The 144,179-nt window shown below is 38.9% G+C and overlaps 1 protein-coding gene across 2 annotated transcripts; it reads right to left on the bottom strand.

The window, feature by feature from the left end:
• Positions 1 to 33,349: 33,349 nt before the first annotated feature.
• SMAD2 (SMAD family member 2) lies at positions 33,350 to 138,860 on the bottom strand. Of its 2 annotated transcripts, XM_057526465.1 has the most exons (11): positions 138,513 to 138,853; positions 111,124 to 111,412; positions 79,150 to 79,239; positions 77,906 to 78,099; positions 76,969 to 77,103; positions 74,511 to 74,585; positions 49,922 to 49,975; positions 48,518 to 48,730; positions 45,609 to 45,746; positions 45,281 to 45,425; positions 33,350 to 41,723 (listed from the first exon to the last, which is right to left on the bottom strand). In XM_057526465.1, exons 2-11 carry the CDS (start codon positions 111,357 to 111,359, stop codon positions 41,600 to 41,602), a joined length of 1,404 nt encoding a protein of 467 aa, XP_057382448.1. In that variant the 5' UTR covers positions 111,360 to 111,412; positions 138,513 to 138,853; the 3' UTR covers positions 33,350 to 41,599. The 2 variants fall into 2 exon arrangements, with proteins under 2 accessions (XP_057382448.1, XP_057382449.1); XM_057526466.1 differs by lacking the exon at positions 79,150 to 79,239 and having other exon boundaries at positions 138,513 to 138,860.
• Positions 138,861 to 144,179: the final 5,319 nt, after the last annotated feature.

Genomic DNA, 144,179 nt, shown 5'->3' with positions numbered 1-144,179 from the left:
GCCAAAGGCAGAGGTCCCGGCCATGGGATGGAAGAATCCATGGCCCCAGATTGAGTTATGGGCTCTGATAACTCTGTCTTGAAGTTTGAGGAGTTTCACATCTTATAGGAAAGGTACACCACATCCAACACAAAGACACACACAAAAGTCATTCACAACATGAAGACGTACACAAAAATTGCCAAGGATGGTCTTGGCAGCTACCAGCAAGTTGGAAGTGGAAACCATCTTACGTCAAATGACCTTGAATTATATTCTGAAGAGGGAAGATGTGACATGACCAGGGGAGGGAGGGAAGTTATGGGGCACTGCCACTGACAACCTCAGAGATGGGTCACAGATGCTGGGATTACCACCCACTTGGACCACTGAGACTGGGGGCACCACTTCAGGGTAGGGCTGGGATCATTGGCATTTAGAGCAAGAGGCAATCTGGAGACCCCCTGGCCCAGTAGGTCTCCACATTTTCAAAATCAAAGACACCTTTTAAAAAGTATCAGCCCAATAGACTTCTGTTTTAAGAGTTCTTGACAATTAAATTGTACAAATTAAGAATTAATTCACGTTTCCTGTGTTTTTTACCTAAGACACATATCTGCTGGTCAGAGGGCCTGATGAACATGAGCAAAACAACAGGACCAAGCTGAGCTGCCAGATGCCGGACATTTGCCTCCCACTCAGGCTCAGCCTGGAGAAAAACCCATCACTTTGGACGGGAGGTTGAAAAACACCCGAAAAACCTGGTAAGCCAGCCCCACTCTCGGCATCTTTTGGCAACTTTGCTGGTCTCCGGGCTCCTCCCAAGGTGGAAAGAGCTAAACTTCCCATCCGATCTCCTCAATTTACTGGTGGGAAAACTAAAGCCCAGGAGGGGAAATGGCTCAGCCAAGGTCGCACAGCTATGGATGCAGAGATGAGCCACAGACCTCCTGATTGGTGGCCACCGTGCTTCCCACTTCTACACCCTCCCAATTGCTCAACCCCCAAACTCCAACCAACAGCCTGACAGCACAGTGTGGGAACCCGCTTAGCAGAGTCACAGGGAAGAGCGGGGTTGCTCCCAAAGGAGGGAGAATCATCCACACCCAAGTATATAAAGTAGCAAGGACGCCTGGATCAGAAAGCCAAGCCTATGCCAAAATGCCATGGGCGCCATAAACAAAGCAGCCAAACACGCCAGACTCGTTATAATTACCCAGCAAGCTGACGGTGTGTCTGAAGCCTGCAGTCTTTACGACGGGTCCCAGGACATTCAGCTGGCTTTTAGATGATCTTGTAAGGGTGATAAGTGAAAGTGTTGTTTTCCCCAAACACCATCTAGATCTAACTCAGGAACAGACCACCCAGAAAGTAGATGTAACCTGTCACGCTTAATAGAAGAATAAACTGCAATATGTTTTTATTCCCAGCCCCTGATGAAATCACTGACACTCTCAGATAAAGCGTCAAACCAGCCTGTGACACCGTCAGAGAAGCTAAATGTCAGCCCAGTTTTCTTAGTAGCTGTGTGACCTTGAGCTGTTTCTTAGGGGTCCTCAGTGTCATAAAGTGGTAAGATTAGTCCCTGTGTTGGTTTGCTACGACTGCCGAGACAAAGTACCACAGACGGAGGACTTAAACAACAGAAATGTATTCTTTCTCAGTTCTGGAGGCTGGAAGTCCAAGATCAAGGTATCGACAGAGTTGGTTCATTTTAAGGGCTGTGAGACAATTTCTGTTCCCTGCCTCTGTCCTAGCTTCTGGTGGTTTGCTGGCAATTTTTGATGTTTCTTGCCTTGTAAATGCATCCCCCTGATCTCTGCCTTCCTCTTCACGTGACATTCTGTGTGTGTGTGTGTGTGTGTGCGCGCGTGCATTGTGTGAATCTGTCTCCAATTTCCTTTTTTTATAAGGCCATCCATCATATTGGATGAGGGCCCCCCTAATGACCTCAACTTAACTCATTACATCAGCAGTGACCCCATTTTCTAAAGAAGGTCACCTTCTGAGGTACTGGTAATCACCTGAGGCTGTGTGGTTTCTTCAGGACATGGGGCCTCTGAGATGTGGCTATAACACAAGAAGCAGGAACCTGGAGGTGCAAGGGGTTCATGGCTGTTCCGGAGAGTCTGGCAGACAGCCTGGGTGGCCGGTTACCCATGTTTCCATAAAATGCTTGGTATAAAAAGGCAAGCCCAGGAAAGGATTTTCATCGAGGCAGGGCCTCTTGGTTGGTCTGTGACTGGCTGAGGAAATGGTGGTTTCTTTCCTGCTCCATCCAAGAGTCTGCTGCCATCTACAGCAAATTTGCCTTAAGTGGCGCTCTTTCGGTGCCTCACCCCCACTCCATTACTTGCATGTTAGTCTTGAAATAGAAAGAACTGATGCTAAAATAATTCAATCTCCCCCGTGGTTTGGGGTGCGTGGACAGAGGGTTGCCATTTCCTGTTGCCACATATAAATAAGATCTGGTCACCCTGTGGGAAGTAGCCTATTTCCACATAGGATGAGGGTCGCCAGCCCCCTGAGCTGCCCCTGCTTACCTGGCCAGCCGCCTGGTCACCCTCTCCTCCACCCGTGCTCCCTCCATCCTACAGCGCAAAGAATCGGAGTAACTCATCCAAGGCCCCTCAGTCAAGTGGCAGAGGCAGCCCTCAGACCCAGGTAGTCTGGCTCCTAAACACCGTGTTTCCTTACGTCAGGCTGAAGTTGGGCCACTACCCAGACCAAAGGCTTGGATGTATGATGCGGTGTTGAGGACAGGACTCTGGGAGAGAAGCTTGGCCTGGGGGAAGGGTAGAATTTTCCACGTTGTGCTTTGGAGTTTTCCACCTAAGTGCCTTGAAGAAGGGAGGACAGTGCTGGGAGCAAAGGCTCAACCATGGGACAGGTGAACCATTTGGAGTGGGAGGGAGCCGTCATGCCCTCTTCCCCCGGGGAGGCCTAAGTAGCTTTTTTCATTAATTGATTGATTCTATTGGAAAACATACCAAACGTACAGACAAGGATAGAAAAGAAAAATGTACCTACTACCTGGCTTTATCAAATTTAATGCTGAGCCATCTTTCCTCCAGATTTTCACTTTTAAGAAATGGAACAACAGATGAGCTGAAGTTTCCTGCGTACCATTCCCCTTTCCCCAGAAGAAACCACTCTCATGAAACTGGTGTTATCATTCCCATGAGCATTTTGATACTTTTAATACACATGTCTGCATCCATACACATCTTACAGTACTGATTTGCATGTCCTAAAACTTTGTCCCTTTGGAATCACACTGGACATTCCTCGTGCACTTGTTTTTTCCACTCAATATTTTGCCTTTGTTTGTATCTATGTTGATACATGTGAACTGCAGTTCATTTGCTTTAACTTCTATATAAATAGGCCACAATTTAAAAATTTTATTTTCTGGTTGTTTTGTATTTTTTAACCTTAGAAATGACCTTGTAAGAAGATTCTTGTACCAGCGAGGCTCCCACACTCCTCTGCAGTACTAGACTTGGAAGTGGGATGCCTGAGTCATGGGGCAGGAGAGTCTTCAATTCTTCAGACTGTTGCCAAACTTCTTTCCAAACTGGTTCTACCGATTTATACTCCCACCTGTAGAACTTTGAACTCTCCACATAGTTGCCTACACTTGGTATTATCAGCCTATCCATCCACCAAACAACTGGAGGCCGGCACAGCGCCCCTGGTGGTGACCTGTGGCATGACTGCTGCAAAGCTGGTCCTGGATGGCAGGAGCCCTCTTCCCTACAGAAGTCTCTGGAGAGGATGTGAGCAAGAGAAAAGGTAAGACCAAGAGACAACTGCCCTCTTGGGCCAAAACCACAGGAAAATTCTGTCTGACATATTTTAAGTAAACTCTATAGAAGTATAACAGATAGATAGAAAAGTACACAAATTTTAAGAACCCAGCCCAGCTGAATTTTCACAAAGTGAACATATTTATGTAACCACCACCCAGATCTAGAGCAGAATATTACCAACACCCCAAAAGTTCCTCTCATCTCCCCTCCCAGTCACTACTCCCCCACCTCAAAGGCAAGTTCACATATATATTTTTTTAAATATATTATCTTGGGTGTTGAAGAGTATGAGAGCAGAAGTTCTCTGGATTTTTCCCTTGACTCTCATGAGGGAAGTTACCTGAAGTCTTAGGTCATCACAATACCATGTGAATTTTTAAGTATTTGAGCACATAGACCCAAATTATAGCAAGGTCTCTGAGGCCCCTTGCTTGGCCAGGCTTGGTTTACTGGATGGACAGAGAGAGGGCGTAGGGTGAGGGGGGAGTGGAGCCCTGGTGTGGGGAGTGGCCAAGAAGAGTGATTATTTACTAACTGGCAGGAAAGTATTCTGATATTTTACTGTCCAGCGCAGACTTGCTCTTGTACAGCTGAGTGTCAGCAGAGGTGCAAGTGAGAGACACAAACGTGTTACGAGGCTCTTGCAGCCCAGGCAAGAGCAGGTGGTGGCTTGGTTTGGCTGTGGAGATAGAAAGAAGTGGATTGTCAGCATATTTTAAGTATATTTGGGTGGAAGAAGCCACAGGACCTGGTGTTGGATTGGAGGAGGGCGTGAGGGTGAAGGAGATGTGAAGAACAATGAGGGCATCCGGGCAGACACTGATGCCATTTACCAAGATAGGGTCTCCCAGAGCAGGAGCAGGGTTAGGGTAGAAATCATGAGTTCTGTTTTGGACACGTTAAATCTGAGATGCTTCTGAGCCCAGCATGTGGAAATGTCAAGCAGAGAATTAGAAATGGGATTTTAGAGCTGAAAGAGAGGTCTAGATTGAAGATTTAAGCCTGGGAGTCTTTGGCCTATGGAGGCTATTTAAGCCCATGGTGTCAATGAGATTTCTACAGAGACAGAACCAAAAAGGACTAACCAGTTATAGTTACACAGCCTTTAAGTGTGTTAATGCTATCAAGGCTATGTTTTTAGGGGTCCTTGTCTTTTAAATATACTGAAACATTTACATATAAAATAATATGAAGTGTGGAATTTGCCTAAAAATAAACCAGGGGAGAGGAGTGAATATTTACGAATGTTATGAATATTTAGGCCATAATTTGGTAAGTGTTGAAAATGGGTGAGAACATAGGGGTTCATTAGACTATTCTTTCTATTTTTAATGTATGTTTGAAATGTTCTATACTAAAAGGATTTAAAGGAAAACAAGGACGTTAACACAGAGCCCAGAAGACCTCTAGCCTTTAGTGGTCAGATGGAGGAGGTAGGAAAACCTGCAAGGGAAACAGAAGTGGCCAGAGGGGCAGCGAAGGAGCATGACCAGCAGATCAGGGTCTCCGAACAAGAGAGAGAGACTGACGAAGGAGTGAGATGGTAACTGGCCTGTTAGGGACTCGGAGGGCAAGGCCGATGAATGTTTAATTGCACCCAATGGATCTGGCAACGTGGAGGTCCTTGGAGATCTCCACAAGGCAGTGCTGAGGGAGCAGGTTCAGTGTCAGAAATCTGCCCGGGGCTTCCCTGGTGGCACAGTGATTGAGAATCTGCCTGCCAATGCAGGGGACACGGGTTCAAGCCCTGGTCTGGGAAGATCCCACATGCCGCGGAGCAACTGGGCCCGTGAGCCACAACTACTGAGCCTGCGCGTCTGGAGCCTGTGCTCCCAACAAGAGAGGCCGCGATAGTGAGAGGCCCGCGTGCCGCGATGAAGAGTGGCCCCCACTCGCTGCAACTAGAGAAAGCCCTCGCACAGAAACGAAGACCCAAAACAGCCATAAATAAATAAATAAATAAATAAATAAATTTATTTAAAAAAAAAAAAAAGAAATCTGCCCGGAGTGAGCTGAGGGAGCGCGGAAGGGTGTGTGGACTCCTCTTTTGACAAGCTTGACTGTGAATGAGAGCAGAGGGCAAAGAGCTGAGGGAGGGTTTTCTTCCACAAAGGGAGAGACAGCGCATTTAGATCCGAGAGAGAGAGAGAGAGAGAGAGAGAGACAGAGAGACAGAGAGAGAGAGAGAGAAGTGCAAGGGCAGGGCCGTGAACCCCTGGAATGAGGCTCCGAGCAACCCACCATCCACTGTCACAGGAGGGAGGGGGGAAGCTGGTGCAGATGAGGCTGGAAGGCTTGGAGGCCAGTGCCCATCTGATGGCTGTTCCTCCCTCTTCTTGGGGCAGGACACTTGGTCATCAGATGCCCAGGGGGGGGAGGTCATGTAGGAAAGTTGAGGAGACTGAAGCTGGCTTGAAAGAGTTGTGGGGAATGGGAGGGTGAGCTTGTTAAAGACTGTCACCTCCCCGTCACCACTTCGTGAACACATGTTCTAATACTATTTTCAACTCTGCAGTCCTGACTGTTCTTTGATGTTGCAGGAGAGCTCCAGATGAGGAAGCCATGAAGTAAGGCATCCCTGCACTCAAGTTGGAAGTCCCTGAGACACTGAAGAGAGGGGACCCATCTCTCTCAGAGCTGGAGGCCATCTCTGAATAAGAGTCAGGGTCAGAAGGACCCGAGACAAGGACCCAGGAGTGACTAATGTTCCTGTGTGAAAATGCCTTCATTCTGCAGAGAAGACATTGAACGGTAAAGTACCAATGATGATAGGCTTGATTCAACAGTTCAATGATTTGCTTTCTGTTAATTTCACAAATAAACATTTTTACTATATTCTCTTTTTCCGTCAAGTGAGTATTTATATAATATTGGCAGAAGAAAAAAAGGTGGCTGATATTTTTTGGTTAACTACTACTACTAGTACTTATCTCCCGATTTTTCTTTATTGCTTAAGAAAATTAACCTTAACTTAAATATTTTTCATTACCTCTCCTTTTAAAGGTTTCTCAACCCCTCACCGGCTGTCTGTCCCCAGGCTAGCATTGCCCAGAGAAGCACAGGGCTACAATGTTAACAATAAAAATAGCCACCAGCTTGCTCGGCAGAGTATCTGCCGTGTATCTGCCCTGCCCTTTCTAAGCCGTGTCTTCAGTCTGCCTAACTGGAGCTTTGTACAGGCTCCTGCTCCGTGAGGTTGGCAAGACAGTGGTGGTTTTCAATTTTTTTTTCCTTTTAATCCCCATTTAACAGACAAAGAAGCTGGGGGTCCTGGAGGAGATGTGATTTGCAAAGACTACCCAGCTTGTTAAAGGCAGAGTTTCAACTAGAGCCCATCATCTCTGGCTCCCAGTGTTGGGGTCCGAGGGATGAGAGGCTGGGGACTCTGGCAGTGACGGATAGGACACCAGGACGAGAGCTGTCTCCAGGGCACACAGGCGACTCCTTGGGCGCCCTCTCCTGGTGTCCGGTGTATGAACAGGATGTCTTCTCCAAAGACAGCAGCCCTCTCAGGGCAGAAAACTGTGGAAAGCACCTCTGATGCCAGAGAAAACTAGAGGCCTGCCAAGCTCGGGCCTCTGCTTAGACGGCTCCAGGCCAGAACAGAACTTGGCTTTTACTGAGCCATGAGCAAAGGGCCAAAGAAAACAATTAGGGAACCCCCACCCCTAGAAGCCAACCCCCTGCCCCCAGCCCCTCTGCAGATGGCTCTAGTGACTCACTCCTCCCCAGGGTGCGGCCTTGGAGGAAACGGCCCAGGAGCTCACAGGAGGAGCTCTGTATCGACGGACTTCAGGCAGGTCCTGGTCTCCAGGAAGGAAAAACACCATTGAAATCATCACGGTTGGCAACGGTGCTGCTCCCCAGGGTCCGGGGGCATCTGGTGAGTGGTGTGCAGGAAGGACAGTGAGGAAAGGGGCGCAGGCTCGGCTGCACTGGGGAGCCAGCTTCCCAGCCATGGCTGGACAAGGACAGAGCTGGACCCAAAGGGCCCTGTCTGCTGCTACAAGCACAAGCTCGTGGACCATCGACCACCACAGGCCAGGAGTATTTAACCTATCACATCCACAGGTGTGGTACTGTGGAGAGAATCGTTAGATTTTGCCTGCCCCAGGCTAACATTTTTAAGGACTGTCATTTTGGACTTCTTACCAAGAGAAAAGTCTGAGGCCTGATTCTCCTCTGTATGAAACTCCATCTTTGCTGCAAATAACACACAACGTAATGATGCAAACAAGGAAACAACGAGGACATGCAAACCCAACTCTTATTGCCAGAGCCCACCAAACCTGTCCCAGACCCTCAAAATGTTACCTGAACGCACGTTTTGCCTCTCGCTGTTGGCACAGCCAGGAAAGAAGAACAACGGTGCCAGCAGAGCGGGCTCCCTAGAGGCTTCCAGGTGGTCAGTTTCCGGCTTGAGGGATGGGAGTCCAGGGATGGAGCTCTCGGGCCGCAGAGCACTGTGGCTGGAACTTAAGGCTCTGTCCACATTTACTGGGGCAGCTGGGGACAGACTCTCTACAGTGCCCAGCACAGGTCCAGGAATTCACTCATTTCTCCCTTGGTTCACGCATTCATTCATCTGCCGTCCTGCAGGCATGTGTCAATGGACCTCTTGTGCCCAGTATAGAGCCGGGCTCCTGGGTAGATTCAGAGAGTAATGAGACAGTCCTTGCTTTGAGTAACTACACTTGTGGCAACACAATGCAAAACAGGCCACAGAGCTGTGCTGTGGGAACACATGGAGCATCTCCCCCCGCTGGCCTCCAGGCCACTCTGCCAGAATATCTGCTCCCTCACTTCATTCAGGCCTCTGATCAAATTCCTCTGTCCTGGAGGCCTTCCCTGGCCACACTCCAATCCCTCCCCGTCCCCTGACCCAGCCTTATGTTTCTTCAAGGCGCTTACCTCCTCCTGATCTCACATGTATCGATTGTCTTGCCCAGGATGTCAATTTCATGGAGGCAGAGACCTTGTCCTGCTCTCTTTGGACTTCTCAGGTCCTATACAGGGCTTGGCACAGACGCTGCGAAGTAAATATTTGCCGAGAGAAGGAAAGGAAGGAGGGAGGGAAACTGCTGTGACTCACCAAACGTGACAGATCTGAGAGGGCTTCCAGGTGGAGGTGGCCAGGACTTACAGTAGGATTTTCCCCAGGTCGAAGAGAGAGGCCCAGGCAACCAGGCAAAGGGAGTGGCACCTACAGAGTTAAGGAGGCTGGAAGGAGGGGAGGCCAGAGAGGTAGTTGGGGACAACTCCTGAAGGGCCTTGAGGCCACAAAGTGGTCACGGCCTTGACCTTGGGCTGTAGGGAATGGTCCAGAGTAGTTAAACAGAGGACAAGGAAGGGCAGGGTGTGCTGGAGCCGGGAGAAATGGAGGACGGCTTGACGGCCACGGACTACTTGACTTAGCAGCTTTCAGACTGTGCCAGCAGAGCAGGGAGGCAAGTTCCGGGGGGCCAGAGGGTCCCCAAGTGCAGCCTGGGTGGGGCCTGGGAGGCTTCATGGAGGAGGTGAGCCCTGCGCAGGGCTCTGGAGGCCACACCAGGGTGGCAGGAAGGGGGAAGAGAGGGCAGGGTGCCAGGGCCAGCTCTCAGCGGCTGACAGCACCCACTCCTCCCACCTCTGCCTCCCCCCGTGAATACCAACACGTTCGTCCAAACAGTCTGGGTGGACTCAGGCTAATTATGCAGCCAGGAAACGCTTACGTGGACAAGGCCAAGTCTCCCAACAGCCCCCATCCCCCGCCTGGGGCGGCCTTGAGTGTCCTCTGCCCACCCTCGTCGCCTGGTACCAGCCCGAGGCCGGGGACCCGCCCCAGACACCTCTCAGCCCCTCACCCTGCTCTGGACCTCCTTGGCTCCACCCTGCACCCCTGCAAACCCCTCCCCCTCTCCCCTGTATCCCCGCCCCACCCTTGGAGGAGGCTTGGGCTTTGTGTCTCTCTGGGATAAGGGGGCCTGGGGGTAAGCGGTGCTGGGGCTGGGTCTCCTCCCGGCTTCTGTCTTTCGTGGGCCCCCTGGGCCCCACTGCCCTCTCCACCCCTCCTTCCCACCCACACACAGGGGAGGAGGCCAAGATGCACCCCACAGAGGGGACCCCTCAGGACCCACCAGCAAGCCCACGCCAGGCCTTGAGGAGGGAGACAAACTCTGAAAATCAGCACGTCCAGAGATGCCACCCGCCCTGCCTGGAGGTAGGAGAGACACATCGTACTGACACAGCACTGCTCCTTATAGCTCTCAAGTCACTTTTTGGTGCAAAAACATAAAACATGTATTATGTATGACTTGGTATCACGTTTGATATATTTAGGTAATTTTTCAGAAAAGAAAACTAGCAAAACCTCTCTGGGAAAAGAAATCCCCATTTCCCCCAAACTTTCAAGTTATTTTCGTGCCTTCCTGGCTCTGCTCTGGGGAGGGAGAGGTGGCGACCCCACACCCACCGGGAGCCCACCACTGGGAGAGGCGAGCGTGCAGCTAGCTCTTCCCCGGGGGGCGCAGCCCACCAGGGGTGTCAAATTGATTAACTTCCTCATGGTAGTGAGCTCCCTAATGTTTTCCTTTGCAGTGTCTCAGCTCCAAACGATCGTGACCCAAGGCAATTTACAGTTACTTCCATTTTTTTTTAATGAAGTCTGATTTAATAGTCGGAATGGTTAATGGCCTCGTCTGTCACACATAATAAAACAGAGCCTAATTGTATTTTAAAAAGGCCCTTTTGGTATGAGCAGAAGCAACAACTTGATTGCCTTGTGAGAGAGGGCTTTGCTGGGCGCTAAGATGGCTTCCCAAGGGCACCAATTTCTCCCAGGGTCGCCATTTCACTCTCCCCCGCTGTTCTTTCTTCTAAAGTAATTTCCTAATTCCTCAGCCAGTTAGAACCCTTGGCTGTCCTGCCAGCATCCTCAGGCCACCCCATCCTCAGGCTCCCAGGGTTTTACACAGCCCTGCGTGGTTACAGCCCTCCAGGCCCTCCCATGGAAGCAAATTGCCCGACACCCATTTTATACCTGGGAAAACTGAGGCTGGCTTGTCCTACTTGCCCAGAGCCCCAGGGCAGTGAGTCAGTGCCTCTCTGGTAGGCACTGTCGACACCGCCCACCACTGACCCTCCCCACCCAGCCAGGCAGCCCACAATGTGCTCCACCCCTGTGGCAGGATAGGGCCCCTGTTAACAGGCCTGTGTCCTGGCCTCTCAGAGTCACTGTGCTTGAGCACTGAATCCAAAACCCAGGGGGAAACCGAGGCAAGGACCGGTGATTCACCCAAGAGCCCAGAGCTTGTTCAAAGGGACCTGAGGTTAAATTTTGGTCATTGAGCAAATAACACACTTGCCTCCTATAAAATACGAAAGTCGAGCCCTTCCTTTAGGAGAGCCTGGGAAAGCCTACAGAAGCCTGGCCGGGGCCGGCCCTCCCCCGTGCCCTGACTCTCCTGCTGTCCTCTCCTCCCCAGCCTCCGTCCAGGGCACCGCCTACCCCTGCCCCCGCGCTCCTTGAGCAAGGCCACCCCGGAGCCTTCAGCAAGGTTTACCAGTTGGCCTAGTAGGTGTCACAGGGGAGGCTCAGGTGGCCTAGCTAACACCAGACTGAAGGCCTAGTAGTCCTCCCCCTGGGAGGGAGGGAGATCTAAAACAGAACCATGGCTGTGGTGTCATTGGCCATGTGACCTTGAGAGTGGGCTCCCTCTGTGAAACACATCCTCACTTGTCACGCCTGCCGCCCCCCACCCCCCGGCCGTCGGGACATCTCCATGCCCCTTCCTTCAGGGGGCGCTTTGCTGAGGGCGGATGGGGGTGCCAGGAAGGCCCACAGAGCCCACCTGGAGGGAGGCCAGAGTCCTGTGGAAGAAGTGCCCGGCGAGGGGCGTGGCTCGGCCCAGCCAAGCTGTGCACCCTGAGAGCTTGGGGAACGGGGCCTGTCTGGACACTCCTGCCCTTCGTCATGTAGCCTCTTTTAAGTGCCAGTGCCTGAGCGGGGGCTGAGGAGCAAAGAGCGTGTGGGCTCTTGGCCAGCGTCTTGGGCTGGAGGGGGGCAGCTGGGAGAGGCATCCAGTCGTAACTGCTGCTTCCTTCCTGAGCTCAGCCGGGCAGGGGGCCCGCAGGCTGGGGCCAGAACTTGCAGATCGTCTCTGGGGGCAGAGCCCATGGCTGTGCAGGCCCACTTGGCTTCTCTAATCAGGAAAAGGAGGTTGTAGGAATGGGGAGCCTTCTAGCCCCTTGCAGTAAGGTACAGGGACAGATGGGCTTAGAGTCGAAGGACCAGGTTCCAGCCTGCCCAGCTTCCAAAATGTGTGATTGGAACCCTGTCCCTGTCTGGAATAGACAGCCAGTGATCAGGACCTGAAGGGTGTGGGCAGACCACATAGGACCATCCTCACCCAAGCACATGGAGAATCTGTAAGAAGCAGAAAGCCTACCCTCCCAAAGGGCAAAATGGGGAGGGAACTTGTGTTCTTATTCTCTCCCTCTCCCTCCAGTCAGCTTCAATCTGAAAAGGACAAAACAAAAGCAGGTACAAAAGCAGCTGGAAAGAAAAATTAAAATGAGCCCTTGGAGAAAGAAAACTCAGTGGCTCTCATTGTTGTCAGAAGCTCCACCTGGACACGGGGGCACGTTCTCCCCAGGGATCTGAGAGGAAGCAGTTTGTCCTGATTGCCTCTGACCACCCTCTCGTAACTATCAGGGGAGGACCCTCAGGATGAATCTAGCATCTCCCTTACCTCCCTCCTTGTCCAGCTCAGGCTTCATTAAACACACCCTCAATGTCCTGTCCCTTGCTCCCTCTGTCATGCCTCTCTAGCAAAACCCCAATGCTTGTTAAACCAAGAGTCCGTCCTCTCTGGACCTGAACTCAGGAAAGGGAATATAGTTGGAGAAAAGCATGCTGTATCAGTCAGCATAGGTTATGCTGCAGTAACAAACAACTCCAGGTCTCAGGGGCACCACTCCAAGGCCAACAGAGAGGAGGTTCACTGCAAGTCGGTGTGGCTCTGATCACCAGCAGCATGTGACACAGACAATCATTCTGTCCTCCCTGAAATTTGCTCTCAGGGACAACGCTTTTCCTTTGTTCTCCTCCTACTTCACTGGTCATTTCCTGTCAATCTCCGTACTACTTTCAACTCATCTTTCCAACCCTTAAACTTTGGAGGATCTGGGGATTAATCCTGATACCTCCTTCCTGCCCACACCCACTTCCTCAGTGGGCTCATCAGGCACACAGCATTGAGCACCACCTGTGTCCCAATGTCTCCATTTACATCTTTGCCCAATCATTGCCCCTAAATTTCAGATTTGTACATTCAGCTGCCAAATCAACAGCTCCACTTGCACAAGTAAAAGGTGTCCAAAACTAAACTCTTGATTTTAACCCCCAAACCTACTACCCCTGACCCCCAGTCTCCCGTCCCAGTTATTGGCAACTGCATTCTTCGAGTCATTCAAGTCAAAAACCTTGAATATGCCTTGACTCCACACCCAATTCATCAGCAAACCCTGTTCCCCCCACCTTCAACATACACACAGAATCTGAAAATCTCTCATCATTCCTGCTACCACCCCAATCCAAGACAACCATCCTCTCTCACCTGGACGATTATTGCCAGAGCCTTCTAACTGGGCTCTCTGCTTCTGCCCCTACCCTCTTCCAGGATGGAGTGATTCTTTAAGACTAAGTTAAATCAAGGCACTCCTCTTCTCAAAATCCTCCAAAAGCTTCCATTGCAGAGTAAAATCCAGTGTGCTCACCATGGCCTACGAAGGCCTATGTGACCCAGCCCACTGCTGCTACCTCTATGTCCTCATCTCCCTCCATGCCTGTGTCCCCAAACTCAACAGGCAACTTTCACATCAGGCCTTTGTACTCGCTCTTCCCTCCATCTGGAATGTTCTTCTCCCAGAGACCCACATGGTTTGCTTCCACGGGTCTCTGCTCAAATGTCATTTATCAGAGAGGTCTTCCCTGACCTTCTATATAAAATAGGATCCAATTTCTGACACTTTACATTCCCTTGTCCAGCTTGATTTATTTTCGTATTATTTATCATCATGTGCCCTTTTTTGTCTCTCTCTCCAAAATAGAATGTAAATACCAAGAGAAGCGATTTTATTTGTTTTGTTCATTGATGTAGCTCTAGCTCCTAGAGCAGTGCCTGGCATGAAGCAGGCACCCAATAAATATTTGCTGAATGAATGAATGTGTGACTGAACTAAAGGGGGAGATAGCAGAGCACAGAGGCAGGAAGTAACTCACTCCCTTGCAACACAGGGAAAACACTATTTTAGACATGTATTTTGTGAGACACTAAGCTTCTTCACTATTTAGGCTATTTTCAATTGAGTTTCTGTTCTTTCCAGCCAAGAGTATCCTAAATGAATCATTGCCATTCAGGCTAATTGGCTGGGAGCAAGAGAGCACAGGCCCCAGTAGGAGACTCCTGTCAGCCGTCCTTCCATAGCAGCATGGGGTCAGGGAGCTGCCCCTTTTGATCCAGCTTCCTGGGCCTCTCCCCCAGGTTTACATCTAATGTGGTGGGACAGTGCCTCAGAATATACCACCAAGCTGGCAGTGCACCACAAAACCTATGGCCACCCATGCCTCTGGGTCCCTGGGTAAGGAGCTCAGACAGAGGGAAAAGGTCACAATAGAACTCTGGTACTTTCCCCTGAACATCTAAGAGCAGGCCCCTCAGCCCTGCCTATTCTATTGTAGGGACCAGGTCAGTGCCAGCCTCCCCTGGAGAGAGATGGAGGAAGAACCCGGTAGTAATGTGCCATTGTTATGAGCCAAGCATGCTACATGCATTTTACCTAGAAGGGGGGCTGCCATAGAATGCTGGTTATCTCCTAACATCTATCCCTCTTTTTTTCCATTGTTAAGCTTCTCTTAAACTCACTCTGATTAGCCTTTCACCCCCATTGCTTCACTAAATCAGCTCCTGTCGCCATTATCAATGAACTCCAGGATGCCAAACCCAGCAATGACTTCTCAGTCCTCCTCCAACTTGGCCTATCAGCATCAGCAGTATGTGACAGTCTGGTCCTTCCCCAAAACACCACACTCACCTGGTTTTCCTTCTTCCTCTCTGGCTGTTCCCCCTCAGTCTCCTTTGTTGGCTCCTCCTCACTTTCCTAACCTCTAGATATAGGAGTACTCAGAAGCAATTCTGTCTCTGTCCATAACCACTTCCTTGGAGATCTCATCCCGTGACTTTATATTTACTCACTGCTATGGATTGATGTTCCCCCCAAATCCACATGTTGAAGCCCTAATCCCCAATGTGATGGTATCTGGAGGTGGGACCTTTGGGAGGTGATTAGGTCATGAGGGTGGAGCCCTCAAGATGGGATTAGTGCCCTTATAAGAAGAGGAAGAGACCAGAGCCCTCTCTCACTCTACCTTTTGAGGATAGAACAAGAAGGTGGCCATCTGCAAGCCAGGGAGAGAGCTCTCACTAGAAACTAATCCTTCTGGCATCTTGGTCTTGGACTTTCCAGCCTCCAGATCTGTGCAAAATAAATTTCAGTTGTTTAAGCCACCAAGATTATGGCATTTTGTTACAGCAGCCCAAGCTGACTAAGACACCCTCACACTTACCAGTTCCAATGTTCTTAATCTCTTTCTACCTGGTATCATTTCCTTTCAGCCTGAAGAACTTCCTTGAGCGTCTTTTCTTGTGTGAGTCTGCTGGAAACAAATTCACTAGGCTTTTGTTTATCTGAAAATGTCTTTATTTCACATTTGGTTTTGATATATATTTTTGCAGGATATAGAATTCTATGTTGACATCTTTTTTCTTTCAGCACTTCAAAGATTTACTTATTGTCTATTAACTTTTATTTTTCTGAGGAGTTGGCTATCATTCTCACTGTTTTGCTCCTTTATGTATATCTTTCTCCTCTTGCTGTTTTTAATATTCTAAAATATTTTTTCTTTATCTTTGGTATGCTGGTTTAGCAGTTTAACTATGTGTAATTAGTACTGGATTTCTTTGTATTTTTCCTGCTTAGGATTCACTGATATCCCTGGACCTGTGGGTTGCTGTTTTTGAGGAAACTTGGAAATTTTTGGCTAATATTTCTTCAGATATTTTTCTCTCCCATTCTCTCTCTTTTCCTTCTGGAATTCCAGTTACATGCAGGCCACACTTTCTGATACAAGTCATTGAGGCTCTATCTATTTTTTCCCAATATCTTTTCCTCTGGGTGCTTCATTTGGATGATGACTTGTCTTCAGGCTCACTGATGCAGTCTTTGGTTGTAACCAACCCTCTGAATTTTTTTATATGCTGTATCCTCCAGTTCTAGAGTTCCCATTTAGTTCTTTTTTAGAGTTTCCATATTTCTCCTGAACTGTCCTATCTTTTTACCAATTAATCCATCATTCCTATTGATTCTTTAAAAGACCTTATCAAATTTACTTTAGAGTTCTTTTCTGCTGATTGCAACATCTGTGTTAGCTTCTGTTGACTGATTTTTCTTTGACTATAGTCTGCACCTTCCTGTTTCTTTGAATTTTTTTTGTAAGTTTGGACTGTATATAGGATATTATAGATGATTTCTTATAGAGACTCTAGATTCTGTTATCTTCCTCTGAAGGGTATTGTGTGTTGCTCTGACAAACTGTTAAATAACTGACAGATCATCTTAATCCTCAGATGGCTTAATTTTAGGTTCTGTTATGATGAGTCTCTTTCAGTTTTGTCCTTAGTTGTAGGGTGAGTCCCTGAGTCCTGGGATGTGTCTTTACTTCTGGAGTGTGGGCTTTCTGGAGTTTCAGTGGGAAGCCTGACACCAAGCCCCTGTACGTTGGACGCACTGGAGATGCAGTGGGAAGCTGCAACCTCTGCTCAGTTCTATCAGCCTTCCAGTTGCTTTTTTCCTCTGGGCACCTTGGAGTTTTGACCCCCACATGCCTAGTTAAGGAGTTAAGCAAGGATTCAAGGAGAGTTTATACACAGATTATGGGGATGGGCCAAGCCTGGTGCATTTGAGAAAGAACCAGAGGGCCTGGAAGACTAGAGCAGAGTGAATCGGAGGAGAGAAGTGGGAGATAAAGTCGAAGAGGTAGCAGGGCCAGATCTGGAGTACCTACTGGGCCATGCTCCAAGAGTTGGGATTCAAAGAATGATGAGAAAACAGTGATGGTCTTGAGCACAGGAGTGACATAATCTGATTTACCTTTTTAAAAGATCAAATCCTCTTACTATTTTTCACCTTCCAGATGGAAAAGGTTGAACAAGTTTGATTAATACATTGGGTTGATGAGGGTACATGGCAAAAGGCATGTTCTCATTCATACCTAGTGGTAGTGTGCACTGATAAAAATGTTATAGAAGGTAACTGCAATAAATCAAAATTGCAAATGGAATTAGATTCAGCAAGTCTACCACTGAGAATTTATCCTACAGATATACTGTATTTGTGTAAAATGACATAAGTATGATGTTACTCATTGCAACATAGTGTAAAACACTGGCAACAATCTAAATGCCTACCAGCGGGCATTAAATATATTACAGTGTATCCATACAGTGGAATATTATGCAGTTGTTAAAAAAGAAATGAGACTGTTCTTTGCTAATATGGAACAATTTCCAAGAAATAATAAGTGACTAGATTAATTTACAGAGCAGTGGATCTAGTATATTTACATTTAAAATGGGAACTATAGGTGATCATGAACTATACCTTAGGAGGATATAAAAGTAGCTGGTAATATTGACTACCTCTTAGGAAGAAGAGGGAAACTTCAATGTCCACCCTGTTAGACTTTTTCAATTTTATACTATATCAATCTATTTCCTATTCAAAAAGAAAATGAAAATAAGAAGACCATTCTGGCTTCTACTGGAAAAGAGCAGAAATGAGAGACCAGTTGGGGGGTGGGGGTCCCTGAGCTCAGGTGGCAGTGGGGGAGCTAGCACATCTTCCAGGCCATTGGAGCCCCTTCTTTTCCAGAACCTCTGTGTGTTACTTTCTCTCAGAAGATTTTTCTGAAGAAGAAATCTTCCCAGTAAAATCCCCTCGTCAGGCCCAGAGAAGAGAAGGGCCTTGCCCAGACCACATAACTAGGTGGTGGTGAGTAGATATGAGATCTTAGGTCTTTTGAGTCCCAACCCAGTGCTGACTCAGTTCTAATTACTAGAGTCTTGAAACCAAACCCCACCTGCCTCCTGCCCCACTCTCAAGCCACCACCTTTTCCGTGCCCCACCTGTGAACCCACAGGTGGCAGCAGCACAGGTTCTGTGGCTTCTGAGGTCTTTTCTCTCCTTAGCCTTCCTTCTTGCCTGATGCCACCTCTGCCTTGGAACTCAGTTATCCTCCCCCTCCTACTCTCCCTGAGACCCCCACTACACACACACACCTGCACACTCGTGGGGCTAAGCTGTTTCAAGGACCACCACTGCAGTTCCCACCCCAGGACGACCCTTCAGACCTCTGGCTTCTCTCGCATACACCCACCGGCATCCTCTCCCACCCATCAGGCTCAAAACTTGCCGGTCCTATGTTCCCGCCCCTTTGAATCCTTTTTCTAACTGATCTAATTAATAACAATTCTACCTGCCATTGGTAACAGTGTGTTTCTTTCATCACTGCCCTGGGTGAGATGCCTAAGGGGCAGGCATTTCAGGCTGCTTCCGTTCAGATCCACTGAGCACAGGGCTAGGGTGTTCCCTACCACACCACCACGACCCTTCCGTGTGCCCAGGACGGGACCCAGGCCCTTAAATCCTGTGCTGGCTTTATGCTCCCCGTTCTACTCCTTCTTATTCTAACATTCAAACTGAGAAGTCAATGGATGAATCCTGCACTGGTTCATAAACATCTGCATGTGAGCCAGGGACTCTGGGAGCCACTAACGAGAACAACTAAACATTGGAATGACAGCCGCTTGGCAGGCAGACTGGGGTATTTTTCTGGGATAGGCCTTCACCTAATTCCAAAGAGACCGGACACAACATTTCTCCATTCTTTTCCTGGAACGCTGCTGGGCTTTAGGGGGTCTCTGGCTTTGTCCTCTGGAAGCCTTCCTGTACAGACCCCGTGTTGTTCATGTACGGTCAACACTTTGGCTCCATGACACCACACATCAACTACAAAGAAAAGAGAGTGCACAGGCTTCAGTGTAGGCAAGTAGGAAGCCACAGACCTCAAAGTGGAAATAACTCCCGTGTGCTCCCAGGGACCTGGCTCTGGGTGCTAATGCCAGCTTCCCCTGTTCAGAGCTTTACACAGTGTGCCCACAAAGTGACACAGGCAACTGTACATCATAAATGCTTTACTGATAATTCAACACACACTGTGCTCAGTGCCATTCCCTGATATGTTTAATGTGCCTATCGTTATCAATGCATGGTTCAATGTGCTGTGCAAAATCACAACCAACCCGGTGCACTAATGCGACATTTCCATCCAGCCCTCAGGATGAGTCTGGGATACATCGTCTCACACACCTTTCTCTGGCTTTCACTGAATAAATCTGTGCCTATAGCACACTCAGAAGAGGTAATCTCAAGAGGGCTCAATCGGGAAAAATAAATGAATGAATGAATAACATTATCCACATTTTAAAACTTTATGGCCCCTCTCTAGTTTGTGAAGCGCTTTTGCAACCATTGTTTGTTACCCACAGCATTCCTCTCCTGTCAGTTACAGCCCCGGAAGAGAACCTAAGAGTCACAGAGACAGTGCCCTGAAGACATCAAAGAGCATCAAAGACCCCAAAGGGCCCTTGTGTCCAAAAAGACTAGAAACCATTGCTTCTTCTTCCTCTGTACAAAATCATGTGCCCTCCACCCCGAACCTGGAGGCTGCTCTGATCACCACCTACCCCACCTCCTCAAGGGAGACGGAACCACAGAGCAGGAGAAGGCTCAGCAGAGCAGTGGACATAACTAAGGAGACGGGGAAAGGGGCTGCTACAGGAGGATGGCTCGGAAAACTCAGATTCTGACCCTCCTTCTTTCCCATGGCAAACAGGAATCAAACTAGCACAGATGGTGTTGAAGAGGGTAAGCAGAGCCAGGCAGCTTCTGGTTCAAATCCCAGGTCTAAAAGTAAGTGACCTCGGGTGAGTTAGCTGGGCTGAGCTTCTATTTCCTCACTGGGAAAACAAGGACAACCTTGTGTGCTACAATCATCCTTTACATTTGAGTGCACAGCTCTGTAGAGACGCAAATTAGAAGACAGACCCCTGTCCTCATGGAGCGCTGGAAATGTGACTATAAAATACAGTAGTCCCCCCCTTATCCGCAGGGGATACATTCCAAGAACCCCAGTGGATGCTTGGAACAGCATATAGTACTGAACCCCATATACACTAAATTTTTTCCTGTACAAACATACCCATGATAAAGTTTAATTTATGAATTAGGTACAGTAAAAAATTGTTAGCATCACTACTCTTGTGCTTTGGGGCCATTAAGTAAAATAAGTGTTACTTAAACACAAGCCCTGCCATACTTCAACAGTTGATCTGATAATCTAACCTGCTACTAAGTGACGAAACAATGCGATACACTGAATATGCCCGGTAGGATGGAACTGTACAGTGCGAGATTTCATCAAGCTACTCAGAACAGGCGCAATTTAAAATTTATGAATTGCTTATTCCCGGAATTTTCCATTTAATATTTTCGGACCACGGTTGACACGGTTAATTGAAACCATAGTAAGCAAAACTGCAGAAAAGGGAGGACCACTGTAACGTAAATATTCTTAAATCAGTGGATCTGTTACGTTCCGATGAGAGATGCCCTTTAAAGTAGAGAGAGGCAACTCGGCATCACAGTTAAGAGCTCAGGCTCTGCCCCCAGAGGCCTGGACTCAAATCCCACCCAACCACTCACCGGCTGAGTGGCCTGGGCAAGACAGTGACCTGTGTGTGCTTCAGTTTTGCCATCTGTGAAATGGGGATGTTACTAGGAAGGTTGTAAGGATTTCCGTGAGCCTTGCTTTGCTGGAAATATTTCTGGGCTTTAAGAATTGATATCAGAGTTAATTTACAAACAGCAGAGAAAAGCACTCCCATTGCTTCTGTTCCGCCTTTACTGCTCAACAGCCCCTTACCTGGTAATCAACTGAATAATTTGGGTTGCTTCCAACAATTTGCCCACTGACCTCACCATAGTAAAGAACTACTAAAGGTGTCGCAGGCAGAGCTCAAGGAAGAATTCTCAGTAAAGTTCTCAACAATAGCATCACAGGAACAAGTCTGTCCTCCGGCATCTTTGTGGGAGTTGGTGGTCAGTGGGAGGGAGAAGCTCTGTGCTGTCATGGAAACAGGCAGTCTCTACACTGCAGGTCAGGCCTGAAGCTTCTCTAGTCACTCCGCCTCCACCCGCCCCTGCCTTTTATTCAGTTCCCTAAAGCATATGGCAGATGTCAGTTGGTGTAAAGGGATGTCAGTTTTCCAGGCCAGAAGCAGGCAGTGTCGGGGGGTGGGGGATGGGAGGGACACACTTCAATCTGGAAACTGAACCAGGAAGAGGTTAAGAAACCCACAGGGGATTTTAAAGTAGACTAGCCAGTCTAGATATGCTCTTATGAAGAATGGCCCACACCTGGCCCCCCTTCCCAGGGGGCTAAATAGGACCCAGAACCAGAAAGATAATTAAGCACTCTTGAGTCTGTGCCAGGTCTCCCAGACCTCCAGGTCTAGGTCAGAGCTCAAAAATGGGGCAGTTACTCCAATCTTTTAAGAGCTTTGTTGGATGACATCCAACGTTCAGCCTTGTCTGTCTGTAACTCTCTTTAAATCAAGCACTCCTCTGCCCCTCTCCTTACCTGATGATTAAGTAGTGAGGGAGATGTCATTTTTTTCCCACCACATACCTGTTATTTGGGTGGAGATTTCTTCTTAATTCTCAACTCAAAAGAACAAACTCCCTACTTCCTTTTGCTTCCTGGTCTGAGACGTACTTGGATACGGAGTGGAGTGGAGTTGATACAGAAAACCTTTTAAAGAGGAGACTGGGTATAATTTTTTTTACTGAAGCATAGTTGATTTATAATGTTGTGTTAATTTCTGCTGTACAGCAAAGTGACTCAGTTATACACATATACACATTCTTTTTTATATTCTTTTCCATTATGGTTTATCCCAGGATACTGAATATTGTTCCCTGTGCTATACAGTAGGATCTTATTGTGTATCCATCTTATATGCAATAGTTTGCATCTACTAACCCCAAACTCCCAGTCCATCCCTCCCCCACCACACCTCCCCCTTGATAACCACAAGTCTGTTCTCTATGTCTGTGAGTCTGATAATTTAAATGCATGATAGATTTCTACCCCATTTGCCAAAAGCCATCCTAAAGAGGGCGGATAAAAGTCTGTTACATGCTGGTAATTATATGGTGGAAACACGTACCCTTGCAGACATGAAGTCAGTGGGCTTCTACCATCCTGGCTGCCTAGACAGCTCATCTGAGTGCGGTCACTGAGGAGTCACAGCCAGGTACGCAGGGCCCGTGGAATGGCTTCTCATCCTAGGAAGGAGTAACCTGACCCAGGAATTCTAGGAACCAAGCAAATTCCAAACTGTACACATATGAAAATAAACTAAATGGCCGCCAATCAAGTCATTTCCCTGTTCTAGACCCTCCTGAACTTTCCGTTTGCCCACTCCTCTACCGCTCGTCCCCTGCACCTCCCTTCCTCCACGCTCACCGTCCCCACTGTGCCTCTGCTCAGGCTATGTTCTCAAAGTCAAATGCTACCCACCCTCGCCTCGCCATCTTGGCCCACCCTCATTGCTCCCTCTGGGACCCTGCAGCACTTTATGCCACAGACTGTGCTTTGGATCTGATTCCATTCTGCTTTATAATCAGAATTGGCTACATCCATGACAGCACATCAAGGTTCTCCCAGATAGGTGGTGTTTCTCCTACAGCACCCACAGTGCGAGGCACAAAAAAAGACTGGATGATCAACCAGCATATTTGATTTAGAAATGTAAATAAAATAGCCCCATGCATCCTCAGGCGCAGCCATGGTTGAACCTTCACACTCTTGCACCGTCTTCCAGATTCAGCATCTTCCTCATTCCCTTGATTTGGGGGGTGCCAATCCTGGTTTGCTCATGTCAAAACAACTTCTGTGCCTGTCTAGTTCTCTAAAGACATAGTTATTGACTTAGAGGTTTTTCTGTTGGAATGAGCACCACCGTCCCCCAAGGATTGGAGTGCCATGGGGTGTTCATTAGGACCACACTGCAGTATCTACAACTTCAACTGAGACCAGTCTAACTCATAGCCCCCAGCCCCGCATGGAAGGTAAGGACTAAGCCAAGTCCACTTGGCTTCCAGGGACAGGATGAGAACCACAAGCCTCATGGCCTCCAGTGTTTTGAAAAAAGCTACCCCTGAAACTCAGAGAAGTGCTTTAGCACCTCCAGGTACCATTTACTTCTATGAGCTGGATTGGGTTGGTCCCCAATCCCAACTCTCCCCCTGCTCCCACCCCAAGCTCACACTCATTTCAGGGCTTGCCAAAACCTGTGATCACAAAAGAGAAAATGAGAGCAGCTGATCAAGATGGGACCCCATGGAAGGCAAAAAAAAAAAAAAAAAAAGGTGGAGGGAGGAAAGAAGCATACCAAGCATTACAAGGAAAACAACTTAAACATTAATGAGCTGTCAGAAAAGGAAGACATCATAAGAGGACCAATCAGGGAAGTTTTTCTGAGCACCTGTCAGTTGATCAAGAAACATTTACTGCATGCCCGCTATGCATAAGGCACTGCTGGAAATGTGAAGTGGACACAAAGATGTAGCGTATATAAAAAAGAAATGTTTGGGAAAAACTGATTTTGGCCTCTGACGTCAAGGAGCTTATAATCGAAGTGGTGTTCATTAAATCTAAACCACTCTTCCTGAAGGCCCCGATACTTACAAACTGGCTGTCGAGGTTTCTTTCAGGAGTGCCTGTGTCGCTCTCCCAGGGCTTCCATATGAGATTTTGCGTATATACCTCTCATGAGCTTCCAAGTGCTGCTGCCAGCTATTGCTATGGGGGGAGGGAATTTTCAATAGCGGTGGTTAGGGAAGACTTTGCAGAGGAGATCAAATTTAAACTGGGTCAAGAAGAATGGATAAATTTGGAAGTGCAGAGTGAAAGCTGGAGAGCTTTCCAAGGCAGAAAGGAGCTCATGATTTAGCAAGGAAGTTAAGTGTACATAGGTCTAATTATAACATGATAAATACCCTCCCACCAGTATAAACAAATGACAAAGGAAATGCTCAGAAGGGACAAAGAAGTTTGGAGAGAATAAAGAGAGGTCCTTGGTGGGGGTGATATCTGAACTGGGCTTTGAGGGATGACTAACGTTATATCAGGCTGAAGACAGGACATTCAAGGTACTAGGACCAGAACAGGCAAACACTGAAGCCAGAGAGAGCAAGTCTGGGGTAAGAATGTCTATGTAGAGCCAATACTTTGATAATATTAAAGATTCCATCTTCCTCATCAGTTTTCCTCCTGCAGTCTTTCCAATAAAGCAAGGCCATGATGCTTAATAATGGCAGGACAGAAAAGGCTATGTACTAGAGTAATAGCATCGTAACTACTCAGCTGTGACGTTTAGAGTCTTTATTTTATTATTTTATTATCCTTTGACATCTCTAGGATGAAGATAAGGAGTCTTGAAAGTCGGGTTTTATTGAGAATGAAAAGGGAGTTCTAAATTCTAAGAACTCCATTCACATACCCAAAGCAAACTTGGACAACTGAACGTGGAGATTTACTCTAAGCCATAGATACAGGGAACTTGGGATATGAGGTAAGGAGAGTCGTTTCATTAGGGAGAAAGTAGAAAGACTCCTAGGGTAGGGAGAGAGAAGGATTCAGAAAGGAAGAGTAGGTTGTAAAGAAGTAAGAACACCCATGACTTCACTTTCCTTCCTCTCAGGGTCAATACTCGTGTGTGTGTGTGTGTGTGTGTGTGTGTGTGTGTGTGTGTGTGTGTGTGTGTGTAGGGGGCATGATGGGGATGGAGGGTGAGACAGAAATTGCATGATGGGTAAATGGACCACTTTCCTAGGCATAGCCTGGGGAAGATTGCGAGACACTCAGAGAAGTCTTTCTTGCGACTCAGAGGCATATGCAATATGGCTTAGGGGCACTAGCTCATGATTGGTAGAGGGAGCTGACCAGCTAGTCTGAGAAGACTCTGTTGGCTTCCCAAAGCTTGAGCAAGATGCTCAGGACATCCCAACGTTCCAACCTCCTCCTTTTCCAAGAGTCAGCAGATAAAGAGTCCTAAAGTTGGAAAATGAAGGCTGTTGAAAGGGGAGACCTTGAAACCACGGGCAATGGCAGAGTTGTGGTCAGCAGCGGGACATGCCAACATGTGAACAAAAGCCAAGGAGTCACTCACATGCACCAGCAGATTCAGTAAGGACAGCAGCCACTGAACAGAGACAGCAGGATGGAACAGCAGGAGCCAGACTGCCCAAGGACCTGAGCACACTCACTGGAGAACCGCTTCCCCTGTCACCCAGAGGTGACTTCTACTCCCCCATCCACTAGAGCCATCTTGGGGAGGAAGATTGGAAGACACTTTGAAAAGCTGAGCATTTATTCCAAAGAGGCAATTTGAAGCCCAAGATAAACTGTTGGAATAAGAGAATGAGTTATCTTTGACTGGCAAGTTTAAGGTCATCTACCTCTTCCCACACCCTCCTAAATAAAGCCAGATGGGGCTGACGAGGAATTTTAAATTAATGATATGAAATAAAGAAAGTGCAACTTTCTTTTGCATGGTCTAAGTTGCAATGTGTGGGAGGTGGGAAAATGGAATAGCATTGACGGGGCAAGGTCTGAAAGCTCACAGGGAAATGCGGTCTAAAGCAGGGGTTGCTGGCTGACAGTCACTTCAGGCTTTCTAAAAATGCAGCTCCCACTGCCCCTTTCCAGACCTGCTAAATCAGAATCCCTCAGGGGAGGTCAGGGACGCTACATTTTAAAAGCTCTCCCTGTGACTCCATTTTGGAAACCAGTTATCTAAGCACTGGTACAAGAATTAGCCTTGGACGGGACGTCACTTCCTCCCAGTCTGAGGGAAAAGACAAGTGCAGCACCCAACGGCAAGTGCAGTAATTGGAGAAGTGACTTCAGCCAGTAAGGTGGTAGGACAGAAAATCGACATGGCTGGTACAAACTGGTCTCAACATGCTTGGCTGTGAACAGCAGGACAGAAAGTCGTTATGGGGTTGCAAGGAAGTTTGTCTTCATTTTCCTGTTGTCTTTTAAAGTGGGAGTGTAGGAAAGGGCAAGTGGCCACTGAGAACTGAAAATCTGAGAAGGGATAACTGATTGGAAACCTTCTAGAGAAGCCACGCAGAACCAGCTGGGCTCAGAGACCATGGCTTAGTCCTGACACAAGACAACTTTTTCTCTGCCACTGGGCTGAGGAGGGGAGAAAGAGGCACCGGTGGTGAGCAGAATGAAAGTTCTCGAGAGTCACCCATGGGACTAGCAGGGGGGGTCACCTAAGGGACGATAAAGATACATCTCACTGCGGGGCCTCTTAGAACCTGGAGATAAGATCAACTTTCCTTGCAAATTTTAGCTCCCAGACCACATTTAGCAAAGACAAAAATACCCAAAGGCTTTCTTCAGGGAGGGCTGTGGAAGTGGATTGAAATGGAAGGACATTCTTTTTTTTTTTTAAACTATATCTATGTATTGTTCAGAAGTTCTGGTTTGCATGAAAAAATGTTCTTATATAACCATGTAGCTTTTTAAAAAAGTACCAAAGCGCACTATGACATTTTTGGATTGTATGTAAAATGTATAATACTTCTGGATAATACATTTATAAGTTGGAAAATAAGAAAAGATAGAACTTCATCTAATAACTGCCTAAACAATTTACCAAAACATGAACAAGGAAGTAATCACGAATGGTTTAATATTACTAATTGATTAGCTTGGCATGTTTAATACTATGTATGTCCAATACATTTTCTATGCTCATTGTATCTGAACACAATGCTAGCTGATCAATAAAATTCTTTGGTTCCACTGCACACTTTTATTTTAGGACACTTGCAACAGACATGACAAAGAAACGTTTAGTTTCAAATACACTAATGAAAGTATATAGTCAATTTAAGGCACATAAAAAAAATCATGCGTGAAAAGAATGTCTAAAATGTTTATATTTAATTTCAAACACCAAATTTGTGTGTTGCTCAAAGCAAGTTAAAAAAAAATTGTCCATTATGGCTTGCTGAATGGCTTAATGCATTTTAGAGATTTTTCTTATGATTTGTAATAGCTTTCTCTAACTCAATGTGCTGCTGGAGATGCTTCAAACGTTTCCCGTTAAAAATACATATACATCCAAAGCAAGGAGAAGAAAAAATTACACTACCAAACAGTGGTTTTCTCTGGTTGTTGTAATCTGGATGATTTTTTTGCTGGTGCTTTTGTATTTTACAAAAATAATGGGTATATTATGAAGTTAAATATAAAGAGTTTCATCCACTGTGCCGCACGTAAAAGACCACAGAGTATTTTTGTGTATTTCCATGAATGTGATAAACAAAAGGAGTTGTGTGACCATTAAAGAGGAATATGGGGAAGGGGAGCTCATTTAAACATATATTCGAGGAGAAATATACTCAGTTCTCTGAAAAATGTGGTAAGGAAACATTGGGCACCTAAGAGTTGAAGGCTGAAGTCAATTCCACTTTCCAGGGCTACCAAGCCTAGCCATGTCACCAAAGAAATGCTCGCTGGGCTTCCCTGGTGGCGCAGTGGTTGAGAATCTGCCTGCCAATGCAGGGGACACGGGTTCGAGCCCTGGTCTGGGAAGATCCCACATGCCGCAGAGCAATTAGATCCGTGAGCCACAACTACTGAGCCTGCGCATCTGGAGCCTGTGCTCCGCAACAAGAGAGGCCGCGACAGTGAGAGGCCCGCGCACCGCGATGAAGAGTGGCCCCCACTCGCTGCAACTAGAGAAAGCCCTCGCACAGAAACAAGACCCAACACAGCCAAAAATAATAAATAAATAAATAAATAAATGATTTAAAAAAAAAAAAAAAAGCTTGCTTCCCAACTTCGACAGCAGAGATTCAGACCCTCCAGACAATTTTTTTTAAATATCATCAAAGGGGGACTTGGAGCTTAACTATTTTTTTTAAATTAATTAATTAATTTATTTATTTTTGGCTGTGTTGGGTCTTCGTTTCTGTGTGAGGGCTTTCTCTAGTTGCGGCAAGCAGGGTCTACTCTTCATCGCGGTGCGCTGGCCTCTCACTATCGCGGCCTCTCTTGTTGCGGAGCACAGGCTCCAGACACGCAGGCTCAGTAGTTGTGGCTCACGGGCCTAGTTGCTCCGCAGCATGTGGGGTCTTCCCAGACCAGGGCTCGAACCCGTGTCCCCCTGCATTGGCAGGCAGATTCTCAACCACTGCGCCACCAGGGAAGCCCCTCCAGACAATTTTGATACTTGTAATAAACAGGAGACAGATAATTGTGGTGTTTCCTTTTTTAAAATGTGTCAGAGTTACAACATACCGTGATCCATCATTATTATTGGTGAATCTTTCCTAAAGCACTTCAGGCCTCCAGAAAGGTCCAGCAGGCATACAGCTTCTTTGCACGTAAGAAGTCCCAGAAAGGTTTTGGAAGTGGCATTAATGAATGTAAAGTTCATCATTAAGAGAAAAGGTTTCTCTGAATCAAAGGCTTCTTTTTACCTCATTTGTGAGGTGGACTCTCCTAGTTCTGTACAAGCCAGGCTCAAAGTTTAGAGGGTGCTAATTCCGGTCATATGATAATGGCCAGGGGCAACCACAAGGAAGAACCTAGAGTAGACAGAAAATACATTGCTTTGGTTTTTAACTCACCTTCATGGCGTGTGTTAGAAGGCTTCTACTTAATGCTCCATGGATTGAAAACACTTGAACCAAATACATCCCAGCTTGGGATCTCCTCAGCTGCCCCACATTTCCCACTCTTCACTGGCAAACAAGTACAACAGTAAGACAGAACAAAGCATGGGCATGGTGGATTGATTGCTGTTAGGGCCCCAATTCTTCACCCTCCTGGTACCCTCCTCCTTTGCCATTTCACTGTGTGGTGCCTTTCCACTCTGAGCTTTGCTTGGGGCTTGCTTCTGGGGAATGCCGATCGGTCGGCAGGGAGGGTGCAGACTTGAAAGGGGCTTGTGGGACTGGGTTCGGTTGCTGTTCCCTCCTGCCACCTCATGGAAACATGCCTGGGGTAGCTGCAGGAGGATGAGACACAGAAAAGGGCTGAGTCAAGGCCACCTCCCCAGCGAGCCAGGCAAAACTAGAACTACCCAGAGACACCCCATCTAAATCACTGACCTAACTCGTAAACTAAATGAATGTTTACAATTGCACGCCACTGGGCTTTTATGGTTGTTATGCATTACCTCTGTGGCAACGGATAGCTGCTCCCATAGGTTTTCATTTACTTGACACCTCTCAGTGTGGCATCTCTTGCCGCTTTTCTGAGGCAGGTTTTGTAGCAAAGACCTTCTTTGCTGCCACCACCTCCTGACACTCCCTCGACTGTGGATTCAGTCCTCCAGCGCTAAGCTTCTACTCTGTGTAAAGTGTTCTCATTTAATCCTCATAACCACCCTGAAAAGCAACTTCCTCATTTTGGGGAATTGGAGGAAATGAGGAACTTGAAGCAGACTGTTGAAATTATCTATCTAAAGTCACCATAAATTGGCAGAATCAGGGTCCAAACGGAAGACCTCTGATTCTGAGTTCAGCTGTATTTTCCATTACATCAGAAATGATAACCAAGGCTTAAAACTAGCAGAATGTGATTCTGTCCAAAGTCATTAAAGACAGAAAAAGTTTGTTTTAAAAAGGCAACTGAGTTTTATTCCATTATCCAAGATAACTGAAGTAGTTGACCGTTACAGGGCTCTTTTCTTCAAGCATTCCACCCTTAGCATTTTTTGTTGCTTAAATGTCCTTTAAGACATTGCTATTCCCAGTTGAGAAACAGCCAAACAACCAAGAGACTAAATTATATAAATCTTCCCCCATTTCTCAGTTTTATCTTAGATTTTATGTTCAATACCCCTTTTCAGCCAATCACTAATTATGTAAATTGTAAATTTGAAGATTAGTTGTTCCTTGATGGCAATACTCAATAGAATAAAAGTACACCCACAAAAATAGAAATTAAGAGAGGATACACAAAATATGCACCCATTTAAAAGGTGATTTTCTGGAGGATGTAATAACAAGCCAGATTCTTAGCCATCTCTCCCTTTTGTGATTTTGGCTCTTTAAAAAACATAGAAACAAATCAATTAAATATTCTAAGATAAGGCAGTTTTCTAAGGGTTAATTGCAGGAGGTTATAGGGGTAGGATGGAAATAGGGGGAAGCAGAACATAGAGAATTAAGTAACATTTTGGTGAATGAAAATCACACCATATGAGATGTTATATAGACACTGCTAGAAACTTTACTCCAAATTTAGTTTACCAAGTCTAGCTTGATTTTATTAACATATTTGATTTTATACTTATGTTAATTTAAGCACCTAGATACTGGAATGATAAAAGACAGGAATACAACTGTTTAGTTAAAAAGTAGTTAAACTTTTAGAGGATAACATTTTGTCAGTGGCTGTTGCTTTAGAATTTAAAAACTGAATTTTACTTTGCATCTTACTTCCTTTATGCATGTAACTTGGAGCAGAAAATTCCCCCTTTAACAACTTCAGAGCAAAGCAAGAAACCACAGTGGTTTGCAGGCCACTAATTCTGTTACAGATGAAAGCATTCAATTATCTCTATAAAATTCAATTCCTTAGAAAATGTGTTTATGATTGACTAAGTACGTTTTTAAAATGTGGTGACACCACATGCTATTATTCAAGGTTTTGATTTAAAAGTTGGAACGAAGTAATTTGTGGTTCTTGGGTAAAACAAAGACATTAATCTGTTTTTTCAATATAAAAATATTTTCAATATAAAAAGGCAACCTAGAATACTTTTATTCCAGATGTTAGGCTAGGCTTGTGTAAATCTTCATTTTTTCCCACTACAGCCCAAACATACTTAAAAACTGCAACCATTTAAAAGTGGGTCATCAGTTATATTAAAATCTTATTTACATGGCATTTATATTTAAAATAGTGTGATCAAATACTGCCAATAAGAAGTTAAAATAGCTTAGAGATAAGATCTCTCATGGAAAAAACCTTAACAAGATCGAAAATCAGAGTTAATTCTAGCTTAAGTTCAAGATGGGTGGTCTCAATGGAATCACTGCTGGGCAGTGGTTAAGGCCTCTCTGATGATTGCTACTTCTCACCATAAAAGTCTACAAGTACACAAAATTCTGCATAAAATTTCAGAGGGTTCTCTAGATTAATCATCTCCAGCTGTGAGCAGAAAGTTAAATTTCACTTAGTACACACACACGTATATGTACATGTTTAAACTCCCCCCGCCCCAAACAAGCAGTCCATCCTCGGCTGGGGTTATGGCTGGTGTTCTCATGTCCTCTGCCCCAGCCAGCCAGCTCAGTAGCACAATGTCTGTGTAGATTACAAGACCCAAAGTGTAGAGTTACGTATGGCTTTTATCTCCTGGCTATCTAGGTTCCATTATTAGATGTGGGCTTCACAGTAGCACCTACCTAGCTTGTGGTTGTCAGTTTTCTGCTCACCATACATAGCAGCTCAGTAAAGTTGTCCAGCTTTCATGCACATTCAGATCCACAAGTTCTGTTCCAAGACCTCATTTTGGCCCCAAAAGTCCTCTCCGTCTATCCAAATTCAATGCATCCTTGAACACTGTGCTTAAATCGTATCTTGTCCTTTCTCGTCCTGCACCACACTATTCAGAAGCAACTTCTCCTTCCTCTGTGATCTTATCTGTTTCCTGAACTACTTTCTAAACTTTTTAAACAAACTTATTGCTGCACAGCATTAAAGTAGGTACAAAAAAATCGAAGATTATAAAAACTATGGCAAATCCCTATCTCAAATAAGGTCACGTAGCTTGGACTGGAGCACAGTAACACACTCTATTCTCTCATAGCTTCCTAAAGATCGTGTTGGCTTATCCCAGAACTTGCTACCCGTTTAAGTCTGATTCAATGTTCTTGCCCTCAGTTAATGTGGTCTGCTTTAAGAATGTAATTAAGTCTATGTGCAAACTAACATCAGATCAATTCTACAAGTATTTTCATGTTCATTGCAGCAGAAAACAGCTTTTATGTATGCCTTTGACTTTTTCTTTTGGATTCCTACATTTGCAAACTTTTAATTTTTAGGTTGGGCTCATCTTGTATTATTTTGATGAAAAGGATGAGAGTCTGTTAAAAAGAAGCTGGATAACTGCATGGTGCAAATACATTCTTGAGCAGCGGATGAACATGATCTTCACCCTAGTTCTTGGGCACACCTCATGCTGAGAATGAGGGCACTGGAGTACATCTGTTTGATATTAATAGGCATGGTTCCCACACTAGGGCTTTCAATTTATTTTGAAGCAAGTGGGAAAAAAGGATTTGCCAACTGGTGAGAAAGCCCAAACATACAAATAATACTTCTATCCTACCCTTCAGCCCCTTGAATATGCACAATTATGGACACTGGGATTGCTATAAAAATCTTCCGGCACAGATAACCAGTGTCACTAACAGCAGGGTAACAAGCAGGAAAGTTCCCAGGGTGAAGTGACGATGGAAAAGGATCTCTTCTAGTCATCTGTCAACTGAAGTGATGTTGCAGTTCAATGCTGGAAGGCTCCTTTTAGATTGTTTATAGAGTTGTATGGTGTAGCAATTTAAGTAGGATTTGTTTAAGTAGGTTTCCTACCAACACAAAACGAAATCAAGCTAGTCCCTGGGCTGTTCAATGCCAAGTAGCAGAGTGTATTTTAGATTTTGAGGTCCCTTTTGTTGCATCCTAAAGTAGGTGTCTTAAATGGTCTAATGAAAGCAGTCTGCTAACGAGAGAAGTATTGATTCATCCTAGGAACTGAGTTCCTGCAAGGCACGAAGAAAGTCTGGTTGATCTAAAAAGTTTGTTTTTCAATTATTTCATGATGATATTAATTATGAGTACGTCTTATGTATTATTTTTCAATGAAATCTTTAAAAGAATACCATTTGCTGTTTTTGCTAAGAGTACATTTTGAGGGTAAATGTGAATTTCACTTTCTAGTCCGTTTACAACACAGATCATGTGTATTAGATCATTATTTGGTACAGGCAAGCTCTGAAGTAAACTAAAATGCCTAACCTACTAGCACTATGAGGTGTGTTTTGTGTATGTATACTAAGCAGTGCGTCTTATCTGTCTGCCAGGGGAGTGGGATAATCTTTTTATGTAACACCAAACTTAAAAAAATAAAAAGATGCACTCAATAGCATAATTCCATTATGTGAAAATACACACAACAAATTTTTTTTGTTTCTGTACAATTTAGAGTGTGGTCAGCAAAATATAATCCCCTCTAAAAAAAGATCAGTCTAAATCAAAATCAATGAAAACGATTAAAAATTAGTCCCGTAATAACATGGTAAACAACTCAAATCGCTTTTTTTTTAATGCTAGGAAAAATGTTCACCTTTCAATGGCGACAGTACTATTAACACAGGTAGAGAGCCAACAAGGTAAAAAGTGAAAGCACATACACAGACACACACAAATATATATAAAATTTGACCAGAAATCACAGGACATTTAAGCAACGTTTTCTTAACTTTTTTTTTGTACTTTAAATAGACTAAAATATTTGGTGTGGGTGGTGGGAAGGAAATCAGTATTTCACAATTTTAACTTGAAAACCAGCTGAAATAAAGCCTCAGCTCATTGTTTAATTAAAAAAAAAAAAAAGGAAACACATCGTATTTTGACAATCATAGGATTAAAGCTTACAAAGAACACATCTACCATCTACATCACAGTGCACAGAGGATGCAGCCTGAGGACTACCACAGGGAAACAATAACAGACTCTGCATCCAGCATATTGCATTACAAAATTAATGCCGTCTTAGAAAAATCTCACCTCCCGCGGTCGGTGTTGCAGCTGGTAAGCACCTGAGGGGTAGGAGGCCATCAGAACTGAGGGTGCTGCTCAGTCTGGATCAGGACACCCGACTCCTTCACCTGCCACTGGCTGATGCATTTAGTAATCTCAATACAACATTCACTGAGAATAAACATAATAATGCCACATTCTGGCTTCTTGAGCAGGATAGTCTGGGGAATGTAGTAGAGGATAGAGCATCAAAGGCCATATTTTCCCTCAAGAGAGAAGAAATCCACAGCATTACTCAGTTTTCTTTTACTGTGAAAATTTAAATTTCAGATTAAATTTAACCCCATAAAGACATGATCTGTACTTACATATACACACAGGTTCTGAAGAACTTTGCTAGCTAGTTGCCTCTTCTGTTTCATTAAACCACCCGTTATCTTCCCTGGATGACTGTGTTCGTCTCACTACCACGTTGGTGCCAGTAGCTATTACTGGCATACATCTCACATTCCATACACAATAGTAAGTGATTGGAGGACACATATGCTATCGGGCAGCTGAATGTAATTGCAACTATTACAGTGTTTAAGCTGAGGGTAAGTCACAAGAACACTTAAGGCTATCAGCTCCTCCTTGGTGTGCCTGGGGCTTTCCTGGGTTTAGCACTCCAAGTCCTGCATCCAGGGGACTGCCTCAGTCCCAGGCACACCAGGGCAGTTGGTCACCCTAAGAACACTACTTACTCACTCCTCCCTTAGTATCGCTAGAGAAAAGGTAAGAATTTTCAAGAGTATATAGGGCTACGTATGAGGGAATTGGCTCAAAAATATTTTTAGGACATTTGCTAATCGTTCGTTCCTAGAAGTCCGTATCTTATTTAACAGTGTCAATTTTAAGAATAGTTGGTAGAACGTAAGCAAATTGGTGAGCAGTGTATAAAAGTTCATCCTTGAAACCTGTTTTCCCACAAATCCTCTATAGGTTCTTCTGGTTTTGTCCAGTTGTATAGCATTTTACTGTCTCCTTTTGAGATTCTGTGAGCTAAATAATAGTTTTATATCTTTTCATATTCTTTTCTTTTTAGGTGAAAACACGCCAACTATTTCCTACATTCTTGTTTCATATATTAACATGAAGACTGCCAACTGGGGCTATTTCCCTCAGATTACAAAGGCCCAGAATTATGTTACTTTTAACTGTGCTCTACCAGAAGCTCTGGCCTTGGGAAAAAATGGCAAAAAAAAAAAAAATTCTCAGATATGAGTGTTTTTATTTTGCCTACAAATGCTGTGATCTAGCTCAACAACCACACAACTGCTTTCATCTTAATCTTTATAGTTTTTCTTGTTTTGCTGTCTTGTATAGAAATGGTTAGTGTCACAGTTTCACTATCATTAATAAAAAGATATAAATATCAATGCCTTAAAGGCCAGGGTCAAAACAGCAAAAATGAAGCCTGAGGTAAAGTTGGTCTAAGAAATGACCATTTTGGGTTCTACATTTTGCCAAAAAATAGGGTATTTTTAAAAAATGTAAAAGCCATGCATGTTACCTACTTGCTATGTATGTGATAATTCTTTCTCCTGATTAAAATTAATCTGTGTGTGTATTAGTTACATAAAACCAATAAATGACTACATTCTTAATGCAGGTACATACATTCATCAGAAAAGGACCCTAATCGTTTTCACCAACATTTTTTTTTGCTGTTTGAACAATCAAAGAACGTGAATAAAGAGAGTGACAAACAATTATTTTCTTAGGAACTTACTGAGAAAGGAAAATCTCTTTGGAAGAAAAAGACTTTAGTAAGACTTCTATTCCTATAGACAAATGCTGAGAACTAACTTTATGCCACAGCATTGTAATGGGTAGGACTAACAGAACCAGAAATATGGCAAGTTACCTAGTGACTAACGCTGTAAAACAGCCAAAAGCTTTAAAGCCATAGGGAGAAAGAACAGTCAAGTGTGAAATGAAAAATATGTAATAGTTAAGTACTTTTACAATTCTAAAACTTCACTTTTATCCTTAAATCAATATATTATGGATTTCATGGTTCAATAAATTAGCATCTTTAATTAGAAAGAGAAAGTAAATCCCTACTCCCCACCCAAAAGAGCAAACTGGAAATTCTATAGAAAGTATGAGCTTTTTGTTTTGTTTTTTTTTTTTTAAAGAGGATAGAAGAATATAATTTGGGGGGAAATTTGGTTGGAGAAAAATCTAAAAGTCCTTTGTGTGGAGTTAATGAATCCTCACTCCTAACATCAGTGGTATTATTCTTTCAAAGGGCCCTTACATCTCACTGGTGAAATTTTGGGTCTATTATGGATCTCATGGCAGCAAACCAATTAACACTGAAGTTAACTCAGGCTAATATATACTCTGGTCAGATACTCTGTGACTCAGAAATGGCCCAAAGAACTTTGGAAAATCCATTTCTGTTGAGCACAGCTAAGAAAGTCATCCTGAGGCTACCCTTCAATACAGGAAAACTTGACTTGGTAGTGGTGCTTCCCAGGGTATCTTAAGCAGCAGTCTTATGCCGGGGGGGAAAAAGCAGGTGTGGAGGACACACAATCTAACATTATTTAAAAAAAAAAAAAAGGTAACCTTAAGCAAGTACCTTCCAGAGACCACTCAGAGCTTTTTTTTTTTGATGTTCCAGTTATGATTCTTAATTGTCAAGCTGCCTAAAAATGGCATACTAACTGAACCGCCAAATTAGGACCCTGGCAGAATAAAAAATTTACCCTGATGGTCTGTCCATGAAAGGAAAATGTCTGCAAGAAACTTAAGAATTTTTTACTGATATGAGATTTAAACAATAGAATCACTGAACACTGTTAAAATGTATGCAAATGACCCCTACTGTTAAGATTTTTCTGTGAGTGTATATGTATCTATAAATCCATACATACACATTCTATAATTTATTTCCTACTAAAAAGATTTAAGGCAGTTATGCTATATATAAAGTTAGCTATAATATCCAAGATAAAACAGTTCCTGCTCAAGAAGTTATGTGAACACATTAGACAAGTTCTCATCATAAAAGCTATCATGAGGCTATCTCTATCTAGTATAGCTCACATTTCCTGGTTGAGGCTTCAAACATAGGAATTCCACTACAAGAGATAATTTGTCCCTCAATCCCCACACACAAAAGGTAGTCTGAACAGACAAAATATTTATGAAAACTTGAAAAGGAAGATATAAAAGGAATTCAATAGGACTCTGACAACCTCTAGACACCACACACTATCATTATTACTCTTCATTTTACTAAATACAACCACCTAATACGCCCCAAGGTGGAAACAGGGCTAGTATTATGAGGAAATCACTGGCTGCAACTAACTACCGGAAAAGTTCATAATCCTGAACATAATTTACAACAGAATCTGACAATGTATGCTATTGTCACAAAAACATTTAACTGGATAGAATTTCTGAGCCATTTGTAAGATTTAAGTGACTGACCAACCTGAACAACGTCAACCTTCGTGGTGAAGAAATTAGGACCCTGGGATTGAACAGCACCGCCCTTTTTGGTCTTTAGTAAAGTTCAAAGGAGAAACATTCTGATGTATGCAGAAACAACATGGTTGGCAAGGAAGAAGGCAACTAGCAAAACCACTAGGGATACATGTTGTCAAGAGAAGGGAAGGAAGAATAAAATTCAGTTGATGAATATAAAGGACTTAGCAAAATAAAGTTCACGAAGGAAAGAAAATGGGCAAATAATGTGTTATGTCTAAACCTCAACGTGTTGCACCAGAGTAAGAGACAAGATCACGGGTTGCTTATGTCCACAGTCTACTTAGTTATCTAAAGAGATACTGGGGAATGGTGGAGGGGTGGCAAACTGTGAAGCTGGAATGTTTAGCTATGAAAGTAAAGACTGTACATAAAGACAGATGTTAAGTACAGTGAGGATTGTCTTGCATTACATTACATCCCACCATCAACCAGACCAGGAGGGCACTGATTATTGAGTAAATGCTCAAAGTGTTTAGTTATTTAAAAAAAAGAAAGATGTTAAAGGTATATTTGGACAATTTTTGGAAGAGGTAGAGAAACCAACTGGGTATATATACTCTTTTATTTGATTTCAACTAGCAAGAGACTAGACGGATTGTTTTTCAAGTTCAAAATCTTAGTCTTGATGAAACTGACAATAAAGGCACAAATAAAGTGAAATTATCAATAAAATAATTTCAACAAAGGAGAATATCTGGCAATGTTTAAAGGACAGATGAACCAAGCAAAACTAGATATGATATGAGGTTTAAAAAAACCCCAGATATTAACAATTTGCAAATATATACTTAGAATACAGAATAAGAGTACAGAGTAAGAATATATAGCTTTCGAGAAAAATTAGGCAGATTTTCTTCTGGCAAAGTGACAGGTCCTGAGAGAGAAAGTAACCCCACATGACTAAGATGGCTTGAGAGTCAGTACCAAATCCCAGTTATCTTTTTATTACTCAACATCTATCACACTGGGTAGGTAAAGAACAGGCATCAATAAATGTTTATTGAATGAATGTATATCATAATGTACAATTAGCACACTAACTGGTATAGTTCAAATCTAGTCAGGAAAGTCAAACTTTTTTTAAGCAGTAAAAATTTTTTAAGAAAGAAATCATTCTATTGGAGTTCCTACGTGGAACTCCAACACAGAATAAAAATGAAGCTGCCACTGGCCAGGCCAAAGTCAGTGGGAATGTCACCAGCTTCCAATTCCCTAAACCAGCCCTAAGGTGTATGTAATCCACTGTGAAAATCACCATTTATCTTAGAAATGTGATAGAAAGCATGATCATTCAGTTCTCATGTTGTTAAACTGAGGAAATTACCAGCACTGTGTAGAAGAAATTCTAAATGATGTTGCTAATCTAAATAAAGACAAAATTCTACAGAGAGGAGATCTTATCACTTAGAAGAATGAAAACAAACCCTATAAAGGGAAAAAACAATCAGCAAAAATTAGGCCACAGTGGCCAAAATAGAATGCAAAACCAGCATCACATTAAAAAGCAAGGAAGACCATTGAACACACTCATACAAATGTAACCACTGCAACCACAAAGTCAACTGCTTGACAGGTCTAACCGCTGAATACATGGGTGCTTCCAAAGAGGTGAGTCCCAGCTTCATACTGTACAGAAGAATCCCACCATAACTGTAGAGATGTGATCCACTACTGAAATGTTACAGATGGTACTGCTTTGCTTAACATATCAATGCAAGGGCAACTGCCAGGATGTTCTACCACTTTCAAAGTTGTTCTTTACCCCCAGACAAAGAACAGTGTTCCCTAACATCACTACAAGTCCTCTAGTAAGTAAACACTTCCAAAGGGCAGAGCCTCCACATTTCCAACAGGTCTGACGGCGGTAATACCTGGGACATTTACTCTATCCACAGGATGGGCTGTAGAAGTAATAATTATCGTGCAGCAGGACATCTGGAAGCAAGCAGCCAGTCACTACAATGGTGAAAATTTGCCCAAGGCAGAACTGAAGAAAGGGTTGTTCAATTAAATGGTACTGACCTGGTGTAAACTTTTTACAGTAAGGATGTGAGGAAGAGGAAATATTAGTGAGAATGACACATGAAGCAATCTATCACAAAGTAAGGCCACCTTCAACTATTATAAACTGTAGAACTAATCTGATCCTCAAGTTTGGACCTGTGTAGAGGTTTTTGTATAAAGCATAAACACCTAGTAAATTATGAGTTTCCTTTCAAATAAGCCTTTGCATTTGATGCCATTTTCTTTGCCAAGAATGCCTATTTTTCTCTCCACATGGCTTGCTACTTTCTCACCGAAGTGTTAGCTCAAGCATCACTACCTTACAGAAGCATTCCCCCTGCTATGCTTTATCACAGTACCCTGTTTTATCTCCTTCATAGAAAAATAAGCTAATTAAGCATCATAGAAACTGCTATCTCAGCAAAGGCAAGGGCCTTATCTGTCTTGTTCACCTTTACCCAAAGGCTAAGAAAGTTCCTGGCACACGTAACAGGTGAACAATAAATATTTGTTGAATGAATAAAAAATTACTATACCAAGTTTACATGAACACATACATGCATACACAAATATAGAAAAATGGGGAATATCTAATAGAAAACAAGCAATGCTGAAAGTATTGAAAATAACACCTGTAGATAAAGGTGAATATGGTTTCAAAAAACAAGTACCAAAGATAATCTGTCTTTAAAAATATGAAAACTTACTAGAAGGGGACCAGGAGTGGTTACTTTCCATTTCTACTGAGATGCAAACAAGAAATGTTTAAACTGCAATGAGTTAACAATAAACATAAGGATTATCTGCTGCAGGGTGGACTTCCAACAGAGTTTCTGACATCTCCTGTCACTGTAGAGCATAAAGCATGGTTGGTTCTAATAGTCACCACATATTCAGGATTAGTTAAGAACAGCTCAGACTGTAGGTAATTATAAGCTAAAAAACTTGCTAAACTGCTTCTCCCCCAAATTTTAAAATTCAGAATTCATAATTATGTAAAATAACATAGATTGTATAAATTTAATACAACATACCTTAAAAACAGATGGCCTTTACTTGCTGATCATACCTCAGCATTACTTTTCTAGGTATTTTGCTGAAGCAATTACATTTACAAAAGGTCCATTTCATAATACAATCTGGTAACTAAATCAAATGAAACTCAACTCAAAGAGCACTAGGTTTGCTATTGAAATATTTTAAAATACCTTTTTATAGAGTGTTTATATCTATAGATTGAATTTTTAAAAAGGATAAATATATTGAAATAATTGTAGCATATCCCTGAAAATAATTATACTGCCACCTGTGCATTTTTTATGAGGTGTAAAGATAAATCAAAAGACTGCTAGGTTACACAAGTCTATTATCATCTGCTGAAACTGAAATTTGGTATAAGACAAAGGGACTTACTCCATATGATTTGTTACCGTACCCCAGAATTAACTGGTACTGGCGGTATCAGTGCAACCATTATTGGTGATGGATGTCACGCTACACTGTTTTGGTATCAGGACAAAAGTGGAAATGGAGGAGAGGTTTGGAAAGATTTCCATAAGGTTTTAGTAGTAAGTAAACAAACACAAAAAGAATGAATATTTAAGACCCACTGAACACATTAAGGTCAAGGATTTCAAAAGTTAATCCACTTTTCTTCCCCCAAGAGTTTATTTTTGGTAAAAGGCAGAAAAATTAGTTTTTCTACAAGGGAAATCTGCTTCTAAATGATAATTTGAAAATCTTGATATATATTATATATTAAAAAAGACACACAAAAATAACAAAGAAGTGGGAATAACAGATTAGGTACTGTAACTTTATAAAGGATTGCCTAAATCAAGAAGCAGCACACACACACCTAATTTATGCAAACTAAAATGTATATAAACAGCACAATACTGTGATACTGGATCATGATACATTACCTGTACACATAACTACTACTGTTATTAATAAACCTTTGGGACACTCAGTTTTATGCCCAACAAGACATCAGTAAGTCTTTAAAATCTTCTCTTCCTCCTTTATGGGAGGGTATTTCTAGACACTAATTTTCCCATCTAATATTCAAACATAGGAAACCAATTCCACAAGGTGCTTTAATTGATGAGACCTCAAGTGCTGTTTTCTCTTGAATTTTTGGATAGTAAACAGTCCACGGGGACCACACACAAATACTATGACAGAAGAGTTGGTACATTAAGTCTTTTGATGGGACTTGACTGGTGACAAAGCTTTATGACATGCTTGAGCAACGCACTGAAGGGGATCCCATCTGAGTTAATACTTTGTCCAACCACTGTAGAGGTCCATTCAGATGAAGTTCAATCCAGCAAGGAGTGCTTGTTACCGTCTGCCTTCTGTTAAAAGAATGCAAGAAAATAATTATGAAATTAAAAGAATAACATGGCTATGGAAGAATTTAGATAAATCAAAAGGTTGTATCGGGCTTCCCTGGTGGCGCAGTGGTTGAGAATCTGCCTGCCAATGCAGGGGACACGGGTTCGAGCCCTGGTCTGGGAAGATCCCACATGCCGCGGAGCAACTAGGCCCGTGAGCCACAATTACTGAGCCTGCGCGTCTGGAGCTTGTGCTCCGCAGCAAGAGAGGCCGCGATAGTGAGAGGCCCGCGCACCGCGATGAAGAGTGGCCCCGCTTGCCGCAACTGGAGAAAGCCCTCGCACAGAAACAAAGACCCAACACAGCCATAAATAAATAAATAAATAAATAAATTTAAAAAAAAAAAAAAGGTTGTATCAATATATACTAAAACCTAGATTCTTTTCTGAACGAGTATCAAGTTTGCATATCTACTATTTTGAAAACTGTTTAATCCTCAAAGTACTTATGTGACTTTTTTTCTTTTAAAGAGAAAAAAAAACACTGTTTTCCCCTCAAATTAAAATTAGTAGAGTAACCTTATATTTACCGTCCAAAATGGGACACCTTTAAGAGAGAATGTAGTCACTATAAATAATCACTGCCAGGGCAAGAGACATAAACCAGCACTGTCCCAAGCAAACCAGAATATATAAAGTTACCCTACTTATTAATCATCCACAGAATAGAAGATACTTAAATAGCAAATGAAGTCCAAATGAAACAGGATTCAAATTTAAAGTATATCAAAACAAAAGAGAATTCTGACCCAAGCTTATCACAGAATGTTAAGAGTTGGGGTTCAACTTTCCCTGACAAAGCCAACAACCAACATCCCTTTTAGCAAAATCATGCAGGCTTCTTAATAAGAAACACCTTTAGTACTTCAAACAAAATGAGCTACCCTCTGGGAATCACAAATTGTTCAACGACATCCTGTCACTTCCACATACTGATTTTAGTTCTTATTTATTATATACAATAAGTCAGTTAAGTCTGCTTGCTTCTTCAACATGACAGCCCTTCAAACATGAGAAAAGGCCATTATCAACTCTTCACCTCCATGTGACACATGCTCAATATAATTTAAAACTGTATTTCAAAGGATGTGGTTTTCTGTAGCAGATGGTGTCAGTGCCCCACTATACCCTTCAGATTTTCAGTGTTCTCTAGCCAGTTTCCAATTGTAGGCATCTGCATTTCTGTGCCTGAGAACTTCTCTGCTCTGTCCACACATATAGCAGATCAGAAGTGCCAGGAAATTAACATCCCCAGGAACAGACCTCAAGCAATGACACAGGAATTGGCATTTAAACGTCCAGTTTCCCTTCTCTCTAGGTGGGATAATTCTGTGTGTTCTTTACTGTTTTCCAAAGTTTTCCTAAGGGAATAGCTCTAGTGACCCACCCACTAGAGTAGATGGGTTAAGAATGGTACTGGCTGCCTTTCCTCCCTCCCTCTTTTCCCTACTTCCTCCTTCCTGACCAGTGTTCCCTCCATTTCCTGAATAAACTTCTTGCATGCAAACCCTTGTCTCAGGGTCTGTGACACACATTATGTGTCCCCCACCTGTTAATTCACTTCAGTACTAATTCACTTAACTGAGACATATTTCTCAATTAACTATGAATTCTTTACACATCTATATTTCCTGCTTACTACATGTCCTGATTTTTATGCTAAGCAATCAAGCTGGCACTAAAGAAACTAAAAAATAAGTTTTAGAAATCCAACCATTAGATTTATCTCCTTAGCACCAGTGTCATTAAGGATAAAAGGTTCCACAGTTCACAGATATATGGGTATTTGATTTATTTTGATCTGTAAATGTTAAAGGAAACTACTTTATTATCCAAAGTAGATGTACCTGACTCCATTATCCATGAAAACATACTGTATATTACTGCTTCTCATACAGATTTTAAATTAGCTCTGGGTTAAAGAACAGCACAGTCCACAGTGAATGAAGGGCAGTATCTCTCTCTACCAATCAAAACTGGTCTTAACAGGAGACCCACAGATACACATGGAATTCTCCCTGACCTATGCAATTCATATTTAATTCCACTGAATTTCTACCATGTTCTTCAACATTATGATCTTTTGAAGAGAAAAAAAAATGTCTGACCTAATAAATTGGTATCAGATGGTACTATCTGAATCTAATTTTAATATCAACTCAATCCAAGTCCAAAGGGAAAATGAAGCTCAGCATTCTTTAAAGTTATCATATCTCAAAGGGGAAATGATTAAAACAAGAGAGCTACAGCAAAGTCAAAAAGTGAATTCTTCTACTAACATAACTTGGACAAAATAGTGACAAGTCTTCATTCTAGGATATACATATATAACACATAATATATTTTTACAAAAGTACTCAAACCAGTAGATCTCAAATCTCACCATCACAAAAGTCATACACCTCACAAAACTTAAGACAGGGAATCAAGCTCAAATGCAATGAAATAAATTCTGAAGAAGGGCCCAAACTGCTGAATGAAACAGGAGTACTATTACTATTCCATATGAATATCTTCTTAAGCAGACATTCAGACAGTAAGTAATGTGAACTGAAGAAAGACTAAGTATTTTACTTATACTTTCATTCTTTAATATGCTGATGAAGTATTCCCTATCTTTGCTGTGGAATCCAATCAATTGTTTAATTTATCAATAGCGTAATCTATCTTATCCCTTGATGACAGATTAGCTTTGGTAAAACTCAATTACGTAACTGCTACTTACTATCCTTAGAGAAGAGGTTAAGAGTCAAGGAGAGCTTTCCTCAAGTCCCGTCTCTACCACTTAGAATGTGTCCTTGGGCAAACTATCAAATCTTTTCTAAGCCTATTTCCAAATAAACATTAGTTTGGACCATTTTTTACTTTAGAAAGATTGCAACCTTATAAAGAAAGGATAAAAACAGCAACAGTAATTCTTAGCCATGTTGAAAGGCGTGAGATACTGCACCTAAAACACAGCACAGTGCCTGGCACCTAACAAGTACTCCCTTCTATTACTGAATGAAGTTCCACCTTTTAACCTTATACTGAAGTTGTCTCAACTTATTTGTCCAGACTTATTCTTCTTTACTTTCTATACTCCAGTCAAACTGAACTGTACTCTACTGCCAGGATCATCAATTTCCACCCCACAAACCTGTGACTACTGAAATCCTAGGCATCTTTCAGAACCCAGACCCTGTGTCATCACTACCTCCCCCAGCCCCAGCGAAACATCTCTTTCCATGAACTGACATAAGCCTTCCAATATGCCATTTATGGTACTTAACACTCTGCATTCTGTTACAGTACCCGTCCATACACGTTTTAATTCTTTGTTCCATAATGCCAGCACAGGAATTTGCAATAGTTTTGAATCCAGAGGCCTCCAACTTTCTTTTGTTATTTTACATAAAGATCTGCTAACTCTATAAACCTCAAGGAAAATAAATACATATGAACTTCAGAAGATACAAAGAATGAAAGAAAAAAGAATTACGTTGTGGAAATTTAAGAACCGAATATGTATTTCATACCGGTATTCTGCTCCCCACCCTTTCACAAAACTCATTCTTATGGTGCACATTCTAGTTAGCTGATACACGGCTTCAAAACCCTGATTAACGGACTGAGCCAGAAGAGCAGCAAATTCCTGGTTGTTGAAGATCTTCAGGTTACAGCCTACGATTGAGAAAAAGATTTAAAAATTATGTAAAAAGAATATTACTATTAGAAAATCATTTTAAAAGGGCTACAGATATTAGAATATGAGCATGCAAATCATCTCCTGATTCCTAAAAGTAATAGCAAAGAAAAACTCAGCAAGTTGATACAATAGGTTTATTTACATTGTTGTATCCATACCTGGTGGAATTTTACACACTGTTGCAGGGTGCCAGCCGTATCTCTGATTACAATTGGGGCTCTGCACAAAGATTGCACTATCACTTAGGCACTCAGCAAAAACTTCCCCACCTATGTAATATAAGCGCACTCCTCTTCCTAAAACAAAATATATATGGAATTAGTTTTACAACATTTACTATTTCAGCATGACTTTCAAAGAGTCTTCTCAGAGGATAGTAAAATGACATAAAGTATTTTGATGACTTTTTCCATAGCTATGCTTTTCTGAAATCTAACTTTGAAACATACCACTGTACATTTTTCCAAGTATTTTTTAAAAATGATTTTATTGATTTGTAAAGATAATACATGCTTATCAAAAATACTTAAGCAATGCAGAAAAGTGAATGGATAGCAAAATAAAGAATTTCATACAAATTATAGTTATTTCTAAATAAATAAAAGAATTCATTTGAAGGAATTAACTAATGTCTGGATTAATATGCCTTTATTATAATAAACAGTATTTCTTTAAAGAGCCCACTATGGTTAAGAAAAAAGGTAATAAAAATTATCAAGAGGTTAGAGTCATCTGCCCCTTTTAAAACTATATATATTATGGGGGCAACCAGGTCCCTATTTATATAAGCAGAATTAGATAAGAAAAAATTATATTGGGAGATTTTAATATACCTCTTTCAGAATTTGACAGATCAAATATACATAAAATATTAGCAGATCAAATATACATAAAATATTAGCAATACAAAGATTAAAGAAAAAATTGTGAAAAGCAGAATTCTAAGATAGCACTTAAGATTCTCACCCTGGTGTATTTATCTTCTCAATTATTCAATCAAACACTAATCTACGTACTGCTTAAAGGGATTTTTCGGATGTAATTAAGTTCTCAAATCAACTGACCATAAGAAACTAAGACTACCTTTGGTGGGCCTGACTTAATCAGGTGACAGCCCTTAAAAGGGACTGGGCTGGCCCTGGTGAAAGTGATTCAAAGTGTGAGCAACAGGAATTCAACACAACAGAGTCTTCACTGCTGACTGTGAAGATGGAGAGGGCCACGCAGGTGGCCTCTAGTTGCTGATAGCAGCCTCTAGCTTACAATCTGCAGGAAATGAGGATCTCAGTGCCACAACTTCAAGGAAGTGAACTCTGCAATAATCACCTGTGAGCTTGGAAAAGGACCTCAAGCTTCAGATGAGAACACAGCCCAGCTGACCCTTTGATTTCCCTTTGTGAGACCCTGAGGAGACTCCTAACCCACAAAAACTGTGACACAGTAAATCTGTGTGGTTTTAGGCTGGTAAATGTGTGGTAATATGTTATGCAGCAAAAGAAAATTAATATAGACCAACAAGCCAGATTTACTACATAAATATGGAACCTGGTGCCCTGTTCTCTTAATGACTACAGAATACTTATATAAAAAATAAAGTTGTTCACTTGACCGTTAGGAAAACATTAAGTCCAAAAAGTAGAGATTTTTCAGGCTATAGTTTCTGATCAAAAGCACCCAATAAACTAGAAATCAAAAGTAAAAAACGATGATCCAATAATTACAGCAATCTAAAATTTTGTACAGAAGTAAATAAGGTAGGGTAAACGTTTTGTTAAATTTTTATGCAGAGCCCTAATTAGAACATGGAAAATTCAGAACTGTTTTAGTTAAAAGAGGGCAGATATTCAGAGGCCTTCCTCACCTATAAGATACCTGAGTACCTTAGGAAGATTATATAAAATTTATACATCAAGCAAGATTTGAGAAATTCCACATGGAGCCAACTAACAGACCTCTGAAGTCACTAGTACTTTGCAATATCACACTGACTCTTTAGTGATCAGCATTATTTCTCATACGAGTGATGGTTAATTAAATGAACAGAAGCTAATTATTATTAAAAGAAGTTACTTTAAGGTGATGAGAACTATGTTCAGTTATTTTTGTGGCACTCAAACTATTTTTTACGTCATTGTCAAAAAAATACTGACGACCCAAAGAGTTGTTGTTTATGTGGATTACATCTATGCAAACTTACCATATTATGTGTGAAAACTGAGATTCAAAAAAATTTATTAATTCATTTGAAAATCAAAATAATAAACCCACTACATATTAATATAAACAAGTTTATGAAAAATAACTATTTTGCAAACCAAAGAAAAAATCAGTGAGAAGAGTAGCAATGTTTTATATTTTTGCAAATATCCTTAATGTCTGGCTTAAGAGAAGACAGTAGAATTCTCATCAGAGTCTACGTTTAATTCCTTGCAAAATCATAAGCCTTGTAAGCCTCTGGAATACTTCACTGTACAGTCAAGAGAGAACGAGAGTGAAAATGGCAAACAGCATCTTAGTACCACTGTGAAAATTGTTTTCACCTCACCAACTTGCTGAAAGGGTGCCTGGGATTACCACATTTTCAGATTCTATGAATTATTTTTGAACAAATTAAATGGTAGTTCTTGTTTTAGATATCCTGCTTCAGATTAACAGAGTGCAGATCTGATATATGAATTCACTGAAAGGGGGAAAAAACTAGGAGACGTAAACAAACTGAAAAAAAAAATTCATGATTTGTTAAAATTACATCCCTAAAATCTGAACATGACAATTTTATGACTGGTAGAGGCTCAGCAGAGTAAAGTTATTTTAACACGTATTTATTGAAGGACTTCCCAGTATTGAGGGTGCCAAATTAACAGAAGCTCAAGATAAAAGTTCGCAGATGGAATGATCACCAGGATCTACTAAAAGCTGTGAAGCTGTGCACTTAAACGTGACTGCCCTTAAGGTGAGAGAGAGAAGGCAGGCTTTTTTGCACACAATCTCTTGATGTGGTGAACCACATAATGCTCACATTATGAGTATATGGCATTGGTTTTTCACATAAGGAAAAAAAACATACCTATATGTCTTCTTGTCATTTCTACTGTAGCATTTCTGTTGACGTTAGAGAGTAAACCTAGGCAGAACCTCTCTGAATTTGATGGATCTGTGAAGCCGTCTACGGTGAGTGAGGGCTGTGATGCATGGAAGGTCTCTCCAACCCTCTGGTTTAATTCATAATACGCTATTGAACACCAAAATGCAGGTTCTGAGTAAGTAACAGGCTGCAAATCTGGGGCAGAAAAAACAAACACATAAAAGAAATGTGTGTGAATAATTCAAGCCACCTCAAGCCAAGAATAGACTGAATATCATCACCTTTACATGTTCTATGCCAGCCTACACCGGCAACAGCCCAGGAAACAGACTTAACATCTACATCACGAACTCCAGATTCCAAAGATCACTCTGGATTTTCAATTTCTCAAATTTCCCCTATCTCATTAAGTTATTCTAATCTTCAAACAGCTTTCTTAGACTTTATGGTGAATCATTGATTCTAACAGTAGTTTTACCCTGCTTGTGCCACAGTCAATTTGCATTATAAAGTTAATTTTGGGTAGGACAGAGTAGAACAAAGCTGAAGCAAGGATTAATGAGTCAAAAGCCACAGGGGAAAAAAAAATGTCATGATAGGATACAAAATATGACATATTTTTGACATTGTCTATTTTAACATGAGATTCTCACTGAGTTACCCTAGTTACAAAAATAGAAAACCCAAATATACACAAGAAACATAAAGTAATAAAACATACAAAAGAAAAATACAGCATGCAAGTGGAAACAGAATATGAATCAAAAGAATCTACATATTTTATGAGAAAACGAGGATCACATGTATTAAAGTGTTGTAATTTTGATTAAAATGCATCATAAGCAATATCATGGGGAAAAAAATGACAATTTTGTAGAATAAATTCCAATGTGTAGAAACTGAAAAGAAATCGTGAAATAGGTAAAATGAAGACCAAGAATAAACTATAGACCGTATATACATGTATATATGTATGTATTAGCTATCACACATATATATAAATAATCTCCCATACTACATGTATATATGTGAGTGATATATGTCTATATATACTTATACACACATCTCATATGAATAATTGCTATTATAAAATATATCAGAAACTAAATATATACATAAAAATCTAGCCATTTAAGAAAATTTTTCATGAATAATGAATATGATATCCATGAATAAAAAGATTATTAACTTCTTATATGTGCCAGGAGAAAAGAGTTTTAGTAATATTGAGGCACATTATCAGTATCATTTTTAGAAAGCACTAATCTGAACAATCATTTGATTATTCACTGGGATCTCTTTCTATATATATGGAAAATAATTACCAGAAAGGACATTTAATTAAAAAGGTATAAAAACAGTAGGGGAAAAGTATTTGCAACTTACCCAAACTATGATTAACAGGGGAAAGAGTAGTAGGAGACAGTTCTGCTGGAGATCCTGAAACAAAAGATTCAATTTTAAAACAGCTGTAAAAGTACTTCCATAAGTTCTGACCAAATAATAATAAAATTGATTGTATCTGGTTGTAATGGTCACAGATAATACAGATAATTTACATACCAAGAATTCAAAATATACAACTGCTTAATGGAAGTTTAATTTTGGAAGCTTCAATATACAAAAGATACAAAAAAGTCCTGGCTTCAAGCTACCCTCTTCCAAAGGCATCCAATGTTGCCAGTTCTTTGTGTACCTTTCCAGAAATATTCTTCAAACCATATAAGCAAACATATTGTGTTCTGTGCCTCCTGCTTTTTATGTACAAATGGTAACACAGTTCTGAACTTTGCTTTGCTTTTTTTTTTTTTTAAAATAATTATTTATTTATTTATTTATTTTTGGCTGTGTTGGGTCTTCGTTTCTGTGCGAGGGCTTTCTCTAGTTGCGGCAAGCGGGGGCCACTCTTCATCATGGTGCGCGGGCCTCTCACTATTGCGGCCTCTCTTGTTGCGGAGCACAGGCTCCAGACGCGCAGGCTCAGCAGTTGTGGCTCACGGGCCCAGTTGCTCCGCGGCATGTGGGATCCTCCCAGACCAGGGCTCGAACCCGTGTCCCCTGCATTGGCAGGCAGATTCTCAACCACTGCGCCACCAGGGAAGCCCTGAACTTTGCTTTTATATTACTTATTCTATCAGAGATGTTGACATCTTTCCCTTTTACTTACGTATCTATTTATCCATCCATCTATTAGCTGCATAACATTACATTATGGAATATTATGATCCCATATTGATGGATATTCAGGTTATCTTCAATCTTTTGCTTTAAGAACCAAGATTCTAATGACTAATCTCACAAGTATGCATATTCTCAATTGTATCTGAAGGGTAGGCTCTAAAAGAGAAACTGCCAAATCAAAGGGTTGTCTATCTGTAATTTGATAAATTTTGCCAAAATTGGCATCTATAGAGGTTGTACCAGTTTACATTCCCAGTAACAACATAAATAGGGGAGGCTCATGTGCTATTGTTGATAAGTAGGAACAAGGTCTTAACAAGTATAGTTTTAATTTGTATTTAATTTAATTTTAATTTCTCTTATAAATGACATTGAGCAGCTGTATACTTGTTTATATTTTATTTCCTTCCTGTGAATAGTCTGTTTTTTTCTTTTGCTCAATTTTCTATTGTGGTGTTGATCACTTTTCTCACTGATTTACAGAAGGCTCTTTATGTTTTAGTGATATTAGTCCTTTCATGGTATGGGATGCAAATATTTGGTCATCTGGCTTATGATTCTTCATCCCAATTTTGATTAAGCAGTGTCAAAAAAACTTTTATGTGATATAATTTATCAATCATTTTGGGGTATGTCACATTTTGATAAAACAGTAGTGATAGCAGAAATTCTTGGCTTACTCTTAACTTTAAGGAACTACTTCTAGTATTTGCTCATTAAGTATGATGCTGGCTGTGAGGATGAGAGAGAGAAAATTCTTTATTTAGGAACTGTGCATCAATAATCGTAAGCAATACTGGTCTGTAGATCTATGTTGCAAGCACAAATATTACGCTGTCTCATAAAGACAAGCTAAAAGATTTAAGTCTTTTCTATGCTCTGTAACAGTTTATTTAAACTACTTAGCATTGGAATAACATATTCTTTAATATTTCAGTAGAATTCCCGTGTGAAATTATTTGCAGTTAAAAATTTTCTAGGGTTTATTCTAAGACACTTCTCTATTTCTTCTATGAAGGTTGACTGTTCAGACAGCTCTATTTCCTGGAGTCAGTTTCAGTAAATTATATTTTCTTAGAAAAGTATTCATTTCTTCCAGTTTTAGGTAAACTGGCTAAATCTAATCAAGAAAATAAGGGAGGAGGGGGCACAAACACATAAAATAAGAAAAAGAAGGAAGAACCACAGACACAAGAAAAACAGTGACTGAGAGATTACTTCACTCAATTTCATGCAACTAAATTTTAAAACATATTTGTTGTAAACTGTTGTTAAATAATCATAATTGTAGGATAAATTTTGTTTTCTTATCATTATTCTCTACATATTTTGAGAATGTTACCCAAAAAAGCATGACTTACAGCTCCCAAGCTTTAAAAATATAGCAATGGCATAGATGTAGAATAAGGTGAGATGCCCCCTGTAGACCTCTCCCCTCTCCACACTATAACCATGACCTAAAATACCAGGCAACACAGGTGAAACAGCAATTCACACATAAACAAATGAATCAAAAATAAAGAACAGGTGATAATGATTTTTGAGAAGACAGAACAGCCTTCCATAACAAAGTTCTTATGTTCTTTTTTTATTCCTCAGTTTGAAAAATCTGTTGGCAAGTCACAACAGGTACAGCTATGAAAGGTCAAAATATATTTAGAACAATGAACTAAAACTCACTGCTGTTTCCTGAAGCTGAGATAAAATAAACAAAGCCACTATTAGAAATGGAGGAAACTGCCCAATTTTTCATATCTTTTAACTGTTTACTCCCTCTATTAAATACTTATAAGACGTGACAAGTAGAGTCACAGTTCATTAGTTTAGACTAATAAAAGGAGTCCAGTCAGATGTGATAAAAGTTACAACTATATATTATGAAAAGAAAAGTTGATTATAATCATATATAAAATTTTTAGAACTTAAATTAAGCTAAAAATTTATTAGCTAACAGAACTTTCTAGAAACTTTTTTCTTGAACAGAGCCAGGTTAAATGAGGATTAACCTATTAGTTATTCGTATATACATGCTTCTACTGAAGTCTGGAACTTCCAGTTATGAGAAGTAATAATCTCACTATTTAAAGCTAGTTTATATTACTTGCAGCTAAAACATCTAGAGAAATCCTTGTGCACGTAACCTTGCATACAAGTTCGCAGATATTTGTAGGATACATTTTTTCAACAAGGAAATGTTAGATCAAAAGGAACGTGAGGTTAAACTTTTATAAGTACCAAAGTACCTTCCCAAAATGTTTAGACCCACCAACAATTTATGAGCTAGTGTTTCTTCATGCCATGTCATTACCTTCTGACATATAACAATTTGAAAGGTTTAAATGGGGCAACACTGATTTTTTAAAATTTTACTTATTTTTATTTTGTTATAAATAGTGCACTCATGTTCTTTATGTTCCTTTTCTATTAACTGTCTTTTTCCTCTTTATTTGTAGGTTTTAAATTTAAAATTTGTAGGTTTTAAATTTAAAATCAGTTATTAGGCTTGTCATACATTTACAAATACTTCCCCAAGTTTTTTTGGTTTGTTTTGGTAGGTCTTTCAAGGTAAAAAAAATTTTGTATAACATTATTTTTTAGACTTTTAGGTTCACAGCAAAATTGAGCATAATGTACAAGAGTTCCCATATACCCATGTACACATACATGTATAACCTCGCCTGCCATCAGTGTCGCGTGCCACAACGTACATTTATTGTAACTGAGGAACCTACATAGACATCATTATCACTCGAAGCCCATAATTTATATTAGGGTTCATCCTTGGTGCTGTACATTCTACAAATTTTGACAAATGTATAATGACATGTATTCACCATTGTAGTATCATACCAAATAGTTACACTTCCCTAAAAATCTTCTGTGCTTACCTGTTCATCCCTCCCTGCCCTCTAGCCCCTAGCAATCACTGATCTTTTTACTGTCTCTATAGTTGTTTGTGCCTTTTCTGGAACATCACACAGCTGAAATCATAAAGTATGTAGCCTTCTCAGACTGGCTTCTTTGACTTGTAATATGCATTTAAGGTTCCATGTATTTTCATGCCTTTATTTAGCAGTTTTCATTTTAGCACTGAATAACATTCCATTGTCTGGATATGCCACAGTTTATTCATTCATTCACTTACTGAAGGACATCTTGGTTGCTTCCAAGTTTTGGCAATTATGAATAAAGCCACTATAAACATCCATGTGCAAGTTTCTGTGTGTACATAAATTTTCAACTATTTTAGGTGAATACTAAGGAGCATGACTGCTGATCGCATGGTAAGAGTATGTTTAGCTTTGTAAGAGTCTGCCAATCTGTCTTCCAAAGTGGCTGTACCATTCATTTTGCATTCCCATCAGCAATGATCTTGCTGCTCCACATTCTTGCCAGAATTCATATTTTGAACATTCTAACAGGTGTGCAGTGGTAACATTTTCAATTTTATATATTCAAATTTATCAACCTTTTCTTCTATGGTTTTATATGTTGCATAGTTCTTGCTCAGATTATTTAAAAAATTCTTCAACGCATGTCCTAGAAATTAGAGTCTCATTTTTTAATTTAAGCGTTTTCTCCAAATGGAATTCATTTTGGTATGAGATGTTACATGTTTAGTATCTATTTTATAACTTTTTGAGAAATATTAAAATTACTTTGAATTTCTTGAGCAAAATTAATGGCAAAGAAATGTATATTTTACTTTTATAAGTTTCAGTGTGTTAACTAACCATAAGTTATTATCATTCAAATAAGAAAATAAAAATAGACTTATTCTTTCAAAAGGCATATATGGAAGGACAGGAAAGTTAAAGGCCTTAAAATCATTTAGTTTTATCTTTGCATTCATATTACAGAGATAATCCCGAAGAACTAAAATTATTTACGATTTTGTTTTTATACCAAAAAAGGCTTAAACATATGCTTTAAAAAAAATCTCATTTACTGAATACACAGACCAATCACATTCACAAACCCTTCAAAAAACTGAGAATCATGATGGATTATTCCTTCAACCATATCCCTACTTAATCACCAAACAAGTCTTACCTCAGCAATATATTGCAAAAGCAGGCATTTCTCCCCATGTCATCTGAAACGAGCCAGAGGAAGTCTAGTGCAGTAGTTAAGAACAGAATTTCTAGAATCTGAGATCCTAGGTGCAAATTCCTCTGTCACTTTCTACTTATCTTTCTATGATGTTCGTTGCAGTACTGTTTTTTATGAATTATACATAATGTTTAAAGTTTCTTGTTTTACCTGTTTAATTTTTTATAATGAACATCACTTGTTGCATAATTCAAAATGTTGCAACATAATTTTAACCTGTAAAATACTGTTTAACTTTTATTTGACATAGAATGGTAAAAATATGAGATTAAGCAAAAATAAAAGAAATAGGTACTATGTCAATTCTAGTTTAAAAATACATACTTCCTTCATGTTTCTTTATTATGTTCTATGTATTTCCAAATTTTCTACAAGCATGAATTATGTTCATAATGAGAATACAGTTGCTCTTCTGTTTTTATTAGTACCTTCTATAGGGTTCCCCTTATGGTTAGAATGTAGAAGACTGTTGGAAAAAACCTTGCTCCTACAATAAGAAAATATCAGAAACACTAAAAAAAATTATATTTTTTACCAAAAAGTGACCCAAAAACTGTAGATCCATTTAAGTCTAAGTGAAGTAGTTTAGAGAAGGATGAGCTCTTCCTATTTAAGTAGAGAGTGGTAACCATTTTCATTGCTGGGAGTATCTGCCAAGTTAGGACACAGACACATGTAGGATTGTACTTGCCAAAGGAGAAACTGGCTGAAATTTTAATGGCCACACACTGGCAACTGGAATCTGAGAAGCCCAACCACAGATACAGTCTTCTTCATTAGCCAATTCTAACCCTCATGTCTTTAGCTGAGTAGTACATGGTAGCACAGGAAGTTTCAGGCAAAGCCTGCAAAGCAATGAGAGATCCTACAGTCTCACCATACTCATATCTGAAAGACCTGCTGAGGTAGGGGACTGCCCCTCCTTCAAACCTGAGGTGATTTGATGTTAAGGATTAAATCATCACCTATTCAACTCAACTCCTAATATATGGAAGAGATTAGATCCCCAACTTGTCAACCAGAGAAAGAAAAGGGTGAGTCTTTCATAAGGAAAATATTATCTATATTACACTCTAGTATTATTTTATATACAATATCCAGCATCCAACTAAAAAAACATGAGACATGCAAAGAAGTAGGAAAAACTGACCCATAATCAAGACTTTAAAGTTAACACAAGCAAAGCTACATATAAACCAGATACTGGACTTATCAGATAAAGAGTTTAAAATGGAAGTTACGAAACTGAAAAACAGATTATCTGAAATAAAGTCACTGAACTGGCTTAGAGAAGACCAAAAGTTAGACACACATATACCTTATCACTTGATTTTCAACAAAGAAACCAAGGTAAATCAATGAAGAAAGAAAAGTATCTTCAACTAACGGTGCTAAAACAACTGGACAAATTTCTACAGGAAAAGAAGAGCAGAAATGGAAAAAAAAGGTAGGTAAATAAAAAACATTACTTTTCAATTCTTTAAAATAATTTTTTTAAAAACCTCAAAGTCTAGAGCAAAAAATAACATTTGGGGGTTTATACATATTTATAAATAAAATATATGAAAACAGTAGCACAAACGACAGAGGTAGGTGAATGGAATTATAGTGTTGTAAAGTTCCTATATTTCATATGAAGTTGTAAAATATTACAATTTAAGTAACATTCTAAGTAGAAGGTGATGATAGGGGATATACACTGTAATCACGAGAACACTCACTGAGAAAATAATACTAAGTGATACTGCTACAAACTCAAGAGAGTAAACAGAGTGGATTCAAATATAAATATATTTGATTAATCTAAAGAAGTCAGGAAATCAGGAACAGAGGAACAAAAACCAGATGGCACAGACAAAAAAGAAATAGCAAAATGGTAACCCAAACCCAATGATTATCAAGAACTACATTAATTATAAAGGAACTAAATACTCCAATTAAAAGACAATGATTGTTAGATTAAGTAAGACATAAAAAGGTATCCACAACAGACACATTTTAAATATAAAGATGCAGGTAGACCAAAAGTAAAAGGATGGTAAAAGTAAATATACCATGCCACCTGTGAAATAAGAATATATGGTGATGTTTATATGAGACACATTTTATAACAAGGGTCACTTCATCAGAAGGACAATTTAAATGTGCACCACTTAATAACAGAGATTCAAAATACATGAAGCAAAAACTGACAGGACTAAAAGGAAAAACAGACAAATCCAAAGCCACAGTTAAGAGACTTTAACACTCCTCTCTGAGTGGTATAACAAGTAGAAACAAATCAGACAGAGTCAAGATTTAAACAATACCATCAATGATCCTAAGTGACACTTAGAGTAACACTACAATTGAACAACATTTTTTAAACTATAAATGGAACTCTCATCAAGATAAATAAGCCATGTTGTGGCATAAAATAATTTTTAGTAAATTTCAAAGGACTGAAATCATACATAGCGTATTTGAATCATAATGGAATTAAGTGAGAAATCAATGATCTATAAAACCCCCATACTTCTAAAAGACCAAACTTCTCAATAATCATGGATCAAAGAAGAAATCGCAAGAGGAATTCAAAAATACTTAAATGATAATAATAATTAAATAACAATGAAAGGGGGGCGTCTTCAAGATGGGGGAGGAGTAAAACATGGAGATCACCTTCCTCCCCACAAATACATCAAAACTACATCTACATGTGGAACAGCTCCTACAGAACACCTACTGAACGCTGGCAGAAGACCTCAGACTTCCCAAAAAGCAAGAAACTCCCCACATACCTGGGTAGGGCAAAAGAAAAAAGAAAAAACAGAGACAAAAGAATAGGGATGGGACCTGCACCTCTGGGAGGGAGCTGTGGAGGAGGAAAAGTTTCCACACACTAGGAAGCCCCTTCAATGGCGGAGACGGGGGGTAGCGGTGGGGAAGCTTCAGAGCCATGGAAGAGAGCACAGCAACAGGGGTGCAGAGGGCAAAGCGGAGAGATTCCCGCACAGAGGATGGGTGCCGACCAGCACTCACCAGCCTGACAGGCTTCTCTGTTCAGCTGCTGGGGCAGGTGAGGGCTGGGAGCTGAGGCTCAGGCTTTGGAGGTCAGATCCCAGGGAGAGGACTGGGGTTGGCTGTGTGAATACAGCCTGAAGGGGGCTAGTGCACCACAGCTAGCCGGGAGGGAGTCCGGGAATAAGTCTGGAACTGCCTAAGAGGCAAGAGACCACTGTTTCAGGGTGCACAAGGAGAGGGGATTCAGAGAAACGCCTAAACGAGCTCCAGAGACGGGCCCAAGCCACGGCTATCAGTGCGGACACCAGAGACGGGCATGAAACGCTAAGGCTGTGCAGACCACCACGCCCAGGGTCCCATGATCCAGGAACAACTTCCCCGGGAGAACACATGGTGTGCCTCAGGCTGGTGCAACGTCACGCTGGCCTCTGCCACCACAGGCTCGCCCCTCATTCTGTACCCCTCCCTCCCCCCAGCCTGAGTGAGAAAGAGCCCCCTAATCAGCCGCTCCTTTAACCCTGTCCTGTCTGGGCGGGGAACAGACGCCCTCAGGCAACCTACACGCAGAGGCGGGGCCAAATCCAAAGCTGAACCCCAGGAGCTGTGTGAACATAGAAGAGAAAGGGGAATCTCTCCCAGCAGCCTCGGGAGCAGCGGATTAAATCTCCACAATCAACTTGATGTATCCTTCATCTCTGGATTACCTGAATAGACAACAAATAATCCCAAAATTGAGGCGATGGACTTTGGAAGCAACTACAGACTTGGGGTTTGCTTTCTGCATCTAATTTGTCTCTGGTTTTACGTTATTCTTAGTTTAGTATTTAGAGCTTATTATCACTGGTAGATTTGTTCACTGATTTGGCTGCTCTCTTCCTTTTTAAATTTTTTTTAATATATATGTATTTTCCTTTTTCTCATTTTGTGAGTATGTGTAAGCTTCTTTGTGTGGTTTTGTCTGTATGGCTTTGCTTTTGCCATTTGTCCTAGGGTTCTGACTGTCCTTTTTTTTTTTTTTAATATACTTTTTAGCGCTTTTTATCATTGGAGGATTTGTTTTTTGGTTTGGTTGCTCTCTGCTTTCTTTTTCTCTCTTTTTCTTTTTACTTCCTAATTTTTTTATTTTTAATAATTTTTTTCTATTTTGATAACTTTATTTTATTTTATTTATTTATTTTCTTTCTTTCTTATTTTTTCTTCTCTCCCTTTTCTTCTGAGCCATGTGGCTGACAGGGTCTTGGTGCGCTGCCGGGTGTCAGGCCTGAGCCTGTGAGCTGGGAGAGCCAAGTTCAGGTCATTGGTCCACCAGAGACCTCCCGGCCCCATGCAATATCAAATAGGGAAAGCTTTCCCAGAGATCTCCACCTCAACGCTAAGACCCAGCTGCACTCAACAAAGAGCAAGCTACAGTGTTGAACAACCTATGCCAAACAACCAGCAAGACAGGAACACAAACCCAACAATCAGCAGAGAGGCTGCCTAAAATCATAAGTTCACAAACACCCCAAAACACACCACTGGATGTGGTCCTGGCCACCAGAAAGACAAGATCCAGCCTCATCCACCAGAACATGGGCACCAGTCCCCTCTATCAGGAAGCCTACACAACCCACTGAACCAACCTTACTCACTGGGAGCAGACACCAAAAACAACGGGAACTACAAACCTGCAGCCTGCGAAACGGAGACCCCAAACACAGTAAGTTAAGCAAAATGAGAAGACAGAGAAATACACAGCAGATGAAGGAGCAAGGGAAAAACCCACCAGACCAAACAAATGAAGAGGAAACAGGCAGTCTATCCGAAAAAGAATTCAAAGTAATGATAGTAAAGATAATTCAAAATCTTGGAAACAGAATGGAGAAAATACAAGAAATATTTAAAAAGGACCTAGAAGAACTAAAGAACACACAAACAATGATGAACAACACAAAAAATGAAATTAAAAATTCTCTAGAAGGAATCAGTAGCAGAATAACTGAGGCAGAAGAACGGGTAAGTGACCTGGAAGATAAAATAGTGGAAATAACTACCGCAGAGCAGAATAAAGGAAAAAGAATGAAAAGAATTGAGGACAATCTCAGATACCTCTGGGACAACATTAAACACACCAACATTCGACTTACCGGGGTCCCAGAAGAAGAGATAAAAAAAAGGACTGAGAAAATTTAAAGAGATTATAGTTGAAAACTTCCCTAATATGGGAAAGAAAATAGTCAATCAAGTTCAGGAAGCACAGAGGGTCCCATACAGGATAAATCCAAGGAGAAACATGCCAAGACACATATTAATCAAACTATCAAAAATTAAATACAAAGAAAAAATATTAAAAGCAGCAAGGGAAAAGAAACAATTAACATACAAGGGAATCCCCATAAGGTTGCCAGTTGATCTTTCAGCAGAAACTCTGCAAGCCAGAAGGGAGTGGCAGGACATATTTAAAGTGATGAAAGAGAAAAACCTACAACCAAGATTACTCTATCCAGCAAGGATCTCACGCAGATTCGATGGAGAAATTAAAAGCCTTACAGATAAGCAAAAGCTAAAAGAATTCAGCTATGAGACTAGATATCAATTACAGGAAAAAATGTGTAATAAATACAAACACATGGAGGCTAAACAATACAATACTAAATAACCAAGAGATCACTGAAGAAATCAAAGAGGAAATCACAAAATACCGAGAAACAAATGACAATCAAAACACAATGACCCAAAACCTATGGGATGCAGCAAAAGCAGTTCTAAGAGGGAAGTTTATAGTAACACAATCCTACCTCAAGAAACAAGAAAAATCTCAAATAAACAACCTATCCTTACACCTAAAGCAATTAGAGAAAAAAGAACAAAAAAACCCCAAAGTTAGTAGAAGGAAAGAAATCATACAGATCAGATCAGAAATAAATGAAAAAGAAATGAAGGAAATGATAGCAAAGATCAATAAAACTAAAAGCTGGTTCTTTGAGAAGATAAACAAAATTGATAAACCATTAGCCAGACTCATCAAGAAAAAAAGGGAGAAGACTCAAATCAATACAATTAGAAACGAAAAAGGAGAAGTAACAACTGACACTGCAGAAATACAAAGGATCATGAGAGATTACTATAAGCCAATAAAATACACAACCTGGAAGAACTGGACAAACTCTTAGAAAAGCACAAACTTCCAAGACTGAACCAGGAAGAAATAGAAAATATCAACAGACTAATCACAAGCACTGAAACTGAGACTGTGATTAAAAATTTTCAAACGAACAAAACCCCAGGACCAGACAGCTTCACAGGAAAATTCTATCAAACATTTAGAGAAGAGCTAACACCCATCCTTCTCAAACTGTTCAAAAACACAGCAGAGGAAGGAACACTCCCAAATTCATTCTACGAGGCCACCATCACCCTGATACCAAAACCAGACAAACATGCCACAAAAAAAGAAAACTACAGGCCAACATCACTGATGAACATAGATGCAAAAATCCTCAACAAAATACTAGCAAACAGAATCCAACAGCACATTAAAAGGATCATACAGCATGATCAAGTGGGGTTTATCCCAGGAATGCAAGCATTCTTCAATATATGCAAATCAGTGTGATAAACCATAGTAACAAATTGAAGGAGAAAAACCATATGATCATCTCAATAGATGCAGAAAAAGCTTCTGACAAAATTCAACACCCATTTATCATAAAAACCCTCCAGAAAGTAGGCACAGAGGGAACTTACCTCAACATAATAAAGGGCATATATGACAAACCCACAGCCAACATTGTTCTGAACGGTGGAAAACTGAAACCATTTCCTCTAAGATCGGGAACAAGACAAGGATGTCCACTCTGGCCACTATTATTCAACACAGTTTTGGAATTTTTACCCACAGCAACCAAAGAAGAAAGAGAAATAAAAGGAATCCAAATCAGAAAAGAAGAATTAAAGCTGTCACTGTTTGCATATGACATGATACTATACATACAGAATCCTAAAGATGCCACTAGAAAACTACTAGGCTAATCAATGAATTTGGTAAAGTAGCAAGATAAAAAATTAATGCACAGAAGTCTCTTGCATTCCTATACACTAATGATGAGAAACCTGAAAGAGAAATTAAGGAAACACTCCCATTTATCATTGCAACAAAAAGAATAAAATACCTAGGAATAAACCTACCTAAGGAGACAGAAGACCTGTATGCAGAAAACTATAAGATGCTGATGAAGGAAATGAAAGATGATACAAACAGATGGAGAGATATACCATGTTCTTGGATTGGAAGAATCAACATTGTGAAAATGACTATACTACCCAAAGCAATCTAGAGAGTCAATGCAATCCCTATCAAACTACCAATAGCATTTTTCACAGAAATACAATAAAAAAATTTCACAATTTGTATGGAAACACCAAAGACCCAGATTAGCCAAAGCAATCTTGAGAAAGAAAAACGGAGCTGGAGGAATCAGGATCCCTAACTTCAGACTATACTAAAAAGGTACAGTAATCAAGACAGTATGGTACTGGCACAAAAAAAGAAATATAGATCAATGGAACAGGACAGAAAGCCCGGAGATAAACCCATGCACATATGGTCACCTTATCGTTGATAAAGGAGGTAAGAATATAAGATAAACCCATGCACATATGGTCACCTTATCTTTGATAAAGGAGGTTAAGAATATACAATGGAGAAAAGACATCCTCTTCAATACGCGGTGCTGCGAAAACTGGACAGCTCCATGGAAAAGAATGAAATTAGAACGTTCCCTAACACCATACACAAAAATAAACTCCAAATGGATTAAAGACCTAGATGTTAGGCCAGACACTATAAAACTTAGAGGAAAACATAGGCAGGACACTCTATGACATAAATCAAAGCAAGGTCCTTTTTGACCCACCTCCTAGAGAAATGGAAATAAAAACAAAAATAAACAAATGGGACCTAATGAAATTTAAAAGCTTTTGCACAGCAAAGGAAACCATAAACAAGATGAAAAGACAACACTCAGAATGGGAGAAAATATTTGCAAACAAAGCAACTGACAAAGGATTAATCTCCAAAATATATAGGCAGCACATGCAGCTCAATATCAAAAACACAAACAACCCAATCCAAAAATGGGCAGAAGACCTAAATAGAAATTTCTCCAAAGAAGATATACAGATTGCCAACAAACACATGAAAGGATTCTCAACATCACGAATTATTAGAGAAATGCAAATCAAAACTACAATGAGTTATCACCTCACACTGGTCAGAATGGCCATCATCAAAAAAATCTACAAACAATAAATGCTGGAGAGGGTGTGGAGAAAAGGGAACCTTCTTGCACTGCTGGTGGGAATGTAAACTGATACAGCAACTACGGAGAACAGTACGGAGGTTCCTCAAAAAACTAAAAATAGGACTACCATACGACAGAGCAATCCCCCTACTGGGCATATACCCTGAGAAAACCATAACTCAAAAAGAGTCATGTACCACAATGTTCACTGCAGCTTTATTTACAATAGGCAAGACATGGAAGCAACCTAAGCGTCCACCTTAGTGTCAACCTAAGATGAATGGATTAAGAAGATGTGGTGCACATATACAATGGAATATTACTCAGCCATAAGAAGAAACAAAATTGAGTTATTTGTACCACGGTGGATGGACTCATACAGAGTGAAGTAAGTCAGAAAGAGAAAAACAAATACCGTATGCTAACACATATATATTGAATCTTAAAAAAAAAAAGGTTCTGAAGAACCTAGGGAAGAACGTAGACAGGAATAAAGACGCAGACATAGAGAATGGACTTGAGGACATGGGAAGGGTAGGGTGGGAGGAAGTGAGAGAGTGGCATGGACATATATACACTACCAAATGTAAAATAGATAGCTATTGGGAAGCAGCCACATAGCACAGGGAGATCAGCTCGTTGCTCTTTGCCCACCTAGAGGGGTGGGATAGGGAGGGTGAGAGGGAGACGCAAGAGAGAGGACATATGCGGATATATGTATATGTATAGCTGATTCACTTTGCTATACAGCAGAAACTAACACACCATTATGAAGCAATTATACTCCAATAAAGATGTTGAATAATAATAATAATCATGAAAAATAACTTATTAAAACTTTTGGTATGAAGCTAAAGTAAGGCTTAGAGGGAAATTTAGTTTTAAATGCTTACATTAGAAAAGAATTAATGACCAGTCACTCCCATCAGGAAACTTGCACAAGCCTCTTAGATAGCCTCATCCACCAGAGGGCAGACAGCAGAAGCAAGAAAAACTACAATCCTGCAGCCTGTGGAACAAAAACCACATTCACAGAAAGGTAGACAAGATGAAAAGGCAGAGAGCTATATACCAGATGAAGGAACAAGATAATACCCCAGAAAAACAACTAAATGAAGTGGAGATAGGCCAGCTTCAAGAAAAAGAATTCAGAATAATGATAGTGAAGATGATCCAGGACCTCGGAAAAAGAAAGGAGGCAAAGATTGAGAAGATGCAAGAAATGTTTAATAAAGACCTAGAATTAAAGAACAAACAAACAGAGGTGAACACTACAATAACTGAAATGACAAACACACTACAAGAAATCAATAGCAGAATAACTAAGGGAGAAGAACGGATAAGTGACCAGGAAGACAGAAAGGTGGAATTCACTGCTGCAGAACAGAATAAAGAAAAAAGAATGAAAAGAAATGAAGACAGACTAAGAGACCTCTGGGACAACACTAAACACAACAACATACGCATTATAGGGGTTCCAGAAGGAGAAGAGAGAGAGAAAGGACCAGAGAAAGTATTTGAAGAGATTATAATCGAAAACTTCCCTAACATGGGAAAGGAAATAGCCACCCAAGTCCAGGAAGCGCAGCGAGTCCCATACAGGATAAACCCAAGGAGAAACATGCTGAGACACATAGTAATCAAATTGGCAAAAATTAAAGACAAAGAAAAATTATTGAAAGCAGCAAGGGAAAAACAACAAATAACATACAAGGGAGCTCCCGTAAAGTTAACAGCTGATTTCTCAGCAGAAACTCTACAAGCCAGAAGGGAGTGGCATAACATATTTAAAGTGATGAAAGGGAAGAATCTACAACCAAGATTACTCTACCCGGCAAGGATCTCATTCAGATTTGATGGAGAAATCAAAAGCTTTACAGACAAGCAAAAGCTAAGAGAATTCAGCACCACCAAACCAGCTCTACAACAAATGCTAAAGAAACTTCTCTAAGTGGGAAACACAAGAGAAGAAAAGAACCTACAAAAACAAACTCAAAACAATTAAGAAAATGGTCATAGGAACATACATATCGATAATTACCTTAAACGTGAATGGATTAAATGCTCCAACCAAAAGACACAGGCTTGCTGAATGAATACAAAGACAAGACCCATATATATGCTGTCTACAAGAGACCCACTTCAGACCTAGGGACACATACAGACTGAAAGTGAGGGGATGGAAAAAGATATTCCATGCAAATGGAAATCAAAAGAAAGCTGGAGTAGCTATACTCATATAAGATAAAATAGACTTTAAAATAAAGAATGTTACAAGAGACAAGGAAGGACACTACATAATGATCAAGGGATCAATCCAAGAAGAAGATATAACAATTATAAATATATATGCACCCAACATAGGAACACCTCAATACATAAGGCAACTGCTAACAGCTATAAAAGAGGAAATTGACAGTAACACAATCATAGTGGGGGACTTTAACACCTCACTTACACCAATGGACAGATCATCCAAAATGAAAATAAATAAGGAAACAGAAGCTTTAAATGACACAATAGACCAGATAGATTTAATTGATATATATAGGGCATTCCATCCAAAAACAGCAGATTACACGTTCTTCTCAAGTGTGCATGGAACATTCTCCAGGATAGATCACATCTTGGGTCACAAATCAAGCCTCAGTAAATTTAAGAAAATTGAAATCATATCAAGCATCTTTTCTGACCACAACGCTATGAGATTAGAAATGAATTACAGGGAAAAAAACGTAAAAAAGACAAACACATGGAGGCTAAACAATACGTTACTAAATAACCAAGAGATCACTGAAGAAATCAAAGAGGACATCAAAAAAATACCTAGAGACAAATGACAATGAAAACACGACGACCCAAAACCTATGGGATGCAGCGAAAGCAGTTCTAAGAGGGAAGTTTATAGCTATACAAGCCTACCTAAAGAAACAAGAAAAATCTCAAGTAAACAATCTAACCTTACACCTAAAGAAACTAGAGAAAGAAGAACAAACAAAACCCAAAGTTAGCAGAAGGAAAGAAATCATAAAGATCAGAGCAGAAATAAATGAAATAGAAACAAAGAAAACAATAGCAAAGATCAATAAAACTAAAAGTTGATTCTTTGAGAAGATAAACAAAATTGATAAGCCATTAGCCAGACTCATCAAGAAAAAGAGGGAGAGGACTCAAATCAATAAAATCAGAAATGAAAAAGGAGAAGTTACAACAGACACTGCAGAAATACAAAGCATCCTAAGAGACTACTACAAGCAACTTTATGCCAATAAAATGGACAACCTGGAAGAAATGGACAAATTTTTAGAAAGGTATAACCTTCCAAGACTGAACCAGGAAGAAACAGAAAATATGAACAGACCAATCACAAGTAATGAAATTGAAACTGTGATTAAAAATCTTCCAACAAACAAAAGTCCAGGACCAGATGGCTTCACAGGTGAATTCTATCAAACATTTAGAGAAGAGCTAACACCCATCCTTCTCAAACTCTTCCAAAAAATTGCACAGGAAGGAACACTCCCTAACTCATTCTATGAGGCCACCATCACCCTGATACCAAAACCAGACAAAGACACTACAAAAAAAGAAAATTACAGACCAATATCACTGATGAATATAGATGCAAAAATCCTCAACAAAATACTAGCACACAGAATCCAACAACACATTAAAAGGATCATACACCACGATCAAGTGGGATTTATCCCAGGGATGCAAGGATTCTTCAATATATGCAAATCAATCAATGTGATACACCATATTAACAAATTGAAGAATAAAAACCATATGATCATCTCAATAGATGCAGAAAAAGCTTTCGACAAAATTCAACACCCATTTATGTTAAAAACTCTCCAGAAAGTGGGCATAGAGGGAACCTACCTCAACATAATAAAGGCCATATATGACAAACCCACAGCAAACATCATTCTCAATGGTGAAAAACTGAAAGCATTTCCTCTAAGATCAGGAACGAGACAAGGATGTCCACTCTCACCACTATTATTCAACATCGCTCTGGAAGTCCTAGCCACGGCAATCAGAGAAGAAAAAGAAATAAAAGGAATACAAATTGGAAAAGAAGAAGTAAAACTGTCACTGTTTGCGGATGACATGATACTATACATAGAGAATCCTAAAACTGCCACCAGAAAACTGCTACAGCTAATTAATGAATATGGTAAAGATGCAGGATACAAAATTAATGCACAGAAATCTCTTGCATTCCTATACACTAATGATGAAAAATCTGAAAGAGAAATTATGGAAACATTCCCATTTACCACTGCAATAAAAAGAATAAAATACCTAGGAATAAACCTACCTAGGGAGACAAAAGACCTGTATGCAGAAAACTATAAGACACTGATGAAAGAAATTAAAGATGATACCAACAGATGGAGAGATATACCATGTTCTTGCATTGGAAGAATCAACATTGTGAAAATGAGTATACTACCCAAAGCAATCTACAGATTCAATGCAATCCCTATCAAATTACCAATGGCATTTTTTACGGAGCTAGAACAAATCATCTTAAAATTTGTATGGAGACACAAAAGACCCCGAATAGCCAAAGCAGTCTTGAGGCAAAAAAATGGAGCTGGAGGAATCAGACTCCCTGACTTCAGACTATACTACAAAGCTACAGTAATCAAGACAATATGGTACTTCCACAAAAACGGAAACATAGATCAGTGGAACAGGATAGAAAGCCCAGAGATTAACCCACGCACCTATGGTCAACTAATCTATGACAAAGGAGGCAAAGATATACAATGGAGAAAAGACAGTCTCTTCAATAAGTGGTGCAGGGAAAACCGGACAGCTACATGTAAAAGAATGAAATTAGAATACTCCCTAACACCATACACAAAAATAAACTCAAAATGGATTAGAGACCTAAATATAAGACTGGACACTATAAAACTCTTAGAGGAAAACATAGGAAGAACACTCTTTGACATAAATCACAGCAAGATCTTTTTTGATCCACCTCCTAGAGTAATGGAAATAAAAACAAAAATAAACAAATGGGACCTAATGAAACTTCAAAGCTTTTGCACAGCAAAGGAAACCATAAACAAGACGAAAAGACAACCCTCAGAATGGGAAAAAATATTTGCAAACGAATCAACGGACAAAGGATTAATCTCCAAAATATATAAACAGCTCATTCAGCTCAATATTAAAGAAACAAACACCCCAATCCAAAAATGGGCAGAAGACCTAAATACACATTTCTCCGAAGAAGACATACAGACGGCCACGAAGCACATGAAAAGATGCTCAACATCACTAATTATTAGAGAAATGCAAATCAAAACTACAATGAGGTATCACCTCACTCCTGTTAGAATGGGCATCATCAGAAAATCAACAAACAACAAATGCTGGAGAGGGTGTGGAGAAAAGGGAACCCTCTTGCACTGTTGGTGGGAATGTAAATTGATACAGCCACTATGGAGAACAATATGGAGGTTCCTTAAAAAACTAAAAATAGAATTACCATATGACCCAGCAATCCCACTACTGGGCATATACCCAGAGAAAACCATAATTCAAAAAGACACATGCACCCCAATGTTCATTGCAGCACTATTTACAATAGCCAGGTCATGGAAGCGACCTAAATGCCCATCACCAGACGAATGGATAAAGAAGATGTGGTACATATATACAATGGAATATTACTCAGCCATAAAAAGGAACGAAATTGAGTCATTTGTTGAGAAGTGGATGGATCTAGAGACTGTCATACAGAGTGAAGTAAGTCAGAAAGAGAAAAACAAATATCGTATATTAACACATGTATGTGGAACCTAGAAAAATGGTACAGATGAGCCGGTTTGCAGGGCAGAAGTTGAGACACAGATGTAGAGAATGGACATATGGACACCAAGGGGGGAAAACTGCGGTGGGGTGGGGATGGTGGTTGCTGAATTGGGCGATTGGGATTGACATGTATACATGATGTGTATAAAATTGATGCCTAATAAGAACCTGCAGTATAAAACAACAAACAAACAAAACAACTAATACTAAACTTTCATTGGGTTATTTGTATGGAAATATGTTAATATAAATGTTTCAGACATTACAAGAAATTTCTAAAAATCTTATATTTGTATTTGTATGGAAATATGTATGGAAATATGTTAATATAAATGTTTCAGACATTATATGAAATTTCTAAAAATCTTATATTTGTATTTGTATGGAAATATGTATGGAAATATGTTAATATAAATGTTTCAGACATTACATGAAATTTCTAAAAATCTTATATGTTCTGGTATAATGTTATAAGTCATAATCCTAGTTATTACTTTAAAATGTATATCTCAGAAATAACTAATTTTCTTGTCAACTGCATTATTATGAACTTTCATCAAATCTTTGACAGTGGTCATTTTTAAGTCTTTTGTCATTTACAGACAGTTCTGGGTGTACTCTGATGCTTTTGCAAATATGTTCCTATAAAAGGCTTTCATCTTCAAGAAATTCATGGAAAAGACTGACAAGTACAGGTTTCTGGTAACTGACTGTACTGCTGAACTGAATGAATATGCATTTTCAGAACTCTAATGAAAAACTGATGAACTCATAAAAGTGCTAACAAAAGATCAAGATGAAAAAAAAAATTAATTACATGGGACTGAGTGAACTGATGAGGATGAGTATAATTTTTGTGACTTTCTGTTTGAATTAAAAAAAAAAAATCCCACAAGGACTCAGAGGCAAAGAATATACAAATCAATTTTCACTGCAAAGTAAAGGAGCTGTTACAATGGAGGATTACTGGACTGAATGTCAATATTATGCCATAGTATGAGTGTGTTTCATGTTTAGTAATTGCAATCGTTGCTTTTGTTGTGGTCATCCATGTACAATGCTTGGTGTCAGTCTATTTATCTCTTGTAAAAATAAAATACAGTGTGTGTGTGTGAAAAAAAAAAAAAAAAAACAAAAGAATCAATGACCTAAATTTAAACTACAAGGGTCTAAAACGACCACATTAAATGGGACGTAAGTAGAAGAAAATAATGCAGAATAGAAATAAATCAAGCAGTAAAAAGGCAAACACAAGAGAAAAGTTTAAGAAGCCAAAAACTGGTTCTTTAAAAATATTAACTGATAAAGCCCCTGCAAGACTTATCAAGAATAAAAGAGAAAAGTCAAACTATCAACATTTTAAGTAAAAACTGGGTCATCAAGATTTACTTGATCTTGCAGACAAGAGGATAACAGAATATTAGAAATAACTTTATAGCAATAAAATCTACCATTCATATGAAATGAACAAAATATCTTGTAAGCCACGAGTTAGCACACCAACACAAAAAATTGAAAATCTAAATAACTCCCAATTTAAAAAACCCTTCACTATAAAAGATGGCTTCTCTGGTAGAAGCTATCAAGTGTTTAAGGAAGAATTAATTCCAATCTTATGCAAAGTCTTTCAGAAAATATTAGAAAACCTCATCCAATATATTTTGATTCCAGCATAATTATGATATTGAAACTACAGAAAAACATTACAAGAAAACTAAAGACCAAAATCTCTCATAAACATAAATGTGAAAATCCTTTTAAGAACATTAGCAAATTAAATTTGTAAATATTTTAAAAGTATAATTTATCACAACCAAATAAGGTCAAAATTGGTTATTAGAAAAATCATTTAGTGGAATTCACTCAAAAAGAGTAAAACTGTATTATCCTCTCAATAGATGCAGAAAAATTATGGGCAAAATTCCACAGCCACTCATTACAAACACTCAGAACACTAGGAACAGAATGGAAAATCCTCAATCTGATAAAGATAATCTATTAAAAATCTATAATTAACATTTTACTTATTGGGGGAATTATTAAATGTACTCCCCCAATGATCAAGAACAATGCAAAAGTATCCATTCTTAGTATTTCTATTCAACAGTTTACTGTAGGTCTTATCCAGAACAGAAAAGGAAGAAAGCATAAAGATTAGAAAGCAAGAAGTAAAACTGTCTTTATTTAAGAGATGACAAGGTAGCGTATATAGAAAATCTTAGGAATCTACAGAATACTAGATACAAAAAGTGATTTTAGCAAAGTTCAGGAAAAAAGACCAACATACAAAAATGAAATTTTATTCTATATCCTAGGAAAAAACAATTAAAAATAAAATTGAAAAATAAACATTTACAATAGCACGAAAAGGTTAAAACAGTGAAGAATGCATCTAATGACAGAAATGCTATGTATCTATGCTAAAAACTGTAAAACACTGCACAGATGGCATAGCCAATAAGACCACTACCTTAAAGTTCTCAAACCTGACCCTCCGTTCTTGACAAATAACCTTATTTTCCTATTTTATTTAGAAGATCCTAATCATGAAGATGAAACTGCTTCTGCTTCTGGATCTCAGTCCCTCAATTTACTTCTAATTTTCATGCAATCAACTTTCTTCCTTTTTCTTAATGGTTAATTCATCCTTTTATATTTTCTTTAAATATACTCACATAGTATTTACTGTAAGTCAGGAACATTTAACTTCTTTACAAAAATTAACTATTAACAACCCTATGGGTTTGGTACTATAATTATTCCTAATTTACAGATAAGGAAACTGTGTGCCTAGGTCATCTAGCTAGTATATAGTAGAGGGACAATTCAAACTCAGGTAGTCTAGTTCAGAGTCCAACCATACTATCCTGCCGCCATGCATTTGGTTAGAGAAGCTGTCTCCTAAGTGGGGTATGTGAACCTTGTCTACGGGTATACAAAATGACTGGCTTACAAGAAAAAAAAATTAGAACTAAATCAAACTTATATTTCCTGTGATGTTCAGCCTACTCCTTAATGTCCACAAACTTTAAAGAATGAAGGCTTGGCCAGAGAAATTTTAAAAAAAAAGAAAAAGCAAAGCAAAAAATAACAGGTACTTGTTCCTACAGTTCTGTATTCTGCATTATTTGTCCTATGGTTATTTGTTTGTTTGTTTGTTTATATTTATTCTTATTTATATATTTGGGGGGGGAGGGTCACGCAGCTGGATCTTAGTTCCCCGACCAGGGATTGAACCCGTGCCTCCTGCAGTAGAAGCGGAGTCCTAACTACTGGACCGCCAGAGAATTCTCCTCTGGTTACCCTTTTAAAAAATATTAACTCCTTCTATTTCAAGCAGAGCTTGAAAGATCAATTTAATTATGTCCTTCCCTCAGGGAAGGTATGGACCAGAGTTTAATAACAGGTTAATTTTGTTCTAAATTGGGACCCTGCATCAGTCAGAAAATTCTTCCCACGGCACTGAGAGAACAATAGATAGCAGGTAGAAGACTGGTATTTAAACCAACTTTTAGCATCTCATGAATCAAATATTCACACTGTCACTGTCATTACAGTAAATAATTTTAAATATGTCATTTTGAAAAAGACAGTAACACTTCCCCCACTGAAACAGAATTAGAAATATTAGGTTACGTTCAAAGCTAGCCCCAAAACATTGAATTCATTTTAGTTGATTCAGCTTATTATCCACTTTTAGATTTTGACCATTATCATAACCCATGATTATATTCATCTGATTGTTCTTCCCATGTTTCAGCTATATTATAGAATAGGCATTTGTGCACTAATTGGAATCCTTATGGCCTTTTGCACCTGGCTTCTTTCACCTAATATAATGCTTTCAAGGTTCATCAATGTTGTAGCATGCATCAGTACTTCATTCCTTTATATGGTTGAATAACATTCCAACGTATGGATATAACTCATTTAATTTATCCATTAATCATTTGATAGATAGTTTGGGTTGTTTCCAATTTTGGGCTACTATGAATAATGCTTACATGCACATTTGTTTACAAGTTTAATGTGGACATGGGTTCAATTTTCTTGGGTGAAATTGCTGGGTCATATTGTTATACTATATTTAACTTTGAGGAATAGCAAATCTTTCCAAGGTAACTGAACCATTTTACATTCCCATTAGCAACATATGAAGACTCCAACTTCTCCGATCTTCATTGAGACTTCCTCCTTTTTTGATTATAGCTGTTCTAGAGGGTGTGAAGTGATATGTCATTATGGTTTTGATTTGCATTTCCCTGATGATTAATGATGTCATTAGGGTGTATTTTTATTGGCATTCATTTCTAAGTGTCACAGTAGCAACTGTCCATCATGGGGCAAAAAGGAACATGACTGATTTAGGAATACAGTTCTTTGACACACATGCATGTCTTAGGAAGATATATTCGGAAATCCAAACATCATTTGCAGTAAGATATTTGCATTAAGATGTATAATATGGGGAATTCCCTGGAGGTCCAGTGGTTAGGACTCTGCGCTTTCACTGCTGAGGGCAGGGAACTAATAAGATCCCACAAGCTGCACGGCCAAAAAAAAAATTTTTTTTAAAAACATACGATACGATATGTTATTTCCAATGATCATCATCTACTTTTCTTGGTTATCTACTATTTCAAAAAGCTATAAGTATGATTAGCTATAGCAGAAACTTCTTCACTTGGGAGTCTAAATAATGGAAGAATTTAAACAACAGAATTATTGTAAAAGCCAACCACCCCAGCCCCCCCCATGTAAAAAATAACTTAAATTATCATAACTGCAGAATGCTTTAGTATAAACTGTGTAGAAAAGCGGATGCTATAATTTGGGAATTTGTGATATTAAGGTGTCCAATCCTTAAGATATAACCAGGGTGGAATAGATCAAAACATATAATTACAATGACATCACAGCTATTTCACTGGTAACCTATTAGTTCTGATGGGTTATATACATTTTATTACATAACAACTGTTTTAAAGCTTTGATGTGTGTAATATCTATTACACGTCAGTTTTTTCTTCATTGTGTTTGAAGTTGGTAGCTAAATACTAGAAATTAATTGCATTAGGTCAGGTACAATACACAAGGTATTTTGTATACACAATCTACTATAATTCAGAACTCACTAGTAAGTTAAAAGAGCACTGAAGAGCTGATCCCCATCTCTTACTTCCAAGTTCCTCTGAAAGCCTGTTATTGGGCTAATTAATTAGAATCTTTCATCACAAAGACATTTATTCATAGAGTACCTAAACCTTTAAACAGAAGCACAGAATATCAATATTTTAAAAAGAAAAGTGAGTGTTCTCCAATTTTTATTTGTTTACTCTAATAAGAGAAAATTCTAACAATTATTCTGCAGAGTAGCATACGTTAATCTTTCACTGACTCCTCTCTCTGAAGATTCAAATATGATTAAATCACGATGATTCTTTTTTTTGATATGTCCCAACTTCTCTAAGTGTAAGGGTTATGAATAACTCTAGTGAGTTTCCAACAAGGCAAAAATGTGTATCTAATTACTGAGGAATTTTGAAAAATATTTTTACCTGTATCCATACTTTGGTTCAACTGTTGATCACTTGTTTCTCCATCTTCACTGATATATCCAGGAGGTGGCGTTTCTAAAAAAGTTTAGAACAAATCACGTACAGGTTCAATTTAATCTCATCGCCTTTTCTCCCAGCTACCAAAGATAACCAACAAGTCACTCCAAATAACATATCAATGTTATATAACATCTCTATAAAAAGCAATATTGGATACTGAGGCCTTATGATTCAGGTTCTGATCCAAACCTTATAGGTGAAACCTTAAAACTTACTTGTAATATAATTGAGCTCTCTGTGCACATTTTCTTAGCTATTATTTACATATCTGGCTCATTGTCATATGTGTATTTTCTGGGGCAAGAGCCAAAAATATAACTTCAAAGATGCCTCAGTTCTGATCGGTATGTTTCAAAGAAAGTAGTACCCATAATTATTATTTTTTTTTAACCTAATGGCCATCATGGATGGGTACTTAGAGATGATTAAAGGACACACAACACAGGCACACAAGATTTTGGATTACAAAATAATACAGGCTTACATCTTACATTAGGTTCTATAGGGCAAAATATGGTAATATAGTTCAGGAATGGTCTAGCTTGAATTCTACCTAAAAAGTGTATTGCTCCATGATTGCTAACCAGTAAATCCTGAATGCTTGAGGCAGAAAATTAAATTCAAATACAGACTACTACACAAAACTGAGGCAAACGACTTCCTGAAAATACTTAAGGTTCTAATGTGTCATTTCCAATATGGTTTATGAACAAAATGTTTATATTCAGGAAGCATCTGAATATCTGAATAAGCTTCATGTAAAATAAAAACATTTATACAATATTACCAATTATAATTTCAAGGAGGAAAAAATAAGTTTAAATGATGTGGGTTAAATAAAGGCTTCCTTCATAAACTTTTTACAATCTCTCTTCAATAAGCTAACTATAAATTTTAACTTAAGTATCAAACTTTTCATTTTAAGTGTCAGTGCCCGCAAATTTTTAATATAAGAATAAAATAAATTCCTTCATACACTCAAACAACAAAGAATACAAAAATAAGTATAATACATACCATTACGTGCTATTGCAAAAGTTAAAGCAAACTAAAAAAAAGAGCTAAACTTTGCCCGTTTAACCACTCATCTCTCAAAGGTCTAAAGAGGAAGAAATACTGAACTGATAAATATGTTATCCTTTTTCATATTTCTCCATTATTAGTTATCTATAAAATAACAGACAACAAAGGTACTAGTGTTTTGGAGGAAATGTTAAAATTTCTTTCGGAATGGAATAAAAAGTGAATCCCAAGGTTTTGCTGTCAGTTGGAGCTGGGTAAAGCCCCACTGTCCAGAAAAGCAGATAGGTGTAATCCACTTGTGATTTTCTACTCTGTAAAATGCCCAAATCTAAACAAGTAAAGATAACAGGGAAAATAAGCCCAAACATCTCCACAAGTGAAAGCCACTAAACATTCTAACATCCTCCATATAATTATTGGGTAGGTGTCTTACAAGAGTGTATGCTTATACCTCAGTTTCCTGAGTATTGTTGAATTATACTAATTCCCACATCAGAGACTTAAGTACCCCCTCACTCAAAACACTACCCACACGTAACCACTTCCAGTCAAATTCTTCTCCCTACAAAATGCCCTTTGTTCATCCTCCTTCCCCTCACCCTGGCCCCCATTCTCCACAACAACGTCTTTGCCCTGTCCTCCTAACTTCTCAAAATGTTTGTTTCCCAGCTACCCAAAAAACAGCTTTAAATCTTCTTTTGGAATAAAACAGTAATAAAAGAAAAAGGCATTAAAATAATCAGAAAACACTTTCTAACCTTAAAATAAGCTATTTTTAAAAATCCTTCCTTTTCCTTATGTTTTCAAAATTATCTCCAATGAACAAGCATTATTTCCATGATGAGACAAAGCAATTTTTTAAATGCAGTTGAAACTCCAAGTTCCTTACATATTTTCAGTTGTATAAAATAAACATAAGAGTGGAATAGATAAATATTACACAAGGAGAAAAAAGACACTAAAAAAATCCAATGTATAGCTAAATGCTCCGTCTTATATCTTTAGCTTGTGCTAGGAAAAAAAAAAACCAAAAAAAAAAGGAAACAGACAAAAAAGGAAGAAATTATTAGCTGTTCTCCTAACAAACAGTGAAAACTAAAAGAGTAGTTTCCATATCATGGAATATTACTGGACATATAATATAATAGAGCAGAATGTGAGAACCATGCAGTTCATTTATTTATCAGCACTACTGAGTCCCAGATGAAAAAAGAACTAAAACAGAGGTCTTCTGATTTTCAGCACAACATACGTGTTGCTATGTCTGTAGAACTAAAAATTTAAAAAAGCCAAACCATAATTTATTAATACTTGAACGTTTATGAACAAAATTTGTATCTATCCCAAATTTTAGGAGATTCTGAGGCAAAAATACCTGGGATATAATTACTCTGTGGCTCAATTCCTGCTGGGAAATTAGTGTTTTCTGGAATGGAGTGGGTATAATCATCCAGAGGTGGTAGTTCTGTTAAGATCTCAGTATGCCGTGGCACTAACACCGGAGGCAAAACTAAAAGAGTAAAAGAAATCCAAGTCAATGGCAGAGCAAAGGGGAGGATGACACCTGTATTAAAAGTTTTCATTAATTTTTGAAGTTTAGGATCCACCTACTTGGTATTATTTGGCTATTGAGAAATTGACAAACCTGATGTATGATTTTAACTTGTCATGTAGTCCACAATCTAAATCTCTAAGTCCCAATTTATCTTGTACTTTTGGGGACAAAGTGATCCTGGTAATATTATATTACTATAGAAGTTCATAAATCCTCATTGGGAAGGTTGCAGAAAGATTTGTAAAATCAGATTTGGGGTATTTTTTGAAAATATAGCTGTATTCTTTTAGAAAGTTTCAAGTATACAGCTAAGTAAATTGAAAGTCCTGCTATGAGTTTTACCAAACTGCTTAGATGCAAATGATGTCATTAAAGTACATCAAAAAAACAAAGAGCAAAATTACTGAAAACAGGTAGTGCAGCAGACAAGTAATAAGACATATCACTCAGTTCTAAGCAGACTGTGTTATCTGTGGGATTAGAATTTCCTAGATACGTACTTTGATGTGAAATGCTTGCTATTCCAAGAAACTAAGATATCTCTCCCTCTAAGATATATTTTCCCATAACATGTGTTAAAAAACTTTAAAGTATTTTTAATTACTGCCAAAAAATATACTGAATTTAAGGTAACTTATTAGAGTTTTATACCAAAATTTCCCTGGGTCAATTAGGTATAAGAGTACCTAATACACTTAAGTTGAACTTAAGTTCAAGCATTTAATTAAAACAAGGGGAAAAAATCTACTTTTCCTACCTGGTGTCTCAACTCTCTGGTAGTGGTAAGGGTTTACACATACTTCATCCTTTTTAAGATTAAAAGCATATTCGCAGTTTTCAATTGCCTTGAGTTCATGATGACTGTGAAGATCAGGCCAGCGCCATAATCGGCAATATATTACGTGCGGCAGTCCTTTCCGATGAGATACCTGAAGACGACCATCAAGAGACCTATTGGGAAGCAAGGGAAAAGAAAGGTGGGAACTTTAAAAAAAATAAATGTACTCAATTGGGATAAATTAGTACAATAAGAGCATAAAGAAAGGAATGACAGACGTTTAGTTAGTTTTAGTGAGTACAAGGAAGAAAAATGTGTTATCTAATGGATCTCATATAAAAGTAAGCAGCAACACTAGGGTATGTTTCTTATAAATATGCTACATAAATGACTCAAATGTCAATGAACAGGTAACCGCTTAGGGAAAAAGTGATTTTTTAAAAAAAGTATCATATAGCTATACTTGAAAAACTTCTGTCAACAACTTCCATCTTTAGTGAATCAAACTCTTATTTAGGGAGGCTTTTAAGGGCATTATTTCTGTAGGTGACAGAATTATCAAAAAAAAGAACTAGTGTGAAGAATGATAAATACCAACAATGATGTAAAAGTAACTTACTAAAACTAATGTAACTCATTACCCAGTTGTGACTGTTTTGAGTACTGAGGTATATTTCTATACAGCTCACACATAAATGCAGATGGTGATGAATATGATGAGATGAAATGGATCAATACCAATATGCTCAAAAAAGAGAATAAGGTGATAAAAAAAAAAGAAAACATAAAAACGAGTTCGCCTGGCATTAATTGTGATATAAGGGGTTCAGTAAATAAGTATGTACTTATTAGTATACAGATGAGATTTAGATGATAGCAAGAAATTTAGCAAAAACTGGTTATGTATCTACTTAAAAATTAGGCCAACAACAGATTATAATCTAACCTCACACTAAAATGAGAATATAGTTATCAAAGTTTCTATTCTTTAGGGGATGCAATAATTTTAAAAAGATTCAAAACTGGACTTTCATTGATAAAACATCAGCTGAAACATTTAATATATTTTTAATACTGGCAAGCAGTTATTTTAAATGCCATGCCTTATTTTACATTAAGGAAACATCCAAGGCAAAATTATACTAAGCAACCCACTATAGGTCTTCCAAAACACCCTCCCTCCCACAAGATCTCTAGGATTCGATAGAGGGCAGAATATTCACCTGGTTTGTTCAGAGAAGCTGTAAAGGCCTGTTGTATCCCACTGATCTATCGTATTTGGTGTACTCAGTCCCCAAATTTCAGAGCAAGTGCTGTGCATAAATTGAAAAACAAAAAATTGATGTGAACATGGAAGCATGGTTATTCAAATTACCATGATGTAAAACATGGAAAATGTACAGAATACTTCCTTCACCCAGAAAATATACATTGCTTCACTTTTTCACAGGCATTTAGTGCTGGTTTCTATATTTTCTATATGAAGGAAGCCAATAAAATGGAACATGTGACTCCAGATAAGTTATGATTATGTTTTTAAAATGTGAACACCAATGCTCTCTGGCTTAATGAAATCATACCTATGCCTTTTCCAATTTCTTCTACTCACAACAAAGGATCCTATGCCATTAGCCTTACTAACAGTGCTTCATTTTATAACCCAGTTTTTTAAAAAAACTTATCTAAAAATGGATGTCAACTAGTATTTTTAATATAGGTAAAATTCCAATTGAAATAGACATATACCCACAGTTAAGATTTCCAGGTTATTTGTTTGAGATACATATATATTCAGTTTTACTGAAAATTATTATTGCTCTCTTATTACTGTAAAGGACAAGGAAAATGGATTTTGAAGTCATTCTAGCGCAGCATACTACCTTAAAAGTTTTAAGAAATTGCTATGAGGACTAAAGATACATGAAAGGACAAAATTCATAAAAGATAGTATGAATATGACAAAGTTGCTATATCTAGTTTTTCTCATTAATACACCTGAAAGGCATACACCAGAAAGACCTCAAAATTTTTCTTCCACATTTCTTTCCAGAACAAGGGCAGCCCAGAGATAAGTCTGCCTATTTTCCCTGCCACCACTTCATCTGTGGGAGAAGAGAAGAAAACGAGAAAAGAAGAGGAGCTTAAAAACAGTCTGGAATGGAACTAATGACAGCCAAAGGGGTCTCAGTTATAAGTCATACTTTTAAAATTAGAGTCAAAAGATAATTTCTGAAAGAAACTCTATTCCATTTCTTACATATTACAAAATCATCAAAATTTAAAGGAAGAGAAAGAAATACTTCAAAACAACTTCTGAAAATCAAATTAAACAACTGGTTAAATTCCAGATGTATACTTTGCTAATGAGCTAACTCAATCAGCATTTCAAAGGGCACTGGTGAAAACTGCTGTCTTCCTGTGGCTGGACAACACATCAAGTGGGCTGCCGGGCTTCAGGGCTGCCGGGCTTCAGGGCTTCAGGGCTTCAGGGCTTCAGGGCTTCAGGGCCTCAGGGCTTCAGCGCTACAGGGCCTTTTGCACAGTCACTGGGCTGCAGAAACATTTCACGCCATACTTTGGAGGCTACAGTAAGTATAATACTGGATGGTTTTTAAAAATACATTTTCAGACACTTTCCAGCAGCTTTCTGAGACATTTTACAGATTCTCTTGGTTTTTAGGCTTCTAACTTCCACTTCTCAGACTACAAAAGTCAGAAAAAAACAAACTGGAGGATAATTCAGACCTTTCCTTTTTTCCCAAAGGTGTACTGACTAAACAACCATGACATAAATGGTTCTTTAATTCGGATATTTATCAAATATCTACTGGAAACATACAGCACCATGTAGTTTAAAACACAATAAAATCAACTAAATTCTAGAGTCTCATGAATCTGTATTTAAACCTCAGAAGGAACAGTATGCATCTTACTCTTCTCTCTTTGAAAATAATTTGAGGAAAATGATTGATAAAAGAGAAGATAATGAGGCTATTCTGCTCTTATGAGACTAAAATGAACATTTCACTCAAGTAACTCTGGAACTGACATGAGAACCAGAATGTAATAGGGCATGAAGAGCTTAAGTTGTGCTTTATTCAAGCCTTGAAATATATCAGAGAACAATACGCAGTAGTTGTTAAAAACATGCAATCAATTTAGAGGCAGAAAGACCTAAATCCCAACTCTAACTCGGCCACTTTCCCATTGCCATCACAGGGTATATTTAAGCCCCAGTTCTATTGATCATTATAATCTCTCTCTCACAAATTGGAAGATTTAAAAATAATAAATTTGCTTCTATCAAGTAAAATTTTTCCTTGTTTATATAAAAAAATTTTTTAAAGAATCAATTTATAACAAAATATACAAAGCACCTAGAATAAATGTAATTATAAATGTGTCAAAACTACACCAAGAAACATTTTAATTATTACTAAAGAACAGAAAAATCAACTGAGCAAAGAGAAAAACATACATCTTCCTAGACAGGAAGATAACATCATAGCGATATCAGTTCTGACAAATTTATATATTTGATGCACTCAATAAAAATTTTAAAAAATTGTTTAAGGGGCTTCCCTGGTGGCGCAGTGGTTGAGAATCTGCCTGCTAATGCAGGGGACATGGGTTCGAGCCCTGGTCTGGGAAGATCCCATATGCCGCGGAGAAACTAGGCCCGTGAGCCACGACTACTGAGCCTGCGCGTCTGGAGCCTGTGCTCTCCAACAGGAGAGGCCACGATAGTGAGAGGCCCGCGTGCCGCGATGAAGAGTGGCCCCCACTCGCTGCAACTAGAGAAAGCCCTCGCACAGAAACGAAGACCCAACACAGCCAAAAATAAATTTTAAAAAAAATTGTTTAAGACCCTGATAAAACTGCCTGAAATATAATGTATCAAAATAAACAAGAATGACCAGGAAAACTCTGACAAAGAAGAAACTGGCCGTACCAGATCCTGAAACACATTATAAATCCTCAGTAATAGAAATAGTATGCAATTAACAAAAGAATACACAAACAAAACAGAATAGAGGTTCTACCAGTAGAGTAGCCTCAATTAGGCAAATCTTCCTTTGGATAAAAATGAGAGCCTCTGAACAAAATATAATAAAATTAACTATTTGAAAATATAATAAAATCAACTATTTGATAACAGTGGAGAGAGACCAAAAACAGATACAAATTGAAGGGAAGTCAGCCTTTGTAAGGGGGGAACTGCACTGGATGAGAGCTGCATTTGTGTGGCTCTATATCCAAAGGCACCCCACAGTGTAAGCGACCCAGGGCAACTAGACCTTAAGCAGAAAACAGCAGTTTTAAGGACCTGCAGAATCAGAGGGTGGATTTGGGGCTGCCGGAAAGGCTGGAAAGAGAAGAGGGAAATCCCATAATGAAGGAAGCCACGAAGGGGAAAAAAAATCTGAATAGGAGTATGAACTCTGCCCAGACCCTTAAACTATGCATGTGGGAGAGACTGTGGAGGCCTGCTGAAAACCAGTGTTTGAAAGTCTGAAAGAACTAAGCTGAGATTTCAGCTGTTCCTTTTCTAAGAGGCAGTTTGGACTCTGAGGTCACCCAAAACTATCTGTTAGAACAAAAATCAACATTCTTCAGAGAAAGATAAGAGAATTTAGCCTCTAAAATATTTTGTCCCAAATATCCAGTATAAAAATCACAAAATACTAAACATGTGAAGAAATAAGAAAATGTTACCCCCAGTAAAAACAGACCCCCAAGATGAATTAACAGACAAGAATTTTAAAGTAACTATTATGAATATGTTCGTGGACTTAATGAACAGATGGGAATCTCAGCTGAGTAATGGAAACTATAAAAACAAATTAAATGAAAACTCTAGAACTGAAAATTACAAAATCAGAAATTAAAAATTAACCTGATGGTTGGAGAAGACAGAAGAGTTGGTGAATTTGAAGATGGATCAATAGAAATTATCTAATCAGAACTGAAATAAAAGACTGAATAACAAAATAAACAGTCTCAGTAACATGTGCAGTCCCAGAAAGAGGGGAAGCAAGAACAAACAAGAAAAAATTTTTGAAATAATAATGGCTGAAAAATCTTCAACTTCAGTGAAAAACTAAACTTAAACTTCCAAGAAACTCAGTGAATACCAAGCAGTTTAAATACAAAACAAACAACCAAAAATATATTGGGCATATCACTGTCAAACTCCTAAAAACAAAAGATGAAAAGAAAATCTTGAAGCTGGTGAGAAGCATAAAAACTCTTGGCACAAAGGACTCCATCCAAATCCCTGCAGTTAGAGACGTGACCAAACTCTAACATGGTTTCTAGCAACCTAAAGCCTCGTCCCTGGTGTGACCCAGACCCTTCTGAGTTCCTGCCTGGAAAAGCTCAAGGCTGCCAAAAGAATTTACCATTTGCTCCAGCCAATACTGGTCCATAGGCCCCTGACCTCCTTTTCCTAGCAAAGCTTACAACTGTAAATCCTTCCTGTCTCTCTGAAATGTATACATGACTCCTACAACTCAGGAGTGGAGGACCTGAAAACCATTCCTTTGAAATGTAACCAATCACCAGGAAAAAATGGGGTCTCCATCTTCCAGTCTGCCCTCTGAGGGAAGGCAGAAGTTTAACTTCCGATAAATGCCATTTAGCAGACACAGATGGCCTAAATCACACGGACACTGACCAAACCTCGTACCCACTTTTTGGGTAATTTTTCACTTCCCTGACTCTGTTCCAGACCCCACTCATCACCCCCTTGCTACTCCCTCATTCTCCCAGTCACCTCTGTGCAAACTGGAATTGGGCTCAGATCTTACCCCTACTGGAATGGTTACTGAATAAAATCTGTTTTTACCACTTTTAACCAACAATGTGCAGTTTTGTTTAACTTTGACAGCAGCCAAACCAGAGCAATTTATACATGTAAAGGCATAAAGACGTGAATAACAATTTCTCATCAGAAACAATGGAAGCCAGAAGATAATGGAACAGCAGCTTTAAAGAGCTGCAAGGAAAAAACAAACAAAAAAAACCCCTCAACCTAAAATCTATAATCAACAAAAATATCCTTCATAAAAGAAGTCAAAACAAAAATGTGTTCAGATAAACAAAAACTGAGAGACTTCTAGCGGACTTTGCACAAAGGAATGCCTAAAGGAAAATTCTTCAGGATAAAGAGAAATGACAACAGATGAAAACTCTAAATCAGGGGGAAATTTTTTTAAAAAACTAGAAAGTATAGGTATGTAAGTAAATATAAAAGACAATATTCTGTTCGTCTCTTAATTTCTACAAAAAGGAGATGACCAACTACAGAAAAAAACTGTAACTCTAAAAGCATGTAGTGTAATTTATGACAATGGCAGCAGAAGCAACAAGAGGTGTTTAAAAACCACTACATTATTGCAAAGCTAAAGATGCATATTGTCGCTGTGAAATCAACTCCCCCACACACACACAAAAGGGCAAAAGAGATGTAACTAAAGAGCATATAGAAAACTAAAATGAAATACTAAAAAATAAGCCCAAAGGAAAGAAAGGAGAAAAGAACAAAAAACAGATAACCGAAAACAGAGTAAAGAGTAAAACAAAGAGTAAGTCCAGCCCATCAATGATAACGTTATACATAAATACACCACATACTCCAATAAGCCGGAGACTTGTCAGAATGAATACAGGATGCAAAATGTCTACAAAAAAAGATGTACTTTAAATATAATATATGGATGGGCTGAAAATATAAGAGCGGAAATACATAGTTCATACAAGCAATAAGTTTAATAAAGCACAGTACCAGAAATAATAAGACTTCAAGTCTAAGAATATTACCAAAGTAAAAAGAGACATTAAGAGGGACAATTCATCAGAAGACATTAACAATCCTGTAAGCATTTAAAAATACAGTTTCAAAATACATGAAGCAAAAATTGACAGATCTAAAGGAAGAAATGAACAAATCAGCCATCAGAGTAATCTCAGTAACTCTTTGGACAGTCACACCACCCAAAAAAAAAAATCTATGTATCATAGAAGAGCTGCACAATACTATCAACCACCTTCTAACTGACATTTATAGAATCTTCTTCAAGTGCAAATGGAATATTTAAAAAAGAGAGCAAAACAGTGCCTGACAATCAGCTGGTGGGTGGGTGGGTGGGTGCCTGGTTCTTTAGAAGAGGCTAGAAAACTGCCTAAATTTTTCTAGAAATGCTAATTTCTTCCCAGAAATGGCTTTCAAATTACATCACTCAAAAAACCAGACCAAACTTAGGACAATTTTCTCTTCCCTTCTAAGTCTTTGTGTATGGGGACATGTAGTTCAAGACCTCCCAAGGGAACTCTATCAGTTTTCATCATTATGTATTTAAAAAAGAATGGCATGTAATGAGAAGTCATCCATGGATCCTATGGTATAGTCAGTGTTTTTTGAACAAAGTCAAAGGACAAGATAGGATCTAGCACAATAACAATGTCTCAAAAAATACTTGATAAATGAGTGAACTTTATGGGAAATTCCTTTATATAAAACAGATAAAAGTAGAAAGGTTCTATGCTTACTGTAGGCATTAAACAGAAGCACAGAATAAGAGTGAGACAAGAGTACTACTTCCTTTGCCTTCCCTTTAGGCCTGAGGCACCTCTATTTAACACTGGGATCCAGGGCTTCCCTGGTGGCGCACTGGTTGAGAATCTGCCTGCCAATGCAGGGGACACGGGTTCGAGCCCTGGTCTGGGAAGATCCCACATGCCTCGGAGCAACTAGGCTCGTGAGCCACAACTACTGAGCGTGCGCGTCTGGAGCCTGTGCTCTGCAACGGGAGAAGCCACGATAGTGAGAGGCCCGCGCACCGCGATGAAGAGTGGACCCCACTTGCCACAACTAGAGAAAGCCCTGGCACAGAAACGAAGACCCAACACAGCCAAAAATAAAATAAATAAATAAATTAATAAAAACAAAAAAAACAAAAAAAACACTGGGATCCAAGAGAAACTGATCAATAATTATCTGGAGTCAACAGCCAATGATCTAAGATCAATGAACTATTTCAGAGAAATGGTTTGCATTATTAGGTATCAACTGAACGTTAAATGAATGAATAATCTACAGAGATCTAAACTGAGTTTACTTCTGAGTTACATATTGTGACGTCCTTGGTTAAAAAAAATACGAGAGAGACCACATGCTGAGGCCAGTTAATTTTAAAACTTTGAAATCCTACAGATTATGTTCTTTGGCCATAAGTGAATTAAATTAAAAATCAATGATTGAAAGATACTTAGAAAAGTCCCAAATATCTGGAAATTAACAACATACATCTAAGTAACCCATGGGTTAAAGAAGAAATGACAAAATAAAGTAGAAAATACTTTATATGATAAGGACTCCACAATATAAAAAATTGGGGAAAGGGGGCTAAAGGAGAATTTATTGCTTAAATGTTTATATTAGAAAGAAGAAATATTTTAAATTAATGACTTAACTTTAGTCAACAATGATATAGTTCTAATTAACACTGTACTGGAGGTCGTAGCCAGTGGCGAGAAGAAAGAATATTAGAAAGGGAAAAAATAAAACTGCTTTTTTACAGCCAAACTCAAAGAAATACAGAGTAGAATGGTGGTTGCCAGGGGTATGGGGGAAATGGGGAGATGCAGGTCAAAAGATGAACTAAAAGTTCTGGGGCTCTAACGTACAACATGGTGACTATAATTAACAATACAGGCATACCTCATTTTATTGTGCTTCACAGATACTGTGTATTTGTTTTTTGTTTTTTTTTTTACAAATTGAAGATTTGCCCTGAGTCGAGCAAAATCTAGTGCTGCCATTTTTCCAACAGAATTTGATCACTTCATGCCTCTATGTCACAGTTTGGTAATTCTCACAATATTTCAAACTTTTTCATTATTATTATATTTTTTATGGTGATCTGTGATCTTTGATGTTACTATTGCAATTGTTTGGGGGAACCATGAATCACACCCATCTAAGATGCTGTATGTGTTCTGACTGCTCCACCTACCAGCCATCTCTGCCCCCACCACCTCCCTATCCCGAGACAAAACAATATTGAAATTGGGCTAATTAATAACCCTATAATGGCCTCTAAGTGTTCTAGTGAAAGGAAGATTCATACATTTCTCACTTTAAATCAAAAGTTAGAAATGATTAAGCTTAATGAAGAATGTTATGTTGAAATCCCAGATAGGCTGAAAGCTAGGCTACTTGCACCAAATAGTAAGCCAAATTGTGGATGCAAAAGAAAAGTTCTTGAAGGAAACTAAAAGTGCTACTCCTGTGAACACAAAAATGATTAAAAAAAAAAAAAAAAAAGCAAAAACAGCCTTACTGCTGATACGAATCACCAGCCACAACACTCCCTTAAGCCAAAGCCTAATCCAGAACAAGGCCCTTTCTTCAACTCTGTGAAGGATAAAGGAGGTGAGAAAATAGCAGAAGAAAAGTTTGAAGCTAGCAGAGGTTCGTTCATGAGGTTTAAGGAAAGAGATGAGTCATCTCTGTAACATCAAAGTGCAAGGTGAAGGTGCTGCTGTAAAAGGGACACCAAGGTATCTAGAAGATCTAGCTAAGGTAACTAATGAATGTGGCTACACTAAACAACAGACTTTCAAAGTAGACAAAACAGCCTTATATGGGAAAAAGATGCCATCTAGGACTTCATAGCTAGAGAGAAGTCAATGCCTGGCTTCAAAGCTTTAAAGCATAGGCTGACTCTCCTAATGACTCTCTCATTAGGGACTAATGCAGTTGGTGACTTTAAGTTAAAGCCAATGCTCATTTACCATTCTAGGGTCCTAGGGTCCTTAAGAATTATGCTAAATCAACTCTGCCTGTGCTCTATAAATGGAACAACAAAGCCTGGATGACAAAGCCTGGATTACAACATAGTTTACTGAATAACTTAAGCCCACTGTTGAGACCTACTGTTCAGAAAAAAGATTCCTTTCAAATTTTTACTGCTCACTGACAATGCACCTGGTCACCCAAGAGCAATGATGGAGAGGTACAACGATATTAATGTTGTTTTCATGCCTGCTAACACAACATCCATTCTGCAGCCCATGGATCAAAGGGTAATTTTGACTTTCAAGTCTCATCACTTGCGAAATACATTTCGTAAGGCTGTAGCTGCCACAGACAGTGATTCCTCTGATGATCTAGGCAAAGTCCACTGAAAACCTTCTGGAAAGAATTCACCATTCTAGCTGCCATTAAGAACATTCACAGGAGTTTGGAAGAATTTGATTCCAACCCTCGTGGATGACTTTGAGGGGTTCAAGACTCCAGTGGAGGAAGTAACTGCAGATGTGGTGGAAACAGCCAGAAGTGAAGCCTGAAGACGTGACTGAATTGTTGCCATCTCATAAGACTTTCACGGATAAGGATTTGCTTCTGATGGATGAGCAAAAAAGTGGTTTCCTGAGATGGAATCTACTCCTGGTGAAGATACATTGAAGGTTGTTGAAATGACAACAAAGGATTTAGAATATGACATAAACTTAGTTGATAAAGCAGCAGCAGGGTTTGAGAGGACTGACTCCAATTTTGAAAGAAGTTCTACTGTGTGTAAAATGCTATTAAATAGCATTGCATGCTACAGAGAAATTGTTCGTGAAAAGAAGAGTCAATCGATGTGGCAAACTGCAGTGTTGTCCTATTTTAAGAAATTGCCACAGCTGCTCCAAGCTTCAGGACCACCACTCTGATCAGTCAGAAGCCATGAACATCGAGGCAAGACTCTCCATCAGCAAAAAGACTACCATTCACTAAAGGCTCAGATGATGGCTAGCATTTTTTTTTAGCAATAAAGTATTTTTAAATTAAGGTACGTACACTGTTTTTATTTTTTAAGATATAATGCTATTGCACACTTAACAGACTACAGCATAGCATAAACGTAACTTTTTGTATAGACTGGAAAGCTAAAAAATTCTAGTGATTCACTTTATTGAGATATTTGTCCTATTGTGAGGTCTGGAACAAGCCCACAGTATCTCCAAGGTATGGCTGTACTGTAACATATATATGAAAGTTAAGAAAGTAGATCTTAAAAGTTACCACCACACACACACAAAAAGGTAATTATGTGAGGGGATGGACGTGTTAACTAACTTCATTGTGGTAATCATTCTGCAATATATATGTGTATCAAATCATATTGTATACCTTAAACTTATATTTTTCATATGTCAATAATCTCAATAAAGCAGGAATAAAAACCCTTTTTCTGAACAATGACATAATTGTTTACATAGAAAGTCTCTGAAGCAACTTCTAGAACTCATTAGTGAATTTAGCAATGTTGTAGGATTTAATGGCAACTTATAAAAATCCATTATATTTCTATTACAGCAATAAACTATTTGAAAATTAAAAATTTAAATTCCATTTACAATGGTGTCAAAAACATAAAATGCTTAGACAAAAGGTTTAATGCAAGATGTGTAAGACCTGTTTACTAACAACTAAAATTCTTGCTGAAAGATATTAAATAAACCTAAGTATATAAAGGAATACAATATATTAGATTAAATGACTTAAGATATCCATTTTCCCTAATTCCCCAATAATATTTGCTCTATTTTTTCAAATCCATTGCAATCATGATTTCAGCAAGATATTTTTATAGCAACTGACAAGCTAATCTAATACGTATATGGAAATGCAAAAGATCTTGAAAAGCAAAACATCTGGAAAAAGAACACACAACATGGTTGAATCTCAGAAATATTTAGTTGACCAAGAGAAGCTGAACATGGAAGACTAGATACTGAATGATTGCATTTACATAAAGTTCTAGAAGGGGCAAAACAAATTGGAAGTGAAAAAAATTGCAACAGTGGTTGCCTCTAGGGGGAAAGAGGATGAAAGAACTTTCTGGGTGATTGAAATGTTCTGTATCTTGATACACTGTATATGCATTTGTCAGATCTAATCCTACTAAGCATTATGATTTGTGTGCTTTACCATTTGAAAATTTTACCTAAAAATACAAACAAGGAAAAAGAAGAACTTCAGACAATGAAATAATAATCAAAATGGAAAGTAGCAACAAAAAAAAATTCATGTTTATTTAGTATACAATAAAGTTCCCTAAGAATTGATAAGGAAAGATCTCTAAAATATAAATTAAGTGAAAAAAAGTGTACAATATTTTAGTAAGCTACTCCATGTAAAAAAGGACAATTAAAACTATCTTTAAGTATTTGCACATGCATATGGGAAAGATACACACACACACACCATGAACAGGAGTTACTTGAGGTGGGGAGAGGGAGGGAAGGGTAAATTTTTCGATGTTTGTTTGTTCTGTTTTTATGTATGCATGTACACATAAAATATATACAGATTTTTAAACCACGTGAATGTACTGCCTTTTACCAAATTAAACAAATCAAACAAAAGAATACCGCCACAGAATAAAACGTAAGTCAAGTCGTCTTGACATTTCTATTAAAAGATATGCTTCTAACCTTAGATAACTAAGAAGTACAGATTGTTTTTTCCTATTCTGCGTCACTTCAGCTCACTTTGGGCATTACTAAAGGAGATAATAAAATGCCAGCCTGAGCCCTGTTTATTCTCTTCTAGCAAAATGTCCTCTCTATATAACATCGGCCTTTGGTACCCATTTTCTTCCACATGCATTTATGTCAACGGCCCCTTCCTAGCCACCTTTTGACTTAACTACTAATTCTTTTTTAGGTATGCCTAGCAAACCAGGTCAATTTTTAAGACCTAGTAGTCTAGGGGATTTAAATCAGGTGGTTTTAATCATTCCCTCTTCCTTAAAGATTCTTACTAACCAAAGTTTTTATTTATGGGGAAAATAATCCCCATAAGACCTTGAGCTGCCAAAGGTCTTTGTATACCTACTACCTAGCAAGCAAGGTATATGGTGACTAAATTAATATTTTTATAGCATAAAAACTGGACCACAATGTTCCTAGGCACACTAAATCATAATACTTTAAATAACAGTGGGGAAAATGATCTCTCAGGTTTCCAGTCTGTTCACAAGGAGTGGCAAGTTACAACTGCAAGTATGTACAGTTCCTAAAAGATATTAAAAGAAACGAACACAGGAAAAATGTTAGAGAAATAGCACTGATTTTAACAACTATTTTATAAAAGTCTTTTGCACATTCCTTATTTCAATAAATCTAAAATGCAACATCATCTTGTGTTAAACTTAAAAGGAAAAACTTCCAAATTTATTTATGTGATGCATCTCAAAGTGAAAAAATGTGCATCTTAAAACCAATGAAATATGTAATAGCAATTACCTTCATAAGTTAGCCACTACATGTCAGGTACTATGTAAGACTTTAAATATATTATGGACCTTATAATCACCTGTAAGCTGTGCATTATTATCTCACTTTAAATTTGAGGAAACCGAGCCTCAGCGGGATAGTAAAACAATCTCACCAAGGTCAGATTCCTAACAAGTGGCAGGGCCAGGATTCCAGCCCACTCTTGTCCAACAATGCTTTCCACTCCACCAAGAGCTTTCTGAGCTTTTACTTTCTCACCACCTACATCAGCATTTCTGTGACTAAAACCTGGGGATCCCTGGGCACCTCAAATATAGTACTTGTGTCAAGGGTCTGTTTGGTTCCTACAATAACTTTTTAAGTTACATTTTTATTCTGAGTAAATAGTAACTTTACATAAATCTTCTAAACACATATTCTGGATAACCTGGTAAGCACTAGTCTTGTTCTGCTGCATCATCTTGGTGCCTGGGTTTGGATCTGGTTTGACAATCACCTCAGCACCAAAGGTAAGTAGAGAGATTGACTTAACATGTAAATGATGAGATCACTCCAAAAAGGCCAAATGATATCAGGACGTGCTAAATAAATTATGTTTCATAGTAGTCTTAGAGAAAAGAGGTAGAGAATTTAGCAACACAGGGCACATGGTAGTATGTGAACCTTAGTCATTCAGCAGCACAATCACAATGGAAACAGAAAATCAATATTAACAAATCATTAACTTGATGTTAGAATTTTCTTGGTTATAGAACTCAGTATAAATCAACCTTTTGATAAGCATAAGTTTACACTAAATTATGTTTCTAAACATTTAAACAGGGCTTCCCTGGTGGCGTAGTGGTTAAGAATCCGCCTGCCAATGCAGGGGACACGGGTTCAAGCCCTGGTCCAGGAAGATCCCACATGCCGTGGAGCAACTAAGCCCGTGAGCCACAACTAATGAGCCTGCGCTTTAGAGCCCGCGAGCCACAACTACTGAGCCTGCGTGCCACAACTACTGAAGCCTGTGTGCCTACAGCAACAAGAGAAGCCACCGCAGTGAGAAGCCCACGCAACGCAACTAAGAGTAGCCCCCGCTCGCCGCAACTAGACAAAGCCCGTGCACAGCAACGAAGACCCAATGCAACCAAAAATAAATAAATAAATAAATAAATTTATAAGCATTTAAACAACATTGAGAAGTCCACAAGAAATGTCTGTACATTACTTGAACGTGAAACGTCAACCTGCACAACACCAAGCTGTTGACAAGTAGTAAGGAAGAGAAGGATGGGTCTGAAAACATTAAACTCATAAAAATACCTGCTAGGTGAAATCCACATATCCTAAAGAAAGTATTACACTTTATTAATTACAAAATTAACTACAGTGATAGCACTATCCCATACACATTAGCTCAACATCTCCTAAATTTGACTATCTGACTTCAGGACAGTCTAAAAACTCCTTAGTTTTAAAAAATACCATGCTAATTGGTTAAAAACAAAAATTGGTCTCAGATAAATTCTACCTGCCTGATCAAAATTTGATATTGTTCACCAATGCAATTAACATAGAATATTATAAATTTATGCTGAAATAAGACATAATAGATCATAAGTCATCTACGATGCTGTCCCTGCATCAATTCACAGACAGATGAGCAAGCATGTCCATGTCAGAATATCATGCAAAGTCCTGCAATCCTTTGTATGGAACACAATTTCTTAAAGGGAGATTATCAACTGTGAAACTTTCTTGCTTACATAGACTGAATTTTAAAAATCTGGGAAAAAGAGGCTGGAACAGCTATTAAAATCATCAGGACACTAAACTGCCAAAAAAAAAAAAAAAACTCTATGCCATATAGTATATTAATTGACCACTGGACTAACCAGATGACTTTGTAGTAAACCTGGAAGAAATCCTTATAGAATTGCCCTAATAATCACTTTTACAATAATTATCAGCAAAACCAAAACATTAAAGCTTTTTTTCATCTAAGAATAAACCTTTGAAAAAAGTTAAAATTTAAAATCTAGTGTACAATTTACCAACCATATATATGTATAGATATTTTATACACACATCTACATTAACATTTTGAACTTTGGTTCAAACAGACGTTGTTTGTTAATTAATATACTTTTTGAATTAAGGACGTATATTTATTTGTATACTTGTTATCAGGAGATAGAAGAAAAGTAATGTGAACTAAGCTCAAGAAAATAACACTGACTTTGAAGGCTCATACCACAGAAGCATATAAACCATTAAACAAGCTGTACTGTCCCTATAGTATTTGCACAATTTACTGCAGCAGTTAAACCACCAGTGTCAAAAGTAATAAGCCTCACTATGTTTTACTAATTCATTATTTTTCACGAACTTCTTGTCTAAAGAGTATATTTCTTCTACAAATCAAAAGGAGTAGGATCTAGACTGTCACTGGGGAAACCCATATAAGCAATGCTGAACACTGAGTAAAATGAAAGGGTTCAACAAAAGAAACTTCACTTGAGGCTCCAGCTCGATTACTGATGTACTCATGAAATACGGACTTCTAAGGAATAATCTGTAACCACCCATTCAAAAAAAAAATTTTTTTTAAAGCATTCCTGTTTTTATTTATTTTTTTAAAATGTATTTATTTATTTATTTTTGGCTGCTTTGGGTCTTCGTTGCTGCGCGCGGGCTTCCTCTAGTTGCGGCGAGCGGGGACTACTCTTCGTTGCGGTGCACGGGCTTCTCACTGCGGTGGCTTCTCGTGTTGCTGAGCACGGCCTCCAGGCGCGTGGGCCTCAGCAGTTGTGGCACACGGGCTCAGTAGTTGTGGCCCACGGGCCCAGCTGCTCCGCGGCATGTGGGATCCTCTCGGGCCAGGGATCGAACCCGTATCCCCTGCATTGGCAGGCGGATTCTTAACCACTGTGCCACCAGGAAAGCCCCACCCATTCAAAATTATTTCTACTTATAACAGATCAGTCCTTCCATTTTGTATATGACTAGTAAGACTAAAAGTTTATATCACCTCAGGAATCAAGAGCTGATAGCTGTAATAAAAAAATAAAGTCTCCGTAAGTATACGTACTACGTGTGTCTGTATACTTCACTTCATCACCATTATACAGCTGAGGGATGGGCAATGGAAAAAAAGAAAATGCCTACCTCCAGATAGTTTTTAACCTTCACTCCATCACCAAGAAAGGAGCTTTAGGTACAACCTTGTTCTTAACGAATTAGCAAAGGATACAAGTGAACAATTAAGAAATTTTCATTGGCTACAGAAAACTTAAGCAAATTGCCAACATTTATTTTAAGCATCTGCTATGTACCTGGCACTGTTCAAAGTGCTTCATATGTATTATCTAATTTACACTCATATCAACCCTACAAAGTGAATTAACATGACCATTATTTTCATATAAAGAAATAAATATGAGCAGCTAAATAACTCAAAAGGTCACAAAGCTATTAAGGTAACAGCCAGGATTTACATCCACTTCTGGCTGGCTTAAAAGCCTAAATTTTTCAAGGTATACTTCTGCCAAATGATGGTTTAAAATCTGTAGTTTCAAACTTTTATAGGAACATGTATTAACTATGTTTTCTTATTTTCTGTATCCTTGATACTCTGGCATTTGGAGCCTTGATCCTGGAGAGACTACCCCTCCCAGGTCTAGAGATGCCAAGGGACTTCCTTGAGAACTCACCTTTGAATACAAACCAACCGATCCAGAGCTCACACCCCTAGCTATTTAATCAAACTCTGACACACACCAAGCCAATATTCTTCCTGCCCTAAATAACCCTAGGGCTAGGTACTGGACAACTAGGAACCACCCCTACAGTCCAGAGACTGGCCAAAATTACTAAAACTACCTAATCCTAAACTTAACTCAGCATATCTACCCAGCACTGTCATTCCTTCCCTGGAAAACTCCAATAAAGGCTCTGAGCCATGCTGTCCTTGCCCCAATATCTATTAATCAATCCATCTTATTTTTTGATGCATTCAAAATTAAGTCGTAGATACTTCAAATCTAGACCTTAAAGAATGCGTATATTGTTAACTAGAGCTCACTGCTCACTCTTTTTTTGAGGTAACATTTACATAGTGTCAAACAAATCTTAATGGTACCATTTTGTTAGTTTTATCAAATACATAAATCGGGTAACCCTCCGTCCTGCCAAGAATTCCCTCCTACCCCTTTCTCAGTTAATCCCTGTAATCCCCTCCCCCACCCCCAAAGGCAATCACTGATGTGGTTTTTTTCCCATGATAGGCCATTCTGGTGGCTGTGCAGTGTTATTTCACTGCTTCACAATTTGCATTTTCCTGATGACTAACAATACTGCACACTTTCCATTTGCTCAGTGGCCCTTTCTATTGTGATGGAAATGGGCAATCTTTTGCCCATTTTTAAAATCAGGCTATTCCTCTTCTCATTACTGAGTTACAGAAATTCTTTATAAAGTGTGGATACAATCCTCTTGTCAGAAATATATTTTGCAAGTATTTTCTTCCACTCCATGACTTGTTTATTCATTTCTTAATGGTTTTTGATGAAATACTTTTTAATATTGATGAAGTCTAACTTAACAACTTCCTCTTATTGCTTTCCATATCCTTTAAAAACCCTTTGCCTACTTCCAAGTCACAAACGTCTTCTCCTATACAAGCTTGATAGTTTTAACTTTTAGATGAGAACTATGATCCATTTGGAATTAATTTTGTTGAATGGTTTAAGGTGGGGCCAAGGTTCATTCTTCCAGATGGAGAATCCAGTTCTCCCAGTATTAGTTATTGAAGACTTTCCTGTCCCTACTGGATTGCTTTGGCAAATCTGTCAAAAATCAAACAACCATATAAGTATCTATTTTAAGGTACTCTATTTTATCCCATTTATCTGTTTGTTTGTTTTTATGCCAGAAACACAATGTATGATTACTGTGGCTTCACAGAAAGTCTTGAAGTCAGATAATTTAAGTCTTCTAACTTTGTTGATCTTTTTCAAGATTGCTTTGGACATTCTAGGTCCTAAATTTTAGGATAAGTTTGTATATTCTATGAAAAACAAATATATTTTTAGGGTTTGATGGAGATTGATTTGATTCAGATTAAACTGGGAGAGAACTAACTTAATACTACTGAGTGCTCCAATTCACAAACATGGTATGTCTGTCAATTTATTGTATGGTAGTTCCAACATGAAGGTTGTCTCAGGGTTGGTCTCCATTGGTCTCCTGAGAAAGGGTCACATTTTCTTTGCTCTTCATGCGTTGAGTAACTTAAAGTCTGTATGCTGGACACTGTAAACATTACATGATGGAGATGCTAGATTCTGTTATATTCCTCTAAGTGTTAACTGTTCTTGTTTTGGCAGGCAATTAACTTGTTCACACTCAAACTCTGTCTTTGAACAATTCCAATTAGTTTTTCACCAGCCTAGTGATTTCAGCAAAGTTTTTAAGGAAAATCTGGGGCTCCCCTTCTGTGGCTCTCTCCATGCCAGAATTCTCCTCTCACTCTTCAGCAACTGTGGTTGTCCTAAACTCTGATCTCTGCTTCTTCAGGACAGAAAAGGTGGGTTTCATATTGAAATTGTAGCTACCCTGCACATTCTGCATGGATAAAAGCTGTAAGAACAGAAAATTCACCTCATGTCACTTGTTTCTTCCAAGGGTCAAATCTCCTTCAAAATGTCTATTTTGTTTGTTCATTCTCTAGTGCCTTATTTTTCTTTTTATTTTGTGCAGAGTTTATAATTGTTATCTGAGGGAGTCTAAGTCTGATAAAAGCATATCTGGCTATATGAGAAGAATTCTCTCCCCATTTGTTTAGTCTTCTTTAATTTTTCTCATTAAGGTTTTGAAATTTCAGTGTACAGATCTTATGTCTTTAAAAAAATGTATTCCTAGGTATTTTAATTTTATTGGTGTTACTATTCATAGAATTCTTAATATTACTTCCATTTGTCTGCTGTTAATATTTATGAATATTTATGAAAATACAACTGATCTTGTAAAATGAAGCCTTGCTAAATTTACTTGTTTGCTTTAGTGACTGTTTTTGTAGATTCCTTAAGGTTTCTTACATAATCATATCATCTAGAAAAAGCAAGAGTTTTGACCCATTCTTTCAGATATTTATGCCTCTTATATTTCATTTTCCTGCCTCACTGCACTGGCTAGGTCCTCTACTAAAATAATGAATTGAAGAAGACACAAGAATGAACATCCTTGCTTGTCCTACTTCTGATCTTAGGGAAAACATATTGTGAGTAAGTATATTCTGTTTGGTTTTTTTTTTTTAATTGTTTAGCCACTCTGTGAAACAGCTTGACAGTCTCTTTTAACTTTATTTATTTATTTATTTTTGGCTATGTTGGGTCTTCGTTTCTGTGCGAGGGCTTTCTCCAGTTGCGGCAAGCAGGGGCCACTCTTCATCGCGGTGCGCGGGCCTCTTACCATCGCGGCCTCTCCTGTTCCGGAGCACAGGCTCCAGACGCGCAGGCTCAGTAGCTGTGGCTCACAGGCTTAGTTGCTCCGCGGCATGTGGGATCTTCCCGGACCAGGGCTCGAACCCGCGTTCCCTGCACTGGCAGGCAGATTCTTAACCACTGCACCACCAGGGAAGTCCGAGTAAGTATATTCTTAAGCTGTCAGTTTTTCTTAAATGCCCTTTATCAGACTGAGGAAACGTCTTTATATTTCTCATTAGCTGGGAGTGTTTGTCATGAATGGATGAATTTTTGTTAAATGCTTCTGACCAAGTAAAGTGATCAAGATTGTTTCTCTCCTTTGTTAGTGCTGTGCATTACACTGATTAATTTTTGAATATTATAAACTAACCTTGCATTGTTGAGCTAAGTCTCACTCGATCATGATGTGCTCTTTGTATATTGCTGGAGTATATGTTTTGTTAACAATTTTTTAAACCTATGTTCATGACAAGTATTAGTCTCTAAATATTCTCCTTTTGGTGCCATCTTCGTCAGGTTTTGCTATCAGGGTTATAGAGACCTCATAAAATAACTCTGTTTTTCTGAGTTTCTATGAGAATGATGTTATTTCTTGCTCAAATGCTTGAATTTACCAGTAAAACCAACTGGACCTGGAGTTTTTTTTGTGGGAAAGATTTTGATTATGAATTCAAGTTTTTTAATTGATTATAGGGCTATCCAAATCTTCCACGTCCTCTTGCACCAGCCAGGGTAACATGTTTTTAAAGAAATTTGACTATTACAAATTATTGACATAAAGTTGTTTAAAATATATCCATAGTATGCTTCTAATGCCTGTAGGATCTAGCATGATAATATCTCTTTCATTTCATACATAGCTAATTTATGGTTATGGGCACTCTCTTTTTTTTCTCCATCAGCATTATAGGAGTTTATTCAATTTTATTGATCTTTCTAAATAATCAGCTTTTGGATTTATCATCTCTGTTGTCTGTTTTCTAATCATTGATTTTCTGCTCTTATTTTTATTATTTCTTCCTTCTACTTACTTTCCATTTTCTTTGACCTTTTTTCCTAGTTCCCTAGGTGACGTCTTAGATAACTTTTCTTTTCTAGTATAATTATTTAAAGCTATAAATTTCCCTTTAAGCACTGTTTTAGCTGCATCCCACTTATTTGATATGGTATAACTCGATTATCATTCAGTTGGATATGTATTCTAATTTTGCTCATGGTTCTCTTCTAAATGACCCACAGGTCAAAGAATTATAATAATTTCCATTTTTAATATGTCTTGCTGGTATTAATTTCTAATTTTGTTCTACTGTTGGCAGAGAACATACTCTGTTGACTTCAATCCTTTAAAATTTATTGAGACTTGTGCCCTGCAAATAGTCTTTCCTGGTGATGTTACCAAGAGCACTTGAAAAGACTGTTATTATACTGATTTTAGATTTAGATCTTCTATGCCTTTACTTACTTTTTTGGTCTAATTGAACTCTCCAACTATTACCACAAATTTGTCATTTTGACCCATTAATTCTATCCAGTTTTACTCATGTATTCTGAAGCTTTTTTTATTAAGTAGATACACATTTATGGTTATGGCTCCTCAGAGATATCATTTTATAATCTTCTGACCCTCTTGCTTCTGCAAAAGGTCACCTGTCCTTCACATCATCATTCCCCGGTATGTAACATGTCATTGCTCACTGGCTGCTTTCAAGACTTTCTCTTTCATGAGTTTGACTATGATGCACCTAGGTATGGTTTACTTTTCATTTATCCTTATTGAGTTTAATGAGGAATCTGACTCCATTCTTGATATATGACTGTTAAGAGTTTCAAGTCCCATCATGTCCTCATCCCCTCTGCCTCAAATCTGAGCAAGCTGATAAGGAAGCCCTTGGGGCTGGTGAGAATTTTAAACCAGGCAAGTTTGGGCACACACAGGAGTGCAGGAATTATCACCCCAGCCCCACGTCTCCTGTCACTCCTTTCTCAAGTAATTTTTGGACCACTTTGGGAGCCTGCCCTGCTTTCCCCAGAAAGCCTCATCATATGAGCAATAATCTTTTTCATGCCCTTTCAGTATATGTTTGGCTTCATCAGTCTCACATCAAAATCAAACTTGGGGAGGGATCCACCCCACATATAGTTCACACTGATTAAGCACATACTATATATCAAGTATAGCACTAAGTCCGTACACATACTGAATTACTTAATCTTCCAACAACCCACAATTTAGGCAGTTACCGCATTTGACAAATGAGATAATGGAAGCACAGAGATCAAGTGACATGTCTAAGGTCATACAGCTAGCAAGTGGCGGGGAGAGAGGCTGCATTCCTAATTACCAACACTATTCTGTCTCATATAGTTTACTAAAAATAAAAACATAGCAAGACAAAATTAAAACAATAACTTTGGTATAGAATCTCTGATAAGTAAAGCATTATAGAATGTGCTTAATTATAAAAACTAGAGATTTCACTGTAAGAGTTATAATTTCTCAGGAAAAAAACCTCTTTGGACAAGGAAATTAGTAGAGCCACTCCCAAATTAAAATAGGGGGAGACAATAAAATTTCCATAGAGTCCAATAAGATAAAACTGATACTCTTCTTCTTCGGTTTGGAACAGCTCTTTTTAGAAGCAGAAGAAAGGACCAAGTAATGATTGGAAAAAATTTTTACCTTTCCCTTTAAGGTTATGTTGAAAACACTACTTTGAGATCTTGCTAGATGTTTCTACTGCCTTTGAAAAATAACAAAATATCTCCCACACAAATAAAATAGTCCCTATCATTGAAAAGATTTAAATATCAGTTCTAAAAATAGTTGCTCAAAATATTTCAAGTCCTTCCAAAAAAACAGAAACTTTTACTTAAGAAGGAAAAAAAAAAAAAAGCTAACACCAAAATAGGCTCAGGAACATTTATTTTAATAATATAGCTGATGGATTTTCTAAATTTATTTTAATACATATTCTCTGTTTTTAACAATTAAATAGTATCCTAAAAGACAAAAGAAATCCTAAGAGAAAATATAAGTACATGGTCATTCCAATCTCTTAAATTAAATGCATAAAACATAAAACAAGGATCGCACTACAGAATAGAGTTCTGTAAAAACTCAACTTATTAATCACACGTTTTTATAATGTTGTAGTTGGTTGTAAAATAAGGTGTTTTTTTTTTTTAACATCTTTATTGGATGTTAAATTGCTTTATTGGATGTAAAGCATCTAATTGCGTTACAATGGTGTGTTAGTTTCTGCTTTATAAAGGAAAGGTTTTTTAATCTGACAATTTTAATATTAGCATCCTACAAAATAAAAATTAACTCACATTTGTATAGCACTTTGAAGTTGACAATGTGCTTTCACATGAAGAAGTTAAAATGTTTTATAAAGTTAATGCAAATTATATAAGCCATCACATAATAACTATGGGGAAAAATTATTTTAAGTTACTTAAATTATTTTTCATTATAAATTTTTGTTCAGTATCTGACTCTGAACTTTTACAGCATCCTTAACACAAATATAGCCTCCCTTTAACCTCCTCTCCCCCACTGGCCTAGCAAACATGGAGTAAACTAAGTTAGCGAAAAACTATATCCTCTTCTTACATAAGTTAAAAAGCGATAAAGATAAGCAAAGTTCATGAAAGAAAAAAGTCTGAGATGCAGGAGTTAATCAAAATTTATATACTTTAGTTCTAATTTAAGCACTATTCATGATCATAGTTTCGTAAGAGTCTCAAGACAACCATTTCACAGTGCTTCCCATAATAACCCAAAAGCAAAGCTAAAGTAATGCTGGATTTTGAGAACAGAGATTAAACTAACAGTTCAAGGGAAAAAAATGTGATGGTAATAGAAGAAGACTCTAGTTGTAATAAAATTGTCTCTTTGGAAATAAAGCATCATTGGATAATTTAACAGGTATATGGTCAGATGGTTTCTGTTTAGAAAAAAAGTTCTGTTAAAATGCTACATACTTCATGCAGATGTAACATTCCTCCATTCTCCCCATATAGTCTACCTGTCCCCAGCACCACTAAATTTGGATTCCCAAGTTTTCAAAAGGAGAATATAGACAGCTTATTTAAAAAGCTGGATTTGTTGAGTCTTCCCATATCATTACCCTCAGGCAAGCTTCTGTCAAACTGTTTTCCTCCTTTCTGCGTTAAATTTCAAAAAGACCCCATGGCTGTTCTAGTCACACCCAAATAGATTATATATATATGTATATGTATATGTATATGTATGTATGTATATATATATATATAACACAATAAACCTCTTGGCAGAAATTAAAATTTTACTACCCTGATCTAAATCAAAACTTTATTCTCTCATTCAATTTTGCTAACTTCACCTCTTCCGGGGCTCTGTGTTACTTTTAGGGGCCCTGTAGGTTCTGGAACATCAAGAAGAGGGGGTTTTAGGGGAAGAGGGAACAGCCTTATAAGGTCAGAAGCCCACATGCAGCCTCTTCCCTGTAGTTAGTTCCTGTTGCAGGAATTTCTCTGGCTGTTTGGCTTGGGTCACTCTGACTTCCCAAGTTGAGCCTCTTGATCTTTTCAAGACAAGTCAACTTCAACTACCTTAGTAAACTCCACCTGGCCCATGGGAAAATTCTTGCACCTTTGATGCACTGCACTGTGAACGTGCAGACCATTCCAACAGTGCCCTTCCTTCATTCTACTGATGCAGGAGCAGCTCCAGCTGCTCTCTCATTTTTTAGCCTTTTTCAGGTGACAGTCAGGTACCAGTCTATTTATCTCCCAAACCTCATGTCAAACTGAGAAGTTCCCTGAAGCCGCTCAATTTGGATGAAGAAAGGGGAAATGCCACAGAATACCCTCCTCTCTCCCAAGTTTTCACATGGGATCCCTTCCACAAACTCTTGTATTTTATTTACATGGCTCAGAGGTCAGTGATGGGTTAACTATAGCAATACTTGTCTCAGCTAATCCTTTCTGCAAGTCCTGCATGAATGGTATAGCACCTCAATTCTCAGTGTAGGTTACTTGCAATCAGTTGTTCTCAGATTTCGGGTCTCTGAATAAATATCAGAAGAGTCCCACGTTCAAAAGCTGTTACAATTTTGCTTCCAGGTAAGACATAAGCAGGTCATAGCAGGCTAATGTTCCCTACTGCAACAACTAGGGGGAAAAAAATAACAAAAAATACTTATTCAAAGACAATGGAGAGCTATTAAAGTAATGAGATCCAAATGAACAAAGACTGCGAGAAGAGAGAACACTTTCTGGTGAACTGACAATTGTCTGTCATTTCCTTCCCTGGGGTCACCTGCAGATTCTAGGTACAGGCTGAGCATCAGGCTCGGTCTGGGAAGAAAAACTCTACTGAAGAAAATAACACAGTCAAACTTTTGACAATCACAAGATTCTCCTTCCTCAAATACTGCCTGATTTTAAAAATGCAAGCATCAGGAGGCTCAAGAGCCAAACTCAAACTATGGAAGAAGAGTAGAAGTGAATCTCCCACAGCGTTTGAGGGAGTGGATGACAGAGACCTGCCAGGCTTTTAAGCAAAATCCCAGGAGAATCTTATTTGCAGAAAAGGTACGTGCCAGTGTAGACTAAATCAAATTAAAATGGCAACCAAGCCTCAACCCAGCTCAATCCCTGAGAAGATTAAGGTGATCCAGCCTATCTACCTGACAGGGGAAAGCATCATTTGCAGCATCTATAATTCTCTTGTATGCAATATATGGCGTACAATCAAAATTACACAGCACATGAAGAGGCAGGAAAATGTGATGATAATCAAAAGAATGAACAGACAATAACAGAAGCAGACCTAAAGATGATCCAGATATTAGAGATGACAGGGACTATAAAATAACTACTATAAATATATTAAAGAAAATTCAGGAAAATAGAAAAAACAGGTGAAGAATTGCAATAGAGATTCAGAATCTATAATATCAAAGGAACATACTAAAAATGAAAAATATAGTATTTTAAATTAAGAACTTATTGAATATGTTTAACAGAAGACTGAACATAGCAGAAAATCGGAGCAGTAAACTCAAACTTAGGTCAATAGAAAATATCCGAACTGAAAGAGGAAAAACAAAAAGAATGTAAAGAACAGAGCATAAGAGACATGTGGACCCAGTCATTTCAGTCCAATTGCCAGGTAAGATTTAACACAAGATTGAAGAATATCCTAAACTGGTGTTTTACTACTAGTTTCCATCTTCACAGTCTATGTGTGGTACTGTCAATTTCAGGTCCCTTAGATCAGTGGTCCCCAACCTTTTTGGCACCAGGGACCACTGTGTGGAAGACAATTTTCCCACAGACCGGGGTGGGGGGGTGGGGGAGCTGTTTTCAGGATGATTCAAGCGCATTACGTTTATTGGGCACTTTATTTCTATTATTGTTACATTGTAATATAAAATGAAATAATTATACAACTCACCATAATGCAGAATCAGTGGGAGCCCTGAGCTTGTTTTCACTTGACACTCACTGATAGGGTTTTGATATGAGTCTGCAAGCAATTTATTATGGTCTCTGTGCAGTCAAACCTCTCTGCTGATGATAATTTGTATTTGCAGCCGCTCCCCAGCACCGCCTCAGCCCCACCTCAGATCATCAGGCATTAGATTCTCATAAGGAGCACACAACCTACATACCTTACAGGCGCAGTTCACAGTAGGGTTCCCGCTCCTATGAAAATCTAATGCCGCCCGCTGATCTGACAGGAGGCGGAGCTCAGGCGGTAACACGAGCGACGGGGAGCAGCTGTAAATACAGATGAAGCTTCGCTCACTCGCCCGCCGCTCACCTCCTGCTGTGCGGCCCGGTTCCTAACAGGCCATGGACCGGTACCAGTCCATGGCCCGGGGGTTGGGGACCCCTGCCTTAGATGGTAGTGGTACATTTACTCGTATCACCAGCGGGGACGACATAGGCCTGGAAACACTCTACTACAAGACAGGCAGGAGAAGGAGCAAACAATATAGTTCAATGTTGTCCCCAATAATAATGATCTTCCTAGAATGTGGTTAGTCACATAGTCTGGGCAAGCTGGAATGGTTCCAGATAAGACTGGAAAGAGACCAAAGATGTTGAGAAAATAAAAGATGGTTATAATTTTTTAAATGCTTATTATTTTAGCTAGGTTGATTCTAAGTTGAGAAATGAATTCTTTAAAGCCAATACGTTACGTGAATGGGACAAGAAAAGTGGGGATGACGCTTGTTGCATCGAGCGTTAAATTTAAAATTATAGATATTAATTAATCTGGGTAATAATCCTATAATTTTATAAAGGAACCTAGGTCCTAGGGCAGGTGGATGTTTTCCCTGATCAGATGATAAAAATGCCCTACGGAAGAATATATCATATACACAAAAGGGCTCTGAATACCAGGGTCCTAGAGCATGAGCTCCCTCAATAAAAAAGAACTGTAAATGTAGGCACCAGATAAAGGTTAAGGGTCTTAGCAAAGTGTCTTTCAAACTGTGTTTCACAGGACCATAGTGAAGTGCTCATTACAAGCGCCTTCACAACTTATACACAGAACATATAGAAAGAAAATGACAAGTTGGATGCTGAGGCTGATAATCTCAAAGTTCTAGTTTGCATTTATAAAATGTTTCATTGTTTTGATGAATTGATTTTATAAATAAATGTTATACTAAATTATGATAGTTGTCTGGCAGAAATGTTAACTAAACAAAGATAGACAATAGAATTTAATGTGAGTTCTTTTAGAAAACCTGGAAGGAAAATGAAGACATGGAATATCTGTGAATATTTCAAACAAATCATACTCATGGCTGTAGTGCTTTATAGCTTACAAACTAAACTTAACATTATTTCAAAGGACCCAAAAATAGTACTGTGAAAGAACTCAAATAGTACCACCCGTTTCACAGATGAAGAAACAGTCAAAAGTATAATCACATGCCTCAGGATTCACATTCATCAGTACTGAAGAAGCTGACTCAAAAACAAGTCATCAAACTTCAGAGTTCTTTCTGTCATAGTATTCCATATATATTATCTCATACACACACACCCTCACACACACAGTCTATATCTATGTGTGAACGAGGGAGAGAGAATTATTCCCTTCTGAAATAACAAAAAAGCACTAATTTAAGAAGAACTGAAGGATACTATAGTTTGGTTTTAAAAGACTTCTCTTTAATTCTTCCTGGGTTATCCAGAGAAGTAAAAGGGTAGTAATACAAAATCAAAAATAAAAGTTGACAATCTGCATAAAGTTTATTTCAATTACTCTGATACTTAAAAATTTAGAAGATGAAAAACAAAATCCAAATGTTAGCAACAGCATTAACAAGAAACATATCCTATAAGGATATATAAGACACTAGTAATACAACTGGGTGAGGAGATGGGTGACAACAAGAGGGGGAGGGACACATTTTTCCACTGTATAATCTGTGTTTGAATTTGGAAACATGTACATATACTACTTTGTTTTAAGGAACATACTTTTTGAAGGAAAAAATATAAATACATTTATTAGAATGTTAAGAAAATGAAAATATAATTGCCCTTTAACAGAAAAATTGACTTAATTTAAAGGGTAAAAAAAGCGAAGCCAAGAATAGTCTGAGTATTGCCCAAAAGTTATTTTTAAACATTTCATTGGGCTTCCCTGCTGGTGCAGTGGTTAAGAATCTGCCTGCCAATGCAAGGGACACAGGTTCCAGCCCTGGTCCGGGAAGATCCCACATGCCGCGGAGCAACTAAGCCCGTGAACCACAACTACTGAAGCCCGCACGCCTAGAGCCCATGCCCCGCAACAAGAGAAGCCACCGCAATGAGAAGCCCACACACCGCGACGAAGAGTAGCCCTGGCTCACCACAACTAGAGAAAGCCCACGCGCAGCAACAAAGACCCAACGCAGCCAAAAAATAAATAAAAATAAATTTTTAAAAATTATTAAAAAAATAATAAAGTAAAACAAACCATTAAAAAAACATTTAATTATGCTGACTGCAAAAGTAAAACGTACTTTCATAGATAAATATTAGGGAAAAATTACAGGACATTTCTTTTTTTAGGTAATCCATAAATAATCACTATTAACAATTTGATGTATTTCTCTAAAGTTTCAAGATTAAGTGTCAACATTTTTGGAAGTACTGCTTTATCAAGTTAAGAAAATTCCTATTTCTAATTTGTTAACATGAATACTGAATTTTATAGAAAGCTCTTTCTAGATCCACCAAGATCAGAGTGTTCATAAATATAAATACAGAGTATCTTATATTAATGGATTTCCTGTAGGTGAATCATACTAGCATTCCTGCAATAAACCTTACCTAGTCATGATTTTGTGGTTTTGTTTTTATAATTCAAGCTTTTTCATTTATAATTTTTGCATTTGTTTTTATCAGTAAGATTGATATAAACTTTACTTTTACTATTCATTTTCAATTCTGGTATAAAATGAGTTGGGTAAGTTTCCTTTATTATTAGAGTTAAGGAAACTGTGGGTTAGGATTTGGTTTCTCTAATTCTTTGCTATTATAAACAATGCTGAAATGAACACCAGAAATCTTGGACCATATTCCTGATTATTTCCTTAAGATGAAAGATCAAAATGTAATTATATGGTCAAAGTACCACCTTAGGAAAGCCCTTATAATTTATGTTTATGAAAATAAATTCTTCATTCTTACACATTTATGTACAATGGATATTATCAAATTGGCATTTCAGACCTCACAGCCACTTGTTTTAAACTTTACAACTCTCCATCCCCACTGCTGTTTGGATTTTGCTTTACTGTAGATTAAATGCACTGAAAGTCATTTTTTCTTCTTCTGACTGATTCATTACCTAAATATCAATTGCCATTCTGATTTTATGACTGAGTTGTCCTCCATTTGTTAGTCTCAAAAAATTGAGATGGAAAAGCTTCATGAAACTTTATACTATTCAGCTCATTGTAGCTTAATAGGTTAAGATCTACCCATGAATCACTTTGTGCCACCACATAAAACAGTAGGAAGGAAGCAGTGACACATATGGGTAGTAGCTTCTATCCCTTCAGAGACAAAGCGATGAAGGCAGAGTTAATTATGTGAGGGGGATGGGAGGGACATAAAGTCAGGACTATGTTCCTAACTGCAATTTAGTCCCACTCTAACATTAGAAGATGGGGGTTGGAGGAAAGGAAACTGTTAAGAAGAGTCAATGAAACAGGTTTTTTTTAACAGAAAACATTTGTCATTTTAAAACATTAAGTAATTTATGTTTCATGTTCATTAATACATGATGAATACATCAATACCTTCAGGTATTTTATTGACAACTTATTTGCAATTTTAAGTTAATAAGCTTACAGTAAATCCACCATGTATTACATTTTAAATAATTTTGTTTAAGCTATGGTTCGGATTCCTCCATAATGGACCCTTTCCACACCCATTCCCCACCTTTTACAGTCTATATAATTAAGAATTGACTGAATGTTTAAATACATTTAGTAGTTAAGAGATGACTAATAATCTGACACAATATAACTGTTCTATTATTAAAAACAAACTTTATAAAATATATGGCTCCAAAATATAGTGCAAGAAACTTAAGTTTTTTGATAAACAGCCAATATTAACAAATCTACATTTCTTGAAATATTAGAAAAAAAAGACCACCAAATTAGACAAGCAAGTTCCTAAGCTTCAAGGAACTTTTAAAGAGTGAAAAACAAGATACTGGACAAGCGCCACTTCACTTTCATTACTCAGGTAAAAGTGCGGGGAAAAAAATCTTTAAATGATGAAAAAGCCCTAGAATATGAAAAAAAAAAAGCTCTAAAAACTAGACTGTAAAACGAAGACTGGAAAATAAGGAAAAGAAATTCGACTAAAGAGACTTCCACAGTTTAAATAGAAGGTCTATACATTTCAATCATGAGGCTGCTTCCTACTGTATCTCCTTAAGAGACAGGACTGCATGACTCTCCTCTCAGTTCTGTTCTGCCAACAACCTCACTGCACTGGCACCGGAGCCCTAGATGAAGCTGTGCAAAAGCATGGCCCCCTGTCTTCCTGGATCACACAGCTCCCTTGGATGAGGAGACAACATACTAACTGGTCTCCCTGTCTCCACTCTTGACAGTCTCACAACCATTTTCCTCACTTCTTTACCTAAGACTCTTTGACAACTCCCCCATCACCCAATCACACTCATGTTCAGTGTGAACCCCCCAGCGCAGGATGTGGTGCTTCCTCACTACCACACAGCCTCTGAGTCCTGCCATATCCCACCTCCCACCTGACACTCCCAGGACCCCCATCACCAGTCCTCTCAACACCCCAGGGTCACTCTGGATGAATGGAGCTTCTCCTGACTAAATTCCTCCTTTACCTCCACCCAACTCAGGCACCAATCTTTCTCCAGGAGGAAATTTTCCACAAGCCACAGAGGAGGGAAGGGTCCCCACTTTGGACACAGCTCCCTAAGCATACAGCTTTCAGAACACCTCCTGCACATTATGAAATTATCTTTCTTATTTTTTAAAGTTTACCTCCCTTACTAGGAAGTAAGCAACTCAAGAGCAAAGACTGTATGTTTATAAATGTTTACTGAACTGAAATACCAGGCACTATACAATGAAAAATGAACACAAAAAACCTGACTTATTCTTAACCAATTCATCAGCAAGTCCTGTCAGTTCAACTGCCAACCAAATCCATCCACTTCCGGTGGCAGCACAGCCTCCATGCCAGCCCAACCTCTGGCATCTCTATTTTGGACTGCTTCAATAGCCTCCTGATTTCCCCGCTTGCAGACCACTATACCATACCAGTCTACTACACACACACGTGCACACACACACCACTACACCACTACCCACCCCCAGCCCCAACCACGTGTGTCCGGCAGCCAGAATGATCTTTGTAAAAATATAAATGTAAAAAATTCTTTAAAAATGGATTAAAATCTGAAAATCCACTTAAAAATCTTATTTGCTTTCTACTACACTGACACTAAAATTCCAACTGCCCTACGATGCCCTCTATGATCTGACCCTTTCCAAGTTTTGTACTCATTTTGTATCACTCCATCTCTACTGCGATACAGTAAGTCCTCCAATACAATAAGCTATGTCCTGACTTGGCATCTTTACACTCACTCCTTCCTCTGCCTAGAAGACCTCCCTCAGCTAGCTGCTACTTCTCAAAGCTCAGGTTAAGTGTCACAATCCCATCCAAAGCAGTTTTACCCCTCAGTCGTCGTTTTCTTTGTACTCATTACCATATCAAATTAGATTAATTTGTCCACTTGTTTACTGTGTACATCTATCCCTGAGGAGGGCAGGAACTTTGGGTTTTGTTCATACTGTATCTATCCCATGTGCTTAAAACCAGTGCCTTGTACACAGCAGGCATTCATAAACACTTCTAAAACGAAAGAATAAACCAGGAAAAGTGACTCTTATTTAAGAAATACATGAAACAAGTGAGGTAAAAGAAATGGATAATTAACCTACCAAACAAGGGAGGAAACATTCTACTGTTAGTATTTGCAAGCAGACAGGCTGGTGTTATTAGGCTCTATTATCAACAAGCATCCAGAGTGTATTTCCCAAAACTCATTAGAAACGTGTCAAGTAGAATGGTTTTACGTGCCATATGCTAGCCTATGTGTATGACACCGAAAACAATCATTTTTAGAAAATGCTATAAACTGACACTCCCGCAAACCCTGTAATGTGCACAACTATAGTAGTACACATTACAACACTTAAAAACCACTTGCTACTTTATTTTAAAAAACAGTATTTCTGACAGTGGTACTGATCTGTAAATGATTAAATTTACACTAATAAAACTTCAACCTCTTAAGTAATAGGTCCTTCTAATACAAGAGGTAGGTCTTTAAGACAGGTTCTGACCACCTATGACAGCTAGGAAGCTGTCTCACATACCGTTCTTTGTTAGAAGTAATGCTGCAACTCAAGCAAAAACTATATAAAATTCATCACAATGTTAGCAGCCTCTGTTAACTCCTTACTGAAGTTCTGACCAAGGGAGAAGAAAACTGTCAGTCACTACGGCACTAATGATAGAAAAATCTTTGAATCTTTATTCAAATGTCATTCAATCACAGAAATTAGGATAACATACAATGAAGCATTTAGGCAATGAAGGTAAATAAAGACAGTGAAGATAAAAATACAATCTAAGTATTTTATTTTGCTGGATTAAACCTTCTCACTGTTCAAGAAAATGCTTTGTAAAATAAACAAGTCTTAACGAGTCAAAATTAATATGACAGGTTAAAAATAGCTGTCATATTTTAAAAATCACTATTGACAGGTCACTTGAAAGTAACAAAATTTCAATAACTTCCCTTCAGATTCCTTTAAGCAATTTTCAACAGTATGGCCATCAAATTCCTGATCTAACAACACTTACCTTGGTATGGTAACACATTTAGTATTACAATTTTGAGTGGTGATGGCTTTCTCAAGCTCATCTAATCGTCCTGTTTTCTTTAGCTTCTTCACCAAACTTTTAACTGCTTTCTCACACCACTTTTCTTCCTGTCCATTCTGCTCTCCACCACCTGCTCCTCCAGATCCACCAGCTGATTTTTTCCATCCCAGCAGTCTCTTCACAACTGGTGGAGTGAATGGCAAGATGGACGACATGTTCTTACCAAAGGCAGCGATCCACTCTAAGAAAATATCCTCCTTAATCTAACCTAGAAAAGATATGGAAAGGATAATTTAGAGGCTAACTTTACAATCAACTACTTGTTTCAACACAGTATCAAAAGCAAATTACAGAATGCAATAGAAATTCAAATTATTTCTTTCACAACAGACATTCAGAAGTTATCTTTTTCACCCCTGAAAATGACTTTACTAATTTAAATGAACTGTGCAAACAAATCCTTCTAAAAACAAGACAGTGTTATAAGTAGACAAATAAAATAATTTTGCAAGTAAAATCTTTTATCTTTATCAACACTGGACAAGTTTATCACTACCCATACTACTTTATTTTTAACTTTTAATAGTATCAATAAAATATCTTCACCAAAAGAAAGTTTTCCTCACTTTTTAGAATTTCAATCTATTCTCAAAACACGTAACAAAAATATTTTTAAAAATTTACAAGCTCAATATCCCCAAAGTTTTAAAGTTTCATAACCAAGTATCATAAAGTAAAATGTAAAGTTATAACAAGGGAAAAGGCATGAAGTGTGAAGTAAACAAGAAGAATAAAGACATAGGGACTTCCCCGGTGGTGCAGTGGTTAAGAATCTGCCTGCAAATGCAGGGGACAAGGGTTCGAGCCCTGAGTCCGGGAAGATCCCACATGCCGCGGAGCAACTAAACCCATGCGCCACAACTACTGACGCTTGCACACCTAGAGCCCATGCTCTGCAACAAGAGAAGCCACCGTACTGAGAAGCCCGTACACTGCAACGAAGAGTAGCCCCCACTCGCCACAACTAGAGAAAGCCCACGCGCAGCAACAAAGACCCAACGCAGCCAAAGAAAAAAAAAAAGTTAAAAAATATAAAAATAAAGAAATAAAGGTAAAGAGAGTCTGTGAAAAAAAGATTTGGTTCACTTTTACCACCCCTTGAGAAGACTTTTAATTAAACCTCTTTTAAAAAATATTTTCATTTATATCTAAGTAACAACATGCATAGGGAGTAAAGTCAAGTATAGCTCCTCTTCTCACACCAAGAGAATCTTTTAACTTTTATTCTTGCTATTTATACCTCAGTAATGGTATCCCTTGAAATAGCAAGTTTAGATATACCTATCGATTTTTCTACAGAAAATGAGGATTTACACCACAACCACTTGCTTTCCTCCAACCTTAAAAATAATTATCTCCCAGGTAGTTTTGTACCTGATGAGATTAGTAGTTAACTACTGTATAATCATGTTTCCCTTTTTATACAACTCTTTCCTTTCCCCAGAGCTAATTATGTTAGTTTTTCATTTGCCTAGTTTTCTAAGCACCTACTACAAATTCTTCCCACACACTCCACCAGCCCAATTAAAATTTAATGTCAATGGCTTTAATCTCAAAGTAAGAGATAAGATAATTTACCCTTGAGGACAGAACTGGAGAGTTCAGATTTGAGAAGAATGGAAAACATTTTGAAAACTAGCTCTGAGAAATACGGTAGAAAATCAGCTAGGGTGAAGTGAAATAACAAACTTTATCAGGTATTTGCCAGATTATAAATCAGGAAGTATTCCATGAAGGAGTTCCACTTCTAATCAGGAGGTATAGAGTCACAGTAGACCATCACTTTCACCCTAACTATCAAAACAAGACAGAAAAGCTATAAAATCATGGTTTTTCTGAACCCATCAGAAAGTTTAAGATGCAAAGTAACCTAAGTGAAACTAAATTCCAGAAAGTGTTGAGTCTTGATAGAAGAGGAGCCCACAGATGGTCTCTTTCCTGGTGGAGTGGCTAAGGAGGAATAATCCCACCACAGTGAAGGTAAGGAGAAATCAGCCTAAATTTTAGTACATTTTAACAGTAACATGTAGGCTGACAAGACATATTAGAATTCCAAGGATTCCACAGAGCAAGTCTGCACCACTCAACCACTCAATCCCACAGGTCTGCACCAAGCTGGCCAAAATATGGCAAAGGTTGGAAGACAGGGCAGGAAAGCTAAGAGATTGCCTAAGAAGCTTAGGGTCTTCCTCAAATGCCCTGAGGAGGTGGTTGGGGGCGCAGTGGGGGGGGGGGGGGGGGGTGAGATGTGAGAGAAATCAATCCAAGAGACTCCAGACATTCAGCTGCCAAGGGCGGAGGTGGGACAAGAGAGCTGAGACAGAAACTTCCATGCAGATACTCTGGAAATTGAACTACCAAGGCTGGGGTAGGAAAGGATTGCTGAGAGAAAGCACTGGAAGGTATTACTCATACAGAGAGATCTCACTAGGCACAAAAACCTGGGGTAAGACTAGAGAGCAAAAAGAACTCCAGAATGACCAGGAAACCAGCAGCTAGGCTGTAAAGCAGAGAAACCACCCACGGTTCAGAAAGCTGATGGCTCAGATACAAAGCATAAAGAGATAACTGAAATTACACTAAGACAACAAATATTGCAGAAAGTAAAGTCTTAATCCTACTCTCAAAACACCTGAATTAATCAAAATAAAGTTGCAAATAAGCCCAGAACTAGCTGACTCTGCACACATCTTGTTGACTTAGCCCCACAAGAAATGATTGGCCATTTTGGGGAAGTAGATAATATATACTTCAACCTGTACTGATTTCACACAAACATTCAGCATTCAATCAAAACTTACAAGACAGAGAGAGTAGCAAACCAAAGTCAAAAGATGAAAGTACTAATATAATCAGATCAGAGAGGGCCTAGATTTTGGGATTACCAGACATACTTTAAAATAACTGATGAAAACTGATGGAAAAGAAAGACGACATGAATAATGAAATGGAGAATTTAATCACAGACATTGAAGCTATAAAAAAAAGATCACAGGGAAACATTAAAAATGAAAAATACAATATCAGAAATTAAAGATTTCTTTAGATGGATTTAAAAACAGACAGAAATAAGCTCTGAATGTGAAGACAAGCCAAATTAAAATGCCCAGATTGAAACATGAAGAGAAAAAAAAAAGTGTGGAAAAAATCCCAGAACATCCAAGACCAAATGTCAATTGGGGTTTAAGTGGAGTGTAATTGGGGTCCCAGAAGGGTATGAAAGAGAGAATGGGGCAGAAAAAGCTTAAGAAGAGATAATGGCCAAAAACATTTCAAAAATGATGGCAGATATCAACCCACAGATGGAAAGGAAACATACAGTAGTCAATCTGCTGAATAATAAAGATAAAAATAAAGATAATGGCTGAGTGTCAGCTAGGATGGCAGTTAAGAATCCCTGGAAAACCCAGACAAAAGGGGAATCTGCACTCATTCACAAGCTCTTTTCAAAGGCTCTCAAATGAGTTCTCTTGAAAAAGAATGGCATGGGGCAAGAGAAGGGAGAGAGCTCCTCCCCTTTAAGTGGCACCTAACATGAAGCAAAAGCCTTCAACCAGGAGAGGAGATGCAGGAAAGCCTCCCACACCCAGGGCCCAAGGAAAGTTTCCCTGCCTGAAAGGGAAGAGTAAAGCAAAAGCTGTGTACTACTTGGGAGGGTGGGGGGAGCAGAACCTATTTGCCCCACTCCCACATACAAACAAGCCTTTCACCATGTAACATAACCACAGTCTACCCTTAGAGGAAGGCAGGAAACACTGCCACCACCAGTGGCAGACAAACATACCTTGATGCTAAGGAATGAATAGAAAGCAAAGCTATCGATATGACAATGGGCCAGGAGCAAGAAACTGTCTTTGGCCCAAGATCCTGCACTAATACAAAGCAAAGGTCTGCTACTACTAGAAGGAAAAATCCTTAACAAAATATTAGCAAATCACACCCAGTAACATATGTAGAAAAAATAATACATCATCACCAAGTGGGGTTTATCCCAAGGAGCAAAACTGGTTTAACAGTTAAAAAAAAGAAGAAAAAAAAATCAAGCACCTCATTTACAGTATACAGGAGAAAATCCTTATGATTCTCTTAACTGATGCAGGAAAAAAAAAAGCATTTGACAATGTTAATTTAGTATCTATCCATGATTAAAAACTCTCAGAGAACTAGAAATAGAAAAGGGGAAGAAGTTCTTCATTCTGGAAAACGACATCTATGAAAAACCTAAAGCTAGCAACATATCTAATGATGAAACATTAAGTCCCTTTCCCTTATAAGTGAGAATAAGACAAGGATGTCCACTGTCACCATTTCTATTCAATAACACACTGAATGTTCCAGCCAGCACAATAAGGCAAGAAAGAAATAAAAGGCATAAAGATTGGAAAGAAAGAAGTATATTCTCTGGTGATATGACTGTCTCCATTGGAAACTGCACAGAACCTACAAAAACACTAGTAAGATTAGGAAGTGAATTTCGCAAGGTTTCATGATAGAAGGTCAACATACAAAATTAAGTGTATCTCTACATACAAGCAAAGAACAAATGGAAAATGAAATTTAAAGAAATACCAGTTAAAACTGCAACAACAACAAAAAAACCTATAGGTCAATCTGAAGAAAGATACTCAAGACCTCTATACTAAGAACTGCAAAATATTGCTAAGGTAAATGAAAGAAGACTGAAATGAAGAGAGACCATGTTCATAGACTAGAAGTCTCAATATTATTTAAATGTCCATTCTTCCCAGTTTGATATATATAAATGTAATCCCTGTTGAAATTCCAGCAGGATTTTTAAAAAAGAAACTGATATGCTGATGCTAAAATTCCTATGGAAACAAAAGAGATCTAGAATAATAAAACCAATCTTGAAAAAAGAAAAAGGATTTTTGAGGACTTATACCACCTTATTTCAAGACTCAACTGAAAAAACCTTAGTAATCAAGAGTATAGAGTGGGCATGAGAAAAATAAAGACAGTGAAATAGAAGAGTGTCCAGAAATAGACCCATACATATACAGTCAACTCATTTTCTACCAAGGCGCCAAGTCAATCTATTTTCAACATTTTTTTCGACAGCTTTTCAAAAATATGGAAAATAGTAAGCCTCAAGCACTATCTTATACCATCCTCAATAGGAAAGCAAAATCTTAACTCTTAGAGGAAAACTCAAAATACTTTTATGTCCTTAAGACATAAAAAGCACTAACCACAAAAGAAATATAAATAACACAAACCTCATCAAAACTTAAATGCCTGCTTACCAAAAGACACCATTAAAGAACGAGTAAGTCACAGACTAGAGAAAAAATATTTGCTATAAATATTTGAGATAAAGGGCTACTATACAGAATACATAAAGAACTGCAAGTCAAAGAAAAAAGTGAACTCCATTTTTTAAAAAATAGGCAAAAGACAAATTACAGATATTGCATGAAAGAGGATACAGGAATGGCCAATAAGCACATTAGGAGGTGTTTAATATCAACAATCTTCAGGAAAATGCAAATTAAAACCACAATGCGGGCTTCCCTGGTGGCGCAGTGGTTGAGAGTCTGCCTGCCAATGCAGGGGACACGGGTTCGAGCCCTGGTCTGGGAAGATCCCACATGCCGCGGAGCAACTAGGCCCGTGAGCCACAATAACTGAGCCTGCGCGTCTGGAGCTTGTGCTCCGCGACAAGAGAGGCCGCGATAGTGAGAGGCCTGCGCACCGTGATGAAGAGTGGCCCCCACTTGCTGCAACTAGAGAAAGCCCTCGCACAGAAACGAAGACCCAACACAGCCATAAATAAAAAAATAAAAAAAAAAAACCACAATGCATTTCACACCATCTAGAATGGTTTAAAAATATTCTGACACTGTCAAATGTTGGTGAAGATGTAGAATATATGTTTCCTATTGCTGCTGTAACAAATTATCACAAACTCAGTGCTTTAAACCACCACAGATTTACCAAAATGAGTTTCAATGAATTAAAGAAAGTCAAAGTATACTCAGGACTGTTTCCTTCCAGAGGGTCTGACGGGAGAATTTGCTTCCTTGCCTTTTTCAGCTTTTAGTGGCCTCCCATATTCCTTGGCTTATGCCCCATTCCTCCATCTTCAAAGCACATCACTCCAATCTCTGCTTGCATTGTCATACTGCCTTCTCCATCTCAGGTCAAACCTCCCTCTATCTGCCCTCTTATAAGGACACTTGTGATTACATTTTGGGCTCACCCAGATATTACACAATAATCTCCCCATCTCAAGATCCTTAACCACATCTGGAAAGTCCCTTTTGCCATATAAATAATATTCACTGGTTCTGGGGACTAGGACCTAGATGTCTTTGGGGACCATTATTCAGCCTGACATATGTAGCAACTGGAAATGCTCATACCCGGTCGATGTGAGCGTAAAATGAATGGTACAGTGCCTTTGGAAAATAGGCAAGTTCCTAAAAAGTTAAACATACATCTACCCTATATCACAATTCCACTCCTAGACATATTCAAGAAAAATGAAAACTTAAGTTCACAAAAAAAGACTTATACAAGAATGTACATAGTAGCCATACTCATAATGGCCCCAAACTGGAAAGAGCCCAAATCTCAGGAAAACTGAAAAAAATAAAACAAACAACTGTGGTATATTCATACAATGGAATACTGCTCAGGAACAAAAATGAGTGAGCTACTTATACACTTCACAACATGGACGAATCTCAAAAGTATCATGCTGGTCGGTGCTTTGTGACCACCTAGAGGGGTGGGATAGGGAGGGTGGGAGGGAGGGAGACGCAAGAGGGAGGAGATATGGGGATATATGTATAGGTATGGCTGATTCACTTTGTTATACAGCAGAAACTAACACACCATTGTAAAGCAATTATACTCCAATAAAGATGTTAAAAAAAAAAAATGCTGGGAAAAAGACACTCAAAATATATACTGATTCCACTTATGACTTGCAACAACTGGGGAAACTAATACAGTGACAGAAGTCAAATGACTGTCTCAGTAAAGGGGAGGGACACACAGAGAAATGCCTGGTCCGAGGCACAAATACCTTTCTGGGGTGATACGACTGTTTTCTATCTTATTTTGAGAAGTAATTACATGTGAGTACATAATTATCAAAACTCACAGAACTGAAAATTTAAAGTTTGGGCATTTACCAATGTAAATTACAATTCAAAAAAATTAAAAAGGATCTAAACAAATACACTAAGAAGTTTCAAACAAGCAAAGTTAAATGGACTTCTTTATTTAAGAACTTATCAGACCTTCAATATGCCAACGCATACTGTAAGTTTCAGAAGGGAGGAGGTGGCAATTGACCAAAGATGTGAAGTAAGCCAACAAGTGTCTGCCCACAGCTTGGAGGTGAGCCTCTGCAAGCACATCTAGGTATATGGTGGGGAACAGGGCTGGGGATGTGGGAGGGATTTTTTTTATTATTTGAGAACAAACAGTGAGAGCCCAAATGACATCCAATCACAAACTTATCTGGGGCAGCCGTGGCAAGGTTGCTGCAATAGAGGTATACATTTACGTAAAAAAAAAAAAAAAGTTCGTGTAATTCTCAAAAAAGGACTTTGAATTCTCAAAAGACCATTCTCAAAAATGGTCTTCCAAACTGAAGATACTTAGGCCTTGGTACAGTTTGCTAGAAAATAATGGTCACAACCTAATTAATAATCATATTCATTCCCCTCAAAAGGGAAAAACAATTAACAGGTCCCAACCGCAATTCAGGAGACTGTCCCAAGGGTCTCCCACAACGTAATATAGCATGCCAAATTTCACAAATTTATTTGGTCATGGTAACCCTTTTATAGGGACATCTCTGGAATTCCACATAACAATGCTGCCCTGGCACCCCTGATAGCCCAACTGTGGTTTAGATGCTAAAAATCTGAAAGGAGCCAAAAAGCAGGATTATGTGACTTTCTTTAGCAATACAGCGGAAATGGTGGGAAAGTGAGGTTTGCCCAGTTAGGAACTGTAAGGTAAGTAAAGAACAGCAACGAGAACTTGGCAGTAGGTAGCACCATTAAGCTGTCTAGAGTGGGAGATGCTATAATAACACACATAAATAAGTATATATAAAAATGCCATATATTATAGTACACTATAGTGAATACTATAATTTAAAAATACTATAGTATATGAAACTACAACTTGACAAAATAAAGCAAACACACAAAACTACATCAAACACATGTAATAATCCACCCAAGTAGACGTTTGCAACTACCAGGCAGCAAAAGCTGTATTTGGCTACCTTTGACCTCTGCTGAATTCCTACTCTGTGTCACAAAGCACGCTCTAGTGGAGCCAGCTATATAAACCTCAATACCATGTGACAGTCTTATCCAAGCACAGAGAACATGCTTATTAATTCAACCTTCGGAAAGGAGAGGTATCACAAAAGCAACACACAGCAGAAGTGCGAATAGAGAAAGAGAAAGAGAGAGAGAATACCAGGCAGAAAGTTCAGCAGGTTTTCAACAGACAGGAAACGTTTTAGGAGTTATCAAAAAAAATGTAGGTACTACAAGAACTCAGAGTACAAGGAAGCAACGTGGTAGGAGAGAGGGGAGAGTGAGGCAGCCCAGTTTAAAAAAATGAAGACAAGTTAGTGCTAATGTTAGTATTACTTCAGTGATTTCAAAAACAATTCACATATGTTATCGGCCAAGTGGATGTGGACAGTTTAGGGAAAAGGAGGATTCGAGGATAACAGCCACTAACCAACGTTAACTGAGCAGTGTGGAATGATGCACTAATCCCTATTCAGAACACAGAAACAGAAGCAAATCTGAAGGCTAAGGTTACAGGGTCAGTATTAATACATGGCTTTACGTAAGTAACTGTGTTCATCACATAACCAGGGTGCAGCAGAAAATACAGCAGGAGAGAGGGTAGTCAGGGCAAGAGAGCACGCCCAAGCAAGGCAGAGCTAGTCCTGTGGAGAAGGCTTGGATTCTGAGGGCTCCGCCGGGCGCTGTTTCAGCCCCACACCGATTTTATCCTTAAAACAAAACTCTTCCTGCATTACACGAGGGATCCCTGTTCCTTGAGAAAAACTGACAGAACAAGCAAATATAACAAAACTCTATCTAAAAGTGCCTATAACTTTAGTTTAATTAATCCACCCATGAGAATTCAGCCTAGGAAAATGAATAAAAATTAAACTTTTATATATGCAGCAAAAATGAAAGGGATTCCCAGTGTTAGGAAGAATCTGAGTAAACAGGTTCTAGGTTCTCTGTTAGACTTCTATTAGGAGAAATGTTTCTTGTGAGTTAAGATGTATTCTTGGGGATCTGAAAACTTTCTATAAAATCTTAAAAAATTTTTTCTTCATGGAAATGAAAACATGAAAAGTTTACGCCTATTCTGGGTCATCTGAATAACCTCATGACCTAGTATTGCCACATCATTTCAATGTCCCATGTCTTAGAAAAGCAGTTATGACCACTTTGGAACTATGTGTTCATTTAAAGTTACCAGCCTTAACTTGTCATGTTTTAGTAATCATGGCTGGCTGACTCTTGGCTAATTATCCCTGGAGAATTTTTCAATTATGCAATAAAATACTTTTCAGTAATGCTGATAATACACTTTAATTAGTTGAGCATTTTAAATAGCTAAGGTATCATATTTAGCCAATAGTTCTGAAATGTAAACAGACTGAGTTTAGGTTTTTTACAAGGTATTGATTTCTCCATGTTCCAAGTTGAAGACAAAATGGAGTAAGAAAATAAGAAAATTAGATTTATGATCAAGTTATCAAGATGTGAGTCATTGACATAATATACAGATTTCCTTCAATAGTGTGGCAGCAAGCTCTCTACTAAAGTTAGAAATGTTTTCCCAACATCTGCAAGAATTGAAAAATAAGTTCAGATACTAACTCTGTTCGTAATTCCAGCTATAACTGATACTTACACAATGCAAGTTTCAACAGAATAGGAAGACTATCTTTACAGCTAGGTAAGAAAGCTTATCAAGTGATACCTTAGTAAAATTGGGATTCCAAGATTACTCACCGGAGAGTTTCAGTTAAGTAAGAGGTCTGATTATCCTGAACTAGCAAATAAAACCTTCAAGTTATTAATAATTGTAAAATAGTTTTGCAAATAGCATTCTCTACATGTCTTATTAAACTACGGTTCATTTTCTTTGCAGAGTCTTCAACTTGCTGTTCTTTGCGTACTGTTTTTATTTTGATATAAACCCTATCACTGAATATGTATTACAAAAAAAATCTCCAAATCCTTAGAATGTTTTCATTTTCTTACATTGTCTTTTAGTATATACAAATTTGTATTTTAATCTAAAATCTTTTATGACACAACTTTGCTTCTTTTTAAAACAATCCCTTTCTGCACCCAAATACAGTAGGAAATATTTATTGAGTGCTTACTCAATGACATGTTAGTGTAATAGTCTGGTAAGCATTAACTCATTAAATTCTCATAAGAATCCAGTGGAGTGGGTACTATTATTTACCAGTGAGGAATCTGAGACACAAAGAAATACCCTGACTTTATAAAGATATTGCCCCCTCTAGATATTCTTGTAGATATTTTAGATTTGCCTTTCACATTTAGGTGTCTAACTTATCAGGAATTTCTTTTTAAGGGTTGAGATGGCAATCTAAATATCTCCTGTAAGGACAGCCTATTTTATCAGCACCATTTATTAAACAGCTTATCTTTTCTTTACTAATTCAAAATGCCACTCCTGTCACATACCAAATCCCTATAAATAAATGCCTGATTGTGGACTTTATATTCTGTTCATTGGTATGCTTGTTCATATCTACACTATTACTACTACTACTGCTTTCAAGCAAGTTTTGATACCTACAAGGTGAGCCCTCCCTCATTTTTCAAATTTATGTTAGTTATTTTAATTTGGGCTTGTCAAATTCCACCAAAACCCTATAGCACTTTGGAAGTCCGATGAATTTATATTAATTTATGATATTGAGTATTCCTATGTATGAAAATGAGATATTTGCATTTATTTTGGACTTAATACCCATCAATAAGTTGTCTAATTTTCTGCACATCTCATTAAATTTGCTTATTCCTCCGTCTTGGGTTTTACTGTGGCTGGAACGTTTATTTAAAAAAATAAATAAATATTTCAGTCATACAAAAAAATCAATATATTGAAACACCCTTGGATCTCCCATCCAGCTCTGTCAACTCTCAGCATTTTGCAGTATTTGATCAGATATAAGAAATAAGACATGATAGATGGATATAGCGGAAGTCTCCTATGAACACCTTTATGATCCCACTCTCTTCCCTCTTGTTTCTCAGAGAGTCACTATCTTGACTTTCCCCCATGGTCATTAAAGGGTTTTGATACATATGGTATCCATACAATAAAGTGCACATTTTATAAATGTGTGTCAAACTTTTAAACACTGCTCATGTAACTTTGCTTTTTTCACTCAGTATTATAACTATCCATGCTGATAGTTATAATACAGCATATATTATAAATATATAATCCTCAACTCTAATGCATTCATTTAGCTGTCATATACCACTCCATTACATGACTATCACAGTTCACTGTCTAGTCTCCTTTTAGTTTCCAATTTTCCACTCTCACAAGCTGCCATGAGTAGTCTGGCATATATCTTCTCATTCGTATATGAGAGCTCTTTAAGGACAGAAACTTTTGAACTTCTTGATCAAAAATGAAGCCCCACAGCGAGAAATACAATTTTACACTGCAACCTCACACTCACACACACACACACATACATTCTTAAAAGAGACATTTTACCATATGTTATCCTCTGCCATTTCTCTAAATTGAGGGTTGTGAACCATTAATGAATATGAATCAACTTAGTTGATCCTGAGAAGTATCTTTTTTAGAAGAACAGAAAAGAAAAAAAATAGAAAACAGAATACAGTAGAAAACAGAGCATATTCAATTATTTCAAAAATTTTAATTCAGTCTGTGTCTCATGTAAAACATATTTCCCACCATAGGTTTGTAAAAAAACATATGAAAACCACTGCCTTAGGATACCAAGGAGTTGAAATGCTGCATAGTAGGACATGCACATATACAACTTTACCAAATACTATCAACATGGTTATACTAATTGTCATTCCCACCAGGGAAATATGAGTTCCTATTTTACCCAGTATCACTAACACATTATTTGGTCTCTCAAACTTTTGTCAAAAGGATGGGGTGCAACACAGAGGGCTGTCAATGTTTAGCACTTCCCCAACTACTAAGAAGTTTGAGAATATTTTCATATTTACTGACTTTTCAGGATCCTATTCCTTTGAATCATTTGTTCACATTCACCATCTTTTTCTTAATTCACAGGCATTATTTATATATTCTGGATAATAATCTTTTGTTAATTACACATATCACATGTATCTTCACCTAGCAAGTGACTTTTGATGGCCTTTTTTATACTTAAGTAGTTTACTTTAATGTGCTCAAATTTATCAGTATTTTAAATCATATGTATATATTTGTACCTTCTTAAAGATCCTTCCATATGCTGTCACCTTTTAAAAGTCAAAGTGTAAAGTTTTGCTTTTCACACTTGTAATTTTTTTGTGTGTATGGTGTGAGGTAGGCATCTTCCCCTTCTCAACAGAAATAATCAAGTACACCAGCACCATATACTGAATCTTTTCCCTAGTGATTACAAATGCTATTTGTGTTTCTAGGCTTTTTTTCTTTCCTTCCATTAGTCTGTATCTGAGACAAATACCATCATGTCTTAACCATTAAAGCTATACAATATGTCTTGAAATCTAATAAAGTGAATTCTCTTTCACCTGTGATTTTAATTGGAATGATACAATTTATAAATAAGTGAAGGAAAACTGACACGATACTGTCTTCTATTCATAAACACAAGTATATCTTCTAATTGAATATTATATGGGTCTTATAATTTTTTCCATTAAGGTCCCACGTGTTCTTATTTTTTCCTAGGTATTCTGTAGTTTGTGTTGCCATTTTAAAGGGTGGCTTTTTAAAATTTAGATTTTGTTTCTTGCTGGCATATAGTAATGCACTGGTTTTTATATACAGTTGACCCTTGAACGATGAGGAGGTTAGAGGTGCTGACCCCCCATGCAGTCAAAAATTCGCATATAACTTTACAGTTAGCCCTCTGTATCAGTTCTGCATGTGAAGATTCAACCAACCATGAATAGTGTAGTACATAGTTATTGAAAAAAAAAATCCACATAGAAGTGGTCTGGCACAGACAGTTCAAACCCATGCAGTTCAAGAGTCAACTGTATTCTTTTTAAAGTCAACTTTATTGAGGCACAGCTTACATACAATAAAATGCACAGATGTTAAACATATAATTCAGTGAGTCCTGGTAAATATATACCTCCATATAACCACCATCCCAGTCAAGATACAGAATATTTTCATCATCTCGAAAAGATTCCTTGGATCCCTTTTGAGTCAATCTACCCTTCACACCCATGATTTCTATCAAAGTAATTTTACCTGTTCTGGAAATTCATATAGTTGGAATCATGCCATAGGTACACTTTTATTTTTTTAAACCAACACCATTTACTCAAATTAGGCAAGTTCCCTGATTCCTAATTTTCTAAGAATTTTTGTCAAGAATAAATACTGAATTTTATCATATGTTTTCCTTCACCCACTGAGATTATCATACGGCTTTTCTCTTTTGATGTGTTAATGTGATGAATTTCATTTACAGGTTTTCTAATGTTTAATCATTTTTACATTCCTGAGACAAACCCTAAATAGTCACAGCGTTTTTTTTGTTTTGAGCAAATACTAACATTTTTACCTAAAATTTTATTGCCATGTTCATTAGTGAGATGTAGCCTACATGTTTCCCTTCTGGTACTACACTTGTCTCGATGGCTGGGAGGGTATCAAGATTACAGTTGCCTAGCAAAATGATTTTTTCTATGACATTTTGTATAACACTGGAATTACTGGTTCCTCATAAGTTTTATAGAACTTGCCCATCTGGAATTTTCACTTGGGGTTTGGGTTGCTTGGGGATTTTTATTTAATTTCATTTTGGTGTAATATCTAACTATGAATTTAAATTTTAACATTATAATCTAATCAAGTTTAATCAAGTTTCTTATTCTTAAGCCAATTTTGGTAATTTATTTTGCTAGAAATTTCCATTCTACCTGTTTTCCAATCTGAAAGCAAAAAGCTGCTCAGTGTTCTTAGTTTTGAAATCTCAATTTGGCCGCAGTCCTATCCCTTTTTCATTTCTAACACATTTGTGCCTTCTTTTCCTCCTCTATCAAACTTAGTCTTTTCAACTTAGCACCTTAGGTTTAGTTGTTCCAGTTATATCTATTTTTCCCCTATTAATATTTCTCAACTTTATTTCCTTCCTTTTTCTAACTCATTACATTGTATAGTTAACTTATTTTTCTTTACTAAGTAAACATTCTTACTTCTTTAATACACATTTAAGGTTGTAAGTTTCCCAAATAGACGAATGAACTTTTGCTGTTTTGTTTTGTTTTGACAGTATTTTCATCATCCTAAACATTTTCTAATTTTTACGAGTTGCTCTTAAATTTAGAAGTATGTTTTTTCAGCATACAACTATGGATTTGGGAGCTGTTGTTGCTATCCTCCTGTTATGTTTCTAACTTAACTGCACTAGGGTCCAAGGACATGATTTTTAAGGTACAAATTCTTAGGAATTTGTCAACATTTGCTCTGAGGTCTAGTACATAACCAAGTTTTGTATAATTCCATATGTACCGGAAAAGAATATAATTGTAATTGTTGCATGCTTGCTAATTGCACATTTCCAGTGCTGTATAACCTTATTTTTTACCTATCTTTTCTTATATTACTGTGAGGTATGTTAAAATCTCCTACAATGATTATTACACATTTGTTGACTTATCCTTGTAATTCTGCTAATGTTACCGTATAGACTGCTATAGACTGTCCCTACCACACCTGCCCTGCACCCAAATTCACATGTTGAAACCTAATTCCCACTGTGATCATATCTGGGGGTGGGGCCTTTGGGAAGTGATTAGGTCATGAGAGTGGAGCCCTCATGAATGGGATTAATGCCCTTATAAAAGAGACCCCAGGGAATTCCCTTGCCCCCTTCTGCCATATGAGGTTACAGCAAAGACAGCTGTCTATGAAGTAGGAAGTGAGCCCTCACCTGACACCAAATCTGCTGGCACCTTGAACTTGGAATTCCCAACCTCCAGAATTGTGAGAAATAGATTTCTATTGTTTATAAGGCACCCGGTCTATGGAATTCTGTTACAGCAGCCCAAATGGAGTTTATGCCTAGTACATCTTTTTGCATCTTTTTCCTTTACTTTAAAACTGTGTCATCATAGTTTCAAGTGTATCTACTAATAAAAAGCATTTAGTTAATTTTTAATTTTTCATTCTCCATTAACCAGCAAGCTTAATCTGAAATTATACATTGGTTTATGGAGACATTTAAGCTTATTTTCTATCATCTTATTTTGTTTTCTAATTCCTAAGCAATTTCTTTGCTTCTTTTTTCTCCTTTCCTGCCTTCTAGTTGAATGATCACATATTCTTTATTTCCACCACCTCATCCCCACTGATTTGGAGTTATACATTCTATTCCAATTCTTTCAGAGGGTTATCCTTAAAAATTTTTAATGGAAAACTTTAATCAGTGGGTTGCAGGTGAAGACAGCAAACAAAAACAAACTCAACACACAATAAAGGAATTTAAAAATAAAAAAGAAAAGACAATTTCATGAAGATAGGGAGAAGAGTAAGACAAAAACAAGCAAAATTTTGATAACTGGAAAATGGATGGATGAGTAATAACTGTGAACAGATCAGAGACTACTTACTAACTCTAGGCTACCTGTGGAGAAACATCCTGATCTACACAGCAGAATTCTCAAAAGGCTAAGTAGCAGACACCACCAGTCATAGCAGGAACTGAGGGCCAGAAGGAGGAAGGAGATAAAATAGGCAGGATTGGGTGAGGGATATTTGAGAAGCAATCAGATACTTAGCTCCACTTCCCCACTCTATGCCACTGGGTAACTGCTCCTCTCCCTCTCCAGAAGACTAAACGTTTATTCTTGGCAGAGAGTAAAACAGTCTACCTGTGCTAGGAGATGGCCTGGGTCCCATTAGGAGAAGAGAGGGAGCAAATGAACATAAGCATGCCAAAAGCAGACAATCCCCAACCCCTTCCTCCACTGAGTTCTGGCTCCCAAGATACTAACAGCCAGACCTTTACCCATTTAGTAAGATCAAGACTCCTCTCCAGGTTACCTGACCAACCCAGGAGGAAAAACATACAGACACTAATACTGAGAGTTTACCAACAAACGGTCCACTCAGATCACTCTACAGTGAAACTGAAAGAAGACCCACATGCTTAGTTTCCAATCGGCTTTTTAGACCCCACCTTCTTAATCAACGATTACTTGGTTTATGTGAGGAAAAATGCAAGCAAAAACAGAAAAATGCAACTTTCAATAAGTTTGAGACTATACAGAGAAAGAAAACATCCTCAAAATCATCATTATACCCAGAGAAACAAGAGAGGATATAGCAACCCTGAAGCAAGAGCAGCATGTTTTACAAAGGAAACATACTTTACAAAGGGAACATTCAAAGTGTAAAAGAAGAGCTCTTGGATGACTTGATAGCAGAAACGGAGGGGGGGGGGGGGTGGCGGGGGGACAACAGAAGTGTGGGAAGATACAGTATAGGAAATCTCCCAGAAAGCAGAACAAGAAGAAAGATGAAAAATAGTGGAGAAAAATGAAGAAAATTAGAAGGCCAGTTCAGGAGGTCCAATGTCCAAACAGAACTTCCAGAAAGACATCAGAGATGATTGGGGGGGGGGGGGGTGGATTATCAGTCAAAGAAATCAAGAAATATATCAAATAAATCAAGAAAATCTTTCGATGGGAGTTTCCAGATTGAAAAGGCCCATCAAGACCCCAGAACAATGGATGAAACACATCCACATCAAGGTTGGTGGCTATGAAACTTCTGAATGCTAAGAAGAGCCAAAAGTCTCCAGGGATAAATTTTTTGAAAGGTCATACAGCAAAGAATCAGAATGGATTTGATTTTCGCAACAGTAACACTAAGTGAAGTCAACAGAGCAATGCCCTCATGATTCTAAAAAACAATTATTTTTAACCTAGAATTCTATTACCCACCCAGGATCGAATAAAGGTATTTTCAGACATGTAACATCTCCAAATATTTTCCACACACACTCTCTCTCAAAGGAAGTCCTGAAGGATATGTTTCATCAAAAGAAAGGAGAGCAAAAGAATAGGAGATCTAACAAAGGAGAAAGGCTAAGGAACCCCATAAAATGACAGTGAACCCCATGACAGTGAACCCCATAAAATGACAGTGAAGGGGGATCCGAGGACAACTGCTGTGTACTAGGTGTAGGCAACCAGTGCAGACTGGAGCAGGTTCAAAAACATGTAGCAAAAGTAATATCAGAGGACTTCCCTGGTGGCACAGTGGTTAAGAATCTGCCTGCCAATGCAGGGGACACGGGTTCAATCCCTGGTCCGGGAAGATTCCACATGCCGCGGAGCAACTAAGCCCGTGCTCCACAACTACTGAGCCTGCACTCTAGAGCCCGCGAGCCACAACTAATGAGCCCACACGCTGCAACTACTGAAGTCCACGCACCTAGAGCCCGTGTTCCGTAACACGAGAAGTCCGCGCACCGCAACAAAGAGTAGTCCCCACTCGCCGCAACTAGAGAAAGCCCACGCACAGCAACGAAGACCCAACGCAGCCAAAGATAAATAAGTTAATTAATTAAAAAAAAAAAGTAATATCAGCCTTCTCTCTAAAGTAGACAAACATTGTAAAAGTCAATGGAAGCATGGCTTTCACTGATGAGACCCACTATGATCATGGTAAATGTTGAGAGTAAATGTGACAGGAAAGAACCGCCTGGTATGTTTTAACCAACGTTGAGATTTCTGATGCTACAGATTATAATGCAAAGGAAAAAAAACCCGGCCTGATAAGAGGAATTCTCATGCATTCAGACTTGTTTATATATATATGGAATTTCTTTAAGCCAGAGCCATTCAACGGAAATAGAATGCAAACCACACATATAATTGTAAATTTTCTATTAGCTACATTAAAAAAGTAAAAATAGTTAAAAGTAATCATTTTAATAATTTAATAATTTTATTAATATACCCTACTATATCTCTAAAATATTATTTCAATGTGTAATCAGTATTAAAAATGGAGATATTTTACACTCTATTTTTTAACTAAGTATTAAAAATCTAGTGTGCATTTTACAAATGCAGCCCATCTCAATTTGGACTAGCTACAGCTCAAGTGTTCAAGAGCCACATGTGGCTAGTGGCTATCTATTGAACAGAGCAGCTCTAGAAGGACATGGAACTGGGTAGCAGGAGTTAAGAGATCTGAGGGAGAGTTACTTTCATTATTTACTATTTTGTCCCTTTAGAATCTTGCACCATGTGCTCTTACTACCTATTCAAAAAATGAATAAAGTACATTCCCTAAAATAAATAAGACAAATGTAGATATCCTCTGACCTACTTCTAGAAATCTATCCTATGTATGTGTATAAAGATGTATCAACAAAGTCATTTATTACAGCACTATTTTTAATACCACAAGACTGGAAATAAATGTCCATCAACAAGAGGACTGATGAAATATAGACACCCATACAGAAGAATACTGTGCAACCAAAAGGAAAAGTTAAAAAGTATGCATTATGTACTGACACGGAATAATCTACAAGATGCATTATTAAGCAAAATACAGGACCAGTTTTTGTACTAAAAGGTAATATATGCACAAAGTTGCTCACATATGCATAAAATCTCTGGAGCAATACAAGAAAACCTAGTAATGCTACTTGCCTTTGGAAAGGCAACTGGGTGGCAGGGACAGGCTGGCAAAGAGACTTTTCACTGTATATCCTTTTGTATCTTTTGAATTTTGAATTTTGAATTTGAATACAATAATGTATCACCTATTTAAAAAACCCACTATTCTACATCTAGCTAGTGTCTGCTTTTTATTTACCCTGATTGGCCTTCATGTGCTATTTAAGTCCCTCTACAAAAACACTACAAACTAGTGTTTTTCTAGTTTTTCCATAGAGAAGCTTGAGGCTTGTTTTTCTCAGAGGCCACAGAAGTTTCAATGATATCGGAACAGAGATATAGATATATATATTTTAGTATACAGTTCCCAGAATTTTATCTCCTTTCCCCAAATGGCATTACAACCCCAGCCCCAGCTACTGAAATATCTAATAAATTCCCCAAGGCCAGCTTTTCCTTGACACTAACTGACTTTCTAAGTTTCTGGTACCTGAGGACTTTTCTCTCCCTCCCACCCCTCCCTCTCTAGATCAGCTATATATATATATATATAGCCAAGAATGTTTTACATTTTATCCAACATTTGTAGCAGGAGGAATGGGCCTAATCTATGTCTCTTTGTGTGATTTTTTAGAAATCTAGATAAAGAGAGTATAGCCAATGATGCAAACACTGAAGAAAGTAGTATGATAATGGAGAAAAGACTGCTAAACTTGGCAGTTCAGAATTCAGTGATGACTTCTAAAAGAGCAGCAGGAAGGCGAATATGAAAAAGAGTAGCAAAAAACACTTCACAAGGTTCAAGTTTAGAACAAAGGAAGTCATTAAGTATAGAAAGTAAATGTAAATTTCAAATATCTTCAAATTGCAAATACAAAATATTCTCCAAATACCTATATAAATATTTATTTCAAAAGAAAATCAAGTTAGATATTTCAATATAAAATACTTGAAATGTGATGGTGCTGCCTCATAAAGAACACCTAAGTTCCTGCTGAAATACTATAAAATCACTATTAGATTTTTGGCAATCCACATTCAAACATGTACCACACGTTTACTAATGACCTGGATTTTTACAATTGCTTTAGTCAAAGAAACCCGGACAATAGAAAGCATTAAAAAAAAAAAAAAAAAAAAAAAAAGTAAAAACTAGTTTTAGGAACAACAACCAAAAAAAACCCAGATTTCTCAATTCTCACTGTAACTATGCTTTTTTTCCGAAGTTGTACGCTAGTAAGGAAAGACTGCCAATTGGAAACCTAAGTTGGCCCCATGGAGAGCAATGGGTAATGTGCCTTTTAAAAGCAAAGAGAAAACATTCATGTGTTCAGTTTTATGGACTGTTAAAACGTACTGTTAGAGCTTGAATTTAACCCTAAAAGCAGGTCATTACTTCAGTGAAAGTCCCCATTATATGGGGACTGCTGTATAAAGAGAGTCTATCTGTTCTTTACTTGAGTTACATTCCTTTCACCTTTAATGAGTTGTGTGGAATCCATAGGTCTATATTCAGCTTGTAAACATAAAATTACATACTAGTTTATCATCCCTGGACTGTGAAAAAGGATCCAACTATTAAGAGACTACACAAGCCCAGACTCAAATCAGCACAAATATTCAGTACTCCAATTTCTCTTAAAACTCCCAGAGTCTGTATTGACCTTCTGCTAAAGCAACAACTTACACCATCAATTGGGTACAAGTCCTCAGTGTGTAAAAGTGCAATTAAAGCAAAGGCTAGAGTAGCACTGCCCAACACAACTTTCTATTAAATTAAAATTAATTAAAATTAAATTCAACATTCACTTCCTCAGTCACAGAAGCTATATTTCAAGTGCTAAATAGCCACATGTGGCTGGTGGCTACTATATTGAATGGTGTGGGTCTACAGAAAGTTTCTTCTCTACGACCTATTACTCCTCTAGAGCTTCAAAGGCTTCCTGGGGGCCAAAGAATGAGAGGAAAACTGAGCAGGCAGGGCTTCAGCAACTGTCACTTTCCTTACATTTTGAGATTCTGCATAATGCTGTTGCTGTTGCTGGTAGGAGCCTTCTCTCTGGCTGCTGCTGTGTGCATACAGGTATGTGTGTGCATTAGGTTTGAAAACGGGTTTAGAGCAAAAATGGCCAATGCACAAACCTCAGGCCAAAGCGGAACCCTCCTGATACTTAAAACATTTTAAAAAGAAAAGTTTAATTGGCCGGCTTACATGAACTACAGCCTAACCACCTGTCTACAAAGTAAAAGGTTGGTCTAAACATGAAAAATTTGCATTCACTGCCATAGATAGAGCGCCTCTAGTCAACAAAAAAGTTTCCATAGTTCATTCAAATCAAGGAAGAAAGCCCATGGGCCCAGCTTCCGTTGCACCATTTATCAGGAGTTTATTCTGTGAACTTTGAAAACCAGATTCACTGCCCCACATTTTATAATGAAAGATGATTAAGACGGAGCATTACCTTAATATTTACAAGTCCATAACCATTATCTCTTTATAGAATTTTTGGAAAAGCTGAAGCAGCATATGCAAATGTACTTTATCTTCAACGGGCAAACTACAAGATCACAGATTTACTATGCTACTTCCTCAGATCGAGTTTTTGAACTGAAAGACTCAAGGTAATAAATCTGATGAACTTCCAGTGGCTCCTCCCAGTTATTCTTCCTCACAAGCCGAATACATTACACCTGAAGCTATGCCCTCCCGCCAAAAGAGAAGGGAGGTCACACAGTAGGGCACTACAGGTTTTCAGATGCAAACTGGACATGTGTACTGAACAGACCAAAACTCAAGTCTGCACTCACTTTCCACTGTTCTAGTCTTGAGGCCAAAGTAATTCTGAGATTTTGAAAATTACAGAACTATCTGGAAGAATTCGTGACAAGTTGACAGTAAACTCACAAATTTTAATGAGAATGAATCACTTCAGGATTTCTGTTTTCTTAAAAGCACAAACTTAAAGATCTAAATTACCAGGCATCTGTCCTGTCAGTGTGGCTCACATATCTAAGAGGAATGCGTACACACTCTAGAATGTAAGGCACATATGTGAGCCACAATTACCTTAACTACCTTAATATTTCAGGCTAACTAGCCAAACCAGAGGCAGGGCCTAAATCCATCTGGCTTGGCAAAATTACATTCTCCCTACATGAAATTACTGAAATTGAAGCTCAGAGCTATCCTTGAGATGTTTACCTATAATCAGCATTGAAATATGTCCTAATTGAACACATCACAATTATATCAACCTGGAGTAATGATCAAAATTGATCAGAGAGGGCTTCCCTGGTGGGGCAATGGTTAAGAATCCACCTGCCAATGCAGGGAACACGGTGAAGTTCAAGCCCTGGTCTGGGAAGTTCCCACATGCCACGGAGCAACTAAACCCGTGAGAAAGCCCGTGCGCAGCAAAGAAGACCTAACACAGCCAAAAATAAATAAAATGAAATAAATAAATTTAAAAAATTGATCAGAGATTAGCAATAAGCCTCAAACTGTGCATTTTTAAACAAAAAAGGATGGATAACTTTTGTACTACTGGTTTTAAAAAAAAAAAGTCCATTTTTTTTTTCCCAAATAGCTAAGGCTATAAATTACAAGGTGACCAATTAATATTTGATGGAGTAGATGGTTTAGAAAGTAACCCTGAGATAGAAAAGAGGAGGATCCAAAAAAATTACCATGGCTAATATTGGATAGAAGTCACATATAAGAACCACGAAGCCCTCAACAGACAGACTAAGCCAACTGTCCACACTTGTTCAGTCCTAGAAATCTCTAGCATACTTTATCCTAAAACCTGAGTGAAAAGTTGTACACGACACCCCTGCAGACTGACAAAAAACTGACTTATTCCAAAGAAAAGGTGTGGCCAGGGGTGCGACACCCTTTAGATCACCTTTCTTTACTACTGGCCTAGCATGAAAGATTTTTCAGTCTGGAATCACAGCACTCTGAATGGCAAAACAAATGAAAAGCACCTTGGTCAGAGCAGGTACTTTGGATCTGTCATAAAGTAAGTCATTAGAACCATGCTCTACCCCTTTAAGAACATTTGTTAATCATCCTGAATGACAATCTAAAGTATATTATGGAGATTACCGCTCTCTTTAAATAGATTTTCCCAAATATGATTTAATCTAATTGATGAACTTTCATTACTATGTTTTCAGGTCTGGTCCTGCACTGAATGGTTCCAGACATGCTAGCTAGGCTCTGAGTATTCGTTTTTGTGTCTTGTAGATTATCTCCATTATCCTCACCAGACTGTTATCTGTGTTTCCTTAAAATAGACAGTAGGCTAACAGTTCCCCATCCTCCTACCCCACCCCCACTAGACTCCCCTCAACCTCCCACATGACCCACAATCTACTTGTCTCTAATCTACTGTGGGTTTAGAAGCAAGATAACTTTGCTTGTTAGAAACATTTGAGATAAATGCCAACAGGTTCTAATTAAGGGTCACAATGGCTCTCCTATGACTAGAACTGAAAGGTATGGACTTGGACAATTTGCCTACCTTAGGCCTTTTCGCTAAGTGTCTGTTTTTCAAATGTATTTTATAATAGGTCAAGGAGAAGAGTGTAGGAAAATCATCTGAATTAGAAAACAAGTGAAAGCTACAACCAGAAGAGAACAAAGATCTTCTGAGAAGACCCTCAGTCTGAGGCACTGTTCTTAGGTACCTTCATCACAATCATTTACTCTTTGTATGTAATAACCTTAAGAGGTAGGTGTTATTACCTCCATTTTCAATCAGAAAACCAAGGCTCAGGAGTTAAGTAATTTGCCCAATACAGTGACTGAGAAACTGACTGTACGCCTAGGTCTCTCTGACGCCAAAACCCAGGGCCTTTCCACTACACAAGATTGCAGCCCAATCCTTTTTCTCAGTTTAGCTCATTGCTTTTATACTTTATTTCTGATACTTTCATCAGAACCTGACCGATTCAGGTTTGCTTTCTTTCCCTGACCAGTTTCTATAAAAGGCAATGGATAATCAAACTAAAGCCAAATTAGGCTTAGCTCTACAAGTGTTCACCTGCTCAGCAACAAATATATTTCTGAAAGACTAGTCATATCTTCAATTTGTAGAGACTGTGCAAAAATGGTGACAAGTTCCCCCACCCCCCCAAAAATACACTACCTGTTCCCGGTGACAATATGAGTAAACACGTGACACCTTCCCTAGTGCTGTCCTCTACACTCAAAAGAAAGCCGTGCAAGCACACTTTAGGAATTGGCTCAGTCCTGAATTTGTACATTAACATGATTTTCCTACTCTAAACACTGGAGGACAGGACAAGGAGATATGAAGATTTTCCACTTTTCTAATCCCATTAAGGAACAGGGATACACTTGTTCCCTGTTACTTCACTGCCTAGTTCAGGGCCTGACACACAGCAAAAGGCTGTTTTACTGTTTAATAAATGAATAAATGTTACCTGTTCAATAAATACAAGTTAGTTGTTGAATAAATGCATAACCTCTCCTGAACTGGTTTTGAAATCTTTTTATTTCACATTTTCTGACATACCTTTACAACACTTAGTGGAAAACATCTTTCCTCTTACAGATAAAAATGGCTCCTCTACTCCCATCAAAAGACATGCCCCTCACCATCATCTAAAAACGACTCTTGTCCCAAGAATAAGAATGAGACTCCATCTGCCAGACTGCACTAAATATGACTTTTATATGCATTACAAAAACACCTGTATAAAAAAGCTGCTACAAAACTAGGCCTTATAAGTCCTAAAGTACAAAACCAACAAAATCAAAACCAAACAAGAATAAGGAGTGCTTTCACACCTTTAGAAAAGCCAAAGCTGAAAATATTTGCAAAATGTAAAAATTCAATAGGTCTTTGATCAGCAGGTTACGTAACTAAACTATTTTTCACTCACGGATTTTCCCCCAATGTGAGGTAACAAAATTCTAGCAACATGTTTGTAATATCTACAATATGAAAATGAAAAGGGGACCTTTTGCCATCTTGAAGTAGAAACAACCTTTGTTCTTACTAAAGAGAATTTCTGCTGAAATATACAAAACTATCCCCAAATTCCTACTTAAGAGTTAAAGCACACACCAAGCCTGACAAGCCACAAACAACAGGAAATTACTCTGCACAGTTTCTTACAAGATTCTTATTTCATGAACCTTACAGATTGTGTGTGCAGCGATCTGACCATTTATGACTAGGCACAGGTTAACTTACAACCTTGAAAAACCAAACTTTGTTGAACACCTATAATGTGAAATCACTGTACAAAGTATAGCTACAAAGTATAAAAACCAAATTCTAACAGCAATTTCTTACTAAAACAAGTCCAGAAATGGATGTTACCAATCACATTACATTAATTAAAACAGACCAATGAACTACTTTAAACTCAATTTTAACATTAAGAGTGTAAGTGGGTAATCACCTTAGATATGCCCATAGACTTGAACTATTCTTACTTACTACCACAGCTAATTTTATGGCAAAAAAAAAAAAAACAAAGGAACTTTAAAAATAAGATCAGTGTTACTTCCTGAATTTAATATAAATGTTTTCTAAATGACCTTTTGGTGGAGAAAATTCTATCAATACCCTGTATGGTTTTTTTTAAGGCAAATGAAAAAAAAATCCTCCAACCATGATACATTTATGAAATCCATTTTACATTATTTCTCCCATCTCTGTGTATATTTGCTTATTTATTCACATCAAAACTTCCCAAATTTAATTTAACTATTTACCTTACACATGTATGTGAGGAAAACTTTTTTTCTAAAGGGGATCAAAACTAGAAAAATAGCTAATGTATTTTCAGAATAATAGAAAATGTATTATCTTATTAGTCTCAAGGAAAGCACCCTTACAATCAGTGGTGAAGGTTCAATTCACATGAAATCAGAAGAAAAGGAACTAATCATTCAGAATTCTGGAAATTAATTCAAATTTCAGGGACCATTTTTGGAAAAATGGAGTTTGCATGATCACTTATTTATTTATTGACAATTACTTTACCTGCGTCGTTTTAAGAGTTTAAAACACCAAAATTTAGGATACTCCAAACTGTAACAAACATGCCAGGACTCAGATGGAAAATGCTACTTCATTTTCGTTTTATCTGGTAATTTTTTTCTTTTTAAATAAAGGTTTAGTTGACAACAAACCGGTAGCATTTAGCTTTTAAAGGGTCAGGAGGCAGAAATAACAAAACCAACCTAAGTACTGTCTTTCTTTTGTTTAGGATCAAAAAGAAACCATAACCACAAAAGGGTTAAGTAAGTAAAAGACAAAAGTACTCAACCCAAGGGCAGTATCCCCCAGGAGAGAACAAAACAAAGTTGCAGATTTGAAAACCAAGTTTGAAATACGTGAAATCAATCAGCGTGCTTTCTAAAGGCGTGTGATAAAAACAAATAGGCTCCGCTCACAGAGCAACTTCCACAAGCGAGTAGAGAAGGACCTGGACAGAGTATCAGCCGTGTGCGTGTTTGTGTGAGAGCACACTCAAGCGATTCTGAACCCCGAGACCAGAATGGTTAACAAAGGTTACAGCACCAAAAAAAAAAAAAAGTGGAAGCAAAGTATCGCACGCTCCTAACTCGGCTTCTCAACAACTCCCGAAACCAGAGCTCTGTCCCTCCGGGCTTTGCAAATCACAACCACAAACTACCGAGTGTGTTCGCGGCGCAGGGGACGGGCCACAGCCGGCCCCCGCCCCGGGCCGCGGGCGGGCAGCAGCTCCGGGCGCCAACCCCTTCTCTCCGGCTGGCGACCCCGTCCCTCCGGCTGCCGACCCCGTCCCTCCGGCTGCCCCGCCCTGCGCTCCCGCACCCCGAGGGCCCGGCGCCCCGCGGCCCCGACCTCGCCACACCCCAGCCCCCGGCCCCCGAGGCCAGGTGACGCGGCGAGCCTCACCGACCCGAGCCCCACATTGACACACCCCAGCCCCGTGGGCCCGCCGGGCGCCGCGGCGTTACCTGGACCGAGGCTCCGGGTCCCGCCCCGTCAGAGCCGGGGGTCCGGGACCTTTTGTTCCTTCCTCTTCCGAATGGGATGAGGGGCTGGGAGGGGAGAGGGGAATGGGCGATTGGAGGCGGAACTGAAAACACTCTCGCGGCCGCCAGGCCACCCGCCCCGCCCCCCAGCCGGAGCCCGGCAGTCGACCCCGGCGCGCGAGGAGGGGGCGCGGGCCCGGCCGCCGCCCGCGGGAAGGAGGGGGTGGGGACGCGCGTCCCGCCACCGCCCCTCCTCCCCTCGGGCGCGCGCCCGCCTCGCCCCCACCCCGGGCGGCCTGGACGGCCGAGCCCTCCCCCGCTGCGCCCGCCGGCCCACCTCCGCTTCCGCCCTGCGCCCTCCGCTGCCGGCCGCAGCGGCGCGGCGCACCCACCTCCGGGCGGCTCGCTCGGCGCTCGCTGGCTGCTGGCTGGGAGCTGCTCCTCCGCCGCCGCGGCCGAGCGGTAGACCCGCCTCCCACCCCGGGCCGCGAGCCCCGCCGATTCGCCGGCGCAGCCCCGGGGCTGGCACCCTGCCGCCCGCTGATTGGCGCCCCCGGCCGCCCGTTAGGGCGCGAGGCACGCCGGCCGAGCGCAGCGCTCGGCGCGTACGGAAGACGAGGAGAACGGAGGAGGGAAAGAAGGAGGCCGAGCGCCCGGGAAAGGCCGGGACTCGAGCGGAGCTCAGAGAGTCGCGAGCCACTACCTCCCCACCTCCTTTCCCTTCGGCCGCCCCGCCCTCCCAGCCGGACCGGCGGCGCGTGCAGCCAATCAGCGCACGGGGTGCTCGGGGTGTGAGCCGCGCGTCGGGGGCCTCGAATCGGAAGGGAGACGTCGCTCGCTGATTGGTCCCGCCTCCCCCGTAGAGCGTGAGGCGAGGCGTGGCCGGCGGGCGGCGGGGCGGTGAAGGAGTAGGCAGGGTGTGATGCCCGCGGTTTGGGTTGGCTTCGTCTCCTGCGCGGTCTCACGAGAGGCTCTGGGAAGGGGAGAGGAAGGCACGTAACCTGCTGCGCTAGCGACCACCCGTCCCTCACTACCTCGGCCCTGATCTCCCTCCCGGTCTCTCGCCAGAGTCACTGGGTGGGGCCTGTCGGGGGCCGCCTGGCCCACCTTCAGTAGTCAAGCCGGGAGTGGATACGTGCTCATCCCCGGGGATGCCCAGAGGACGGGACGAGCCACGGGCAGAAGAGGGTTCTGCAGAAGCTCGGGTACCGGACCCACACTGGGCGCGCCCTTCTGCGAATGAGTGGGCGGGGCCCTCGTGGTGGTAAACGGGGGCGGGGTCCGAGATGTAAATAAGCCCAGGGCTGAGATGTTTTCTAGGATGTAGGGCCAGGGAAAGGGGATGCCAGGTATTTTTCTTTAACCGGAACCGTCGTTCTGTCTTCGTTAAAAATGGTGCTAATAATGCATGCTCTGAATGGTCTTGTGAAATCTAGAACATAAGTGCCTGGCACGATGCCCCTCAATTGCTGAGTTATCTTCCCTTCCCCTGCATTTCTGCACTGTTCAGGCGCTGTTCTTAGGCCCCATCCTCGCTCGTCTGCACGACAAGCCGCTAAGCCGGTGACTTCCCAAAGCTGGTGGAGTCATAACCTCCATCGGGTAACTTTGTCACTTATACCTTACAGACACCCGAGCCTCTGCTGAAATATTGAACCCAACCAATCACATCAAGCATTTATTAAGCACCTACTGTGTTAGGCAGAGAGCACCGTAGAACTGAAGGTGAAAAGAAACTTAGATCTCACTTAGGTAGTTGGTGGCAGAGACAAGACTAGAACACGGTTTTCTTGGTTCCCTGGCTGGCACTCATTCTCATGTACTCCTTGCTTCGTGGATTTAACCTGCGACTCAAGTAAAGCGGCACTAGCAATGCAAATCAGTAAGCAGGAAGTACCAAGTGACCACTTCAAACAGTAAGACTGCTTGAAATATATTCTTTTCCGAAATGAAGGCTTCCCTGAGGAGGGTACCTTCAGTTGAGTCTGGAGAGATATTTGGTCATCCTCTGAGTCTTACAGGTTTTCCAAATATCCGTTAAAAATCTCCTGCATTTCCTCCATCTCTCTCCTCAAACATGGAAGTACTTTTCTCATCGAAAGTTTGTGATGAAGAGCATGCTCCAAATATGTGACCTTTGGCAAGTGAAACTCACCTGCAATGATAGCTACTTAAATATAGTTGTGTGATGATTAAATAAAGTAATCATTATGAAAGTGACTAGCACAGGGCTAAGTTAAAAGAAAACCAATAATCGTTATCCTGTCTTCCCTTCTGTTGCCTGCAACACATATGCTAAGATGAACCCATCCAGCAGAAATTCTACCTTCAAAAGTTTACCTCCAGGATGGTGTCTCCCATTGTCAGTTTAGAGGCAGCTCTATTCACCCCTTTTTAAAAACAGCTTGTGAAGGGGATCTAGGAAGCCAATTGGTGGAGCTGTTTCGCCTCCTAATACTTCTCTTTCCGCTTCCCAGAGCCACCAGAGAGGATGTTCTAGGGCAAAGGCTATTCGATTTAGAAGTAGGAGGGCTGTTTATGGTTTTTGGTCCTTCTCCCTACTAACACAAGCCAACAGTTTTTATATGAAATGGCCTATAAAAAGCTACCCTGGGTCACACAAGTATTTTCTCCTATGTGACCAGGGTGTGCATTTGGGTGTCTATGTGGGTGAGTAGAAATAGAAACAGAAGCAGATCTGGCTGGAATTCCAGAAGAATCTGCTCCCAGTACAGGAGTTAGGTACTTTGAGGGGCACATTAATTCAATGGATAATATGCTTGAGGTCTAAGACCATCTCTCCAAAGTGTCAGACTTTGGATCCCTAACTCTTTCATTTAGGAAGCCTTCCAGGATTTGTAGGATTGAGGAAAGGGGAGGAGGGGCAATCTGGCTACCAATGCAGTCCCCAAAAGGCTTAGAAAAGGAGCATCCCTTCTCAGCTAGAAATGCATCTAAGCCAAAGTGGGTCAAGATAGAGACTGAAGGCAGATGGAGCAGGGATTGCCGTGGCAACAATCAACTTGGAAATCCACTAGTGTATCTCAAGACCTATCAGTAGGTCCCTATTGTATAAATTATATTGAGTAAGTCTTATGTTTATGTGGATAGACACCTTGTTTAACATTTTTTTGTGCATGATACTGAAAAATCAAATCAAAATCAATTCAGAATCTATTTAAAAGTAGTAAAATGTACTGGAAAGACATATAAGGAAAATGGTAGTGGTGGTTGCTTCTAGAAAGAGAACCTTGAAGTCATGAGTGGAAAACTTAAATTTTATCATTAATTCTTCTGTAGAGTTTTAAAGAAGATATATATGTGTATTTATATATACACACACATATATATGTACACATATATATATCCATGTATTGATTTTTCAAAAGCTAGAACTCATATTCAAAAGCTAGAACTCTCTGCTAAATTTGTAAAGCTTTTCCTGGTTACTCCAGCCCAAAGGATATCACTCACCTATAAATTTTCTCTCATGGTCAGAATGATTTACATACCATGACTTTGCTTTGAGTAATGTCTTGATCTGTTAGTTTAGTCTTGAGCGGGTTTTTAACTTCTCATGTGTTTTGTCTCACCATTTAGATTGCAGATTCCTGAAGGACAAGGACGGCAAGCATCTTGCTCTCAGTTGTTTCCCCACAACCTAAGATAAAAAATACCACGTAATTGAAGAAGTGTGAAATACAGCATTTGTATGGCAGAAAAAGGCTGTATGTGTGTCAAAGGTCTGCAAGCATTCTACGTAGCTTTGCCCCATCCTTCCAGTTTGTAGTTACCCTCAGTACAACTATTGAGTATCTTGTCAACATCCAATCTCTATATGTGCTCATCCTCATGGAACTAAGTTGCAGTGAGTATTACTACATCTTAAAGAAGGATGCAGTTATTTGCAACTGATTAAATGAGATAACCTAAGTACAAAATTTAAAGAACAAATGTGTGGGGTTACTTCTGTTGTAAATGAAGAAACCCAACACCAGCTGGATTTTTATCTCAATACAATGAAATTTGATATTTTAAATGAACTTATGTTGAAGATGTGTCCACCTGCCTCTACACACATACATACACACACACACACACACACACACACAGTCCTCATTCACATGGTAATTTTTATTAAGATAAAAAATATTTAATATCTGATGGGAAATGCTGGAGACAAGAATATAGCATATACAAGAAAAAAGAATTAACTTCAGCAAATATTTATCAGGTATCTGTTACGTACCTATCATAAAAGCATTGGTCTTTCATGGTGGAAAGTCCTCATTCCATGGCCAAAATCACTCAAGAAAATAAAACGTACAAATAGGTTTTTTAGTTTAAAGATAATGACATTGGGAGAGAAACTGGCTCTGGTTGAGAGAAAAACATTTGGAGAAAACAAGTTATATTTCTCATCGTTCTCCAGGCATCTGATAATTAATATTATATTTCTTGTCTGTACATTTAAAAGCATAAAGAATTACTAGATAATTTATCATTGGATAGTTAATCTAATGATTGTTCAAATACTACTTGGAAAATTATGCAGTGCAATGAACACTCCCATAAAGGCATTTAAATGGTATCTGAGATCTCCATATCTTGGAAAAAACTAAACAGGGGCCAATGTCTAAACCCTGGAAGAACAATGGACAAATTATTTAAAGTTCTATTGTGAGAGGGATAACTTGGTAGTCAGATGTCAACAATAGGGCCTTATGCCTTGATTATAATTGTCTGTGTGTGACAATATTGACTGAGCCAGGCGGCTGCTAGGCAGGATAAGTGTATGAAGGTATAATACTCTTAGAAAATTTCAGCCTTATTAGCATAATTGCTCTGATGAGGACTGAAGAGCTTATTTAACATAACTGACTAGAGTAGACAATAGATGCATAATCAGTGTCCTAATGATTGAATTAATGAGCCCCAATTGTTTGTCCTTACTGTAAGGAGTCCTCAGCTATGAAAAAGACATTTTGCTGAAAGAGTCTGACAATTGTGTTAGCTGATGAGTGGCCAGAATGTAATTAATGATGGGAGAGAGGCAATTACTACTGGGTTCTAAAGACTTCAATGGTGGCTTTCAAGGGGTGAATTACATAGCTACATAGAAGTTTCATATCAGCTCTTCCTTGCCTTCATACAGTAATGGAGCCTGACCAATGCTCTTACCTTGCAGCTAAAGAAACCGAGGCCCAGGCTTTTCCAAAGACCCATGACCACTTTGTGTCAGGGGTTATACACATAGTGTCTTACCTTTCCTGCTCTGATACTGCCCACTGACTCTTTGACCTGTCCCTGATCTACAGCCTCACCTATGCCTTTGCTACTCTCTTCAATATCCCTTTTACCTTCTATGCATATGTCCTGACCAACTATTTCACAGTTAAAATGGGGCAAATTTCCTCTCTGCACCTAAACCCCAACACTAGACAAATATGTCTATCTCCACATCTATTCTCCCAGCCACTTCCTGTGGAAGACCTGCTCCTCCTGGAAAAGGCTTTTTCGTCTACCTCTTCTCTGTTCCCTTGACCACCCAGTCTAGATTAGAACCACCCCCTCCACACACACATACCAGTCACACTATCATACCACCTTTTAAAAATTTTCTTTAAAACTCTTTATCATTATCTAGAATTATCATATCCACTATTTCTGTACTGTGACTTATTATTTGTCACTTCTCCCTGCTGAATGTAAGCTCTTTAAGAGCAGGAAACATGTCTGTTTTGTTCACCAGAATATTCCTACTGGAGCATGTCTATTTCGTTCACCATATATATTATCCCTACTTCAAGCATACCTGGAGGTACTCAATACATATCTTTGAATGGATCGATAATTTTCCCTCAAACTCAAAGCATGTGAAAAATAAACTCATCATCTTCTGTTTTCCTTTCTGGGTGTGTTTTAGCCCAGTTCCCTAGAAAACAGACCCTGATGCAAGGATGCTGATCCTTTCTTTAGGAGATATTATCCCAGGGCAGGAACAGGGAAAAGGCAAGGAAGAATGGAGAGCTATGCACAGGGATGCATTACTGTGCTGA

Source organism: Balaenoptera acutorostrata, chromosome 13, assembly GCF_949987535.1.
Source record: "Balaenoptera acutorostrata chromosome 13, mBalAcu1.1, whole genome shotgun sequence".
Lineage (NCBI taxonomy): Eukaryota > Metazoa > Chordata > Mammalia > Artiodactyla > Balaenopteridae > Balaenoptera > Balaenoptera acutorostrata.
Note: the sequence above shows the minus strand (reverse complement) of the source record. Positions and strands in the feature narration are given on the sequence as shown.

Excerpts from the sequence above, each read along its gene's own strand:
- SMAD2 (XM_057526465.1), bottom strand. The coding sequence starts at position 111,359 with ATGTCGTCCATCTTGCCATTCACTCCACCAGTTGTGAAGAGACTGCTG. Across the intron at positions 45,426-45,608 it reads AGTGTGTAAAATTCCACCAG|GCTGTAACCTGAAGATCTTC; the intron begins GTATGGATACAA and ends TCTCAATCGTAG. Across the intron at positions 41,724-45,280 it reads GGGTGGGGAGCAGAATACCG|AAGGCAGACGGTAACAAGCA; the intron begins GTATGAAATACA and ends TTCTTTTAACAG.